This window comes from Mirounga angustirostris, unplaced genomic scaffold, assembly GCF_029215605.1.
Source record: "Mirounga angustirostris isolate CCGP_5_RB_7025 unplaced genomic scaffold, mMirAng1.0.hap1 SCAF_6, whole genome shotgun sequence".
NCBI lineage: Eukaryota > Metazoa > Chordata > Mammalia > Carnivora > Phocidae > Mirounga > Mirounga angustirostris.
The window spans coordinates 13,526,017-13,639,271 of NW_026991714.1; the positions used below are offsets into that span (position 1 = coordinate 13,526,017).

The 113,255-nt window shown below is 43.7% G+C and overlaps 1 protein-coding gene across 5 annotated transcripts; it reads right to left on the reverse strand.

The window, feature by feature from the left end:
* Window positions 1-18,773: 18,773 nt before the first annotated feature.
* On the reverse strand, window positions 18,774-102,917 carry TGFB2 (transforming growth factor beta 2). Of its 5 annotated transcripts, none has more exons than XR_010412191.1 (9): window positions 101,163-102,912; window positions 87,309-87,392; window positions 51,137-51,300; window positions 29,730-29,862; window positions 29,497-29,607; window positions 27,810-27,987; window positions 26,442-26,595; window positions 23,546-23,684; window positions 23,305-23,445 (listed from the first exon to the last, which is right to left on the reverse strand). XR_010412191.1 is itself a non-coding variant. In XM_064593864.1 (9 exons), the coding sequence occupies exons 1-8, from the start codon at window positions 101,506-101,508 to the stop codon at window positions 23,573-23,575; spliced, it is 1,167 nt and encodes a 388-aa protein (XP_064449934.1). In that variant the 5' UTR covers window positions 101,509-102,917; the 3' UTR covers window positions 23,305-23,445; window positions 23,546-23,572. The 5 variants fall into 5 exon arrangements, 4 of the variants coding, with proteins under 4 accessions (XP_045732837.1, XP_045732835.1, XP_045732836.1 ...); XM_064593864.1 differs by having other exon boundaries at window positions 27,810-27,872; window positions 101,163-102,917; XM_045876881.3 differs by lacking the exon at window positions 23,546-23,684 and having other exon boundaries at window positions 18,774-23,445; window positions 27,810-27,872.
* Window positions 102,918-113,255: the final 10,338 nt, after the last annotated feature.

The window sequence follows — 113,255 nt, forward strand, 5'->3', positions numbered from 1 at the left end:
CCTAAGCTTTTCATGACAAACCATTCTATAATCCCTTTCTTTCCACTAGGGCTACATAGGAGCAAAAGTCTCAATCAACGGCAGCTCCTAGTTTTCCTGAAATGCCCCATGGAAGGAGCCGGCTCGGAGCCCAAAACTGCGACTGTGCTGGTGACCCTGGGGGGCAGGGGGAGACCCGGGAAAGGACCCCTGGCAAAGGGACACCTGAGACGATTGTAGGCCTGTGACGATTCCTTGGAGGCTTCTGTAGGCTCATTGTCTCCTGGATTCGTTTTGTAATCATTCTAGCAGGAAGCCAGAAGGCGCCACCGGGACTCGTGCAGGATCCGTCCTTTAAAAGAAAAAACAAAAAAAAACGAAAATCCAGTTGACTTTCCAACTTGCGCAGAGGTACACCGGCTTAAAATTTCGCTTGTTTTTAACCCACCCCAAAGCAGCTACCGTGAGGGAAGAGGGTCGGGGGTCGGGCGGAGGTGATGCGCTTGTCTGGCAAGCGCATCCAGGGGCGCGGAAAAGGGCGATCAGAGGGCAGAGGAAACTGGGATCGCTCTGGAACCTCCACCAGGCTGCTTAAGTCAGCTTCCATTCTTTCTCTTTCACTCTTTGCCTGGACGCTAGCACCCCCAGAGCGGCGGGAGAGAAACAACGCTGATTCAGAAAGTCTGGTTGCCAGACATTCTGTCAGAAACAGAAAGACGGAGAGGATTCTGTGTAGAGAGGGCAGGCTGGACATGGTGAGGCCTCTGATCCCTGCCTGCAGAGGAAACGACCAGAAACTCTCGGGTCAAAGAAAATCAGAAAGAAGGAGAAGAAGGAGAAGGAGAAGAGAAGGAGAAGGAGGAGGAGAAGGAGGAGAAGGAGGAGAAGGAGGAGAAGGAGAAGGAGAAGGAGAAGGAGAAGGAGAAGGAGGAGAAGGAGAAGGAGAAGAAGAAGAAGAAGAAGAAGAAGAAGAAGAAGAAGAAGAAGAAGAAGAAGAAGAAGAAGAAGAAGAAGAAGAAGAAGAAGAAGAAGAAGAAATACTCAATTTCCTCTGATTTCCAGAGTTTCTGGGTAGGTTTCAGTTGGAAATGCCACAGTGAGGGAAGTGTTCTCACACAATTTCTTTTTTCCCCCTCTACTCTCCGATAAAATCATTTCTAGGCAATGATTCTTTTAAGCTCTTTTAAGATGATTTTTCTTTTGTCCCAAAGAAATTCTTCTCTTCCTTTTAAACCTCCCCTTCTCCATCCATTACTATTTGCTTCCTTTAAGAAGAGAAGAAACCACTCATATTATGACATACACTAGAATAGCTCCAAGACCTATTCTTAGATTGATATATAAGGAATTTACTCACCACTCCCTTCAGGATTAAGGAGCATTAACCTTTGGGACACAGTCTTTTTATGCATGTCAGGGTATTTTTAAGAATGGGAAAACCCAGGATACAGATAAACAACATGGGTTCCAAATGGGGGTTATTTTTAGACCTGAGATTCCAAAGTGTATAAAGCTACAGATACCAAAATGGTTCTCATCCTAGTGGACATGCCCCCCGCCCTTCCTGTCACCTTCACAGTCCTCTCTCCCCTTGGTCTGGTGCACTGTATGCACACACACACACGCATACACACACACTCCTCAGACCTCTTCATAAAATCCCACTGCCACAATCTGTAGTTTTGATCATAACCCAAACCATGATGAGGAGTAGAAATATTGAACTGTTGTGTTCTGCAGACAAAGGACCATTTTTACTAAGGCTTCCTCCCAAAACTTTTTTTCAAAACGCTGGGGTAGCTGCGAGTTTTTCTATCATAATTTAAATGTGAGTTATTCCTACCAACTAGTCTTGAACGCTTGAGAGTGTAATGGGAAAACACTGTGGATGGTATCCTTCCTGCAGTTCCTACCAACAACCAGTCTCTGAGAAATGGACAGAGGGACCATTGAAAAGAATGGAAAAAGCTCCCTTACATGATATGGCATATAAAATCTGCAATGGAAAAAAAAGTAATAGCACTTGAAAGTTTCACTCATTTGTGCTGATCTTGAGCACTCTTTGGAGGTTTCATAGGGAACATGCAGAATCACATTCTTATTCCCAAACTGTGAATCTCTCTACAATACAGAGTATGCTTTAATGGATCTTTTGTTTTCCACTAATCTAGGACACATGTCGTCCCCTAAAGGACTAATGGGATCGGAGGATAATGGGAACTGTTTGCCTGATTCTTGGGGAAAGAACAGCAGCTGTATGGGTCCTGGCACCTGGACGGAATCAACTTTTCTAGTTGGCTTGACCCAAATTGTCTGAGTCTGTTTATGTTCTAGGGAAGGAATATCATTATGCTAATGATTTTCATAATCTTAGTCAACTGATACAGTATCTGGGATTTGTTTCAAAATAGTCCAGAGAGGGGAAGAAGAAAATGAATGGAAATGTAGAGAAAACGCTGACCACGCGACGTAAAGAAAACCTTTGTACATGAGGGCTTGTGGGACTATTTGTGCTACTTTTGTTGATGTCTGAAATTGTCCATAATAAAAAGCGTTTTAAATTTTTATTTTAATAAATATCTTTATTTATTTTTAAAATTTATTTTCAATATCAACTCTTTGGGTGACGCTTGCATAAATAGCACATTTTCCCAGTTTAATTTACACAGTGAAAGCATCCATACAGCTAGCAACCTAGTTTGGAGCATTATGAAGCCGTGCAAACAATAAGACACCCAGAAGCCCAAATCCTTGTTTCACTGCTTACTAGGAGAGAAATTTCAGGCAAAATCACTGACTCTCCCTGAATTCGGTAATAGCACGCCTGAATTGTAGACAATAATACCTACATTGTCATAGAATTGCTGTGAAGGTTAAAGAGGTTAATACATCTCAAAGGGTCCTGCCATGACAGGTGATTGATAAATGTCAGTTTTATTTTTCAACAAAACCATTAATGCAATATAAAATGCTGAATTTATTTCCAACACCAAAGAAACAGAAAAAGTGTTCATTTTAGCATATATTTGGCCTACATATATTAAGCATCTTTCGTGTGATTTGAACTATGCTGGGCACAACACAGAATAATGTAGGATCCTAGCTTTAGAGGATTCCATAGCTTAGTAATAGGCAGATATGTAAATTTACACAACCACTTGGGGGCAAGTCAAAATAGGGGTATGCATGTGGAACTCCAGGAGCCCTGGAGAAGACACTGTGGGCTCAGCCCACAAGGGGTCACCGAGTGGTTAATCAGGCACTCAATTAGGGCATCCTACTGACCACGAAGCCCTGCTCCACAGCCTCCCAGGGCATCCATCCAAGCTCCCAGCCAATCTATTGCCTCCCCTGTCCATATCCTAGGTAACCAACAGACAGCCACGGAAACGGAGCATACACAGTGGAAGGAAACCAGAACAAATAACCTCTGGCATTTCCACTCATTTCAGGACAGTACATCTGAATTGTTCATAAACAGAGAACAGAACTGTTGGAAGGAACGTTAGTAAAGTGGAGGGTCCAGCTTGAGGAGCTGGGGCGAGGGCCGGGGAGGGCAGATACAATGGGGTCACTTGAGTCTGAGAGAGGCTGTCAGGGGCAGAGCCCCCTGGGCATCCGAAGGCAGTCTTTGGCAGGCTCTGCCTTTGGTCAGGGGACAAAGAAGGTTTGAAAACCGAAAAAGAGAGAAATCGCTGGGGTGGTAGTGCACAGAAAGAGGCAATGTCCAAATAACTTGCCCCTCCCATTTTCTATTGGCACTATAAATACCATTCTAAAATGTTACCGTAACTTAATGAGTCTCTTTTAGGAAGCATTTGGTAGTGAGTCATCTCAAAACTATGCATGAAGCTGAACACCCTGCTCTGATTTTGTGAAACTCCTCAACTGGCTTTTACTGGGTCTGGTTTGAAATCCCATTTCCGTGGCCAGGAAGGGCTTGTGCAACGTGCAGACAAGGTCACCTTTGCTGCCGTGGTTTCACAAACTGCATTCACTCCTGTCTTGCCCAGGGGGGCTTCCAGGGGAAGAAGGGGAGAGAGTCAGAGACCGATTTTTAGTAAGCCGAGACAGGGGCTCATTTTAATGAATAAAAGGTTTTCAGAATAAGATCCTTTTCGGATGACAGGCAACAGACACACGGGAACTAGACTGATGGCTCGACACAAGGGACGTAGAAAGACTGGACCCTACCCCAAACATCCTAGATCCACTTTTCTCTTGTGTCATTCCTGCAGCGCTGGCCAAGCCGCCATTTTGGCCAACTGCCTAAGTAAGCTCCACACGCTTTCCTTTCAGACCTCGTCCTCTCCACCTCATGGCTCCTCAGAAAGTCAGCAAAAAATTCAAGGGCCTGCACTGGACAACAATCCTCGCAGAACTGTTACATTACCTTACAGAGTGAGGGCCTTGCGTGTTACGTTACATCGAATCCTTACCAAACACTGCAAAACAGGCAGTGTTCGTTAGCCCTAGGTTTTTGGTGCTGTTTAATGAGTCTGCCTTTTGAATTAGAATTATTTGTCAGTACAATAGTAATATATGTTTACTACATTAAGATTATAAGGTAAAAACAACAACAACACAGATAAGAACTACTGTCCCACCCCTCAAGCATAAACATGATGAGCATTTGGGTACATTTCTCAGCTGAATTGCACAGGGCTTAAGAGCCCTTAAGAGGGCAGTCTTCAGCATATTACCTCCCCCACCTGAGACCTAGGTGACTCTGGCCAGTCTCTTTGACTTCTCATCATCCCATGTTCCTCATCTGAAAAATAGGGACTACAACAGATGCAATCACAGGGTCATCGTAAAGACTAATCCTCGGAAATGGTGTGCCGTGGCGAAAAGAGAGATGACAGATAGGAGTTCAGTAATCGAGAGCAGAGGAGAAGGAGGGCAAATTCTATCTGGCAACCTGTGCAAACTCCTGTGATTGATGATAAAATTGAGCTCTGAGCTCACTGGTAGATAGAATAAGAATAAGTCATTGATGCATCATATTCTCTCATCATCTCATTAAAGAAAGCTTCTCATTATATCAGGAAAGACTTGTATTCTATTAACAGTTGACTCTAAGAGGAATTACTGTATGGTCCTTTACATGTGGGACCAAAAAGGACATAGTAGGGATTATATTTTAAATATTTACCAAAACACAGATGTTTCTGGCAATCATCTTATGTCTTCTCTTCATGCTCTCCAAGTACATAATTACTTGCTTTTAAAATTGAATAGTATCTTTAAAAATAAACTTAAATTACCCCCCCCATACAACAGATTATCCTTGCCGTTGCAGCTTTTCGTTGCTTTATCATAAGTATAGTATAGTATTTCATTTTACTGCTATCTATAATTCCTACTTATAGGTTCTTGATAGGGATGAGAAAGAACAAAATTCAACTGAGTGGGATTTAAAGATCTTATTGGCTTTATGCAGTGATTCACAAATCAGGCAGCACCCAACTGGGCAGCAGACAGAACAAAGCTCCAAAGCGTTGTACAGTTTGAGAGGGTTTTATAGAGCAAAGTGAGCAGGAACAAGGAAGTTATTCTGGGCAAAAGCAAACAGGTTATTATTGTAAAATTACTTTTCTTATATGAAGCAAAGAGCCCTGTCAGGTAACTTGTGCAGGCAAGCACTGATTGATTGACCTAAACTTTCCTTTTCCAGGAAAGCCAAGCATAGAAAGGTGGGTAAGCTTTGGTTTGCTGATATGGGGCTTAGCATGAGGGATTCCATCTTGGGCTCAGTCTGGTTCCTTTAACAGAGATCATGCATGAGATTCACTCCCTTTGAGAAGAGAACATGAGTTTTAAAATAGGGCAAATATAGTATGTTGATTATGGTATCAAAACCAATATTTTTTTACAAAACTTGAAAAAAATGAATTGAAAACGAGATTGCACGGAGCTTATTAAACATGCTTAAGAATAGTTGAATGCTCTTCATAAGCACTGTCTACGTACCTCAAACTGACAACGACTAAAAATAGCTCTTCTGTGTCTTATCTGTATTGTCCTTGTATTAAGTCCCCCAAGTCTCTTCATATAACACTTTCCTTCTCCCAGAGTCACCAAGCCCTGAATACTTGAAAACATTAATGTTGCATTTTTAAATGACATCTCACATTTAGATTTTCTATTACTCCAAATGGCTCTATTAATGCATCTCTGTAATTAAAGCTGCATAGATACCAAGAGGATAAAACAGTTCAGTGATCAGAACCAGGCCCCTAGAACTACAGAAAGTTCCAAAACTATCCATGGAACAGGCTTCCTTTTTGAACAGCTGGTTTATGTTGTAAAAGATCACAGAAAGCTCAAGATAGCATTTTCTTTGTATATGAGACTTGTGAGTAAGAGTTAACAAGATCCATAGTTAGGAAATGACATCACGACTTTCCAAGGGGGAGGTGTGTGTGGATTTACTTTGTAATTTGTGCGCTGACTGGTGTTTCTGATAGCGATTGTCTAGTCATGGGGGTGGGAACAGGGAGGTCCTTTTCACACCACCTGCAGCGTACTTCCAAGGTGTGAGGGCTGCTTTGGGGCTCACTGTGAGAGTACTGGAGGTGACTTAAAGTTCTAAACTCCTCAGCTCTTCAGGAACAGTCCCCGAGCTTTGCAGGTTCAACTTCAGGTGGCCATGTCCAAGTATCAGCCCCATCACATAGCACCCAACACACCCAGCTTGGAGGGGGAGTGTGGATTTAGGCAGGAGAAATGGTGACCCAGTAAAAAAGCCCAGCGTACAAGTTGAGGAAGAAATTTCTGCTCTGAGGCTCAGTGCATGACTCCAATTGGTTCCCTTTATTGGTAAAGTTTTTCTTTGTGGGTTTTCTTTCTGGTCTATTGAGGACTTGACCAATAGCCCATGGAATGTGTCAGCTCTAATTGCCTGTGTGGATTGGCACAAGTCATGCCTCAAAATTGGAATGTTGTCACATATAACATAGTCCTGCAGAGGAAGAAATGTGGCCTGGAAAATGTTTTATCCAAACATTCCTTAAAAGCAATTGTGTTCTGCCATAGTAAGGGGCAGACAACATTTACAGAACCAGCTGAGTGAGTTGCCAGGAGGCCGGAGTCTCCACACACGTCAAGACGCTGCCACCTCCCTGGGCCCCTAAAAAAGCAGACTTCCTCTTCCCTCTCAGTACATCAGACAATGGCCAATTGCCCCCGGGGGGCGCTCCAGCGCAGTTGCCGCCAAGGGCATTTTTCTAAAAGAAATGGGTAATTGGAGAGCTGCGAAGACAGATGAGGCACCTATGGACCTGGGCTTTGTTTTGGGGTGAGACTCCTAATTGATCAGCGGCTTACGCAAGTGTTGCCTGATGGGCAGGTAAGAGCTGTGGGGCAAACCTCGCTGCAACAAGTTCGAAGAAAGCACGGAAGCTGTCTTCAGGGGGAGATTTGCCACGAAGAGAGATGCCATGAGCTCCGGATATAATGTGATTAGGGAGATGAAGAAAGAACACCGACATCGAAGGAGCAGCTATGAGGTGCCAGGCACTGTGAGTTGGCATTTTTGCCAATATTATCTGAGGGCTCTGAAGTTCAAGCACTCACATTCTCTTGCAGGGTCTGTTTTCTTTAGAAATAAACTGTGGCAGTCTGGTTCTTGTGAACCAATTAAGCGGTAAATATCGGGCCACGCAGACAAATCAGTGCTGTGCTTATTCACTCTATTTCCCTCTGCACCTGGCAGACAGGTGCTGGGTGAGAAAAACAGATGCTTGAACCGAATACTACCACATAGTCAGGAAAACATTCATTTCCCATGTCATAAGCCCAGATACTATTCCTCTTGCCTCAGAAATATACCTCATTAAAGGCACCTAGGCAGACACCAAAGCATTGTTGAAAATAAAGAACCTAGCTATTTTGGCTACCTAAAACTAATCTACCTGTTGACTGACTTAAGTTTTTGAAAAATTAGCAAAATCGTGCTGCTCTTTTTGTCATGAGAGAGTGAGTTGAATGGAGACTAGTAGCAAAGCCAGAACTCTGTATCAGTTGGAGAGAGACAATCAAGAGACTCTCTACAAGAGAAACTCTCCAGAAAGTTCCCATAGAAAAACTCAGACCCACAGGAAATGTCTAGTTGAGATGATGGATCACAGACCACCCCACTTGCCAAACTTCCATTTCAACCTCTCGCAGCCACCATCATGCGAAGAAACAATTCTCCTTTTCGTTCTGGGATACCGCTTTTTTTGGAAATGACAAACTATGGTCTTCTAAACATTTCTTGTTTGATATTTGACATTTTCCCAAGAGATCCAACCCTACCCTCACCGTGCAATGGAATGGAGATAAAGACGCTTCTTTTTTTAGAGAAGGCAATGCTGCTTTGGGAGGGCTAGCGAGATAAGCAAGCATCTCCTAGCAGAGAATGGGACCAAAACAATCGAGATCCCTGGAGAAGTGAGTGGGAGTCTGTGACCACCTGGCATTCTTGATACTTATCTTCAGACTGATAGTCATTCAAATATTTGCAGTGCCTGGGAACTGTGTTTCCCTGAAATCGTTCCATTTTTATGCACTTTTATGTGTAAATTGAATCTCCTGGGCTAGACAATCATTGACAAAAGATGGCGTTAGATGCTACATCAAATTTACCTGGAAGATTTTTTTTTTTAAACTATAAAAGCCCCTTCCCCAAAGTGATCTGAGTCAGTAGGTCAGGGATGCACCTAGGAATCTTAAATTTTAAAAGCTCTCTGGGTGTTTCTGTTGTGTACCCTGGCTTGGGACCACTGGGGGCAGGTGGAATGCCTGTGTGCAGGGGAGTGTGAGAGTTTTGCTCTACCCCACAATTGTAGATTTTTCAAACTGTCTTCCAAAGAGGACTGAATAAACAGAGTTTGGTCTAATTGGTCCAAATCTTTCTCTATTTTTGGCAGAAATATCCAGCCATGAGCAGATTGGTGAAGCCCATTTTGTATATAGTTTATTTTCCCTTGAACGTTCTCAGGAATAAGTTGTCTTTTCCTCTGTACTTCTAGTTAAATGCCTATAGGTTGAATTGTGTTCCCTCAAAAAAGATCTGTGGGAATCCTAATCCCCAGTATCTCAGAATGTGACCTTATTTGGAGACAAGGTCTTTACAGAACCAATTAAGTTAAAATGAGGTCATTAGGGTGGGCCCTAATCCAATATGACTGGTGTCTTTGTTAAAAGGGGAAATTTGGACACAGAGATAGACACACTAGAGGAAAGATGATGTGAAGAGACACAGGAAAAAGGTGGCCGTCTGTAAACCAAGGAGAGAGGCCTGCTTAGAATAGATCCTTCCTGGGGCACCTGGGTGGCTCAGTTGGTTAAGCATCTGCCTTCAGCTCAGGTCATGACCCCAGGGTACTGGGATCGAGTCCTGCATCAGGCTCCAGCCCCTCATCAGGCTCCAGCCCTGCACTGGGCTCCCTGCTCTGCGGGGGAGTCTGCTTCTCCTTCTCCCACTCCCCTTGCTTGTGTTCCCTGTCTCGCTGTCTCTCTCTGTCAACTAAATAAATAAAATCTAAAAAAAAAAAAAAAAAAAGAATAGATCCTTCCCTTACAGCCCTCAGAATGAACCAACCCTGCCAACGCTCTTTGATTTTGACCTTCTAGCCGCCAGAACTGTGAGGGAATAAATTTATGTTGTTAAGCCACCCAGTTTGTGGTGCTTTCTTACAAGCAGCCTTAGGAAATGAACACATAAACGTCAGTCAATATTTGGTGGCCCTGCCTCCATCTACCTTCCTAATAAATGTAACATTTCTCCTGTGTAATTGTTTTCCTAGTATAAGGAGTCTTGCTGGGAGGGTAATTCCCTTTTGCTACCCCACCATAGAAGCCAGGGGAACCAGATTTTTCTTCTAAATTCCCATGTTCTAGCAAAGGAACTGGCCCATGACCTAAGCTCAGCCAATCGGATGCTGTCTTCTGGGACTTTCCATCTTGAGGGAGGGAAGCAGAGATGGAGAGAGCATGAGGGAGCTCTGCAGACTCTGTGCGGCAACCGTGGGTAACTCAGCAGTACCTCCACTGGCTGTTCCAGTAACAAAGAGTTGGTTTCTCCTTCCTGCTTCCGGTCCTTCCAGAGCTTCCTTGGTCCCTGCTGATCCCCAAGCCTGGTCTCCCTGAATCTTGGTTTGTTGTGGTTGTTGTATTTAGAGAAGGGCGGGGGGGAGGGGCAAAGGGAGAGGGGGAGAGAGATTCTGAAGCAGGCTCCATGCCCAGCGAGGAGCTCAACTCAGGGCTCGATCTCACAATCCTGAGATCATGACCTGAGCCGAAATCAAGAGTCAGACACTTCCAACTGAGCCACCTAGGTGCCCCCTGAGTCCTGTTTTTTGAGCATCATATGAAATTATCAATTGTCAATCTTCTTTTTGACCTACAAAAAAGCCAGTTTCATATGGTTCAACCTAATAATTCTGCCAGAGTCATTTTCTATTGTTTGTTGCTAAGAACCTCAGTGCACTTCTAATGCATCTCACACATGCATTATTATAACCCACTAATATAATTTCCAGGTGTCTGTCTTCCCAATACCACTATATTCCCAACACCTGTAGAGTGCTTTATCACATCATAGGTGCTCAATAAATATTTAATGATTTGATCCCTTTTGACTTTCTGCTTGTATTTTAGTTATTTATAGATCTGTCTCTTTCAGGAGGCTGTGAGAACCTTGTGGCCAGAGATTGTGAATTTATCATCTCTGAATCTCCAGCAATTTATATAGTTCCTGATGATATAAGACATTGTTGAATGACTGAACTCACTAAAAAAAATTTTTTTTTAATGAAAAGGATCCATGCAAATCATCTAGTTAATTTTTTTTTTTACCTACACTCTTGGTTGTATCAATAACTTGAAAGTCCTACAGCTAACTTCTTAATTTCAAAGGCAAAAATAGTAATTGTTACTATTATCATTGCTGTGTAACCAATCACCTTAATTGATGGCTTAAAATGGCAATAATTATTTTTATTACCTTTCACGGTTCTGGGTATTGACAAGCTCAGCTGAGCAATATTTGCCTGAGGTTCTTTGTGCAGAAAACGTCAGTGGCTGTGACTGGAAACGTCTGAAGCCTTCTTCACTCACATGTGTGACAGTTGATGTTGACTGTCAGCTAGGATCTCAGCTGAGGCTGTTGGCTGGAACACATAAACATGGTCTGTCCATGTGGTTTGGATTTCCTTACAGCGTGGTAACCAGTTTCCAAGAACAAGTTCCTGAAGAGAACCAGATAAAAGCTATGTTACCTTTTATGATCAAGCCTTGGATATCATGTAGTATCACCTCCATTACAGTCCCAAGTCCAGCCAGATCCAAGGGGACAAGACATGTACCCCACAAGGAATGAGAAGAGTATCCATTTCATGATGTAGAATGGGCATGTGGGATGGGATATATGGTGGCAGCCATTTTCAAAAAATATAATCCACCAGATTCTGCCCACTGACTACAATGATTCGCATCCCTCCCAAAATGCCACTTACACTCAACCCCGTCCTTCAAAACTTCCATGTCTCCTGCCATGAGCATGAAGTCTAGGATTTTGTCATTCAAATAAAATCCAAATATGGATGAAGCTCAGGTGAAAATCCTTAGGTACATCATCCTGAGTACTGTTTCTCTTGATCTGAAGACCTGTAAACTCAGTGCCCAGTGTAAGACAGGAAGAATATGTTTTCTTTCCCCAAAGGAGATAAGAGTTTCACAACTAAATAGGAAAGAGATTGGAGGCAACTTGATTAGGGTGTGGAAGATGAGAAGAGGACCGTGATCCCATACCTTGGTCAGGTTTGAGGAGCATCCATGTCCCCACTTTCCCAGACAGTAAGCCTCATGCGGCAAACATGGGACCTGAACTGTGGAAAAACAATGACTGAAGGAGATGTTTGAAAGGATTACCTAAGGCAGCATCAGTGAGTTCTATGAACTCAGCATGAGTCAAGAAAAACAGGCAAGAGCTTCCAATCCCTCTGAAAAAGGCACAGAAATGGGAGAGTCAGCTAACCACAAGAGACAGGGGATTGGGATGTAGACAATGTAAAGCATGTCTTCCTGACAAACAAGAAGGACACAGCAGATCCTCTGACCTCAGGAGCACATAAGGCCAGCACAGAGGATATGGTGGGCCTGGGCCTGTTTGCCCTGAGATCCACTCCTCACTGTTCCCCTACTCTGTTCTCCGACATGGGGAAGCTAATCCTTACAGGTTGCATTTCTCTGATTCCTATCTCACCTGACTTCCTACTGAGGGTAACCAGGGGAGATGCTGACAGGACAGAGGGCAAGGGGAAGAAAGAATCTAGGGAACTTCTACCTACTTTGCCTCAGACATTTCCAGCAAAGTTTGTGTGCACTTCAAAGCTCCAGCCCCCAACAGGGAGGCCCCTGAGCTCTGGTAACACGGCTTCCTCACTTGTCCCTCTGGCTTAGGGGTGGTACTAGCTTTCGGCTGTTGATAGCCTTTGGGTTGCCTTAAAGGCCCCTATGTGGTTCCTTATCTCTTCCATCCCCTGGTAACCAGTCCTGCATACCAAATTTTTATTTCAAACACCAGTATTTATTTTTATGTTCCTTTTTCGACCTCCTCTGATGTAGAAGGCCATGTCCAAGATGGGTTATGATATACTCCAGGGATCAGTGAAGAGAAAAGAGTACCACAGACCAACGCCGTACCTCCTATAGGCCCCATAAGCCTCCACCAGGACCCGCACGCTACTTAGAACAGAGAAAAAGGAGGAGTGGGCAGAGCAAATCCAATGCTGAGTAATTAGCCAAAAGAAACCGCTTTTAAACTCAAGCGACATAGTTCTCTTCACTTGGCAGGCTTAATTGTTCTGCTACTAGAACAGAATGAGAGGCTTATGAGTGGATTCAGTCATAGAAACATAAAATTCCTTTCTTCACGTCTGAATACATAGTCTTAAAAAGGAACATCTACCATGTTAAGGATTTTAGATTTGCCCTATATGCAACAGCAGTGCTCTGAAGGGCTTTTAGCAGGGGCTGACATATTTCATCATTGCTTGAGAAAGATCCTCTTGCTGAACTGTGAAGAATGTTTCAGAGGGAACAAGATAAGAGACAGACAGACCTGTTTGTCTTTTTATAACAGCATAAACTGAGGGGTCCAGATGTGGCCTTCCTTAAGGATTTGAGCAATTTGGTCATAGAGGAGAACAACTGTACATACCCTCCAATAAATGTTCCTATTAATAAAGATGACAATACAATTCCCTTTCTTTCATTGTCAAGTACAGATCCCAAAACAAATTTCTTTAAAGACTCTGAGGAAAACACTAAAAATATGAATGCAGAAAAGAAGCCATTAAACCCTGCTTTCCCACAGACCAAAGACTTCTGAGCACATGGGGAATGACATCACATTCCAAATGCAGTCGTCATTGAGGCCTACATAATAGACACAAATTAATGCAGAATTTGCTTTAAGAGGCCCTCTGGTTGAAGTATATTTTGGAAATATTCTCACTTTTGCTACTGTGCACCTCGAGGGTCATTTTAGAAACTCATCACAGTTATTCACACTATTTAATAATTCTTCACTGCCTCATGAAACCCGTGATAACTAACAAATGTTGAGGAAGTTTTTGTCGCAATCAGAGTTTCTCAATTATAGCAATATTGACATTCTTTGGCCATCTAATTCTTTATTGAGGGAGCCATCCCACACATCGTAGGATGTTTAGTTGAATACTTGGCCTTTACCCACCAGAGGCAAGTAAGACTTCCTGAATTGTAACAACCAAAAGTGTCTCCAGATCTTGTCAAATGTCCCAGGGGCATGGGAGCAAAAGTGTTCCTGGCTCAGAATCCCTGGAACTGGGATTAGATGGAACAAGTTACCCATGGGGGATATAAATCAAGACACACACACTTGTAAGTCGTAGTGATGATTTTGTAGATGATGGCACGGCGGGTAACAAAACTAAAGATAATGATAATTTGGTTCATTCTAAGCTGTGAGCTCCTGGGCTGCAGAACTAGTTACTATGGACTTTCAAGGATTCTAGGGGGTGGAACGAACATCAGAAGCCCTGTTTGCTGGTCCTCCACCTGCAGAGATAACATTGTTCCAATCTTCCTTCATTACGAAAAGCTGTTCACCAATTCTCTTGTGTGAATTGGCAGAGTTGGGTTATCTCACACCGGGGTTTATATCCCAGCCTTATCTCTGATCGGCAAATGAAAGGTTTTGTCCATTGACAGGCTCTGATGGAGAAAGCATTTTGGGAAGTCGAGGCTCTTCCTTCTCCTATACCTCTCAAATCAAGCCAGAGAAGCGGCTGCTGATTCTGCCTCCATCAGAGATGGAAACCATGTCTCTCAGTGTTAGCAACAGGGAAGGTGCAGTGTGAGAGCGCATTCTAACATCTTCTTTCAGGTTTTCACTGGAGTGAAATCCCTGCTCCAGCAGAATTTGCTGAGGGCAGAGTTCACTGATTTGGCCTGTTTTGTTCACTTATGTGAACCTAAAATCTAAAATAAAATCTGGTATATAGGATAAGCTCAGAAATCATTTGTCAAATGAATGATGCTTCCTGCCCACTGGTACCAATCATAGAAAAACACATGAGGGCAACCTACAAATCAGAAAAAAAAAAAAAATTACAAAGTACTTTATAGATCACCTAATCCAATGCTTTTGTTTATTGAAGAAGGACATGCTGAGAATGCTGATTTCTTGGGGTCCCAGACAGTGCCTCAGTAGCAGAGTTGGACCTCTAACTCTATCCCAGGCTTTCCCTCAATTTAACAAACATTCATTAAATTTCCATGAGCTAAATTGTGTACTAGGTGCTGGAACACAAGATAAATAAGGACTGGTCAAAAGTAGGAAACACACAATTGGGATGGCTCACTGTTCTGAGGGAGACCCCTGGGGGTGGGATGTGACCATTCTCCAAACCCAGCACAGCAGGACAGAGACAGAGAACAAAGAACCACTTCTTCTAGTCACATCATTTATGCAAGCAGCAGGTTGGCTTTTAAAGGCTCCTACTGAAAGACAAGAGCACCGTGGGATTCCTCCTTTGAATCTTCTGCTTGAAGTTAAGTCCAGTTGACCAATTTGTTCTGTATTTCTCACTACATTGGTTCGGTTGCTTTGGTATTACACACAGACATCAAACTCTTGGACTAAATGTGAGCTGCACATGAAGGTGGTGCTCAGTGTCCCTCCCTTCCCTTCCTGTCCCTTTCCCCATGTCCCCTCCTTCCTTCCCCTTCTGTTGCGCCTCGAAGTGTTCCCTGATATCACTCTTTCAGATCCCTGAACAAGAGTAAATAAATCAAAATCGATCCTAGCACCTCTGGGTTGCAACTGGTTCTTGTGTTACACCACTGACAATATTGAAATACACACACACACACACACACAAACACTTAGGGAAAAATCGTACGGGAATAATTCCTCATTGTTGGCTACCAGAGGCTGTAACAAGTAGACAGTGTTCAAGGGGATTGCCAGACCTCCCCAGGGCTCCATTATGCCTCCCATAGCAGCTTCTATCTACTTCACCTCTGTAGGAATCTGAACGTGGCCAGTGGTTTCTCGGAACACCAGGATATGAGCAAGGGGAAGATGTACACACACGGTGATGTGACATTTGATACTTCGCAAAATGAACCACCAACGCTTGATTTAAAGTTCTCAGTTTTCTGTACTGTTTAATTTAATTTTGCTTCAAATGAAGAAATTAGTGTTACACCCATATTTGAGGACAAGCCAAACTGCATGACTTCACATCGCCTTTAGAGCAGGATTGGATTACACAACTTCTTAGTTTGTTTGCTCCCAAAATCCTGAGATTTGGAATTTTCTATATGATTCAGAATGGACATTTGGGCCTGAGGAGAGGGTTTCCATCTCTGGGGCTGGCCAGACCTTTATGATGTCACCTGAGTAACACATCTGTGTTCTTTCAGTTGGGTTGGCATCTATAGGAGAGAAAAATCCTACTTTGGGGGAAAAGCCTGAGAGATTATATTGGGCCTTTTTCTTTACCACTAATTTCTTGCCTTGCTCTTTAATTATGTCTGTTCTCTCAGGCTGACTGATTTCCCTAGTTTTGATCACACAGTACAGAGTCTCCCTCAGTACATTCTGTTCCTTTCACTACGTCTCTGCCCAATTACAGGAACACACTCATCTCTTCTCCAAACAGCCATTACTTGCTTGAAATAAAAAAACCAACTCAAAGTATTTCAGGGAAATAAAGACACCATCAGGAAAAAACCTAAAGCAATTCTTTCATTTAAAAAAGGCCATCAAGAAGGCATTCGTTTTATAATTTCATGTAATAACTTTAATAAGTTACTCCTATCTATTGGTACAATGATCAAATATGTATCTTAACAATTTCTCCAATCTCATAGGATCTAGTTTGATGTTTCAAAAGAGGTATAAAAATAACATTTCCTTTATTGTCTCTGACCTGGAATATTAGTGAAACCAGGGTCTTATTTTCCTTTGTTCAGCACGTAAAATGCAGTTGCAGAGATAAGGGGAGGAGAGAGAACAGAGCAACTGATTTAAACTGATTTAAAACTGATTTTAGCAGATTAGCAATGAAAGATGAAATCCAATTGTAGCTAGAATTACAAGGTAACAGGCTTTGATAGAAACAAAAGCATGTATTAGCTTCAAGCCCAGAGGCAGGTTTGCAGTGAAGCTCTTAAAATTTACAATGTCCTGGCTTTTCCCATTTTATGGGCCCTTTCTAAGGCTCTGAATCTAATTTTGTATTTGTAATTTTGATTCTGTAAAAAAAAATATATATATGTGTGTGTATATATATATATATATACACACACATATATATACACACATATATATATGTATTACAAAAACACAACTCCTCCCTTCTGTGAGTTTCTGGAACCCAAAGCCTGGACATACCCATCTAAGGCCTCTAAGCAAAGGAAGCTCCGCACAAGTTACTTACAGATAGAAAAACAATGTCTTCTCAAGACCAGGAACTCAAATGAGCACAATGAGTGTTTTGATTTGTTTTCCCCCTTAAATACAGCAGAAAAAGTTGTCACAGGTATATCGATGAAGATTTTTATGGACTGAAAACATTTAATACAATAATCCAACGACCCTAGAAGTGGGTTGTACTGTCCCACTTGGTGGCTTTGCTGGTATGTAACCATTGATTTTATCAAGAGTTTTGTTGGTGGGGTTTGTATAATATTTGCATTGTCATTACCATATTAGTCAATCCGTGCCAACTGTTAGGTTGAACCCTTGCCAACATACAAGAAATCATGACCTACAAAGCCAGTTTCAGAGGGTTTGGCCTAATATTATTCAACCGTATGTTAATTTCAAAAACAAAAGCTGGTCAGATAGCTGAGGGGAAGAGTTTAGCCTTTGTTTCTAAAGAGAGCTGCTTCCAAATTCTACACTAAAGCTGTCGAATAAGAATAAGAAATAGAACTTCCAGTTTCTGGTTCTGCATATAAAGAGCTGGGAAGTGGCCACTTCATCTTAACAACTAGCGCTGTAAGCTGAACAGACGGAAAAATCAGTAAGTCTTCTTGGATCCCTAAGAGAAGAAAAAACTGCAGCCTCCAGAACTGGAGAAAGAGATGGGCAAATACGGGCCATCACAACTTCCAAGACCAGAGACTCACAAGCAGGGACCAGTGCCGAAACCATTGCCGAAACCATTGCCGGGCTAGGAAAACCTGAAGCCTAACTGATGAACTACGGAAAGCTCAGTGCAAACAACTCTGAGAGTTAAAAACTCTGGGGGGGACCCAGTCACGGGGGAGGCACAATATTGTTAATATTTGCCTCCAGGAGCTTTACCACATTCCCAGAGTAAATATTGGAGAACAATTTCGTAGTACATCCAGCAGGGAGAGGGGGCAAGGAGCCATTTTGAAATATACCCAAGTGCTCTGTTCTTAGCATGGTCCCCTCTCAGGGGACACTCATTAACCAAAGGCTAACTAGTTGGAGTATCAGAGCCTAATTGACCTAGGGAAGGGAAATACCAACTCCAGACCACTCTAGCCATCCTGTGCCACCTAATGGTGGTGGAGAAAAAAAACTGAGAGGCTCTTGTGAAGTTCATAGTCCAGAGGCAGAGGCATACTGAGACTGAGACCTCACCAGGAGACTATAGAATGCTTCCCCTCCCACCTCAATACTAAGTTAGAAAGGCCTATTTATAGCAGTTTCTTTTACCCAGTATGTCATGTCTAGCTATCAAGAAAAAAACTACAAGGCATACTAAAAGGCAAAAACACAATTTGAAGAGATGCAGCAAGCATCAGAATCGGATCTGGCAGGGATATTGAAATGACCAGATTGGGCGCCTGGGTGGCTCAGTTGGTTAAGCGACTGCCTTCGGCTCAGGTCATGATCCTGGAGTCCCTGGATCGAGTCCCGCATCGGGCTCCCTGCTCGGCAGGGAGTCTGCTTCTCCCTCTGCCCCTCCCCCCTCTCATGTGCTCTCTCTCATTCTCTCTCTCTCAAATAAATAAATAAAATCTTTAAAAAAAAAAGAAATGACCAGATCGAGAATTTAAAACAATTTTGATTAATATGCTAAGGGCTCTAAAGGATAAAGTAGACAGCATGCAAGAACAGATAGATGGGCAATGTAAGCAGAGAGACAGAAATCCTAAGAAAGAACCAAAAAGCAATGCTAGAAAAATAGAACACAAAATAACAGATGGGAGCCACATATGTAATTTTAAATTTTATGGTAATGGTATTACAAAAGTAAAAGAAACAGGTGAAATTAATTTTAATAATATACTTTATTTAATCCCATATATCCAAAATAGTATTATTCAGACGTGTAATCAAGATCAAAAATTAATGAGACATTTTACATTCTTGTTTTGGTACTGTCTTTGAAATCTGATGTGTATTTTACACTTTGTTATATCTCAGTTCAGATTAGACATATTCCAACTGCTTGAAAGCCACATACACCTAGAAGCTAGGGTACTTACTGGACAATGAAATTCTAGACCCTTCCCTTATAAACTGAGGGATCTTGGACACATGATTTAACCATTCTGCGTCTGCTCACTTCCCTGCAAAATGGAGCTATATAAAAAAACAAAAAACAAAACCCCTACATCATAAGGTAATACGTGAGGTTAAATAGGTTAACAGAGAACAGGAGCTGGTAGGTGCTCAGCAAACCACACAGTTCTATCACCATCTTAGGAAGTAGGTCATTCAGCTAGCCACTTTGTCTCTTTTACTTTGAGTTTAGTTGGTAGACATGAGCAAAGATTTACATGACCATCTCCCCCACTGTTTTAAACAACTTCTGGTCAGACATGTAACCAAAAGTTTAACAAATAGAATTACAGAATATTCTCAGAAATAACTGATGGCTTGATCCATTTATGGAGAGTCTGGAGGGTTTACACATTCACTCTCAAGACGGGGAAGTATGGGCCCAGGTTACAGTCTGAATATAAACACCTCATTACAATAGAATTGCCAAGAAGCCAAAAACAGAACAAGTTGAGAAACATATTAAGACTACAGTTTACTGATCATCAACTATAGGCCAAACGCCAAGGGAAATGCTTTTCATATGTAGAGTCACTTAACCACAAAAACACAGAAACAAACGTGCAAACCCCTGTGAAGCAGGTAGTCTCTTCCTCACTTAAAAAACAAAGAAACAAGGCTCAGAGCAGTTGACAAACTTCCTAAAGTTGATGTTAGGTGATACTCTTCATTACCCTGCTACCCTCCTCCTCTTACTCATCACATGAAGGTGATGCGGGCTGGGGTGATAGGCCTTGTGCTGGCCACTCTGCAGAGAAGCAGCTCAAGTGAAAACACTTCCTTAACTTCCTTTAACTGTGAGTTGAGGATAGAAGAGATCAAACACAGAGGATTCTAGAAAAGGGACCATTTTCTATTCCACCTGAACACTTGCATCGATGGTTTGTTCCTATGTGAGGTTTCGACAATGGGCACAAACTGGTTTTTTTCCACCAGATAAAGCAAGACAACCAGATCGAGCCACAACTACTTTTTTATTAGTTCCATTTATTACGAGACTGGCAACTCACTTGCAAAGCCTGTTCTTGAAGGAAACGGCCAAAGCACTTTGCGGGAATAGGGGTTTTTCGGTGCAGTGGGCCGGGGAAACGGAGAGGAGTAGCTGTTCCCAACACCAATCCCAAGGAGCACGTGGCTCTTGTTATATCTGGCTGGCTCAGCAACTATCCAAGTTATGGGGCTACAGGGGATACTGTCTAGACCAGTTCTTTTGGCCTTGGGGTTGGCAGAACATAGAACCAGAAAGCCAAGGCATGGTTCAAACAACTCTCTGCATTTTTTCTGGTAGACAGTCAAGCTGGATGGAAACTAAATCTCAAACAATTACCAAATGGCAATAAACAAGAGAATAAAAAGACTGCACAGTCTTCTTCAGTCCTTGATAGATACGTCCTGGCTCATGAGCTATAAAACATAACATTTCTGTAGTGAGTATCCTTGAGAATAAAAGCACAACCTTAAAGATGTAGGACTTTTCCAGCTCGAGATGATTCTCAGGGCAGTAGAGGTGTTCTCTAGTCTCAGTGATAATCCCGTGATAGGAAAAACACATCAACATACAATTGAAATAATTTATTTACCACTAGAGCACCACAAAACAGACATACATCATGTTTAAAATACAGCGTAATCAGTCATCAAAATACAAAACAGCTATTCTTATATTCCATTTTTTTTAAACCATGCCAACCATGAAATTGTACTGCTTGCTTAACATATAAAAACCGCCGCCCCACCCCCCCACCCGTACACTAACATCTTCCCATTCCCTCCCACCTCCCTCCCTGCCCACGGCAATATTTACTTATGGGAAATAAAGACCTTACAGAACCCCCAAACTAAAAAAAAAGATTCAAGAGATCTTAAAATAAAGCATTTAAAATATTATCAGTGCATTCATGAGGAAAGACAAAATAATACAAAACAAAACGTCATTCTATCTGAGAGGAAAATACCTGCAGAAATAAAAGTGATTTACATAGAATTAGTAGAAAATGGAAGGAAAAAAATCAACACACTCAATTTCTGGGATCGGGTCACACCCAACACGAGGGTCATTTACTACCATGGCATCCCCTCTCTTGCTTTTCCAGTTTTCAAACCTGTGAATCCAATTTGTCATTTCATTAACGGCCAGGAAATGTCAGACAAGAAGTCTACTAGATCAAATAACTTCACTTGGATTCACACCTCGCCATGCTGCCCTTTAGGTGACACTGTAAATATTCCATTGTTTTGCCTATTAATTTTTCTCTTCAAGCTAAGGAAGAGACAACCGGTAAACTGATATCTCCTATCAACCTTGACGGAACGTTACCTTCTCTGCAACGATAAGGCAAACCATTCATTTATTAAAGCAAGGTAAATTCTAGCCTCAGATCTAGAGAACTCTCATTCAGAGGGAAAAACAGAATTTTTTGATCATGGGCATATTTGGCTTGTACCTCGAACAACCGTCAAAGAACATCTATGAAAACCTTTAACTTCAGTGAACTCAACTAAGTGACTTAGGCTGCGCGGGGCTTTTTTTTCTCCCTTAAAAAAAAATCAACTAAAATGTCAATCTTTCCACTTCCCCCCGAACACTAAAAACCTGATTAAAGGAAAAGATATATCCTATGAACTGTCTGATCTCTACAAACCGAAGAATTCTGTGAACATACCGATGAAACCAAGTTGGAGAAAGCTGTCTTCACTCAGCCACGAAGATTCTGAGTCTCAGTCAGATCCTGAGGCCCTTGCTAAAACAAAAATATTTCAGCTCAATGATCTATACATCTATCAGAGTCCCATTTTCCTAACATAGAAGATGGTTAACATCTGAATGGATTAGTAATGATGCTTAGAAGATGAAGGAAGACTAGTGAACTTGAGTCGATCCTTTTTATAAAAGGAAAACGAAAGGACAAGTGGACTCAGGTAGCTTATGTCATAATATTGGACAATGCACAAAGCACACATGGAGCAAATACTATAAAACACGTATTTGTGCTGCAAGTCAAACTACAGCGGCCTTCCTCAAAGTCCTGGCCAGCTAGAGGAAACACACAGGTCTGAGTGATCATTAAAAAGAGCCCCAATTTAAGTCCAATCGAAATAATCGTAGTTGACATTATTACAGAACATTAAAAATATGGTAAAAATTTACACATTACATGTAAAGTAGTTAACGTTCTGATTTAATAGTTTGCAAAAGAGATCTGCAGGTGTGTTTCCAATTACATTGGCTTCTCTCCCCATCTATTATAAGAATGTAGGTATGGTTACATATACGGAAACGAAGAAAAACCTATAGCAAAACTACACGGCAATACTTTAAGGTCTGAAGTTGGACCGGTACGTATCAAAACATTTCAACATGTCACTGGTTTACTAAACTGACAAAGAGCCATTTACAATTAAAAAGAAAAAAAAAATCTTACAGACTTATTCTGACTGAAAGTTTTCTTTATTAACAGGCTTTTCAGTTTTGAACCTTACAAGAAGCTTCCTTGGGCAGTCGGCACATAGCATGTGTTTTCAGGGTCTTTATCTTACTGCAGACTTGCTTGGTCATATAATAACTCGCTTGGTTTTTCATCCCGTTAATATGACCTCTTTTTTTTCTGGCTCGTTTGAGTTCAAGTTCCTTAAGCCATCCATGAGTTCCTGGCAAAGTATTTGGTCTCCACTTTATACACCTGTTTTATTTTCCAAGGGCAATGAAATGTTCATTATATAGTAACACACAATAAATAACTCACTGTTAACTCTAAAGGTAAGAATGGGAAGGGTGCCTATTGCATAGCAATACAGAAAAATCAAGTGAGGCATGGGATAGGAACGGTATGTACAGCAACTCCACTTAATGGGATTTTCCTGTTTGTTTGTTTTTTCCTTTCACATAATTAACACTAACAAATTCTTCCAGTGTTTATTTTTTTCTTAAAAAAAAAAAGGTTTCGCTTCTTGTCTCTCTCACTTACAGAGTAGGTGAAATGTAGAATAAAGCCTTCAATTTGTTTTGTTTTGTTTTGTTTTGTTTCAGAAGCCAGTTTTAACAAACAGAACACAGACTTCCAAAGTGTTTGAACTAGTACCGCTTTTTTCGAAAATTTTTAACACTGTTGAAGCAAGGCTCTCTTATGTTTTCTTGTTACAAACATTGTCGTTGTTCTCGTCGTTGTCCTCCTCCTGATCCTCCACCATGGGATTATCGTCTTGCCACTTTTCCAAGAATCTTAGCTGCATTTGCAAGACTTTACGATCATATTAGAGAGCTGTTCAATCTTGGGTGTTTTGCCGATGTAGTAGAGAATGGTTAGCGGTTCTAAATCCTGGGACACGCAGCAAGGAGAAGCAGATGCTTCTGGATTTATGGTATTATATAGGCTGAGAACCTGAAAGGACATAGGAGAGGAAAGAGAACATAGGAAAAAAAAAGGGGGGGGGGAGGGCAATTACTTTAAAAAGAACCATTCCATAGAGCCATAGTGTTACCTTATCCGTCAGCACTCAGGAGACAATTTAAACGAGTTTTGGTTTACAATTTCCTTCTCTTAACCCCCAATTATGGCCAACTTGATATGTGTTCCTAGTAATCATTGAATTCATCATTTTCCTACAGAATCCTTTCCTCCTGCATCGTAAACAAATGATTTTGTAAAAGCTCAGATTGCACAAAATCGCTCATTCAATGAAGTTTACAGTTTCCCCAATAATTCTGGACTTTGATCACTGCCTTGCTGCACACGCTTGCCAGGCCCTTGAAAAACTTGGTCCTCTTAGTATTTGCTCTGCTGTCTACACTTCCTTCCGAGTGTCTATTTCCAATTCCACCTAGGTTAGAGTTCTATTAAGCTCAGAGACTCTATGGACTTTGTTTTGACCTCATAGCCCAAATAAGGCAATATGAGACTGTTGTCCTCCGTGAAGAAGCAAATACACGGAGGAGTAGAAGAATCACTTCTACAACTCCCATCAGAGCTTTAATCTACCCTTAGGTATAGAAAAAAACACCTGTCTGCACGTGAAACCTCCCTGTGCTGTATCTTTGTGGGCCCATTTAATGTCACCTACATTTTCGCTTAAAAGAAAAAAGACACGAGTCTTTTCATTTCTTATTGTTTCATAAATACGATAAAACATTAAGCAGTTAAGAGTTAATCAAGAATGACACTAGGGCGCCTGGATGGCTCAGTGGGTTAAGCGTCCGCCTTTGGCTCAGGTCATGATCCCAGCGTCCTGGGATCGAGTCCCTCATCGGCTCCCGGGGAGTCTGCTTCTCTCTCTGCCCCAGCCCCCTGTTCGTGCTCTCTCGCACACACACTCTTCTCTCTCAAAAATAAATAAATAAAAATCTTTAAAAAAAAAAAAGAATGACACTAAAAGCAAGCTCTCTTTTTAATTATTCACTTTCTTACATTTTGCTTAAGAGTAATAATAATTAACCAGGAGAGTAATAATAATCAACCCTCCATTAGATTCCATGTGGTAAATGGTAGTGTCTACGTTGGAGGGCTTTAGCCAGTCCCACAGTGGAATGAAGCGAAAGTTCTAGAGTTAGTCCCATACCCTTATCTCCGTTTTATATCCAAGGGGGATGGGACTTTTACCAATGGAATTATGTAGGTTCCCCAGTGATGATAAAGAGACATTTCCAAGGATGCCATTAATGTGTTAGTCAAACAGCAAGTGACCTTTTCCTCGAGATTCACTGCGATTTTTTCAGCCGAAGACAGAAGATCTGTTCAGTGCAGCAACACTGACTACTTTATTAAGCTACCTCTGGCTTCTTGGGTAACTGTCCAAACCACATATTTGTGACCATGACAGTTATTCTTCCTCTCTCCTTGAAAAACAAGCCTGGTCTCAGCCTTCACACACTCCCTCTGTGTATCAGGGAGGGGAATTATATTTCTACTTGGCACTGGGACCTTGCCCACATTATAGCTACTGTTGCCATAGCCCAGTTGAAATAGCCTGGCCAGAGAGCTCAGACAAAGGGACAGGCATGAGCAAGTTTTCCTCACATGGCCAAGCACATGGTCAGCTGGGAGTGCCAAAATCTACAGGGGAGTTGGGAAAACAGCTGAAGGAAGGAGAACCCTATTTGTCAACTTAAAGCCTAGCATATGTAGACATTTATAAATAAATAGACTTCATGTTCTACTAACACGTGATTTTTCATATGAATTAAAGGGGAATTTTATACTACAGATTGTCTAAAATAATTGATAACCCCCAAACTCTTGACTTGAACCGAGTGCATTATGTGATCCTTTTGGCAGCAGGTCCATTTTCCTACCCTGCAATGAAGGCAATTTTTCTAATGCCTCTTTAATAAGGAGATTTACAGAGGCATAACCTCAATGTGTAGCCACATTTCAGGAATTAGACTCAGTAAGACAGCAAACGGAGGCCTTGGTTATAAAACAAGGAAGCCTGCGTTCCAAGTTTTGGTTTGTCACCAACTGTTTGATCCTGGGCAAGTCACCTACACGATCTAGACCCCAATTTCTTTAAGTAAAGTTAAATGTTTGGACAAGATAATTTATGAAGTCCTTTCCATCTCTAAAACCCTACATTATGAGGTACCAGGAAAAAGCATTAGGACAAGCATCATTATTACATAGAAAAGGTCTTTGCTGATCTGGGCTACTAACCCATGGCCTCCCATCTAGGACTGGTCCTCTGAATTAGCCTTCTAACCTCACTGAAGTAATGTGACAAAATATTTAGATTCTTGTGTACTTTGGGTATATTAAAAAAGACGTGGAGATACTAATTTTCAAATCATTTCTCTTATTTCACCTGTTTGCTCTTTATATCTATCGTTATTTTAAAGATCATTTTTAACATAAACATTCTTTCTACTGATAAAAAATTGAGGTATTGAGGTTTAGAGAAGTCAAATGACTTTTTAATTGCCATACACTAGTGAGTCACTATGCCAAAGCATCCACTGAGGTCCTCAAAGTTTTTTCCTCTATGACAATCCTTGATGTAGATGATGATGGCTCCTTCTTTAGATGGGGACCTGGGTCCCTTCACATCCAAGCTGTACATGACCCCAACGGATATTTTGATTCCAAAAGATTTTTTATAGCTACTAATCGCTTACAATATAAAATAAAGGAAAAAAAATGAACAAAACTGTCTTCTGGTTGCTTATCGTTGAATTGGGAAGGTAAAACCTACTTTTCAAACTGAACGGTGTTACTTCTGATTTTACCTACCCCCTACATTCTTGACCTCCCCATTCAAAAGGATTTCTCCAGTACCCATTCATGTGTGATGATGAACGGGCACCAGGCTAATTAGAATTCACTGGACATGTTATTGGCAGGTACACGTTAGAGATCCCAAAATAGAAGAGATGGAGCCAAATACTTACCCTACTATGTTGAGTGTCTGAACTCCATAAATATGGGCACGCTCCAGCACAGAAGTTGGCATTGTACCCTTTAGGTTCATGTATCCATTTCCACCCAAGATCCCTCTTGAAATCAATGTAAAGTGGACGTAGGCAGCAATTATCCTGCACATTTCTGTTAGAAGAAAGAGTGGTGGAGCTTTTACAGCCAATTTCCCACCCCCACCCCCCACGCCTCATTCCAAGTCAGAAAAATGACTCCTTCACTCAGGCAAACAGCATCTAATGAACAAGTATCATGGGCCAGGTTTGAATGGTTTTATAGTAATCTCAGACGACTTTCACGATGGAATGTCATGGTGACCTGCTGGACTACTTCCCCTTATGAATCCTAAACCCCAAGTCCCATGGCTGTGACCTTGAAAGTCAAACCTTTCTCTTGAATGACTAAATAGAAGCAGAGAGGTGGCGGAAGAGACCAATCCCCCCTTGCCAACCAACACTGGGCAGTTTTGCCAGTCAGCCTTGATTGCCCTTTCAAATATAAAATGAATGGAGTACAACAGCTATTTTCAAAGAACCATCTAAGGCGTTTTCCTTTGAGAATGAATCCATTATTTCATCTCCTGTCCCTAGACCCGGGAATGAGCCAGAGATCAAGACACATGGAACCTCGCTTCGTGCAACCACTGACTCTGGCGAGCAAAAAAAGCCCTTTTACTCATGAGCTCTTTGAGCACTTTATCAGTGAGAACCCCTTACTGCCCCATAGCTCTCAAAATAAAGAAAGAACTTTCCTCTTATGAGGCTTGGTAAGAAACCACAGGAGAACACTCATACTCTCCCCTCCATGAACTCTTTCAGGAGTGGGAAATAAATTTGTGTTGCCTTCACTTCTCTCAGATTCTGTAGCTAATGACACAATAAATAGCATTCTTCTTCTATTTCTCTCATCTCTGTGAAAAAGGGCATGGCCATGGGCACTCTACTGTGTGTGGGGGGGGGCGGTGAGGGCTTCACACAGATGGTGAGTCTTTCCAATTAAGGATCCGCCATCACACGCTTCAAGTAACCTTATACTTGCTCTGGGGAGCAGGGAGCTCATTTTCTTCTTCGGCCCCAGAGGACTTCAGAGGGATTTGGGAAAAAAACATCAGGGGACTAATTTTCTGACTTCACACTTGGTGCACTGCAAGGTGTTAAGGACTACCGCGCAGAAAAACTGGTTAAAGCCTCTGGGAAGAATGCTGTTAGGAGGTATGATGGCTCTCCTGTCCCACACCTGGCCTTATGCAACAAGTGGAGTTTAGGTCAATTTGTAAGAAAAGGCAAAGGCAGTGTTAAGAGTTAACAGACGTAATTACTTTGTTTTATTTTTATTTCCTTTACCTAAAACAATAGGCTGCATCCAAAGCACGCTTCTTCCGCCGGTTGGACTGTTGTGACTCAAGTCTGTAGGAGGGCAACAACATTAGCAGGAGATGTGGGGTCTTCCCACTGTTTTTTTTCCTAGTGGACTTTATAGTTTTCTGATCACCACTGGTATATGTGGAGGTGCCATCAATACCTTGAAAAAATGCATTTGGGTAACAAACATTTAGCTTTACCTTCATCAAATATAACCAGCCATTCTTTTTTCCTTTGTATCTTGTCACAAACAGCCGTGATGACCTCACAACAGCATCATCAGCTGGCTACCGCCACTCCCCACGGAAATAGATATGGCACGAGGAGACAATCGCAGGTGACAATGGACACTTCTCACTGAGGCTCTTGGCAGGAGGCAGTTCAGTGTCCAAGGCAGGCCTTGTTGGTTATGAAGGTCACTACAGAAGAAGCCTTTGACTATAGTCCAAGGGCAACCTAGATAGTTTATTTTAGTCAACCCTCAGGTCAGGCTGTGTTCAGACCCTCAGCGACTGAAGGCACAGTGAAAGAACGTGCCTGGTCCCTGCCAGTTCACTCTCTTCCTCAGACTCCTAAACTCAAAAGACTTTCCTCATGAACACAACCTGAGACTTACACGAAATTGCAGTGAATTAGGTTCAAGGGAAACAGAAGCCACCCTTACTTAATGCTATTTGGGGAAGCTGTGAAGAAAGGGCTTTTTCATTTATTTTATGGCATCCTCAACACTTTCCTGATTCCATCTGAGATTCAGAAACTTGAGCTCCCCAAAGCATGCTCAAGAGACTGCCAGTTTAAGCACTTAATCTCCACACTCTAGAGAATCATGGCTAGGTTAGAGACTGAAATAAATCTCTAGACCTCCGGGAATATTTTTCCATGAGCAAGGGCCACCGTAGCCTTGGTCCTGGGTGGTGGTAGCTGGGGAGGGGAAATCAGCTCCCTGGCGTGCTGGTGTGGAGCCGCTGTGGGCACGAGCACACGGCAGACATCCCTCTTTACCTCTCATCGGTCGAACTGGTGAGCTAATAAGGGAAGCAACTCCAACCCTTGGCATCTCCTCATTCTCCTTGACCTTTGGCCAATCACTAAGAGGTGAGCAGGAATAGGGAACAACTAAAGCCTCGTTATGTCTTTATAAATTATTCCAAAAGTCTGATCAGGCAGCCACTGGCAATACCGGGCACCAGCTAGAAACGGTGGAGTGTTCTGATACATGGAAGGTGAGGTAAGGAGGCTATGGTATGAGGGGCTTCCCAAGTGAAATATGGTTGTAGGCCTCCTGACATTGCACCTGGGACATTATCAATGGGTGTCCTTGATTGTATACTATCTTCTGCTCTAATATCAGCATAGCTGGAAAGTTGGCTTGCTTGAATGAAGAATAAAGGGCTTACCTGACTAATAGTTTGGAAAGTTGATGAATCAGTCAGTTAGTACTGCCAAGTCATCACTGGGCAAGGAGCAGCATAAACAGGGAACCAACTGCTTGGTCCCAATCCCTTCTGCCTTCATATATCTTTCTCCAACCTTATCTTTACCCAAACAATTACAACTCCCAAGCCTCACCCAACAATCCCATTCTCACATGCAAACAGACTTCATCCCCCATGAGATTATGAATATAGACCCCTCCCTCCCCCACCTCGTATGACCAAGTTTCAGTTACCTGCAAATCTTGCTTCTAGCTCTTCACTTTTATTGGGAATGATGTAATTATTAGATGGTACAAAGGTGCAGCAGGGACAGTGTAAACTTATTTTAAATCCCAGGTTTCTGTCTGGAAAACATTAAGTCAAGGAGGTCATTTGGATGTGTGACAATACCCTTAAATCTGCAATCAACTTACAGTAACGTGGGGTCACTGAGCATCTAGGGAGGAGGACAGAGGGCAGCTGAAACCTTTATGGTGGAGCCATTCATGGACGGCGTCAGTCACGTCAAAGGAAAGCCATTCGCCTTCTGCTCTCGTCTTGACGACTTTGCTGTCAATGTAGCGCTGGGTCGGAGACGTTAAATCTTTGGATTTGAGAATCTGGAGAAGGAGAGAGAGAGGGAACAAGCTCAGCTGGCATAAGGTCAGCATGACTAACCCAAAACCATTAACAGTATTCCAATTCATTATCTAAACTTAGCTCCACTCTGGTACATCCATGTATTGTCATCCCATAGCACGTGTGCATAAAAGCATAGCACCAGGCCATGTGCCATGAAAAACAGAGCTACCAAGTCAGCTGTGTGTTATGATAAAGGTGACAGGAACCATGAAGCCAAATGTCTAAGAGAAAGTGACAGTAATTATTTTACTTTGCTGACATAAGCTTTGTAAGATTTCAGCCATAAATTCTATGCTATTAAGTTAATGGTTTTGTTGTTCTGCTTTTTAATTTGGGGAGCTGGGCGGTGGGGAGGGACAGGAAGAGTGGGCCAGTCCAGAGGACCCATGCTCACCCTCTAAAGGTCCTGACTTATAAATCTCCTTCTAATAAAGAGAAAAATGTCCCAACCCTGGTTCCTAAATCCACCCACATTACAATATGTGGCACGCTTCAGCTTTTGAGGTAAGTCTCTAGCTGGGGTTTTTACTCTCCATGTGACTTGTTATGATTGATAAAGATATTCCATATCCCACAGACAAAGAGTGAATTGGGGCAGGAGCAGTCTGGCACAGTGTGAGTGAGACTCTGAAAGCCAATCAGCTTGAACACTGAGACTTTAGAAGGATTCATTTAGTTCAAATATGTGAAGAGCAACTGTAGTAGGTTCTTGGGTTTCTATAGGAAGTGAACACTTCAAGCGGTTTTTAAAAATTCTGCCTGTCTTTAAATGAGAGTGTTTTATGAGCCAGTCAAACCAAGATTTCAAGTCTCCTAGAGCTCTATTAAATCCCTACCCAAACCTGTATCTTGCCTTCCCTCAGTACTCAGGGGCTTATATTGCCCTTCCCGACATTGAGTCTAACTATTCTGGGCTCGTTTCATACATGTGGGCTGGTCTTTCCAACAAGTTCCTACGCTTCCCCAGGGCAGTGATCACGTCTTCAATTTGACGCCATTCCCAGGCACAGCACTCAATTTAATCAGTGTCTGTTAATGCCTGAATATCTAGAAGCCTTACTTACTCTTCTTTCAACCCTGCAAAACAAAAATGCGTGATCTTCCTGCTGATTTTAAAAGGACTTTTCTTCCATGTGCGTACATGACTCGTTCAGATAATTTAGCAACAAATGCTTCCTAAAATATTTGGCATTAGGGTAGACGTTTTTTCTGGATGAAGTAAGTTTAGGAAAGGAAAGAGATTCTCACAATGGAACTTTGGGGGGCCCTCAATGAATTTTAGACAAAACCCACTCTCCTGGTCTTGCCCCTGAGGGTCAACACACCCCACTAAGTGAAGACAAGCTAGAGGCAATCATGATTCTACCACAGGGGAGAGATGTTCTTGGTGAATTAAAGGAAGCAAGTAAACACGGCTTGAGAGCTGGGTGCACTGGGCTCTGGGCTTGGCACACATTATTTCATTTCATTTCATCCTCAAAACATTCCTGTAAAGTAGAGTCTCGGAGAGGTTCAGTAACTCACTCAGTGCCTCGTGGTGAACATATAGGGAGAGAGGATTCAAAGCAAACCCCTAATTTCCCCACTTCAGTGCTGGATTTTGAAGACCAAAGAGTTATGGGGGTCAGATTTGAATCACAGTTCATCCTTACCCCCTTCCAGGTAACCAAAAACCACTCAGTGATAGAAGTAAAGATTTTTAAATAAGAATAAAATAAATGTTGGTACAAGATGGAAATATAACTTGTGGAATGTATACACAGTTAATGCTAACATAAACCTGTAACTTTAAAGGTACAGGTTCACAGCAGCCCAATCCTCGGGAAATAAAACCTTGCCTTGAAAACACTCCCAGTTGGACAAATAAGACACCACGTATCCAATTCATAATAAATGGTATAATTAACCTAACCTAGGATAAAAATTATAAAACAATGGTTGAGAAGTTTTCAGGCAGTTCCATCTGCCTCGCTGCTTAAAAATTGGTAGCAAATCCAGAATGCATTTTTCTGATTTTAAATTTTTTCCCCTAGTGTACCTCCTATATTGATGCATTATTTCATAATGCTTTTATATTTGCTTTGCTCCTAATCAGCACAGTGTATGTCTTATTCATCTTCTTACCCCTAATACTTAGACACAATGTCTAGAACAAAACATTGTTTTCATTGTTGTATTAATTACATATTATATATATATGTATATATATCAAATGTCTATGATATCTATCTCTGATATAAGTATCACTGAAGACACAGAATTTTTTTTAATGACTGTAGTGACCAAATGGGCAGAAAAAGCACATACCAGCAAATCCATGGAAATTTTTCACCTCAGAGAGAAGGGGTAAATTTAGATGATCCTGCTTTAAAAGCAGACCAAAAGGGAGCAAAAAGATTCTGAAACTTCTTTATTTCTTAAATCTCATCTTCTAATGAGTGCTTCCTCAGCCACAAAACACCAGTAGGTTCTAACAGTGGACAACTTCATATTCTCACCTGACTGATAGGTCCTCTATGTCTTTTTGCTATTTCAAGAACAAGCCCATTTAAACCACCCAAGAACGACAGCTAGTTAGTTGCACAGTTCTGAAATAGAGAGGTGGCTTTGGTCTTGTGGGTTTGCTGTCTCAAACTTTATGGCCAAGGAATTCTTAAACTCACTTGTTGCAATTGAACTCCATTCTTTCTTACCAAGTCCTCAGTGGAAACAGGAAACAGCTGCTTTCCATCACTCATAGACTATCCCTCATATTCTTGGAGACTATTATTAAGTCCCCCTCAGCATGCCCGCTCTCTCTCTCTAAGCTAAATAAACCCTGTTCCTTTAGCCCATATTTAGAGGGGCAATTTCCCAAACCTTTAATCACTTGAGTCACTAACTAGGATGAATGATGCTCTATAAAAGTACTCCTCCTACAGCTTCGTGGTGTTGTCTCAGAACTGCCTAGAAAACCTTCTAATCACATCTCAAAGCCTGAAATCTTAACTTGAAAGGTATCTTCTTTCTAAGAATAGGCACAACCTCCCTATTCCCTGTTTATCTTCCATTTATCATCCATTCAGAATTAAACTGGAAGGGAAGAAAATCAACCCACTGCTATTATCGATTAGGACTTCCTCAAATTCAAGAGTTTATACAGTCAGTCAACTTCCCACTCCATTTTAGCCTTTGCTGTCATTTTTCTCCAGTCTTCCAACAAGTATATTGAACATGAACAGTCATGGATATGCAGCTGTTTTTTTCCAGAATCAGAGTTGCTTCTAAATTCCTCTACACATCGTATCATGACAAAAATAGTTTAGTTGAATACTAGAAGCTCTCTTAACTGGCTTCCAGATTAACCGGTATTCTCCATTTGTTCTGTAATATATATTGGTTTATGCTGGGGTTCATTGCTGGAAAACTACTCTCTAGTATGTTTTGAGAACTTCTGGTCTTAGCCGTTGAGTTGTATGCTTAGCAAATACCAACTGTATATGTTTCTAAACCTGTGTATGCTAGTTGGACTTGATATTGTTAATTATCCAGGGGAATCAAATGGTCTAGAAATAATGAAATGCAGGCCCAATATTTAAGAGAGCTGTTGCTTTTGTGAAAACCAAGTTGAATGCTTTGCAAAGTCTTCAGTACAGACAAGTTGCTTTAAAAACACTTAAAAAAAAAAAACAAAACAGTTTGGTGGTTCCTCAAAAAGGTAAACATAGAATTACCATTTGATTCAGTGATTCCACTCCTAGGTATATAACCAAAAGAACTGAAAGCAGAGACTCAAACAGATACTTGCACCCCAATGTTCATAGCAACATTACTCACAATAGCTGAAAAGTGAAAACAACCCAAGTGTTCATCAATAGATATACAAACAATATAAATAAAATGTACTGTATACACATAACAGATTACTATTTAGCCATAAAAATGAACGAAATTCTGACACATTACAATATGGATGAATTTTGAAAACATCATGCTAAGTGAACTAAGCCAGACACCAAAGGACAAATAATATATGATTTCACTTCCATGAGGCACCTAGAATAGGCAAATTCATAGAGATAGAAAGCAGAATAGAAGTCACTAGGGGTGGTGGGTAAGGAAAATGGGGAGTTACTATTTAATGGGTGCAGAGTTTCTGTTTGGGATGATGGGAAATTTCTGGAAATAGTGAGTGGTAGTGGTTGTATGACATTGTAAATGTACTTAATGCCACTGAATTATATACTTAAAAAGTTGTTAAAAGGTTAAATTTATGTATATTTTACCACAACAAACTCTTTTTCTAATTTCAGATGTCAGAGAGACAGCTATAGAAGAAATAACAAAAGGAATAATATGATAAAAACCTAGAAGGAGGGGCACCTGGGTGGCTCGGTCATTAAGCGTCTGCCTTCTGCTCAGGTCATGATCCCAGGGTCCTGGAATCGAGCCCTGCATCAGGCTCCCTGCTCAGTGAGAAGCCTGTTTCTCCCTCTCCCACTCCCCCTGCTTGTATTCCCTCTCTCACTGTGTCTCTGTCAAATAAATAAAATCTTAAAAAAAAAAAACAAAAAAACCTAGAAGGATCCCGGGGTGCCTCGGTGGCTCAGTTGGTTTAAGTGTGCAACTCTTGATTTTGGCTCAGGTCGTGATCTCAGGGTCATGAGATCGAGCTCCACATCATGTTCCACGCCCAGCGTGGAGTCTGCTTGGGGTTCTCTCTCTCCCTCTCCCTCTGCTCCTCCCCCTGCTCACTCTCTAAATTAATTAAATAATTAATTAATTAATTAATTAAAAAACAAACAAACAGCCCTAGAAGGATCCTCCACTCGGGTTGCTCAACAATTGTCCTGAAATGTCTTTCTTCTTCAAAGAAATGAAAAACTAGAAATTGTAGATGATGCATAATGGATGTGGTTCATGCAAAAAATACGACATGGATTGGCAGTAGTCAGAGCCATAGAAAAGTCCTTGGCCTTTTATAAAACACTCAGCATGTAAAGTGTTTGTGTGTGTGTGTGTGTGTGTGTGTCTTTGCATCTGCATACGCATATACATATATATGTTTTAAGTTAAAATACTTATTTCCCTCTCTCACTCACTCTCTCCTGTTTCTATAATCCCCTGCTTTGACTTTTTTCTTTAACAGATGAACAACTGTTTCTGATTGAATTAGAAAGGAGAGCTTCTTTTGTGAAATGAAATTTAGCTGCCCCTCACTTAGCTACCACCCACAGTGGTATGAATGTTACCTTCATTACATTATTGATATACACACATTATCTATAATATGTGCAAAATACCCACATAACACCTTTGGCAAGGCTCTAAACTCTTCACTGAATTACAAAACTCTCTACACAGAAGGATCCATTCAAGTCTCTGCCACTGGAAAGCAGCCAATCAGCAGTGGATTGAGGCAAAAGTCATTGATGTTACCCAATAGTTCAGGGCAAAAAAAAGAAGAAAGAAAGAAAGGAAGAAAAGAAAAGAAAAGAAAGAAAGAAAGAAAGAAAGAAAGAAAGAAAGAAAGACAGAAAGAAAGAAAGAAAGAAAGAAAGAAAGAAAGAAAGAAAAAGAAAGAAAGAAAGAAATAGACTAGATGCAAAATTACAGCCAGAGGAAATCTTAGTCTTAGAGGAATAACGTTGTAAATCAACTCAGGTTTGGCTTAGACCCCAAGGGTGATACGTACTCCTCTCCCATGAGATACTGCAAAGAGGTATAAGAAAGCATTAAGAATTCCATTTTACTTTGCATATTCAGACATCGATGGACCTAAAGGAGCACCAGGGGGTCAGTTCAACCCAGACTTCTAATGCGAAGGTAAATCTAACAATAGGGCTGAAGGTAAAAACCCAACACCGGGTTAACTAGTTGTTGTTGTTGTTTTTAAATGCATTTAATGTTTTTAATGTACTTAACATTTAAATGCATTTAAATGTTTGTGGTTACTGGCACAGAGTGATTAGCAAATGCTGAATTAAGCACCTACTCTGCGGGGCCCTGAGCACTTTGTCTCAGATGTGCTTTAACTTCCCTATCATGAAATATCAGTGTCAGAAAGGGACCAGAAGGCCATCAGCTTCAACCCCTACAATTCATTCATTGACATCTCCATCTCTGTCTGAAGACTTCTCATGACAGCGGACTCAGGACTGCTTGAGAAAGGCCCTCTCACTTCTGAATAATTTGTATGTTGTAATCCTTCCTTCTCTTGGATATAAAATCTCCATCAACTAGTCCTACTTAATAATAATATCATTGCTTCATATCCGTACTATCATTTCCAGTTTTTCAAATATTTGCACATGTTCATGTTTTTTTTGGTCTTCACAAAAACCCTGTGGGGTGGACATCATGGCCCTTATCATCTACAGTCTGAAGCCAAAGGGAAAGAAGCCTGAAATACTTACCTGCGTGACCACAGCCCTGTAGGAAAAGTCTGGACTAACATCCTGCCCTCTTCATTCCAGAGGACAGGGCTTCCTCATATTGTGTTTTGTTCTCTGGAACAAGATATAAAATTCTCTTTCTTTTCTATGTCAGGCCCCAATCATAGGAGGCGCCTTCCCTCAACTGCTTCCTTCAGAACAAGGTTTGAGGAGCTTCACCATCCTTGTCAAGCCCCCCTTCAATACTCCTCTTGTAATTACTTCCTCAACACACTCAGATGCAGTCTAGCAGGATGTGGAGAATATTACAGAATGTGCCACATGTGGAAAAGAGGGGCTATTGCTTCCCTTGTTCTGGTCACTATTTTTAATGCAAACTACTTTTGGCAGTAACCACATCACACCATTGAGTCATAGTAAACTTTTTATAAAATAAAACCTTTGTCCTGACACAAACTGTTAAGTCAGATTTTCCATCCCAAATCCTTTCTGGAATGACATGGAATAAAGAGAAAGAAATGAAGGGAGGCAAAAAGGGAAGGGAAGGTGGTTTATCTAGCTGCGTGGTTCTCTAACTTCAGCCTGCATTAGAAACATCTGGAGGGCTTATTAAATAAAACACAGATTGCTGAGCCCTAAACCCCCAGACTTTCTGATCTAATAGGGATGAGACTGGGGCCCAAGAATTTGCACTTCTGACATATTCCTAGGTGATGCACAAACTGCCGGTCGACTCTGAGAACCACCCCTCTAGTCTATATTTATGTAATTCATTCTTGAACCTAAATGCAAATTACGCATGATCTTTGTTAATTTTGAACTTCTTATTTGGCCCTGACCTTGGTTTTTAGCCTTTTGGGAGCCCTCTGAATCCTGTTTGCTACTTAACACATATTCTATTCTTCTTAGCCACATAGAACCAGCAACCGTGTGCTTCGTCAGGGTGACAGTAACAACGTTAAATCACCTAGGGCCAAAACCATAACCTCTAGCTGGATCCTTGGGTCCTTCTTTCCTGGTTGGCCCTGTTTCTTTAATCAACACTCCACGGTTATGTTATATACAGCAGAAAAAATATAGAACTTCACTAGTGTGAGGTGTGAGGCCCAGTTTAGTCCAGGAGTCTTGCCCATTTTCATCAACTGACAATCCAATCCTGTGGTCCCTTAGGTTTCTTTGAAGAACCCCATAGGGCTTGCCAAGTGCCTTTGGAAATCGTTAATGTAGTAAAAATTCTCATAGGCTTTGAAGTCAGGCAAACAACAAAAACTAGCACTTACTGGATCTGTGATTTTCTTATTTATGAAATGGGTTAATAAAACCCACCTTCCATGGTTGTTAAGAGAATTAAATAACACACGAGTAGGGAAAGCATCTATCACATTGCTGGTATTCAATAGATGTGAATTATTATTATAATTATGTTCCTTATCTAGTCAAAATCTTCCAGATTCACTAGTCAGCTTCTACTGTCTAGTGAATAAACTCCAGATCCCATAGTTTAGTATTTAAGACACAACTTGCCACCAATCTATCATCTTAGACTCGCCTCTCATCCCTAGAAAACTGATCTAAACACTATCCCTAAAACATATTCTGTGTCCCAACTCTGTGTTTAGACTAGTATCCCTATCAGAATGTCTTCCCCACTCTCCCAGTTTTTACTTAAAAACAAAAACAAACTTAACAATAGCAAAAACCTTTCTATTCTTCAGCCCCGCTTTTCAATGAAATGGTTACTTTCACTCTGAAATCCCTTTTCTTGTCCCAGTCCCCCAGCAATTACTGTGTGTGCCAAGCATTCAGCCCCTTGAACACAGTGGCCTCACAGGTCATCCTGCCTGTGCATAAATGTCCATTTCTTCCAAGGGAATAGCCAGCTCCTAAAAGAGAGAGGGAAACATGTACTTACTTACATCTCCATAATCCCTGTACTCTAGTTTGCAGACACTGGAGGCTTCATTGATTTAATTTTAGAGATTTGACTCTCTGGGTTGAAATCTTGCTACTATCAACATTTCCTCTCACACAAACAAACAGAGCACACTCCTGAAGGTGTTTCTTGGCTTCTCTGCAGGAGCAACAGGTGATTCTCCAAAATATCACTTGCAAAACCAATGTATAAGTTCTGAAATATTTTATATGATCAGTTCATTGGTTTGGTTATTCATTCATTTGTTGAATAATTGCTGGGCATCTTATACATGCCCGAGTCCTCATTTATTCAGCTGTTCCAATTTACTTTATAGCTCACTTCCTCCAGTTTAGTTCAACAGCTATTAAGCACCTGCTGTGAGCAAGGCTTTGCCCTTTTGTCCAGGACAGTAAGATGGTCCCTGTTCTTAAAAGAGCACACACTCTAGGAAGGGAACGAGGTCTCCCAACAATTGAAAGCCATGCATTCACAGGCCACAATGAGGTCACTGATGCAGGGCATGACTGGGAGCAAGGAGATAACTATCAACAAAGTAAAAAGGTAACTACTAACATCTGAAAGGTTGGCAAGAATACTGGGCACTGTGAGAACACAGTCCAGATCACAGAGATGTACTGGGTCATTACAAAAGAGAACAAATAAATGGAATCTTCCTTTCTCTGCAGGGCTCCTCCATCCGTCCTAAGCACCAGAAGCTTGAACTTAGGGAGAGTTTGCTCCGGTAAGTGTGTTAGACTCCCAGGGGCTGACTGAACAGAGCACCACAAACTGGGTGGCTTAAAAGAGCAGAATGTACTCTCTGGGGTACGTGGTTCTGGGGGCAAGAAGTCAGAAATCAAGGTGTTGGCTGGGCCATGTTCCTGGGAAGCCTCCCAAGGGGGATCCTTCCTTACCTCTCCCAGCACCTGGTGTTTTGCTGGTAATATTTGGCATTCGTTGGCTGGAAGCTACCTAACTTCGATCTCTGCCTGTGTCTTCACATGGCATTCTCCCTGTGTGTCTCTGTCTTTACATGGTCATCTTCCTATAAGGACACTAATCATATAGAATGAAGGGTCTACCCCCTACTGCAGTAGGACCTCATTTTGACTTAACAGATTGTATCTACAATGACTCTATTTCCAAGAAAGGTCACATTCTGAGGTCCTGGGGATGAGGATTTCAACATATCTTTTTTTGAGGGAACACAGTTCATACTATCACAATAGGTGTTTGTAGGTTACACTGGGTTGGGTATGTTCTAAATGCTCTGACCATGAAGTCCTTCAAAACAAAGGATGTTCTGGCTCTTTCTGATTCTTCCACAAAGTCTTTGCACAGTCCGTTCTTGGTAAATGCTTGTTGACTAACAGACTTCATTAGAAAGACACACACAATAAAGTGACAAATAAGCCCTTAAACAATCCATCTTTTATACTATTAATTTGGTATTTTATGCACACATATCACAGAGATTATGCATGTGTGTGTGTTGTACATATATGTGTGTGTATATATATATCATAGATATGTATATGACAAGGAGGACAGAAAGAATTATCAGTGTAAGCAACGTTATACTGTATTTTACCCTTTCTATTTAATATATTTCACTGTGGAATGAAAATAAGGGAGAAAAAGCAAGAAGGGGAATTTTCAAGGAACAGAAAGCAGGGCTTTACGGAGAATCAGAAGTAGGAGAAATGGCTTTTCTTCCCCTGAGGCATAAATGTAACTCTCGGTTCCTGCTCAACTGCAGCCTCCTCGAACAATGCTGGGTCACTCTGGGGGTGCTTAACACACCGACACACTGCCTGATTGTCCTTCAGAAGAGACTTAACAGACCCAATACTTATCTTGCTTCTCCCATTGGCCTGTGTTGTAATTGCCCTGGCTCCTTTGAAATTGCATCCCTCTAAGAGGCTGTAGTAACGTATCCCTCACGAGAGCTTCGAGAGAGCCTGCAGAGTAAACTCCCAGGGAGTACGGATCAGCTTCAAAAGAAAGACACACATAAAAATACAGTCTCTCTGGAGCTCAGAGATCTACATTATTATGTTATTATATTAAGTCTTTCTCTTTATGGTACAGAGTTCCTGTATTATACGTATCTGTGTGCAATTAGGATAAAGAATGGCATATATAGATCTTTAATGACCTTTATGGAAATGTCACCAGATATGTCTTCAAGCTACAAACACACACACACACACACACACAGGAAAGCCTTTCCTCGGTGATGAAAACACCTTATAATTCTCTATTGTTCCCTTCAACTTTTTTTTCATTCTTTACAGATGGGCCTTTGTGTTGACTGCATGTATGCATAAATAAGTAAATTCATTTCCACAGGTCTGAGGGATGAAGGAGTCCTTTGTGTGGAGAGAAAGTCTCTCAGATGTCACAGCTTAAGAGCAGTCAGAAGACCATCATCTATGAATCACACAGCAGAGAGAACGATTCAACTGGGCAAAAGTCACATGAGTACAGGCAAGAAAGAGATTTGTGCAATACAGCCTTCAGTGACAGCATCTGAAGGGAAACTAAGTCAAGACCTCAAGTCACGTCAGTCCTTGAGGCTGGACCGCACAACCTAGTCCTATGGATTTTGATAACTCTAGTTGTTTCCTGCTATGGGACGAAGGAGTCTCCCCACCAAGACGGCTGCAAGCTCTCTGGGGCCTGATTCTGATTTTCTTCTGATTTTCTTCCTTGATCTCCCTTTCCGATTTCACTCTGACTTGACACCAACACACACATACTGGAAAACCACACTTCCAACACCCTTTCCTGCTTCCTGACTACCAATAACACGTATGGCCGACATTACAGTTTAAGGCCCTTCTTATATTCAGCTGAGAACTTTAATTTAGGGGGTGAGATTATAAAGCAATGAGTCAAAAAATAAAGTAATGAGCCTGATTTTTCTGCAGAGAGAGTTTATGGATTACCTAAGAATATCAGTTTCACGAATCTCTTATGTAATTTTTTTTTTTTTACCTACATCATTATTATCCACTTAACCAGGGCTAGCTCTGAATAAAAAACAAAAAATGGGTAGATATATGTTTCTTACTTTCTCAACAGTTAGATACCTTTGAAACAAATGTAGCAGAATTTCCAAATCCTAATAAAGGAAAAATATTTCTCAAGAGTCCCCTCGTGATATTGCACACTTATTTCACAACAGTTCCTTGTACTTGAATCTCATTTTGAAATGTTTCTTCAATTCCCTGGAAAACATTTGTTGAATGCCCACTATGCACCACGCACTGTTCGGGGAATCTGTCCCTAGGGGTGGAGGTGAGACTATAAACCAGATAGAGATGGGGCAGGAGAGCAAGTACAGCAGAATGATGAGGGGTGTGGAGGGGAAGCGTGCAGTGGAGAGTGGGGGTAGGAAATGTTGGGAAGAGGGGCCCTGAGATGTTAGGGTGACCACGAAGGCCTCTCTAAGCGGCTGACATCCGAGGAAGTGCCTGAGGGAATGAAGAGAGCTGGAAGGACAATGTGGGAGGAGGGCACAGGGGCCTCAGTTTAGGAGGGAGTGAGCAGGTGTTTGAGGTGTAGCCAGGAGGCCAGTGCAGGGGAGGTGCCTGAGTGAGGGCAGTCAGGCTGGGGGCTGGGGTGCTGGAGGGCTAGTGAGAAACAGGTCCAGGCACAGTAAGGACTTTGGCTCCTTGGCGAAGTGAGGTGAGAAGCCATCACAGGGCTTTGAACAGGGGATTTAGATCTGATCAATATCTCTTAGCGGGAATCACGCTTAACTACACACACTCTCTAAGGGGGCCGGAGGGCGGTGGGTGCAACAGCCGGACCAGCCAGGATGCCACTGCAAAAGCGAGAGGCAAAAACCCCTTGGACAAAGGTGGTAGCAGCAGAGATGAGAAGCGGCTGGATTTCAGATCTATCTTTTAACAACAGCTATCACGTAGGAAAATTAATTACTTTTCAATTTCCTCTTCACCAGAACTTTGGCAGTTTTAGAAAATTAACACCGCCTTTCAGAAGTTTGGATTTGTTTCCTTTGAAGGAATTCGCAATTATGTATTTGTAGGCTCTGAACACAGTTCTAGAAGAGAAGTTCCAAAAAAAAAAAAAAATCTGAGCACTGTTGATATCAAGAAATAAACATAGATCCTCCCTCAAAACCATTTTTTGCCCTGGTGGAGGTTGTTGAAGAGTTGGCAGACGTTAATAGCATTTTTTATTTTTTATTTTTTTTAAGATTTTTATTTATTTATTTGACAGAGAGAGAGAGAGAGGGACAGAGAGAGAGGGAACACAAGCAGGGGGAGTGGGAGAGGGAGAAGCAGGCTTCCTGCTGAGTAGGGAGCCCGATGTGGGACTCCATCCCAGGACCTTGGGATCGTGACCTGAGCCAAAGGCAGACGCTTAACGACTAAGCCACCCAGGCGCCCCAATGGTATTTTTTTAAATGGAGCCTTATGAAAATCAATCCAGGAAGCATATATATCACGCCTATTCGTATGATGGTAGTCACAGGGAGAGGTAGTCACAGGGGCCGGGGATGAGGGAAAAAGACACCCCACTAGGGTCAGTCACTCTATAATCATTTGAGAAGAAAAGCAAGACACATCATGGCCTCCAGCCCACCCCTGGTGCCCTGAGAGTTTTGATAAAGCAAATACACAGAGTGCCAAAACCACGGCTGCTCCCCACAACCCCGCTCTGCCCCACTGGTACCAGGAAATCGGCCCGATGAGTCCTCGTCTGACCAGAGATGACTGAAAAAATCAGAGTGGTTTTAATAATCACAAGCCATATCTAGGGGAAATATATACCATGTTCTGGATGATGAGCAAAACCCCGATAATAATGCACTCCTTATGCATCCAATGCGCCAGACCCTTCACATGCATTCTCCTCCCCGTGACTCATTAGACAAGAACCATTACCTGCATTTTATGATGAAAACCTGAGGCTCAGAGACATGAGTGATTTGTAAGACCAAAACGCTTATAAATAAGAAGAGGTGGAAGATGAACCCAAACAACACCCCTCCCCACCCCTGCAAAGATTTTCTTCTTTCCTGCCTGGAGCTGCTCATCAGCAACTGAGTGAGACGGCCAAGAGCAGAACTGAGTTGAAAATAGCATTTCAGGAGGCTCTGAAGCGACCTCCTGGGGCCACCGAGAGCCTGGCCCCACAGCAATGGAGATGGGGTGAGTTCTCATTTTTAAGAGACTGTGAGCAGATCATAAATTGAAGAGTGTTTCTTACAAAAGTTCAGACTCAATGCTTTGGCAACTATGGTAAAAATAATCAGTAACCACTGAGTAGAAGTACATTGTGCTAGGAGTTTCCATGCATTCTCTCCTTGCTTTACAAAGTCTGGGCCAAGTAGGTGTTCTTACCCACATTTTACTGATGTGGAAATTGGCTCGGTGACGTGACTTCCTCAGACTCTCCAGAGGGGCAAAACCACACCTTGAACTCCCACTGGCCCCACTCCAGAGCCTGCGTTCTTCCTGCTAGTGTGGGCAAGGGGATCCAGAGCATGGTCCCTGGGGCCAGACTGCCCGGGTTCAAATTCTGCCTTTGCATGGGCCTGGGCGAGTTACTTAACTGCTCTATGCCTCAGTTTCCTCCTTTGTAAAATGAAGATAAGAACCCACCTCAGATGGTTATTATAAGGATTGAATGAATCAATCTATATAAAACACTTAAAACAGTGCCTAGGATACATGGTGCACTGTGTGTTAGTGATAATTATCAATATTGTTACACAATCATATCACACAAAATTACTAGTTACTATTGTATGACTATCAACATTTCTTCGAATACAGTGGGGAAGGACTACTGTTCGCACGACTTTTGGGGTCCTGTCTGCTCACAGGGTTAACCGACACTTAGTAACGTCACGACTTAACACAAATGATAACGATCCAATTTCCTTATGAGGCAAGCCTGTCATTCGATCATTTTGAAAAAACCTGAGATATTAGTAGCCTTGTGCAAACAAAGTGTTTATTACATATACCTCATGGCTTTTTTTTTTTTTTTTTTTAAGTGAGTTCCTCTACTGGGCGTCGCCAGTGCGGCACTGGAGTGAGGATCAGCATTAAGGGGATCGTATGCTGTAAAATTCTGCACAACAAGAGCACAGGATAACTTTTTCTTTTTTCAGTAGCACTTTTTGCAAGTCTAATTTAACAGACAGTTTTTTTGGCTGACCTCTTTTTCTTTTACACACCCTTGGGCAATATGAGAAAAGAAAACTGAACCCTGTGTGTGTGTGTATGTGTGTGCATATGCACATATGCACGTGTGCGTGTTTGGGGTTCAGAAAGGGGGGCAATTTTTATTAACCCTGTTAGTGCCATGCTCCCTGCAGTGACAGGAACCTCACCCTTCATGTTACAGCATTAGAGTCCCTTCAAAAGCAGGCCTAGGCCATCAACCTTGAATTTTCACTCTAAAGCCTCAGGGGTGTGCATAGTTTAAAAGCTTTTACAGAGATTATAACATATATGTGTGATATCTATCTATCTATCTATCTATTCTATATATAGGGTTCAGAATTCCTCTGAAATCCACCTGAGCTTATTTCATTTTAGCGCATTTATCTTCTACTGACCAACGGGCCCATCGGCAGATTAACTATTCTACCAAGCTGTCGGGCACAATGCTAATGACCTCCTACCAGGGCTGTGCAAGAAGATGACATTTTTCCTCTGATGTTTTATGATGTATGAACCCATGACATCACATTGTCTCCCAAGGAGTTATCTTGCATGATTTTATTAGTGGTCTGAAGCTAACAAATTGATCTTAAAAATAATCTGGCAACTGACTGGCAGGTAATTCTGTCGAGGGCTCTTCCTCTTCGAGGAATCAAAGCCTTCGAAGCCAAAATCTACGAGATGACATGGAAGGAAGTGAACTAGGGTATGTTGAGTGCCCACTCTCCATCTGGCAGTTAGAGACATTGTTTCATTTTGCCCTTACGGTAAACATCAAGCTAATCAGGAATTATTAAGGAAACTCGGGTCATGATGCTCATGCCCTTGAACCCTCCACCATGTTGCCTCATAAAGGGTGAACAGAGAGCACAGATGGAGTCATCAAATCCCAGGATGTTCGTTCACACATCGAAACACAATAAAAATAGTTCCAACATGATTAAATAAAAGGCTGTGCATATTAATTAACCAAACCTGCTCCGATCTCAATCCGATTTATTCAGATATCCCTGCTGTAAATATTGTTGGGCTCAAGGGAATCTCTTGAGTCCGACAGATGGCTCTACCCAAGGAGTCCAACCAAGATGGCAGGCTTCCCCGTGCCCCTAAATTCTCACAGCTCCCCTTCTGGAAGAAATGAATTCTGAGACATATCTCTGGATCCTCCAACTTTTGCTTTAAGAGTACTTTGGGGGGCGCCTGGGTGGCTCAGTCGTTAAGCATCTGCCTTCGGCTCAGGTCATGATCCCAGGGTCCTGGGATCGAGTCCTGCATCGGGCTCCCTGCTCTGCGGGGAGCCTGCTTCTCCCTCTCCCACTCCCCCTGCTTGTGTTCCCTCTCTCGCTGTCTCTCTCTCTCTGTGTCAAATAAATAAATAAAATCTTTTTTTTTAAAAAAAAAGAGTACTTTGGGTATATGTCTATTAGTGGAAAGACTACTTTTGAGACATAGTGTCAAATAACGGATTGTTATTTGAGGCCACGAAATTTTGGGGTAGCTTGTTATTCAGTGAATAGGTTGTCAAAACAGTCACAAAGGTACAAGTCTTATTATCCTAGAGGTGGTAAAGTTTGAAATGAGCAGTTAGTGTGAAAAGGGTGTGAGTTAGCGAGAGGAAGCTAGAAATATCTGAAAGCTCCAAAGTCCTCTGAAGTCAGGATAGCTAATGTAAGTATGGGTTGGTGGTCTCATGGGGCCATGAAGTCATGACTGCCCCTAAATACGTTATTAATTTCTTGGGGCTTCATTTCTTCTCTTGTAAAATTGGGAACTTACCCCAGCCCAAGATGGAGGTGCCTTTGCTCATGTTGGTGATATTCATTTTGAAGAATATTTCTCTTCCCTGTTCTCTCTCTCTCATAACTCTGGGCATGATTTTAATCATAAATATAGGAGCAAGTTAATCAAAGAAAGATGTGTTCAAATTTCCAAATGAGCTGGGAGCTATTCTAAATATTGTAAGTTCGAAGGCATTCCCAGAGCACTGGAGCTTTATCTGATCATATTCCAAAATAGGCTGCCTTTGGCATAAGGCTTTAAAAACATGGTAAGGGTCATTCCCATTTGGAAAAAGGTCAGTTTTTATCCTTTTTTTTTTTCCTCTTCTTTTCCCTCATATATCAAAGGGCTTTATCCCTCTCATATTCTCTCCAATATTGGTGTATATTTGAAGTCATTCCATGATCACATCAGTATATGCTATTTAGAGTCTGTCAACATCACAAAAGGACAGTAAGGCTTTATTTTACCGCCATTCATCAAAGTTCTGACAGACTATTCTGTAGAAAGAGGAGAACAGTGAGAACTCCGAGTTCCCTTGCCAAGCTAAATGTGACTTCCACGGAAGCCTGGGCATCCTAACGCTCCCAGGCAGGGAGAATCAACAGATGCACAGCCCTGGACAAGATAAACTCCAAACTCACTCACAGAAAAGCTATCTTAGGCCCTTATAGCCTGGTATTCTGACTCAAGAAAGAGTACCTGTATACATCCTATGGGACAGAATGACCCCCAAACCCTGCCTGAAATCTGTGATTCCCAATGGAGAATGAAGAATGATCATATCCAAAGATCTGAGAGCCTTTGCAAACTACACCTGTCCAGAAGCAGTTCTTTTTTTCTCTAGGGAGAATTGGAATCTAGAGATAGGTACTGTGGGCGGTCCTTATAAAAGTTCCCACAGGGCTTTCATACTTGGGGGAGCACTGGTACCCGCATATGAACTTGCATGTGCACTCACATATACACACACATTCTCCCCCTGCTTAAAACCAATGCCCTGAGGAATTCTAATAAATTATCCATTCAACCATCTAACAGCCTGAGAACCTATTCATAGTCATCCTACCCTTCTTCTTCTAGGGAGTAGAATGTCAATGGCGTGTCAAGTAATACAGTAATCAAAAGTATCTAGAAACTTCGGAGGCTTTGTTCTCCTGAATAGTGGAGCTCTCCAAATAGCTAAAGATCTCCCCACTGAAGCACCAAGCCTTTTTTTCCCCCAAAAAATAAGACTTCAGCAATTTTGAACATGAAACTCTCTGAAATTTTATTGCATATATTCAGTTTCCTGAATATAATTTAACCTCACCTTCATAATTCAAGGCTCTTATCATAAGCACCAATTTTCGTACTGGGGCTAGAAGAGGGAGTTGATTCCTGAAGGAAGGCTGCAAAGACCACCAAATGGCTCCTGAAGGCAAGTGGAAAGTCAGAGAACAAGCCAAAAATGGGACTCCAAATAAAGACACCATGGCAGACGTCAGGAGCCAGGTGGGATGCCATTGCTATCAGGGCAGAGTTAGCTATAAACAGGGTAAGATTTGAAAAAGCGTCTGCAACAAGGATTGCGTTCATTCTGTGACCTGATTTTCGGGGCTAGCATCACTGAGGCGCGCGGGCAAAAATCTCGAGTCTAACTCATCATCTGCTTCTGTCAAAGCGTCTACCTCCAGCCCTCCCCTTCCAATTCAGCGCTTCTAATTTCTCGTGGTCCTAGAGATGACCAACCTGGTCACAAGTGAATAAAGGGCCAAAGGCTGCCTTTCCGCTAACTCAGCTGTGTGTGCGCTTTGTGTCTTCTGTGAGGGTGATCAGGGGTCTCTGACTTCTTTCCTAGTCGTGTTTCAGGAGGTGAGACTATTGCCTCATTGAGCTCCAGATAGATAAGGAGTTGTTGCCTTCCTTACTTTCCCTCTAACAGTATCTTCCTCCAGGTTCCTGTGTTCAGTGACAGTGAATCAGCCCACGCTCACCCTCCTCATACAATATGCTTCCATCGTAGGCTGAACCTTTTCCAACTGGGGACTCCAATCTGTGAGGATCTTGCTGCCCCATCGATGGGAGAGCCGGTGCGGCAATAACCTCCGAGAAGGTACATGGCCACTAAGAAGTCAGTAAGGAAGAAGTCACTAAAAGGTCCTCTAAATTACCAGCCGCAAGGGACACATCCCTTCCGGGCGATGAGAGGGTTTCCGAGAGTAAGGCAAGTGTTCTGCTATCATCAGAGGCCACCCCTTGGAGTACAGGGTCAGAGGCCTAAGAATAACAGTGACTTGGCAGCTTATCTTAGAGGCAACAAGACGTAAGAGATCTTGTCTTCAATATGCTGAAGTCAGGCAGTTGAAAAGGAGCCAGGTAGAACAATCCACGATGCTGCTATCGTCCATACACAGGGATATATAAAAGCAATTTAATTGAAAAAGAAGCAAAGAGAGAACATGGAATCATGTTTTTGTTTTTATTCTTTTTTTTAATTACCTTGAATTATATATCTGGCTACCTTTGATCTAGCTTCTTTTTCAGAGAACCCAGTCTTTGCTTTCCCTCCAGATATCAACCCACCCTCTGGCTGGCCTAGTTTCTCTTATTTTTCTTCCATTCTGGCTGATACTGAGGCAAAGAGGAAGGCAAAGCACAGGATGTGGTGAGGAGCGAGCACCTGGGAGTCACAGCTGGATTGGTATGACCACCCTGCCTCTTCCTAGCTGTGTGATCCTGGCCCAGTGACTTACTTTCTCTTTGACTCAGCGTCTTGCTCTGTGAAAAGGAGGAAGAACACAGTAGTAGAAAGAATACCTTCAATGGGTGAATGTGGTCAAAAAGGTACAAACTTCCAGTAATAAGACAGGTAAGTCCTGGGGGTGTAATGCACAGCATGGGGACTGTAGCTAACAATGCTGTAGCGTATATTTGAAAGTTGCTCAGAGAGTATATCTTAAAAGTTCTCACCCCGGCGGCGGAGGGGGGAGAAATGCTTAACTATGTGAAGTGATGGATGTTAACTGAACTTACCCTGGTAAACATTTTGCAATATCTACATACCTCAAATCACTATGTTGTACACCTTAAACTAATATCATGTTATATTGCAATTATATTTCAGTCATTTCTGGAAAAGAAAAGAATACCTCATCATGCCAGCTTCACAGGATAGTTGTGAGTATTAATGGAGAAAATACTTATAACATGTCTAACAAAGTCTCTGGTACCCAGGAAGCTGACACTGGAGCTATCCTAGGTGACCGGAAGCAACGGCCGCCCTCACGATGCTCTCAGAACATGCATTGAGATCTGAAGTTCTCCAAGAAGAGGTCCTTGGGGATTCATTTTAATAAGTAAGAATTATTTTTCATGAACACACAAGTAAACTTGAAGACTCTTTTTATAACTTTTAAAACTTATTCTCTGTAATCTCATACACAACATTTATGAGTATGGTAATTCCCCATTCTCATAATAAATACAAAGAAAATCTCATCCAAATTGTCAACGTTTCCAAATGTTTAGAATCCACAACAACCAGAAGTTTCTTCAAACAGATGTCAATTCCTTTCTTTTCCTCAAGTAAGCCCCCTTTTTAGTCATATAGTCGCCCATGCCTCCTCCTTAGCATCGTGGTTCTCTTGGTGCTTTCTTGACCCTTTTTAGTTTCCCTCCATACACTCTCCCTGGAGGGCAAGCTTCTCCCAGTCTCCCCTCACCTCCAGTGTCTCCTGAGCACCATCTACGTGGTGCCCTCAACAGGCCCCTTCAAGGTTCTGTTTTTTTTTGTTTTTAAGATTTTATTTATTTATTTTTGTGAGAGAGAGAGAGAGAAAGAGAGAGAGAGCATGAGCCAGGGAGAGGGGCAGAGGAAGAAGCAGACTCCCTGCCTTGCAGGGAGTCTGATGTGGGATTTGATCCCAGGACTCTGGGATCATGACCTGAGCCGAAGGCAGACGCTTAACGGACTGAGCCACCCGGGTGCCCCAAGGCTGTTTTTGCAAGGGTTGGTCGTCTGTCAAGAATGATCATCCCTCATCCTGTCTTAACAGATGCTTCTTAAGGCCCTGCTCAGATGTCAACTCCCTGGTGCAATCTCTTCAACTCTGCTCTCTACACACACCGTTCCTATGACATTATGACACACATAAGTCACTCGTGCACAGGTCTGCCTCCCTCCTCAGACTCAGGGCTTTCAGAGCAGTGCCTCAAACTGCGTACAAATCACCCAAAGGTCTTGTGAAAAATGTAGATTCTGCTCTATACTTTGTGCGTTCTGATTCAGTGAGTCTGGGATGGGGCCTGAGATTCTGCAGCTCTTGCAGCTTCTCGATAATGTGGATCTACTGCCCTGTAATCCACTTGAGAAGCTTTTAAGAACCTTTCTGAAATGTCAGTGACTTGGCACTTCATCATCATCATCATCATCATCATCATCATCATCTTTTAACCCAGCTGCCCGGCAACTGTACTTAGGAAGATGAAAGAGACGTCAGGGCTGCCTGAAATAATGCGGGGCGGGGGCAGACAGGGAATGGGGATGGGGGAAGCTGGACAGAGCAGGTAGAACCAGAAAAAGGAAAGGAGAGAGAATGAGGTTAGCGAAGAGGCAGGAAATAGCAAAGAGAGGACGAAAAAGGAGTGAAAACTACAGGGCGAGAGAGGACAATAGGAAAGCCCACATTGTCTGACTTTCCAGATTGCGGGGGAGGACTTCTGGGCGCCATCCCTCCCAAGGGTGGGTACTCCAGCCATTTACGCCACCGGAGAAATGTGCTCAGAGCTTCACCACTTCCTTCTAAAGCTTCTTCCTTCCTTCCTGATTGAGGAATGAGCTACAGATGGCAGAGTAATGACAAATGAGAGCCCCTCTCACGATTGTGAACGGACAGCATGGTTTCTGTCGGCTCAGAAAATCGGTAACGGCAGAAAGTATTTTACTCTAAGACTTCAAACTGACTGTCCACCAAAACAACCACACAAAAGTTACCTGATACAGTTCAATTCGTTGTTCGGGCACTCTGGCTTTCGGGTTCTGCAAACGAAAGACTCTGAACTCTGCTTTCACCAAATTGGATGCATTCTTCTCCATCGCCGAGACGTCAAATCGGACAATTCTGAAGTAGGGTCTGTAGAAAGTGGGCGGGATGGCGTCTGTAAAAAGTTAGGGTAATCATTGAAAATGATAAAACCCATTGTTCTCTCAAAAAAGACCGTGCAGCATGAGATCGTCTCAAGAAAACATAAGGGAAATATCTACAGAATGATTTCGTTTCCAAGGGCCAATTTAATACCATTAACAATTTTACCAGAGGGGGGGAAAATAAATATACATGTGCATTTGGTTACAGGAGTCGCAGATTAATAGAGATTAACAAACCACTTCCAACTCCATTTGAGGGTATGCAGTTAACCCTATCCTTTGAAAGTCGACAAAGCAGTGGAAAATCCTAGACGGTTAGGAATTGGAACAAGTTCGTGACAGTTGATGCCTAGAGAGAGCTGTCAGGCTTGCATACACTTTAATCAGACGTGCCAAGAAAATAGCTCCTAATGGCAAGCAGTTTGCCCATGTATTTTTTTTCCTTGAAGTTTTGGCATCCGAATACTCTACTCTATCCAAGTTCATGTATTGCATCTTTTTTGGCTTCAATAGTTTGGTTTTTCACACACATATGACCAAATACACCCTCTTGTGAAGTTAGGGTGAGAAAATCTGAATTAAAAAAATAAATAAATAAAAACTATACCCACACACTGGTTATCCTGGCTAATGACGAGAAAGAGTCAGCCCCAACTCCTTCAGTTCTAAGCCCCGGAAAACACAAAGAGGCAGATAGTAGACAACAATTTCAAGGTCATGGGTTGCTAGAGGTTTGCTGTTATTTTGCAGTAATTTGCCACCGCCTTTGAATAAACACCTGAGCACCAACAAAACCAAAGCGGGTCCTAATCCCAGCCACATGCTTCATACGCAGCACCCGTTTATTGAGCATGTACACTGGGCAGGCCACTTGTTCCAGATGTTTCTACAATTCTCCTCCCACATCTTCTGCAAACCTTCTTTCATTATTCTGGAATGCTCTGTCCAAATCGGGTAGCTCCAGTACTTTCTACCCTCTTCTCAACTATGTAGCTTCATTACAACATAATCATTCACAGTTGTTTATGGCTTTTTACAAGTGTTTTTATTACGTCTGCATTATGTTTGTTTATTTTGTTTTCCCCCATGAAATTTTAAGAATCTTGAGGGCAGAGACCAGATCTGTCAGGTCTTCTTTCCCCCTGCCCCCGCCCCCCTATCCCTAGGACAGGGCCCTGCACACATGGAATTCACCAAGGATCCACTGTTTGCATAGTTGGTCATCAATGCGAGGCTTGAAAGACTCGGCCATCTGGCTATTGGCAAGACTAACTTCTTATTAAATAAACAAGCCATGTTGCCGATCTTAAAATAGAAATAAATACCTTTCGTGATTTCTGGGGAAGCCCGTGCCCTGACGATGAGACTGAAAAAAAAAAAAAAAATGCTAGGAACACACCGCCATTCGCTGATCTTAAGAGCTTGGCAGTCTTTTCCCTCAAGGGGGCTTACCCCCACCCCATCCCCTCATCCTGTGACTCTCAGAAGGCTGCTTCTGAGGAAGAGGTGAATTTCTCCCAGCCACGCTCCGCACCCAGGGTGACTGCCTCGCAAACGACCGACCGACCGACTGTGTGAATGGAAGCTTTGTAGCTCGTGAGCCAGGCGTCTCCGAAACAAACAAACAAACAAAATAAAAACCCCCCAAAATCTAAAGCATCCAGGTGTCAGAGAAAAGAAAGTATTCATGCAGACACAGTGATGGCCCAGTGCATTACGACTGTGAATGAGCCGGCGGACAGTTTTCAGGCAGACAAAGATGCCTACAAGCAGCCAGGTTTTCCAGAGCCCCCCGAGCACTGAGATTTAAAAAGATCACTGCTGGGAAGAAATTGATCTTTCTCTCCTCTGGAACATGCCCAGCCCAGGTGATTGGACAAGCTGGTCCTGGCCTGACTAGCTCAGCTGCCAACAGGCCAGATGCCCAGGCAGAGAAGCTGGGGCAAGGCTGGAGCCGGGCTCTCTGGCTTCCTACACCCTCGAGTTTGGCCAGAACCTTCCACAAGGCCTAGTGGCTGCATTCATCTTCACACGGCTTCCCCATTAGACTGCAGAATCTTCAGACATGCTCTGAAAGAGCATCCTGCAAGAGCAAAGCTAATTCAGTGCGTTTCCTGTCATTAGGCCGAGTAAACATCTCGCGAGCCATTTGCCCCTCTTCATTCAGCGGAACCCCCGCAGGCCGGTTCTCCTTCCCCAAACACCCATCTTTCACACCCACCCGCCCCAATCTCATCCTTCCATCGAGTTTGTAAATAAGTGCTCTTGAGATTTATTTTTATTCTCTTTCGTGTTTATGAAGCTTTGAGCGATTTTTTTTTTTCTCTTTTCTGGTCTTCTGCCCAAACTCACTCTTTCTTTTTATGGCTGCTTCGGACCATGAGGTCAATTTTGTTTCCTCTTCTTCTAAGCAAATCGTCCAATGATCCTGTCCTAGGCTTTTGAGCTTGGAAGGGGCGTTTGCAAATATTTACAGGAGGAGCTTGACGCTCAAGTGCCGGTCGGCTCTGCTCCCTATACACTGGCAAGCGGCCCTCCTCCCCTCTGGCGCCTAGAACCCATCCCAGAGCTCCGTTTCAGGGCCTGATAACACAGACCCGCGTCTGGGGGCTTCTTGCTGTAGAAGCAGAAGGAGTTCAGGCACGAGGGGAAAGGCCCACGGAGCAGCCCCTACCAGCAACTCTGCTTTGGTCTAATCGCCAGAGTGAAGGGACCCGGCCAGGAGGAAGCTACAGCCTCCCCCCACACTCCTGCAGTAGAGCCCTCCATAAAGACTGTTGACCAAAAAGAGCTGACGACTGCTTCCAAGGGCCGGTTGCAGCTATCCCCTGCTGTTATCTGCTTTGGGTCACCAGCCCCCTGCCTGGCGGAGGAACTTGAGTGACTTGGCAAATGTTTCTGCATTTGGGGGCGGGGGAAAGCGTGACAGCAAATTGCTCTGGCCTGGGCTGTGACCCTACCCTTACCTCATCAAAGCTTTGGGAGGCACAGTGCGGGGAGAGCCGACTGCGGCCCATCGACACCCAGCCGGGGACGCTGCCGGCTCGCTCCCCGGGCACAGGGCGCCAAAGCGGCAGCGTAGGTATTTAATGGCTTGTGCAGCCCTGATCCACCCCCTTAGCCTTGGAGGGATGGAGCTTTTTCCTCTGCCTTCTCCAAGAACTCATTTCCCCCGTCGGAATGGGAGTTCTCTCTAAAGTCCTCTGTAATTCCAATCCCAGCTCCTACTCCACCGCCAGGTGGTCAGGTACTTGGGCTCGACCTTTGCCAACTTACCCACACTCACATCCTCGTTGGCTCCTGCCTCTCTGTTTCTGACCCACTTTTTTTTTTTTTTTTTTGGTTTAATCGAATCGATTTTCCTGCAGCCCTTTGGATCAGACCACCAAGCTGATTCCGTGCCTCATCCCGTGCTCTCTCCTGTGGGCCTGCCTCTCATGGAAAAGCTTGCACATGGGAGATTCCAGAATGACATCAAGTGAGTGGTGTCTCCCTCTCTTCAACCCTGGCCACACCTCCCTGCTGAATCAGATTTGGGGGAATGGACAAGAGGGAAAAAAAAGAGGGAATCTAAGTAGTTATCACCTTACAAAGTCAGTGAACAGAAAGCCTAATTATAGCAGTTAATCACAAGCTACTTTTATAAGCATTGTATACTGACTTGTTATCTGTTCCAATAATGTAATAATGGCTCATTGTATATTATCTTCTCCTGAAGTAACCACCTCCCGTCCAGGAATCTTTCCGTCCCGTTCTTTGGTTCTCCACAGCCCCGGGCCGCTGCAGGGACGTGTGCCCAGGGCAGTTACACAGTTACACAAGGTCCCCGCGCTCAGCAAAGCCTCACATTTGAGATTAATGCTCTACAGTCACCGTCTTGAAATCCTTAATAATTTCATCTTTGAATTTAGGCTGTAGAAGGGAAGTCTGATGGGACAAATGAGACGTGTGCAGGGGGCATAAACCCTTGGCTCGTGAGCTACTGCATCTCTCGTTACCTGCGAGCCTTCCGAAGATTGGTCCTCAGCCCCCTAGCCCTCACCCTCTGGTGCCCCCAGCCTCACCTGGGAGAGTCAGGGTCAGGCACACGCCACTGAAGCGTCTCAGAATGCATTTGGAGGGCAACTCTTGGCCACTCTTGATCCAGGTACCAAGCACGCTGCAGAGTTTGCAATCTTATGGGTCGTTGTGGTGGTCCCGTGGGAAGGGAGGTGCCAGGCTCATGGCATCAGTCTGGTGGCTAGAGGCAGGGGGCACCCAGCTGCACGGGCCCAGGCTAGAGGGCAGGGCCCCCGGGCCCTGTGAGTCTGCTCCCACTCTGGGAGGGTCCCCGTACCCAAGGGAGCACAACATCAAAGAGCACATGAAAACAGCGCACCAGGTCAAGAGAGAGGAGAGGGAAAGGGATCGTGGAACCAAGGAGAACATTTTATATTGTGGAATCTTTGACAGTCTATGTTCCCTGCTTTTTAAACAAGAGGCCCCGCGTTTTCCTTTGGAAAAGCATCCCACACATTTTATAGCTAGCCCCACCACAGTGAAAGCTATAGGATCTTAATGCCATGTGGGACTTCACGGCCATCTGAATTTTAATCCCAAATCATCCAGTGCTAGCTAATGGCAACAGTTTCTCCATCTATGCAACGATTTAAATAATTCCCTATATAATATGCATTGAATCACGTGGTCAGGACGGCATAACTAAGCAGAAGGAACGTTGGAGCACTGGTCTAGCACAGATTTCCCCTCAGAAAGGTCCCTTCCTGTCCCCCTTCCCATTCTGCAGCAAAGCTGCCAAGCGGTGCTCGGGCCTTCCTTAAATATCCTCAGGGAGACACAACTCTCCTACCGCCTGACGAACTTAACTAGAGGAGGAGACAGGAAGGAGCAGAAGCAGCTAAGTGTACTGGGGCAGTTTATAAACGACTCTATGAGTCAACCAAAGTTCTCTCAGGTTCCCCATCACCGGCCTTCAGCAATCTGCCTCAGAAAGGGGCCAAGAGAATTCTTTCTTCTCACCAGACTTCTGTGTCAAGCTATTCCGCCTCCCACTACGATGCTCATAGTAAGACTACTTACCAAAAAAGGCAGCAAAAACCAAAACCTGAGGAAAGTCTGACAACATCACCAGTATGTGATGAGCTCTGACAAAGAATGTGGATTGGGGGCCTGAAAGAAATACCCCCAAGAATGTGCAGAGCTCAGTCTTTAGGAAGGCAATGCTTCACTCATCCATCTGTTGCTTACTTCCCACTAGGTTTGTCTTCTTGCCTGAGGCACTCACCATTCACCTGAACCTTAAATACAAGTTAGTATCCCTTCTTGGGCTCCTGGTAATTAGTGGATGTGTGGACCCTCCATAGCAGGGGTTCCCAAAGCGTGGGTGTGGGGTAGGGGTGTCTGCATTTCATCGAACTCCTTGGGTGACTCATACGTTCCCTAAACCTCAAGAACCACTGAAATAAAAGACAGAAGAAAAAAAATCCACAAAGAAAGACAGACAAAGGAGCTTATTAATATGCTTATCACCTGGCTCCATCCCAGACCTACTGAGTTAATTTCGGATGATTTTTTTACAATCAGGTCTGATAGCATCTCCCCTAGACTATGGTCCAACCATCTATGATAGACTTTTTTTTTTATTTTTTGAAAGCACTGATCATCTTCCAACAGACTACTAAAGTTGACAATACTAATTATTTAATTAGTCTATTGCTTTTTTATTGTCCATCTCCTGCTGCTAGAATATAAACTCCATGGAGGGATCTTTGTTCAATTAAGTATCCAAAGTATCTAGGAAAGTACATAGAACATAGGAGTCATTCAATAAATAGTTTTGAATGATTTTTTTTTTTAAAGACAAAGGAGTATCTAAACTTTTTTTTAAAGAAAGAAAGTTATTTATTGGAAGCACCTAAAATTGTGATCAGGCATTACACATAGAAAAAAAAGAGTAGGACAGAGAAAAGATGAAATTACAGCAACACAAGACTCTGATAATGGAAAAACAGAATTCCCCCATGATTTGCACTAATTGTCTCCCTTGACTCCACATTTCAAACTAAAGACCTCTGAAAATATGAATGTCTGGGTCCCAGCCCCAGAGACTGTTTAATTAATTGGACTGAGAGTGCCTTTTCTAAGCTCCTCAGCTGATTCTCAAGCAGAAGAGAATAGAGACAGTTCCTTAAGAAGGAACTGATAACACTTAGCCTGAAGAAGAGACAACTTAGAGGGCACCTGGGTGGCTCAGTTTGTTAAGCGACTGCCTTCGGCTCAGGTCATGATCCTGGAGTCCTGGGATCGAGTCCCGCATCGGGCTCCCTGCTCAGCGAGGAGCCTGCTTCTCCCTCTGACCCTCTCCCCTCTCATGTGCTCTCTCTCTCTCTCCTCTCATCCTCTCTCTCAAATAAATAAATAAAATCTTAAAAAAAAAAAAAAAAGAAGAGACAACTTAGAGACACCAGGGAGACTCCAAATATTTCAGGAGCTTGTGTATGGGAAGTTCTTACTTTCTAAATGGGCCAGAGAGTCATATTTTGGCTCAATATAGAAATAATTTTTCTAGTAATTTAGAAGAGTTTAAAAAAATGCACTGTCCTTCAAGGTTGGGAGTGCTCCCCTCACTGAAGAGTTCATGTAGTTTTGAGATGAAAGATGCAGTGGGTGTCCTGAATCTGGTGGCAGGTTGAACTAGGTGGCTGGCTCACTTGGAGCTCATCTTTCTCGTTTGGATGTTCTCCATTCATGAAACCTCCAAAAAATGGTTTTCTCCCCTAAATCCCACATTAGATGATTGTTATTCACCACCTGCATGGGAATTACCTGGGCAGGGGAGCTTATTAATATGCTTATCACCTGGCTCCATCCCAGACCTACTGGGTGAATTTCAGATGATTCTGTTTTACACTCAGGCCTGATAGCATGTGCCCTAGACTATGGTCCAACCACAACAACATTGGCAGGCTTCCCTTTCCGTTACTCAGTGTCATGAACTAGCCAGGGATGAATTAAAAATGTCCATCCACCACCCACACCCTGAAAAAGAATGGCCTGGCGTCACTGCAGCCTCAGAATTCTACTTCATGACCCCCTCCCATTTTATACTAGCTTCATATACTTCATTTCCGCTCAGAGGGTGTTTTTCAACCCCATTTCACAGATAAAGAAATTAAGAGCAAGGAGAGTGAACTGGCTCTTGGCTAAGGTCAAGGCGAGCCTGGCCCTTCAATCAAAAGCTCTGGCTTTTTACTATAATGCCTGCCTTCTGCGCAAAGGAGCCCCTTGAAGAGAAGGCGTGAATATTATCCCGGGCAGAAATACTGACCCAGGCATTCGAACACTGTTGCAAAACCCAACACGAAGAAGTGGCTTCTTCTCAACTAGGGATCAGCTTGACCTTGCCCTAAAGCTCAACAGAGTTCAATGCAAGATCAAGTATTTTCACCGATACTTTTTTTTTTTAAATGTTTCATTTATTTATTCATGAGAGAGAGACAGGGAGAGAGGCAGAGGCAGAGGGAGAAGCAGGCTCCCCGCCTAGCAGGGAGCCCGATGTGGGACTTGATCTCAGGACCCTGGGATCACGACCCGAGCCGAAGGCAGACGCTCAACCATCTGAGCCACCCAGGCGCCCTTCACTGATACTCTTGGAAAGAATGATCCCGATTTAGAGATCTGGGGCTTGCTCAGTGTGAATGTTTCCCCATGAGATGCACTTTGCCAACATCAGGATGGTCCAGAACCCTACGGCCCCCCACACAAATGTGCCTGGTGGCCCTCGGCCCAGTGGCATCCACTGGCTCCTCGAATGAACAGAGCTAACTTCTCATCTCCCACTCCAGAAATGACCACTTTTCGTGCAGCTCTCCGGTAATCGGCATGGACTTTTGACATGCCTAATGAGCGTAGCAGCCCCTTGTTCCTGCCATCCCCAGCTCTGAGGGAAGTAGTTCGGGGTTCATTAGACATCCCCCAGAGTGCGGCAAGACGAGCAACCCACTGAACGGTTGGAGGGCAATAAACTAGCCTCTATTTGTGTGTGCAGAGACACAGCCAGCAAGAAACCAAGACAATTGTGTTTTGGGGTTTTCTGAAATTTATCTTGGCACACGGGCTATGGATTTTATTTCACTACCACATCCCAAACGCTGCTGACATTGAAGTCACAGCAATTTAACCCAAAATGACTGAGAAATAAACAGCGCATCAGCAGTGGTTTCTGATGTTCTCTCGGGCCATCCCTCCTATTAAATGTAACACTGCACCGGAGGATCTGCTATTTAAGGGGGGGGGGCGGGGCATCTCCAAGTCGGGGACAGTGTTGAACTTGACATGCTGTTGGCATCTGCGAGGCTAATTGTGTCAGCATCAGCTTATGTGACTTGGTCTTCAGCTCACTGCTATTTGAGACTGTGCCTGCTGTCCGTGGGAGTTTCTGGGCCCCTTCCTGCACAGAGAAAACGCAGTAAAATAACAGTGGGGCCGGCCCCTGGTGGTTGGCTTTCTTGAATTGTGACAGACACATGGTTTCTAGTGCCTGCTCCCAAGTTTCCATCGGGCTCATAAAACCCCACCTACATGGAAACACCTCTTCTGGCTCAATTCCTCTAACGTGTCTCCCTCATCACGCTTAGGGCTAGGTCGGCGATGTGTGTAGGGCATGCTGGGTTTTAGCAGCACAATCTGTGGTTGTGGAAAGGGGCAGGCCAAGCCGTGCTGCTGAGAGGCCAGTGGTTAACGGAGAAAGGGTCACAGGCGGTGAGCGTGGTGAGGGCTCCCGGACCCTCCTCTGCGGGCAGGTGTCCCGTGAGGGTGGCATCTCCCTTTCCAGTGGCCCCCCAGCAGAGGGGTCTTCTCATGGTTGGAACAGGCAGCTGAAGGTGCTCTTCTCTGTCACTGTCTCACTCTCTAAAGCACATAAAAGCTCTCTTGGCTTGGGTTTCTGTCTCTCTCTCTCTCCCCATTCTTATCTTCTCTTCTTCCTTTGCTCCATTTTCTCTCTCTGTTCCTGCTCTCTTCTCTTCAATTTGTGCTTTAGTCTCTCTATGACATCTAATGGGGCAAAATAGTCATGATTCGGGTCCACTGATAGCATTTAAAGAAGCCATTAACCCCACAATATAGCTATCCATACAACTATTCTAGAATTCAGAACGGCTCCCAACAAGGTCAGTAGAAAAAAAGGCAATCTGCGTTGATTTCGCTGCCAAGTTAAACTTGAAAATTTAGGATGTCACCCTTAATCTCTTAATGGACTAATGGACTAGAAGCACACTTCATTTTTAATCTCTTCTTACAGGTTGAGAAACTGAGGAGCAGAATCTTCCCAGGATTACACCAAACATTGGCAAAATAAGGCTTCGAATGCACGATCTGAGACATTTCTCACTCATCCCTGCTAAGAGAGCTTATCCCTAAACTTCCAACAGTCCCGCTTTCCAGAACCAATTGCACGTTCCCTGCAGCTCTAGAATGATTGGTGTGGATTTTCGACATGCTTAATGGCATGTGGCTCTTTACTGGGCTGAAAATCTTCCTCTAATCTTTCTGAAATTATGGCAGTGGTGCATATAATGGCCAATGCGTGCCTGGTACTGTGAGCTTTTCCCTGTGTTTGCTGTAAGCTTCTTGCTTGTGGCCTAACTTCTTAGTCAGGCAACTGCCTAATCACTTGGAGGTACTGGGCTGATCTGTGGCTCTGCCCTAAAGCTAAGCTACTAAGCAGCAAGGCACACCCTGCTAGGACTGCAAGCTATTTACCAACTTAACCAAGTGGCAGGGGCTATTATTATGAACGTATTAAATTCATGACTTGGGAGTGAGTAAAGACGAAGAGGAATGGATGGTCTGGATTATCCAGTTTGAGAGAAGGAGAGCAAATACAGCCCACATCCCGTCTCTCTGAAACTCCACGTTGCACTTAGAACTGAGAGCACATCAAGGCATTGCCTGGCACCTAGCAGGTGCTCTCTCAGGGTTATTGGCAACTAATTCCTCTTACTGCAGTTTTCTCTACAACAAGAGAAGACCCGATTATTGTCTCTCCCAGAACTCCTCAGTGACAGAGAACTCAAAATTCAGGTAGCGGGCCTCCTACAACGTCTGACAGCTCGGGGTTGCACAAAAGCTTTCCCTATGCTGCCCTGAGATTGGCCTGCTTGCAGCCCTTCCCACTGGGTCTAGTTCTGCAGCACGGGATGATTTACTCTCCTTCTGCTTGACCCTGCTCGGAAATTTGGAAACCAGTTCCTATGTCTCCCCACCCCTATTTCTTTCCTAAGCAAACATCCTTACTGCCTTTCATTATTTTTCACGAAAGCCTTTTACTTTCACGTTATCCTCTTTGCTCCAGTCTTAAAATCAGACCCTCAAGTCGGACCATAATTCTCAAGACAGAAGAGATGGCACCATGACCTCCCTGCCTGTGCGACTTATGCTTTTTTTATTAATGCATCCCAACAGTAAGTTATTCTCATTCTCTCTTTTTTTTTCACCTCTGCACTCATATTTTCTATGTCTTTTGAATGCATAATACATTTCAAGTCTGAGGTCTTTTCCATGCAAACTATTTTACAGATGGTACTATCCTATGTCTTATACCCTGAGGCTTTTTGGGTACAGATTTTATAATGATCAACCCCTATTCAAATGCCTCTACTTAGTGACTCCATTCCTCATTTCAGATACACTGAGATGGATTTGCAATCTGATTTGGTAAGCGTGGACACTCATTTGTTAAATGATATTGCAGAGGACAGAATCTGAAAATCAGAAAGACACTTAGTACATACTTCATTCAATCCCCTAGACTCCCAGATCATGAACCAAGTTTCTCAATTTTGTTTGGGTGACTACAGACCTGAATCCATACTACAACTTCTTCCTCTGAGCTGTTTCCACTCTGGCAGGCACCACCGCACGCCGCTCATCTCCGTGGGGACAGCCAAGTCCATGGGAAGGGGCTGCTCTCTGCCCAGCAGCATGCTTTCTAAGACGTCAGCAGGCCAGCGGCATCCTACTGCCAGGCATCAAGGAAAATGGCCAACAGGACAAGGCTGAGGAAGGTTCCGGAACCCACCTCACCCCAGAATGCCTATCCTCTATGAATCAACACTCTGAGGGTTAGTTTCCAAATACGCTTCCTTGAAAAGCTGAATGGAAGGTCTGAATTGTTCTTTGTGATGAATGCTAGCCCTGAATCTCAAATATAAAGATGGTAGGGAGTAGGAACTGCTTTGAAGGAATTTTTAGTTTGCAGATATTCTTTTTTTTTTTTAAAGATTTTATTTATTTATTTGACAGAGAGAGAGCGAGTGAGAGCAGGAACACAAGCAGGGGGAGTGGGAGAGGGAGAAGCAGGCTTCCCGCGGAGCAGGGAGCCCCATGCGGGGCTCAATCCCAGGACCCCGGGATCATGACCTGAGCCGAAGGCAGACGCTTAACGACTGAGCCACGCAGGCGCCCCAGCAGATAGATATTCTTATTAGCATTTCAGTAGATGGTCATTCAGTACCTCGCAAAGAATATTCGAGTTTCAAAGGATGGTGCTTTCCTGGGGTTGGCATATGTATTCAGTAAGGGTGTGTACTCTTGCCCCATTCTGTTTGTACTGGCAATAGAGCTATGGGCAATTAAGATATGGGACCATACAGGAATTATAGGAATCCAGATTAACTGTGGCATGAACGTGTTCTGGAATGGAGCCGCGGGTGTTATGCTTGTTTTAAGAAATCATGTTCATTTGGGTGCTAAGCAAATTTCATTCAAGGTGGGGCCACCATTTGTGAGAGGAGAAAAAACAATCTTTAAAGTAAGAATCTTCATGGCAGAACTAGACCACAGCTGAGTTCTTTAAAATGTTCGAATATGGTTAGTTTTATTTAAGTATCCGAAAGCAAGCCCCACAGCTTAGCATCAGTCTCATGAGTTGGGTGTAGAGAGGTTATAAAATGTGTGCAACTTGATCTGCTCTTAGGGACACTGGGATAGACAGCAGCCAGGACATCCCAAAGAGTGAGTCCAACCTGTCCCCCTTTCTCCTGTACCCCCGCAAAAACCGAAGGTGCTGAGATTTTGAGGCTAGACAGAATTCTTAAGAAAAAAAGAGTTTCTCCTCTTTGGGAAAGTGTAAGCTCTGTCTTACGGCTCTCTCTAGTTTTTTCTCAGACATCTTATGAAGTCTTTCGGACAAGGGGTCAAAACTCAGGTGATTTCTGAAGCTTTGTCTTCAGAAGCTCTATTTTATCATGGGCCAGCGTGCAGATGACACACGACAGATGCTTTTACTTAGTCCCAGGCAGTGGCTCTCCTGTGCTTCCTCAAAAGCATTTCCTAAGTGCCCTTTAAAGAAGAGCTCTTTGAAGAAAGCCAGTGCTTTTTAAATGTGTCAGGATAGAAGCAAACAGAAGTCCCGGAGAACCAGAGTGGTATCTACCCAGGTTCATAAGCAGAATTAAATAAGCAGCAGGCGAAGGTAAAGAACAGCCTGGTGCACCTTAAAGTTTACTTTAAGGAATTACTTTTGCCAGGTTATGGTGACCGAGTTATGCCATTTTAGTTGCCTCTTTCTTGCCATTTTGCATTGATCTCATTAGACTGTTTTTGTTTTTGTTTTTGTTTTTTAAATGTTATGGAGGACCATCCTCATGCTACTTTTTTTTTTTTAATTTTTAATTTTTAAAGATTTGATTTATTTGACAGAGAGAGAGACAGCGAGAGAGGGAACACAAACAGGGGGCAGTGGGAGAGGGAGAAGCAGGCTTCCCATGGAGCAGGACCCTCGGATCATGACCCGAGCCGAAGGCAGACGCTTAACGACTGAGCCACCCAGGCACCCCTGTTTTTTTTTTTTTAATTGAGATATAATTGACATATAATATTCTGTTCGTTTCAGCTGTTTCATTAGATCATTTTAAAAGGCTAGACAACATATCTGAAAGGCTTCCCTGTGTCAGAAAAGTGAGAAAAGAGCCACTTCCATGATGGCATCTGAATACATCAATTTAGCTTTTGTGTACAAGTGAATGAAAGGTCATCAATGAAGAACATACACATTGTGCAGCAGAGCACCCACGGGGTACTGGCTTGAGTTCACTCGCTGCCAGAGGAGCTTGGAGAAGGGGACTTGGTAATTCTTTTCAAGGGCTCTTAAACACCTTGAGAATTCTCTTTTAGCAGGGAGCGAGCTGTGTCTTTGCATCTCGGCAGCCCTAGATCGAGAAGGCTGAGAGCCAGCAAGAGCTCTGCAGACATCTGGTCTCTCCAATGAGCTCATTGGTGAGTTCCCTTTCAGACCTTCCTGACCAGGATGCACACTGAACCAGCCCCGGATATTGGGAGCATAGACACTGGGAGGACGGGCTCTATATCGGGGGAAGGGTCTTTGTAACTTCCATGAGCTCGGGGGCTAAACCTGTTGCCTTCCCACTCCTGGGTCCTAGCTCCAGACCCGGGACAGGACCACCCAGCACGTAATAGGTGCTCAGGATCACAAAGCAGAAGGAAGCGCATTCTTTTCTGAAAAAACTAAGTCACGTGATGCCAATGAATGCTAATCACATCCGCACAGGATTTGGTACACTTTCGCATCTATTACATCATGGGAGCCGAATTAACCTACAAACAAGGTAACATTATTCCCATTGTACTGTTGAGGAAACCGCAATGGAGAGGCTGGATGGTTTTCTTTAAAGGGTTCTCCGGACTTCTTAGTGCTAATCTAATGCTCATCTCCTGACACCGGGCTCAGGAACTGCCTCCCCTCTACAATGTAAAGCAGCCTCGGATACTAAAGAGAAGGGTCAGCAGGCTGAGAAGACTGATTTTGAGACCTCCGTGATATTCCCACTTGAGGAGATACAGCAGCATGGCAATAAACACGCTGTCCTTTCAGCTGCTCTGATGTCCCGTGCGAGGGGTTTGTCTTCATTGTTACTGGGCATAGCTATTCTCCTGCCAAGAGCAGAAACGCCTTCCCCTAAAAGCACAGCAGGCTGAGGGTGACAATGCAGAAACGGGACCAAGATGGAGAAAGGGACTGATGGTCCTTTCAGGCAGCCACCTCGGGGACCATGATCTACCATGACCTCTGTGACTGGTACTTTAGGAATGACCTAGAAATGAGAGAAAGAGAAGCAGGGAGAGAGCTGGGTTCCCCAGTTTCAGCGGGAGATGTATGATGTCTTTAGAACCCTCCGCTTTCTTCCGTGGTGGGGGAGGGAGAGACTGGGCGACAGCACCTGCCTCAGTGGGCATGACAAAGATTCAGATGCGCTTTTTGGCCAGCAGCCTCAATGATGAGATCATTTTGCGGTGTTCAAGGACAATCCACAATGGCCTGGGAGTTTATAGCACTTTTAAATTTTCCCTCTGGGTGTGGAGAACCAGCTGTAGCTGGGACCTCTCTTCCCCCCAAGATGGGCTCACCGAGGTCATTCTGCTCAGACAGGCAATTGGTACAGCCCAAACACAGATGGACTTTTACAAACTCCAGCTGATGCCTTTGCTTTTTTTTTTTTTTTTTTTAAAGATTTTATTTATTTATTTGAGACAGAGAGAATGAGAGACAGAGAGCATGAGAGGGAGGAGGGTCAGAGGGAGAAGCAGACTCCCTGCCGAGCAGGGAGCCCAATGCGGGACTCGATCCAGGGACTCCAGGATCATGACCTGAGCCGAAGGCAGTCGCTTAACCAACTGAGCCACCCAGGCGCCCCTGCTTTTTTTTTTTTAAAAAACTGACCATACATTATGCTTTTATTGTAGGAAGGAAGCTGGGGGAAGGTGGTGGTTCAAAGAGGCAAACATGGCTTCTCCGGGGCTCTACTATAATTATACCCTGTGTCTAACCCCACACCCACTGTTCTGTGGGTGCACTGGGTCCTCTAACCATAGAGTCTAATCTTTTTTTTTCTTTTTTCTTTTTTAAAGATTTTATCTATTTGTCAGAGAGCTAGAGAGAGAGCGAGCAAGCACAAGCAAGGGGAGTGGAAGGCAGAGGGAGAAGCCGACTTCCTGCTGAGCAGGGAGCCCAATGTGGGGACTCGATCCCAGGACCCCAGGATCTTGATCTGAGCCAAAGGCAGACGCTTCACCAACTGAGCCACCCAGGCGCCCCTAGAGTCTAATCTTGCGGAAGACAGAGAGGCATGGTTCTGCTCTCAGCGGGCCTTGCAGGCTCCACCCATTTCTAGGAAGAGTCACACTCATCAGGCGGGTCATCGGGGGGGTGGGGTAACACGGACAGAGAAGTGAACTCCACGGCATGCTCGGCACCCTCAGATATCTCGGAGCAGGATGCCAGAACTGTGAAAGCACTTCAGAGAGAGAGAGAGAGAGAGAGAGAGAGAGGGAGAGAGACAGCCCCCATGGAGTTGGTGCTATTCTTGCAGCCTTCCGCCACACCACCTTTTCTCGGAAGTCCGGGGCAGGGAAAGGGAGGTGAAAAGGTCACATGGGAATGGGTCTCGGGCCGTGGCCACTCAGGCCGTGAAGGGGTTTAAGGCGGACAATACAGGAGGGCCTTTTCAGAAGTAGCCTGAGGAGGGCGGATGGAACAGTTTCCCCGCAGAGTCCTCACTGGGGCAGGTCAGCAGACTCCCTGGGCCTCAGTGCCCTCACGCCCAGGACAACGTTGGGCTTGGACTCCACGCGTCCATCTAAGGCTGGGAGAGCTCCGGGCTCCTGCTGAGGTTCCGGGGCTTCAGGTTAGAAAGTACGGACTCCGCTATAGCTTGGCGTGCCTTTTCTAGCAGGTTTAGGCGCCATGGGTGCTAAGCAAGCCCCCTTCCATTCTTTTGTTTTTTTTTAATTTACTCTTTTAAAAAATTTTTTATTTAAATTCAATTTAGTTCACATATAGTGTGCTATTAGTTTCAGGGGTAGAATTTAGTGATTCATCAGTTGCATATAACGCCCAGTGCTCATTCTGTCAAGTGCCCACCTTAATGCCCGTCACCCAGTTACCCCAGCCCCCCACCCCGCTCCCCTCCAGCAACCCTGTTTGTTCCCTCCATCTGAGTCTCTTATGGTTTGTCTCCCTCTCTGATTTTATCTTCTTCTATTTTTCCTTCGCTTCCCCTATGCACACTTCCATTCTCAACCATGCTTTCCTCTCTCTTAACCTCCAACCAGTGAAGTCTCCACAATCTTTTTTTTTTTTTTTTTTTTTAAGATTTCATTTATTTATTTGACAGAGACACAGCGAGAGAGGGAACACAAGCAGGGGGAGCGGGAGAGGGAGAAGCAGGCTCCCCGCAGAGCAGGGAGCCCGATGCGGGGCTCGATCCCAGGACCCCGGGATCACGACCCGACCCGAAGGCAGACGCTTAACGACTGAGTCACCCAGGCGCCCCTCCACAGTCATTTTCAATCACCTCAAAGAAACTACCTCAGAACGTGTCTGGCTTTGTGCGCTGTGACCCCAACCTACCTTCCCAGCTTCGTGGGCAATCTGCCATCTCCCCTCCCTCCCGCTCCTGCCCCAGTGGCCTCTGCCCTAAGTGCACCCTGTTGTTTCCAGACTCGCCAAGCACAGACACACCACCACACCCATGACCCCGCCACATCTGGCAAACTCCTACTCATCCTGGGGAGCCCAGCCTTAGTGCCTCCTGTTTTCAGAAGAATTTCCAGCAGAATCAATTTCTCCCTTCTTTGTGCCCCAGTGGGACTTATGTATTATATAGGTATTATAGTCACCTCTCTACATGTTTACCTGATTGATGTGGGCAGCACCAGAGCAAGGACTCAGACTCATTTCTGTGTTTAAACTGTGGTAATGCTGGGGCTCCTGGGTGGCTCAGTCGGTTAAGTGTCTGCCTTCAGCTTAGGTCATAGTCTCGGGGTCCTGGGATCGGGCCCCGAGTCAGGCTCCCTGCTCAGCGGCGAGTCTGCTTCTTCTCCTTCTCCTTCTGCCCCTCCCCACCGCTCATGTTCTCTCTCTCAAATAAATAAAAATTAAATCTTTTAAAAAAATAAAATAAATAAAATAAATAAAATGTGATAATGCCAACTCTTGCCTCTAAGAATTGCTATTAAGTGTTAGATAAAATAATGAATATGAACATAATGAGCACTCAACAAGTGTAAGGTTGTATAATAAATGACCGCTGGGAGCAGAATGGGGAAAGCTGCACCCCCTCACAGAGACTAATGTCAATAAGACTCTTCTACCCAGGAACAAAGAAGAGGTCCCATATGTCAAAACTGCAGAGTGCCTGAAACCCTGGGGATGGGAGCACCCTTTCCTCTGCCTTATAGAATCAAACACACACACACACACAAACACACACACACACATGCACGCACACACACAGCACAGTCCTTGGATCTGCCTCTGTTATTCCATTTACAACTACTAGAATCCGAAACCAGTGGGCACACGTGAGCCTGATTCAGGAGGACATGTCTTAGAAAACCAGTCTTGGATCAACTGGATTTGCTGACCCACTGCATTACTCACATATAAACCAGGTGCAAAAGCAGACTTCGAGTGATTTTATTATTGAAAGTACCCACATTCACCTACAACTCACAAAGCACGTTCTTGAACATAATTCATTGTTAAACCTAGTGGCAGTTCATATAAGTGCTGTCTTATTGACAGTGTCCACTCTGTGCCAGATCAGTCCCCTTTCCTCACAGCTCCCAGTGTATACATGGAAGGACCGAGACTTACAGCAGGCAAGTCACTTGTGCAGACAACAGAGGAGAGGGCTGGAAATTACAAACCAAGTCTCTCTGTTCCCAAGTCCACACTCTTTCCATGGCCCCATGGCCCCTTCCAATAGAGGTTTGTTCTGTAGCGCTTTAAGGACCAGGGGATGGAAAGTCCCAGAACAGCCCAAGCTCAGTATAGCCTTCTCTGGATCAGAGCTATCCACAGAAGAAGCTGGTAACTTGGGAGCAGTTTTATGAAAGATTCAAGGAGAGAGGACAGAACCAGATGTCCTTTAAAATGCCACCACCCTCATGACCTAGACACTGTGCTGAAGCTTATCAAACGAGTCTGGTTCTAGCAGTTTGAATCTCCCATTTTCCTAAAGAGGACAGAGGGGGAAGGAGTCAGACACACCAAGAGTTCAGAGACTGAACTTGTAAAAAGCCTCATTTAGGTTTTGAAGGAGTCGCTGTGAGGTCTGAACTACAGCTCCTTCCCACCAGCCGATGACACGTTTGGTGTGTGATTTGCTAGCCTGTCATTCAATGCTATCCATTGTGGTTAAGTGAGGAGACCTTGATCTTACTCTTTTTTTTTTTTTTTTAAAGATTTTTTATTTATTCATTTGAGACACAGAGATACAGAGAGAGAGAGAGCATGAGCAGTGGGAGAGGCAGAGGGAGAGGAAGAAGCAGACTCCCGGCTGAGCCAGGAGCCTGACGTGGGGCTCGATCCCAGGACCCCGGGACCATGACCCGAGCCGAAGGCAGACGCTCAACCATCTGAGCCACCCAGGTGCCCCTATTGACGTGTGGTTTTATTAAAACCCTTCGGTAAAAACTCCCAAGCCTTATGGGTAAGGGGATGGATGGTTTATGCCAAGGACTGTCACTGCTTAGTAAGAATTCCCATTTGTCCCTGCAACTGTGTTGCCTTGGGGAAGACCCCATAACTTCTCTGTGCCTTGTCAACTTGTGACTGCCTCATAGGGCCCTAGTCAGGCTCAAATACGGTGACGTCTGTGAAAGCACTTTGTTCGATGCAAAGCAATAAACAAGCATAAAGTGGCATGGTTGTACTTCAACTTACTCTCAACTGTCCTTGAAGAACAGGCTGTCCGCACACCCCGGGAAGTCATTCAAAGATAACAAGCATTCGTCCACAGTACCTTATCTAATCCCCCGGAAATAACTTTTGAGGTAGATCCCTCACTTGGCAGAAAAGGAAACTGAGGCTCAGGGCTTGGAAGCAGAGTACTGATAAGTGATGATCAAGCCCAAATCCTGACTCCTGACAGGTGCTCTTCCCATTCACCACATCACCTCAAACTTGGGAGGCGTTCATGGCAGATTTCAAGGCACCCTCAGGATGGTTAACCCGATCCCTATGACATCAGTCCTATGAATGATACTTGCATGGGCCCCAGCATGCACCTGGGCAGCCTGACACACCTGTGTCCAAGTCTGGTTTGTTCTCCCAGTTTCACTGAGCGGCCTCGCAGGTCACCCTCGCAGGTCACAGGTCAATGGAACCGTCATTCTCAACAGATCTGAATTTTTGCTTCTGTCCCTTTTTCACCAGACCCTAGGGATGTGAGTGGACTATCCATGGCCCCTGAGCTTACAGAGGAAGAAGAAGGTGAAGCAAATTCATGGTAAATCTGCCTGGAAAGTCAGCCTTTCAAAATGGAAGGCGCAAATAATAATACCAGCAGCTAAGAGCCTTCCCTGGATTCTGTCTTCTATGCCTCTCGAGGAATCTATGCGGTAGACCTATTTTCAATTCCATTTTGCAGATGAGGAGTCTAAGGCTTAGGCAGATTACATACTGTATCATTGGTCGCACAGGTAATCAGGGGTGGAACCACAGGAGAAGTGTCTGACGAAGGACTGTGTGTGGTCCATCACTTTAGAAGGCAACATCAGCCCAGACGACACACAATCCTGTTCATAATGCATAATGGAGTATCTAACTTACTTGCTTTTCTCAGCTTCTCAAATATCCCACATACCTGCAATGCTTTTCCATCTCAGGTTATTCTAACACACACAGCGATGTTGATTATCTAACGAGAAAGATTGTAACTTTGAATCCTATAAACTAATGAATGACAAGATACAGTCATTAAAAATAAGTACCCGGGCGCCTGGGTGGTTCAGTTGGTTAAGCGACTGCCCTCAGCTCAGGTCATGATCCTGGAGTCCCAGGATCGAGTCCCAGGATCGAGTCCCCGCATCGGGCTCCCTGCTCGGCAGGGAGCCTGCTTCTCCCTCTGACCCTCCCCCCTCTCATGTGTTCTCTCTCTCTCATTCTCTCTGTCTCAAATAAATAAACAAAATCTTTAAAAAAAAAAAAAAAGTACCCAATGATATTTAATCCCTTTTTTCTTTTTTTTTTTTTAAAATGAATTAAGATGTTCTGGAAGCAGGGGGGTGGGGGGACTCCAGTGAAGTACTTTATATTATTTAAATAAACTTTCTCTAGATCTCATCTCTACAGAACTATCACACCACCACAAAATCCACCATGTGTGACAAAAACTCTGTGATGACAAAATGAGGGAAAGGGTGGAGGGTAGGCATTCTTGGTCATTTCACAATGTTCGGGAGGCTCCAGAATGTGGTACTTTTTCATCAGTATGTGTTGACTCTCTACCTTTTTAGGTGGGGAAATCCAAAGGCAACATTTCTTACTTGAAAATGCCTTTCATGGAAGGTTCTTCAGAAGCTTGTGGTTAATTTTGTTGCAATTTCTAACTCCTTGAAATCTGACTCATGGAACAGATCATCAAATTTTGTGAGTCCTCTGACACGTCGTTTTGTTAAAATTCTTCAGTAAAAAAACTCCCAAGCATCATAGCTAAAGGGATGAGCGGTTTATGCAAGGAACTCTGAGTTGCCTACAAGGCCTATAGGAGCCGGTGACTCCCCTTTCCCCAAGCCCACCTGCTTTCCCATCAAAAAGAAAAGGGCCCTCCAAAGGACAAAATTAACACTCTTGTTAGTGCATTTCAAAACGTTCTTGTGTTTTTCTTAATGTAGATTTATATTTACAATAAATGAATACGTTTTTCAAAAAGACACATGCTTTCCAGCCTTGCATTTTGGAACCTCCTAAAGATCACTTACAAATCCCAGGAGGATTATACATTGAAAAAACAGGGATTTCAGATGCTGTCTAAATGTGGATTCATTTGTGCTCATGGTGTTCCAATTAAACCTCTGTTTACACCATAAATCCAGTTCTGCAGCTTTCCTGTAATATCCAAGGGCAGAACCCAAAAGTTTAAGACTGTCATAGTTTTCTCTTCTCCTGGTTGAGACTTGCCTTTCCTTTTGCCTTTCACGCTTCCCTGTAACCCTTCTTTATCATCTAATGTTTCATTTAAAAACCCACTTATTTCTAAGACTCGAAAAGCAGTTTACAGTAGGTTTGTGTCATAGAACCACCTCCTCAGCCCCACAAACATTTCTTTTCAAAAACTGAGTGAGTGACCAAAAGAGAAACCCATAACCATACGAGCTCCCCAGGGGACTAGCGGTAGCCTTTGCAAATGGTCTCAGCCCCTCTGGGGAGCAGGGCTTGGTAACTCTAGTCCTTGCTTCCCTGATCCTGACTCCTTTACCACTGGCTGTTTCACTGCAGACAAGTTCCTCTACCCTCTTCTGCTTTTCGATCTCAAATGATGGATTCACTTTCCTGTGTCCAGATGTTCAGCAGGACACAGTGGTACAGGACGCCAGTAAAGGAAAAAAAAAAAATCTGAATTTCCGCACAGAAAAGAACCTGACTCCCTACTTGAATTTGGCAGTGAAACCAGGTGCTTCCAGCCAGTCCCCGTATGAGCCCTGCAACAGCAAAGCACCTTGAGGAATCGGTGTCCCTTCTTAAATCTCAATGTGTGTCTCTGAGCACCCTTTCTCTGTGCCGGGGGTGATGGTTCTTCCACCGACAACACTCACCAGTGTTTAGTTCATACCTTTGCTTTTATAATTTTCCGTCCTCAGCTAAAAATATTTCTTTTTGAGTGAGATTCAACCAAAGCATAATCCCCCAGAGCAACAGATGCGGTGGTGGAATAGAGGCTCTTGCAAGAGGCCTCGGGGCAAGAAGCCTCTTCTGTTTATATTTCCAGCCTCATTGGAAGACAGCCCCGAGCACCTCGGAGTGGGGTGTGTGGGGGGGGGGTGCTGTTCCCAGTGCGATGGCTTAATTTACACACAAACATTGACCGCCCTCCCTCCCCTGCCAATTACAGCTCCGTTGGGGGCTCTAATGGCAGCCCCCATCTGGTAAAGGCAGAAAGAACTAGAGTCAGCTTTCTCCATCTCCTTTTGCCGACCTTGGGGATCTTGTCACCATTTACTCATCAGATGAAGTGATAACGAAACTATAGCCAGGGACATTATCCATGTACTTCTCTGGCAACTGTTGCTGTCTTCAATTTGAGAATAATGCTCCCCTGCTCCAGCCTGCAACTCCCCACTGGTGCACACATGAACCCCCCCCCCCCCACGCACACAAGCGCGCACATGCACACGCACGCCTAATAACAGTATCTCATTTACTAGCTCTGTTTACTGACATATCGACTAGCTCTGTACAGTATGGGCTGTCTGGAGCTCTGCCTCAAGCCCCTTCTCTTTCAGGAACATCGCAGAGAGCTGTGCTTGCCCAGAGCCTTAGGGTTTGGTTTTGTTTGGAATCGCATGAAGCCTCCTGCTTTAGCACAGAGCGACGTCAGGGCTGGGATTCAGCGGCCCGCCGGCCGTCGGCTCCCGGCTCTGCCACTGGAAAGCCGGCCTCGGGGGAAAAGCTCTTTCCCTGGTGAGGCCTCAGTTTCCTCGTTCGTAAGATGTGACTAGCACCCGCAGGGCAGGGTGGTTGCGAGGGTCAGAGGAAGTGAGAGTCAACAGAGGAGACGGGGAGCACTCTGGCTGCGTGACCCCACTCGGCCGCTCCCCTCCCTCGCCCTAGACCAGTCTCACTCAAGTAAAACTACAGACAGACCTTGGAACAGAACCTGGGGAAATCCACTTAAGCCTTGGAACCGCGCTTTCCCCATCTGTAAAATGGAGATGACACAGCGTCTCCCTCCGAGAGGCGGGAGGGTAACAGGGGGTGGTGAAGGCGAGAGCTTTGAGCACCACGCCTGGCGCAGGCCAAGCACCCCAACATGCTGGCCACTGTTACTTCCTCCTGGATCCCAAGTTGCCAGCTAAAGGGCTGTTTCTGGCAAATGTTTGTTCACCTTCCCAGCTACCTACTCATTCAGAGATTCCTCTGAACACTGAGCTCCCTTCCCGGCGGCCCGCCCCACCCCCACTCTGCTCAGCTCTGCTCTTCATCTCCAGATGAAGCAAAAATCTGGTAAATATTACACTTACAAGGTAACAGGTCTGGAATGCTTGGCATCTCAGGCGGAGTGCAATTGCTTCTTGGCACCCAGACACATATAGGCTACAGCCCAGGGCCAAACTACATTTGGCTGCTTTGTGCAATTCAAATAAAGATATTAAAAATCCTCCAAGTCTATAAACATTTGTACTGTTTGCTAATCAAAGGGGATCTCAGAACTTGGCATGCTGATGGCTCTTTTCTGTTTAGAATCTAAGGAGTGCTGCGTATATATGCGTACCACAAAGGTTTCTAATCTATGTAAATGATTTATATGTTTTAGGCCAGGTGGACTCTCCTTGCAGAGTGGACTGCCTCTCCCCAAACAAACAGACCTAAGCAATTTTCATTCCGGAGTCTGTGTCTGTCTCGATGCTGCTTTTATGTCACCGGGACCGGTGACTGACCTGAGCTTCCAATGAAGGGGGGTGACAGCTATGGTGGGAATGTGTCCTGGCTCTACCTCTTAATAGCTATGGATCTTGGGCAAGCTATTTAATCTCTCTCTGTGCCTTGATTTCCTCATATGTGAAATAAAGACAATAGTAATACCTATCCATTATTGCCAGGATCAAATGAACCAATGTCTCTGAAGTGCTAAGAAAAGTCCCTGGAGCCTAAGAAGCACCACACCAGTATAAGTAATAAATATTATTGTTCTTATGGACCAAATACCAAGTGTAAATAAAAGACAGTAGATGCAGCTCCTTAGCAAAGGGTAACTTGTTCCTGTGGTAGAAGAAGCTAAATGCAATTGGACTTACTTAGGCCCACCTTTCTCCACGAACTCACAGCAAGGAGAGAGGAACGTGGTGAAATTAGATTATCTCGCAGCCAGTGATTTAAATGTGGACTTCGCCAATTCAGATGTCAGGACTGAACTTCCTTCGGTCATAAGAACAGGAAAAAAATACCATTTTCAATTGGCTTCCTCTTATCTTCCAGAGAGCTCACTTCAGACCTTTTCAATGAAACCCCCTCCCATGGGCACCTGGGTGGCTCAGTTAGTTAAGCGACTGCCTTGAGCTCAGGTCACGATCCTGGAGTCCCGGGATCGAGTCCAGAATCGGGCTCCCTGCTCAGCAGGGAGTCTGCTTCTCCCTCTGACCCTCCCCCCTCTCATGTGTGCTCTCTATCTCTTTCTCATTCTCGCTCTCTCAAATAAATAAATAAATAAAAGCTTTAAAAAAAAAAAGAAACCCCTCCCAGACTGCCCCCTCCACCCCTCCCTGAGCATCCACAACTCTCGCTGTTCCCTCAGGTCCCTTCTGGGTCAGAAAAAGAAGGAAAAAGCACTACAACATACATAATGAATTAGAATTAAGGAGATGGTGGCTAGCGGTGGGGGGACACGGGGGGGTGTTCATCTCAGGATTCCCTTTACAGAAGGTACAGGAAGAAGCCAGTCATAGCAGTGAGAGAGACGGAAAGAATTTTTATAAAGTAAGACCCTCTGGGGCCTCAGACTGCATCCTTTGGAGGCATCTACCTTGCATCCCTGAGGACCTGGGGCAGAATCTCTCCCTGGCCACGGCCACTCAGTGTACAAGACAGGACTGGGGGCTTCCCCGGGGGTCGGCACGGGCAAGCTATGCCACAAAGGGGCAGGCACCCAGCACCCGAACAGGACTTCTGTTCTCTGTACTTGAGAAGCGTAAGTCTCTCTCAATATAAAGTATATGAAGGGGAGGAGCCCTGAATTGAATGAATCACAGTGCTGATTTGGGGGTGGGGTTGGTGGGGAGGGATGTCCTTGTGGTTAACCACATTTTACTGGGGTTTTTATTGATTGCAGTTGTATTGAAAGAGACATGACTCAGACATACCATATCCCCAAGCCACGTATAGCACTGGGTCCTAATGGAATTTCAGTGTAGGAGAATGTCACAAACTGTACTATGAAACGTGAAAAGCTTTGCTATCAACATAGACATCATTTGCTTCCGTCCTTTAGCAGCTCAAGAATAGGCTGATTTTTTCTATTTCCCTTTTCACTGGAAGGCCGTGGTCATTCACAGCTCAGGTACACACACTGTTCTGTGTACGTTATGGAGCGCATCTCTTATACGGTGGTTTTGTTAACCAACCGCCTTGCCTTGGTCTCCCATTGTCCCTTGCTTATAAATATCATTCGACAATTTTCTATGCTTCTCCTTTGTACAGTGTTGTTAGTTTACAAATTTGTCTCCACAAGTAGGCTGTAAGCTACTTGAGGGCAGGCATTATATAACCATAACAATAAAACAATTACAACAACAAAAGTAATATGACCTGTTTTGAGGGGCGTAGCATCTATCCTGTACCCACCAGGATTATCCCATTTTGGTGGAAGATAAAAAACTGAGGCTTAAAGAGGAAACATGGCCAACCCCACAAATGGAACTAGAAATCGTGCCACCTCGACTATACCCAGGCTGTGTGATCCCAGCACCTTTCTCTGGGCCGTCTGCACTGCTTCTTCCAGGCAGGGACCCCCCATCCCTACTTAGCTCATCTCTTATCCACTTGTGTGGTTCAGACACCACACCCCAGAGCCAATATATGCTCAGTAAATATTTACTGAATTAAACTGAATAAAATAAAAATTTCCACATCAGTATTTCCAGGGACAAGCCAGGCAGGGACTAAAGAGACAAAACAGGGGAGGCAGAGAGACCCACTTAGTTGCAGTAATAGTTACTAACACACGTAGTCCTTTTTAGGCCAGTTCTCAGAGTTTCAAGCCCTCCAGAGAAGACAAAGAATGTCATTCTGCCTTACACTCTTCCATCGATTTTTAAACAATATCTCCAGTATTATTTCCTCTTACAAAAATCGGTAGCACTTTTTAAATGTTTTCCTACACTTTAAAAAAAAAACACGTCACTTGCTTTTCTCAATGTATGGAAATTTGATATTAAAAACATGGGCCAGAATTTCTGGTTTCCCTGTAATTCTCTGTATACAAAAGCTAGAAAGTTAAAGACTTCACCGATCACCCTGAAATGAATGAATGGATGGATGGATGATGGTTTATTTAGCCCCTACCATGTGCCAAGCATTTGTATGTACTAATTTCTTTTTTGGAAAGGACTATTAAGCAGGAGATTTTTTTTTTTAAATCAGTTCTCATTTTTGTTTTAAAGATTTTATTTATTTACTTGACAGAGAGCGATAGAGTGCAAGCATGAGAGGGGGCGAGGGGAGGGGCAGAGGGAGAGGGAGAAGCAGACTCCCCGCTGAGCAAGGAGGTGGGGCTCCATCCCAGGACCCTGAGATCTGTGGCCTGAGCAGAAGGCAGATAGTTAACCAACTGAGCCACCCAAGTGCCCCTAATTAGTTCTCAACTTAGAGACAAGAAAGATGAGGTTCAGGGAAGGTAGCTGACTTGCCCCGTGTTACAGTCAGGATTTTATCCTGGGCTCCTTTAGGCAAAGCCTGTATTTTCTTTCTATTATATCATAGACTGAGTGTCACACTCCAGAGTCATCTTTGGCTCATGCGTGAGTCACTTTCTTGGCTTATCAACAGTAGGTTAGGATCAAAAAACCAAAGGCTGACATCTTCACAACTTTAAAGGAAGGGACCACCGTCTGTTATAACAAAGCAAAAGAAACAGAGAGGCCCATTATATGAACCCGTCTGTCTAGACAGATGACTAAACAGGGGTCCCTCCAGGGTTAGACTTGAATTTCCTCCGTTCAGCCTGTTGGATATTTAGCAATAAAAGAAAAAAAAAAAGAAAGAAAGCAAAAAAAAAAAAACCTGCTTAAAGGCTTTAGCGCTGATGCAACCCTCCTATACTACCTGAGAGTAGTTTCAAAGTCGTTCCAGTGCAGCCTGCATGTGTTAAAGTCTCAAGCAGAAATCAGATTGAGACAAGAAGAGCCCTAAAATACTTGTGCAGTCTGGCTGAAGACCTAAGAACACACGCCTAACTGTCCCCTTCTAACTGCAGAACTCACAGACGGAGCAGGGAGCAATCCAGGTGTCCCTGTAGGACTCTCCGTGGCCAGACTGCACCAAAGTGGAACTTCTCTTTCCCACGGGCTGGCAAGTAGCTTCCCTTCCTGCTCCTCATGTGCCCGGGGGACTCTGCACTTTTTCTAACTTTATGAAAAATGCTACTTCCAGCAAAGAAAAAGTCAGGATCCTTTCATCAAGGCTAAGAGAGATAAGCAGAGGCTGGTGACGTGGGGTTTTTTGAAAGCCTATTAATATTGCTATGTTTTGTGTACAGAAAGGTCTCCCAGGTAGGCAATTAGGAGTTGGCGAACAGACAAGGTGGCCCCAGGCAGAAACTGGGAGCTTACCAATTAACTAAGACCTTTCTCAGTTCCCAAGAAATCCTTAGCAACATGCAAGGCACTATTTCGATCGTGGCCCATATTTGCAAAATTCATTCACTCCCTCACTTAACAAATATTTACCGGGTGCCTCGATCTGCAACATTCTTTCATATATATGGGGATAGACAGGACTGCCAGGAACGGGCGGGTGGAATTTTTAGGGCCTTAGCCTGGGACCATTCTGGACTTTTAACAGGCATTAAAGGATTAATGCAGTAGTTGGAGTAAGTACTCAGATTTACCAGCCTGCAGAAAAACAAACAACAAACAACAAAAAGGTTGTTCCTATCCAGGGAACAAAATGAGAAACACCCGGATTTTGTATTACACGCTCCAGTGATTACAGTCTGAACAAGAGAATAAACTGCAAGGAGGCACCACGCTTCGTGTCAGTTCACATAAGAAGAAACCATTTCTATTCCTCAAATGGGGAATACAGAACACAGACGAGCTAAACTCAGAAGTCTCCGCCTCATTCCCACATCCACGTGCAAGCCCTTGGGCTCTGCTGCCTGCCTTGAACTTTCCTAGGTTTTGGGAAGCGAAATACTCTATTTAAGGGAAAAAAAAGAAAGACATCCAAACATATCAATTTCTCTTTTTTCATAATAGAATGATTTCCTAATAATACACATACATATTATTCTCAGTGATTTCTCCTTTTCTGATATCTCATCCCTTCATCCAAAATTTCATATTTAAGTTTATCGTCTTAGGGGTCCAACTGGTAGGATGAGCTCTGAAGTCAGATAGACTTCAAGTTCAAGTTCTGGCTCTGCTACTTATGAGCTACATGACCATGGGGAAATTACATGATGTCTGTAAGCCTCGGTTTCCTTATCTATGAAACCGTGATTAATAATTACATTTCTCTTATAAGATTAATATAGAGATTAACACAGTGTCTAATGTAACTATTCAATAACTGACAGCTAGCGTTATCTGTATTTTTAAATTTATTATTACTGAAGACAGAATCCACCCTCTCTCCCAACATCCCCACTCAAATATATACCTTTTCTTCATACAGAAGTTTGCTCATATTATAACAAAGATAGCTGGACAGAAAATCATAGTTTTAACAAAAGCTATGGAAACCCCCAAAACAGAGCTTCTCAACTCGAGCCGAACATTAGAATCACCTAGGGCTTTTTTGAAAACCAAAGATGCCGCACCACGCCCTGCCCCCCCACCGCCCCCTACCAACTAAGTCGAAATTCTGGAGGTGGCCCCCAGCACATTAAGTGCCCCCCCAAGGCGGCTCGACGCACGGTGAGGTTGAGAATCCCGGCACTAGAGCCTACGGACCATGTCGCGGGTGGTCCCCTGCTTCCAATAAGGGGTCTGAGCGCGGCGGTATCTGCAGCCCAAGTCCAAGTCCCTGCCGTCACGCCAGTGTACCTGGAGGTAAGCTATTCTTGGTGCTTCCCCTGATTCGCTTCTGAAAAGTCTCTCTCCCTAACACTTACACTCAAGTCAACAAGTCCTGAAGCCTCCGTGGCCGCAGTCCCACGGGGAGCTGCCCTCCTGCTCTCTTGAATGTGGGCAGTGGACGAGGTAAGTAGCAGCCTTGGGAAAACAAGCAACACAGACCAGGAAAACAGAGAGGCCAGCCTTGCTGCCGCACGAACACAGAGTCAGCTCCACTTCAGAGCAAAGGTCCGATCCAACTGCATATTAGAAAAACGTGGTCTGACCATTTAGATTTCAGAGGATCCAAAACCAATTTTGACTCCAGTCGGTGGACAAAGTTCACATTCAGCAAAACAGCTCCAGCAGTTGCATCATGCACACAGCAGGGCGATTCAGAAACACAGATGTCCGGCCATGTGCAAAACAATGCTTTCATTTTTGCTGCTCTTTCCCACCACTGACCTCAAGGGCAGGATGAAAAAGCTCAGCATCGGCAGCTACGAAGGGTACTAAGGAGAGGCCGTGGAAATGACTAGGAGCTTGCGAGCCTAAGTCACCGAGCCCAGTCAGGAGCCATGGGCACGGATGGGTGGCCGTCACTTTGTTGACAGTCCCACTGGAGATGCCCCATGCCAGCAGGGTTTCTCTCCATTTGCTCAACTGAACACAGCAGGAAGGAGCATGAGTCTATGCAGCCTACGGGGTAGGTCATTGTCAGGAGACCAAGGTTCAGGTTAGACAGGATTCTAGGGAACCACGTGGCACGTGATGTTTAGATTGTTAAACTGGCATCGAACTCACACAAGAGAGAGAAGAAATGGGAGATGCATGCTCCCTCCAGCAAACGGTGAAGCATCTGCAGACTTCTACTCTCCTGGAACTTAGCCTTCCTGGGGACAACATCTATCAGATAGGGCTGGGCATGTCAGGACTGTGGGGACCATCTGAGACCCTACTAAGGCTAAGGGATGTCACTACATGTCCGGGGGGTAAGCCTGAGTTTCAGAGTGTCCCTGACATACATAAATTTCACATAACACATCAGGACTTCCTTCAGAAACCCCATACTACCAACTGTGCCATTTACACCAGATACATTTGTCTCTCTCGGAGGAACCAGTCAAATATAAAAATGGAGAAAGACATTTATGTCTGTTATAAAGTCAACCTACTAATTATTTAGTAAATATCCATTATAAAGCTCCCCATAATTCCATAGACAAAGAAACAGAGTGGATCCAAGCATGTCAAACACACAATATAGAAAGTTTTTAACATGAATGAAATCTTTCTCCCTTCCCCAACTCCACCACCTACACTGTGGTAAACTGTATCATCTGTTCAAAATGTCTGTCCCTCTCTCCCGGGCCCATTGCCACCTGAACCCCCACCTTTGCTCTCCCTTCTTGTCCTATTGAAACCAGGTGTGGCCAATGGAATGTGGGCAGGAAAAACTGTCCCATCTCATGGTCTGGCCATGAGATCCGCATGCCCGGGCTAGAGGCTGCTCCTTTACCTGGGTCCCAGAATGAGGATGACATGGAACAAAGCCACGGCCAACCCACAAACCCATATGATATGAGTGAGAGATTAATTTTGTGGCATGCCATCGAGAGGAAGAAAAAAGCTCTAGATAGTGACCTTGAGCTTGTAAAATAATGCCATATTCCACAGAGTCCCATTACACCACAGCACTGCACAGAATGATGGATTTTACATGCAACAGACAAATTATGTCTTCTGAATGTATCCACTCTGAATAACAAATACTCTGTATAAAGATCTTACCCTCCAACCTCAGTATTTTAGAGTGGGTCTCCTGAAGGAACACATCAATTTTTTCAAAGACCACACCAAGTGCTTCTGCTGTTTCATGATTCATCAAGATGGTAGTCATGCAAGCTCGGAGAGGAAGGAAACAATGCGAAGGACAAATCTTTCCTTTCAGAAGCGTAAGCAGCTTCCTCTGGCTGCTTGAGGGCTGCGCAACTGCAATTGCAAAGGTTGTTTTTCAAGCAGCAGATATCACCTCCCCCAGGAAGGCCTCCTTCACCTCTCCGGGACAAGTACAGCAATTCTTCCAACCTGTCAGGACTCTTATTTAGAATCAACCACACGGTATTGGCTTTTTTGGTTTTGGTTGGTTGGTTTGGTCTGCCTGACTTCCTCGCTCAGCTGCAGGCTCCCTGAAGACAGGGTCTGCACTATATTCCTCCATCTATCAAGTGACCTAGCACGACACCTGGCACACAGTAGACTCGATAGATATTTCTTGTACAGATGAAGGAAGGACTAAAATCCACATTCCAGTCTTCCTGTTCAAAACTTAAAAGTTAGAAAGCAAACTCGGGTCCAACGGAAATGCTTCTTGACGAATAAGAGACATAGTTTTACAAATTCCCTGGCTTCTGACCTCATTTCAAAGCTTAGGCAAAGGCACTAGGCACATCTGGACAGATCCAAATACTCTTTGAAGCCTGACTTTCTAGTTTCCACCGGGAAAGGTAGTCTGTCATTCTCCTAGGCCAACACATGGCCACCAATGAGCTTAGGGGCACGTGTCCCTGCCCACCAAGTCACAGATGCTGTGAGGAGGCCTTACAGCAAGCACACCTGTCACACAAAACACAGATAGCTCCTTTCTAGAAAGGAAAGGGGGCGAGTTGACAATAACTCAGGAATATTAATTTTAAAAAATTTCCAAAACCATATTCTACATACAGAACCCACTGAAGCTTTCCTATCAAATTACTACCAAGAAAGAACTCAGCACTATTGGAAATTCTTGAGAGAGTGAAGTTTCACCTGGAAAGGCAGCTGCAGAACGCATTACAAAGACCTTCTCACTGGACTTCACGCTCCGCCGTTAGTCACCCTGTGTACTCTTCTCACCTTAACAGCTACCAGAACAACCTTGACTAAACCCACCCTTCTCCCTATTTTATTCAGGGGAAAAGCCACAGACTTTATGTTGGCCCACAAGGTGCTACCTGACGTGTCCGACATGATCTCTCTCTAATCTCAGCTCCTAGGACACTTCTGATAATCCTTGAACATGTCAGCAGCAGTACCAGCTGTACCCTGGGCCGAAAATGTTCTTTTCCAGAGAGCCCCAGGCTCCTCTATGACCTCCTTCAAGCCTCTGCTTTGATGCCACTCTCTTCCTGCACCCTCCCAGGCCCCACTTCTTCGGAATTGCAACTCACCTCGCCATCTCCCAACCCTGCTCTATGTTTTCCCCTCTAATATTTTCAACTTCCGCCATCCTTATTTAATTTTTTAAATGAATGATTTATCTTCCCCCGATGCATGGACCTCTCTGAGGACCAAGTGTTTTGCTGTTTTATTCACTGATGGAATCACTGGTGCCTAGACAACCAGTAAATACCGCTGAATGAACGAACGTATCCTAAGAACAACCTGTTTTCACCTGCGTCCTCCCACAATCTCTGCATGCATTTGACATTTATCTTAAAGTTGTACCTATATTTGTAATTAATGTAGAGATCTTGTCATTAAAGGCTTTTTGGAAAGTAGAATTGACACCACCCATCCTTCTTTTCATACGTCAATAGCCAAGTGGGATGGTTAGTGATACAGACCACGAAGAACTGGATATTTCTCTAAATAGTCTGACAGCCCCCAAATCCTACAGTAGATATAGAATATCCATACTGTGGGGCTGGATTCAAAATACTCATGGTTCCAAAATAACCAAAATAACATCAGAATAGCAGGTGGCACAGGATTGCACAAATGCCAAGTAATTTATCCTTAACTTTTCTTTTTAAAAGCTGATCAGATTTGCACCTGCTCTAATATATCTGGTTGAGAAAAACCTCACTTGGAAGCAGAAAACTGCTGTTACTCAAAGCTGAGTCTGGCTGAGAGAGTAGAGTTTACATTCCATTGTCGGCCATATCCTTACCCCGTGGAATGTCTGAGAACAGGCTTCAGGCCACAAAGAGGTCGGCAGTACTTCGACCAAACACAACCTCAGGGAATTAAAACCTTATACATCGACTTATACATTATATGTGTCACTCACACATCATACATTAGGTTTCAAAATCCCCTTCCCACTCACAGTGGCCCAGCTCAAGGCACCTGGGTGGAAGAATCCACTCCCAGGCATAATTTCCAAACTAGGCCTCCGTTACCCCATGTGACTAATTCGTTGGCTTACACACTCACTGCCCCCTCTGTGGTGAACAGAGAGCAGGGCAGATGTGTGATCCTGCAGACAACAGGTCTACCTAGGGAAAGCATGGGACAAGACTCTTGTGCTGTGGGTGAAGGGTCCCACCCTCGCAGAACCAGCTGATCACACAGAGGCCCTGCTTCATCTGAATCCTTCCATGCTGGAGGGCTGTGGGTAAACAGACCTGCATCATCACAGCATCCACTGCCTTGAGCGGCCGCAGACTCCAGTAAGGTCAGAATAACCATGTGGAGCCCGCTTACAGGTACATAAGCATCAGCTCCACCCACCCCGGCCATTCGGACTCTGCAGCTCTGGGCCGGGCCGGGGAATCTGCTCTGTAGGACACCTCGGGAGACGCACATGCAGGCCACGCTTGGAGCAACAACGTCTCGCAACCTCCACAGAGCTCCTTCAAAGCCTCTCACTCAGTAAAGATGTAAAAAAAGACAAAACCCAAACCCCAGAACCGCCTGAATTTGCCTTCACAACTTTTAATCCATGCACTCACAGAGAGACTGTCTCAGTTGCTGATCTAGATTCTTAGGTCTCAGTAGGAAAAGCTTCAGGCAGGCTAACGTTATCTTAACCAAGAATGTGGGGGCTAATGAATTGAAAAAGAGAAAAATGATTCAGCAGCCACATGGGCTGTGCGGAACAAGGACCATTTCGTCCTCCAGGGGATTTCAGTGAAATCATGGGTGTCAGAACACAGAGTTATCAACTACACCCAGGTTAGAGAGTGAGAACAGCGAGAGGCGCCATGGGCCCTGGGCTCCCTCCAGCCGCTCCCAACATCTCCTTGGAATGGAGAGGCAGTTCACACAAGGTGACAGGGATGGCCCTCGAGCTGCTTGGCACAGGCCGGCCTGCACTTAACGAGTGCTCAGAATCACACTCAGCATGGAGAAATTCACCCTGACCCTGGACACTTGCCCCCTGGCATCCACTCACTTACATTTTTACTCAATTACTATTTCTAAGAACAGAGACAAAAAAAAAAAAAAAAAAAATGCAGAGCCCCACTGCTCAGCAGTCTTCCGTGGAAGGTCTGAAAGGGGTCCGGAGGGTCTTCCCACGGGCCTGGAGGCTGGGTGGGGTGGAGGAGCCCCGCGCTGTCCGGGAATCTCCGTGGATCTTGTACCCTCTCTCCCTTCCACACCCTCGGAGACACTCCTGATTTTCCCAGACTCACTAAGGAGCAGGGTGGGTTTCCAGTGTGTTTTCACCAAAGAAAGAAGGAGGCTTGCAGCAATGAAATGACCGAAAATAACCCCAAGCGAGGAGTGTCTGAGAGGAAAAACCACACAGAGAACCAGGGTAGCCCTCTCAACTTGTTTACTATGGGAAGAAAAGATGAAAAGGAAATTAATCCAAAGTAGTCACTGAGACAATTATAAAAATTAATGGGGTGGGATTGCCAAGGGAAGGCAAGAGGAAGGCCAGAAAATCTGGGGGCTCTGTGGTCTGGTGGCGGGCGTCGAGGCCAGACCTGAATTTGGATTCCGGCTCTGCCCCCGCCCTTCTCCCCCCCCCACCACCAACCTCCCCCCCGCCCCGCCCGCAAGTGTGCTATGACCAAAGACAAGGTATTTTCCTCTCCAAGCCACAGTTTCCTGACACGTGGGGATGGTCATCCCAGCCGTCCCCAACCCACCAACATGGGGAGGATCAGGACACTGTGTCTCTAAGTGCCAGGGACATAGGAGGGATTCAACAAATGTTTTCCTTCTCTTATTCCCTTCCCTTTTCTTTTCCAAAAAGCTAGTGGGAAAAACATCAGACAATTAAATCCTTGGTTTAGATAGTGAAATAAAATACAAATGTAGAGGTTGAAAACAAAATAGAATCTGTCTCACAAAAGGGGAATTTAAAAGCACGGATTAAACCTTTTACTCTTTATTCACATGGCAGCTTCTAGCCACTTTCGTACATGAAAATAAATGTATATTCTCAATAGAATCAGTTCTTTTTTGAGGAAACCCAGCTTAAACCACTGTAAATAAACTACTTCAATCCTTCATTCCTTGATTCCTAAGAAGCAAGGTTAGGCATGGTAAATTGCAGAGTACACTATACCAGTGAACCAGATATCTTCTAAGGTAATAAAAACATTTCTTTTGTCCGTATCTGGGACCTCTGCCCACACTTAGCATCAGTATAATGCAAACCTTCTTGGGGTCTCAAAAATGTGAGTGAACCAATGCCAGGATTGTGAGTCTATTTCATTTCTTCCTGAACATGGATCAGGGACAACTGGGCCCCTGTGTTCTTAAATATCAGGATCACCTGAGTCCTATTCTTTGCTGTGATCTCACTGCTTAGCATACAGTAGGCTCTCAACAAAAGCTGACTGAATTGATTAGTGTTCTAAACCAGAAAGCACTGAGACTTCAGTGCTCCTCAGCCTGACATGCAGCGCTAGCTCCAAAGGGTTTGCACTTGTGCTGAGGGTCAGGGCTCAGTGGCAAGCTCCCAGGGCCAGTCAGCCAAGACCTGACCCATGACAATCCATTCTCATGCCACCCAGGAATGACAATAGGAAGGTCACAAATAATGGCAACTCTCCCACAGGCCTCCCTCCAGGACTTCAAAGGAAAGAAAAGCTCCTTCGTCCCCTTCAGGTCAGTACAAGAAACATTAATTGAGCGACTACTGTATGCCAGGCATAAGAACATAGATATAAAAAAAGACACCCAAAAAGGACCCCTGATATTCTGGCCATACGGCTCAACCCTCCAGAGAGCATCATCCATAGGGGTCAGCAGATCCGTATTTCAGACCACTGTGTCACCCCTAGAGCACAGATCTCATGTACCCACAACCCATTCTTGCACATACGGCCATCAAATCATCATTTACGGACTAAAAATTGGGGGCACCTTTGTGACTGTTCAGCTACAAGGCTGCATGCCAGAATTCTCTTTGGCCTCTGACAAGTTCCCCCACCGGAGACAGACACTAAAGATGGACTTGATATCACCATGTCAAATGAGGTATAAAGCAGACAAGTGTACTCACCAAGGTACCCACAGAGCACCTGGGACTGTCTGGAGCACAAGCTGCCCACTGAGCCAGAGGGTGTTGTAACAACTGGGCAGACAGCTAGGAGTTTTAAAAAGCACAGTCATTAGCTATTTTACTGAGGCGATGCCTTGCACAGAGCTATACAAAGATTCAAAGTCGAAGAGGGCTCTCTGAATGTACTTATTCCCCCACACATAGAAGGTCCCCGCTACTCGGGGACCAAGGCTCTAGAAGGGAGTCTGGATTCTGTTCCCAGATCTATTGGCACCCCTTAACCACCAGGCAGGCTCCTGAATTCCGTTTTCCCTTTAACATGTTCTAGCGTCAAAATCACAATGTACAATTTATACATGGAAATGGTAAAATAAATACCGTGACTTCTGTCAAAGATGAACAGGAAAGGCCCTGACCTCCTTTGACAAAAGACAGCCTACCCGCTCTGAATAAAAATTAATGTTTCATTTGTTTGGCCTAGATTTCAGTTTCCTTAAAACCCCCATCTTCATTTCTAACCCGCACGTGAAAACTCCTTGAGTAAATCAAAAATACAAGTGTATCTTGGTTTGGTGCTGCTCAGCTACAGTTTAAAAATCTAGGGCTGCTCGGGATGGATTAAACATTCTCTTCCATGATGGTTATTACATCGTGAAATTTTGAACTTTCATTTCTTTAAAGTAACAGCAACGACATCTTGTATACCACCCGCCATATTCTTATAAAAGAAAATGTACCAAAAAATACCCTCAATGGAAGAGAAAACACTGCTAAGTGTTCTATCTGGGGTCGAGTCAATGACAAATATAGGATTTTTGCGTAAGAAGACGTAGGTTGAAACCCCTGCCCTGTCACTGGTTTCCTGTGAATCTCTGAACAAGTGGCTGGATTCACCCAAGCTTCAGTTTCTATACATGAAGCATACATCATGCTACCCCTGAGGGTTTTAGAAGATCACAAAGAGAGGATATATTTAAGAGATGGCAAATAAGAAGTGATCAAGGGATGTAATAATACTAGTTATATAACTTATTTGACAGATGAATCCCTGACTGGCTTCCAAGCCTGGGGTGAATATACTTCTTTCCTAGCTCCTTACATGGATTTAACATCCATGTCCCTGCCATTCGTCTAGGGCATGTCTTCCAGAAGGAGCCTGTCACTCTGCAAAGAGGACTTGAAAACTTCTTTTGACAAAAGACAAAAGGCCTTGTGGAATCCTCTCCCCATTTTTTTTTTTGGTCAGATTTGTACCTTTTATCTTTTGATTTGAAAATGGACAAGGAAGCCTTTTTCCATCCCCTGTAACTTACCGTCTCCAACATTCAGCCCACTAACAAGACCCCCGTGACATGCTTTCACACTTCCGTGGGACATGCCTCCTAGTCAGAACTCTGTGTCACTGGGATTATGGGGCACTGGAGGGCCCGCAGAGGCATGGACGAGGAAGGTTCCCTCAGAGCTTTCTGCAACATGCTGCTTTCATGTTGCCACCATATGCTGTTACCAGTTGCCATCTGCTCACATATGTTCTCACCAAGAAGCAACCATGTTGTTTATTTTTAGAGGCTCTCCACAGCCTTAACCCAGAGCAAATTCCCTCAAAGAACCAGTCAGCAAAGACAGGAAGCTACACTGGGTATAAACTGTTTGTCACAAGATTAGCAAGTCAAACAAAATCTTCTCATTCATATCTGACCTCTAACAAGAGATGCTGAAAGTTATCTTAAATAAAAATCTCCAAGAATGTAACCAGGGAAAGGCAGAATATGCAGAGGAAGTCGCTTGGTTAGCAATACTTTTTCTTCCAACTATGGCCCTGTGCGGGTTCTTGGGGGGATTTCACTCCTTTTCCTGGGAAACAGCACCTTCTTCAGGCCAGTGGATGTTGTGGTGCAGAGGAGTTCTAGTAACAGAATCCAGATCCCTGAAATTGCTCCAGGTCACCCAGGTCAAAGGAAGTGTGGGTGGGACCAGGGAGAGGTTACTACTGTCCTTTGCAGCTTCCAGCATGCAGTCCTCAAGTATGCCCCTTTGGTTTACTTTTACTATGCCATAAAGCTGCAGTATTAAAATCCTTTCTTTCCTTTTTTGTTTTGTTTGTTTGTTTTTAAGCAGGGTCAAAAAAGACAGGCCCTCTGGTGCTGACCCAGGGCCCCAGAAGTAGAGACCATGAATTGGGTGGAGTTATAAGTGATGCTACCAGTGATCCTTTAGGCCAAAGAAAGCAATCCTTAGTTTTTTCAAAAATCAATTTCAACAGTCTATAGGAGTCAAGTGGCATCGGGGTAGGAATACGCTTTCGTAGAGCCGTGAGGCTTTGGCAGATGTGAAATGCTTGATAAAATGTGAGAACTTACAAAAATCCAAGATAACTAGTTTTAGAGAAATAATCCTTTTTAGAAGTAATTGGGCATTCACTAACTGACCATGGAGGACGACCACTCACATAAGTCATAAGATAGAAATGGTCCTGCAATTAAAATTTTGCCTGGGTAACTTACAAATGTCTAAAAGACTATAATATTAACTATAAAAGTTCATTTTGCCTGGGATTACCCATCTAAGAAATAAAGCAACAAAACAAAACAAAAATTTAGTGTTTCCAAAGCGTCTTTCTGAACTCCTGCCTAAGAATCATCTGGCCTTCTCATCAAGGTGCAGGTTTCTGGGGCCCACCTGAAAACTACTGAATCATAACCTGGATAGAGGATACAAGACGAAGATTTGGGAATCTGCATTTATAATAAGCACTACCAGTGATATAGGGAATTCTTTTGCATGGTAAAATTTAAGAAATTTTGGTATAGGCTTTTGTTTGGTTATAGGCTACAGTTTCAAGAAGGTCTTTTATTAAGACGAAATCAGAGAGGGAGACAAACCATAAGAGACTCAGCTATAGGAAACAAACAGAGGGTAGCTGGAGGGGAGCTGGTGGGGGGATGGGATAACAGGGTGATGGGCATGAAGGAGAGCACTCGATGGAATGAGCGCTGGGTGTTATACGCAACTGATGAATCACTGAACTCTACCTCTGAAACTAATAAGACACTATATGCTAATTAATCTAATTTAAATAAAATAAAATAAAATTTTTTTTAAAAGGCCTTTTACAAAATCTCACTTGACCTCGAGACTATCCAACCAGGTGGATCGTTCTGAATAAGTAGGGGTTTGTGTAGTGTGAAAGTGTCTATAAGATAAAGACTTTCTCGCTGCAACGATATCATAAACATAATTAAATGCCATTACAAATGCTCCAGTAAACTCTGTCAGATTAGTTTCCTCCTCCAACCCTCCAAACCTTCCCTACAAACATTCCTCTCAGGATTGTAGCAGGTCCATCAGTGGGTACTATCATTTCCTCCTAACACAAACTCCGGTGAGTTTCTACTTTACTTAGAGAATTCCCAACAAATGTTACTGAGAAGGGGCAAGCTACTGATCCCAAATATATAATGACTCGGGGTCAGCTTGGCTCAGGACCCTCTTTCTAGAATCTGGGTACTGGTGCCCAAGAATTAATGAAATTAGACATGACTCTCTACACATAGTTTCATTGTTGATGGTGATATTTTGTGACAGTGGAATTCCTCTGAAATACAGCTCTTTCCAAGACAAACTAGCACCAGTCACCTCATTCTATGGGGGAGAAAAAACACCAGTTTAGTGGGTGAAAGAGCATCAGTTCAGGATTTAGTTCAGAGGTCTGACCAGTAACTTCCATTAACACACTTACCAAGCTAAAGCTTTCTACTATGAAGAGGTACAAATGAATGACTAAATTATTATTCAAATCAACATGATTTTTTAGCAGACGTATCTAAAGGGGAGCACAGATGCTTCAGAACCCAAGGAGCTGGACAAAATTCAGCTTTGGTTCTACTCAGCTACTTCCGGTTAAAGCCAGGAACTCCAGCCTGCTCCCACCTCTGTTCCTTTCTCATTAACATCCACAGCCCCAAATGCCCAGGTATGAGCTGGATGTGGAAACATTTCCCCTCAGAAAGCCCAAACAGACCTCAGAGGGGGCAGTTTCCTTACCAAAACACCTATCTTCTGGAAAAAAAAAAAAATGTCCTTCGTCTGTGATTTTTTATTTCTCCTTCTAAAGTGGAATCTGACTAAGTCATCCACTCTTTTGGCTGCTTGGTCAGCCAGCAACTTACTTATAAGGGTTTATTATAAAGCAAGTAGCAACAACTTCAATGGTATTGTCATTAAGATATCAAAGCAGAAGTGAAAATGAGATTAAACCAATGGATAGGAAAATAAATGACCAAAGAAGAACCAAACCCCCAAATGGAAGGAATGACAAAGTCCCTGCTGCCTCTGGTATAGAGAGAATAATCACTGATGAATTTGGTCTAAAAAACCATTGAATTGCCAATGCTGAGATGAATCCAAAACTTAAAAATTAAATATTTTCCTGAAAATTCCCATTTATGTTTGGACAACCAACAATATTTTCGTGCTCTCAAAAGACACGAAAAAAAATGTGCAGTGTTCTCTTCTAGATGGTGATTCTGTATAGATTTGCAAAGGTCACCAGACCTGCAGTCATTTCAGGGTCTTTCTCAAAACCAAACTTTGCATTCCTGTTCACAAGATGAAATAACAAATAAGGACTCTTACAACAGCTTTAAGTTATGAATGAGCAGTTATTTGTGAACTAGCTTTGTCAAGACAGATGTGGTATTTTTCAGTGTGGTGTGGGTTAGATAGGAAAGCCAAATGAACAGAGCCAAGGTCTAACTCACATTTTTCTTTTTCTTTCAGGAGACTGGAAAGATGCTACAGGATTTCCTGAAGCAAACAACATTTCCAAAAAAAGCAGTCGGAGTCTCAAATAGCGAGAACCCAGTGTGTCCGCTTCAGGAATAGCCTGCTTCCCAATCACCAACACGTAGGCAGCAAGGAGGGCCTGAAGGAAGAGCGGCACCCTCCCTGTGAAACGCGGGGAACATGCCAGCAGACAGGCGAACAGCTGCCTGAGGAACTCAGAAACATATTTGGGCTATTTTCAGAAGGTTCGAGCTTCACAACCTCCAGAAAGCATTTTCCATTTGCCTTGAGTTCCTCAAATCCTTGTGGTTAAAGGACTATCTAAGCCCCACGTTTCCAACTTGTCAGGTGGTAACGTTTGGAAGGGCTCATTTGAGAGTATGAAGGGATGGTCCTGGCCCACAAATAACAGCTTTCTCAGCACCAGGAGGCTTCCCCTCCTTCTAACAGATGCTAAATCTGGTAAACTCAACTCCTCTTGGACAGCGATGTTTTCTCACACCAGTGAATGGCCTCACTCGGCTGCCCCAGGAAAGCTGGACGCTACCTCACACGGAGAACGCCTTGCACTGTTAACAACCACCCAGGGCCTGGTGCGGCCTCTCCTCTCTGCTATCACCTCCCACGTCTTCATTTCCTCCTCAAACCCTTTGCCATGACACTTGACCATGCTCTCCTCTTCCTGTCATCCATCTTCCTCTTTGAGACTTCTACTCCCTCATGTCATTTTGTTGCTAAGGCTTTTTTTAAAAAAAAAAAAAAATGAATCACCTGACGGCTAAGAAACTGTTGTGGCCAGTGCTTGATTATGGAAGTGACACGAGGTCCACCACAGTCTAACTTTGGCTGCCTGACCTGGCTCAGCCTTAACTCCAAATGGCCTGGCTTCCTTCTCCACAGACCCTCACTGGGGGCGGGGGCGGGGGGGGGGGCAGACAGACAAGAAAACCTGTGAGGAAGGGCTGAGCCAGACGCACATTACCCAGAAACACCCTCTGCATGCTAGCCTCTCAGGAACAACATCCCCTCCTTCCGTCACTGGACTTCCAGCCCTATAACTGAGCAAGACAAAGAGGTGACTGTTGTGTGAGTCATCTGCATGTGTTAATGCCGCTGAAACATAGAGCCTGTCTACTCACTAAAACAAGGCCCCTTCTTGACCACCGCCATAGGCCTGGAGCGGGGCTCCGTGTCTTTGGTGCCATCTCTTCCGCTTCCGTCTCTGAGACCTTTGGGTGCAATTCCGTTTTACCTATGCTCCTTCTTTTCCTTATTGGGCCTGTGTAGCTCCAAAGCCCATGGTCAGGGCACCACTACCAGCCTGCCTCCCAAATACATTAATCCTCTGAAAGAGACAAGAGGAGTCCCCCGTCAATCAAACATCTCAGAACCCCTGTGAAGAAAGGGTTGCAGTTAAGGACCCAAACCAGGGACCTGGTAAATCGTAATCTTTTATCAACCAAAATGTAGTGAGAAAAGTTGAATGTGTTAAAGGCAGGGGAAAAGACTGCGGGTCCTATCCAAGGCCTCAGGGGTATATAGCCTTTTGTGGGGAAAGAATTCAGAGCTTAAGGAGGTAATGCCTGGGAGGAGAGGACAGACACCACTCTTGCCTGGATGCCCTGCATCATTTCGCCAGAGGGCAAGGAAAGTCATGCTCTCCATTTCCTGGTCTCTATTTTAGGGCCTCTTTTATTTGTGGTAACTAAGAGCCTTACTTTCTTTCTTTTTTTTTTTTTTTAAAGATTTTATTTATTTATTTGAGAGAGAGAATGAGAGACAGAGAGCACATGAGGGAAGAGGGTCAGACGGAGAAGCAGACCCCCTGCTGAGCAGGGAGCCCGATGCGGGACTCGATCCCGGGACTCCAGGATCATGACCTGAGCTGAAGGCAGACGCTTAACCAACTGAGCCACCCAGGCGCCCAAGAGCCTTACTTTCAATAAGCCATCCCTGATAGAAATAGCCATGCCCATGTCTTCATATGTCACAGGGAAAATGCTAGCAAATACTAGTATGGACTCTAAAGGCTTGCTTGTAAGGATCAATAAGGACATACAGGTAAAATATTTAAGACTATACTTGACACAGTCAGTACTCAGTGAAGGTTAGCTGCCATCACTATTCTCATCATGATTTTCTTCACTGTAAAACTGGAAACAGGAAATGTACGGGTATGAGAAACCCAGTGTTGCTGTAACCACAGTGTCATGATCCATCAAGCACATTCTCCCTGATAATGAAGGTGAGTAGATTTCATCTCTCTACATCTCCTGGTCCTGATACTTAGGAACCATAGAGCCTTCGTCGGTGGTTGCATCTTATTCTCTAAAGGGAAATGCTTGTTCGTTTATGAGGCAGGTATTGAGCAAATACAACGCACTAGTTCTGTGAGAGTCAGCTCCTGTTCCGAGGCAGTTTACAAACCAGCGAAGAAGACAGCTGGACCACAGCTAGATTTTATCAACAGCAAAAGAAAAGAGGCTGCTTTAGAGATGAGTATCAGTCTTGTGGGAATGCAGAGGATGAACTGATTCACATGACTGGGAAACTCAAAGGTTTTGGCACCTGAAGAAACCTCAGAGGATGTTTAGAGGTGTTAAAAGATGGATCTCCAATGGAAGAAACAGCATAGACAAAGGCCTGGAGGCACGAAAATAAATGACCCATTTGGATAAAGGCGAAGAAGGTGATGTGGCTGGAGTGTAGCTTACAGCGAGAATGGGATTTAGCAAGAGGTGGGGCTGAACAAGGAGGGACTGGAACCTGAAAGGTCTTGGATGTTTTCTTAAGAAATCTGAAATCTTACCGAAGAAGTCTAAATTCTCAAGGCCTTCTTATATGAGCACAGATAGTACTAATAGACATGGTGGATGACCAGCCCTTCCAGTCTCTGCTCCCAGTCCCTTAAGTGGCAAAGGTCACCTAAAGACCAATCCAAGAGAGCAAGGGAAATAGATCCATTGAGTAGAACTTACAAAGAAAAGAATGAAGCGCCAAGAGATTCCAGGCCAGTGGGAGTGGTTCCCAGAGCATCACTTTTAATCACATTTTTACTATCTCTAAAATACCTCTCTTTAATGTGTCTTGCAATCGATGGCATGTTATAATAGTGTTATTCTTTGCTTAGTGGCAAACAAAATAATGGCGCATCTGAAAATCAATGATGTTTGAGATTCAGTGAATGATGGCTGCCCAGATCGCCTACTGAGTGCCACGCACAGAGCCTGATGCCTCTGTACGCCCCTCATCCTGGGTCCTTTACAACCCTAGGAAACAGCTACCTTCCTCATCTTGAGAAGTGAAGCAAGTGAAGCCTGGTTAAGTGAGGCGAACCGCCACGCATGCAGATATTCCAGAACAGTGGAGACGAAGGCAATTCGGAGACTGTGGGCAAGAGGTCGAGGGGGAGTCTGATGCAGAGCCAAGGCCACCAAGCCGACCCCAGGCCGCAAGGAGGTGGACGTGATCACGGTGCAGAGCAGCTCCGCACCCACTTCCGGCATCAGAGGTTAGAAAAGAAACAAAACAAATGACAAGCAAAACCCCTCCGCGGTGGCTGCGCGGGGCGAGTTTCTGCTAAACAAATGACGGAGGCAAGCTTTCAGTCTGAACAAGCCCATCAAAGAATCCTTAGCCTGTTATTAAATTTAAAGTACCTGGGGAACACTGAATTCCTAGGTCTAAAACGATCCCTGTTTAAAGAATATTAAAAAACAAAAGCACGCCATATGGTTTCAAAATGACAATGGAAACGTTTGCCTATCTGGGCCAGAGGCACATTTCATCAAGCTGTTCCGAGCCTGCAAAGTGGAAGACACCCTGCAGCAGAAGGGAAGCCTGCGTAGAGCGAGCACATCTGGCGAATGCAGAGCCTCTCTCCAGGATCCGTCAGGACCCGAAATGCTACCTCGAGACAGCCGAAAGGGCTGTTTTCAGAGCTCCTTCACGCAGTCGCTCTGCCCTAAGGTGCTGCTCACCTTTCCGCCGGGCGCAGAAAGGCGGGGGGGGGGGGGGGGGGCGGGCGACAGGGGAGGGCGGAGTCACACCGAGTCCCATCCGGTGGTCGCCCGCCCGCTCGCCCAGGGCCGGGCTCCCCCGCTCGGTGTCCCTACCCTTCTAAAAATGCAGCCTGGAGTGTGTTGTAATCTCTGGGCTAAGGCCTAAGAGCCAGTGACCTCCTCGGTGCTAACCCAGATTTGATGTGGGATCAACAGTGAGTCATTAGCCCTTTTTTTCGCGTCTCCGTTTCCTCTAGGAAAAATGATCTGTCATTCTTTCATATCTTTATATGAAAGAAAGATGCTGCGACTAGGTTACATCAGCGTGTTCTCACCAGGGGAAAGTCGGAATTTACAAAGTGCAGCTCCGTGAGTGGGCCCCAGGGGTCGCTGCGGAGACACAGAGGGTGCCAGGTCCCTCTGCCAGGTCAAGGGGTCCCCACCTGCCCCTCTAGCCTCGCAAAGCCCAGCCTCCACGGGACGGGACTCCTCAGGGGAGGCTCGCGGCGAGCTGTTCTCACTTGGCAACAAAGCCTGCCCAACTACTTCAGTGATAAACAGTATCCTTCTCCCAGTCTTTGAAAAGTAAAAGAAGGAAAGGAGAGGAAATCCTGAAAGAAGAATGTGACCCAATTTACTGGAACCACAGTTAGGCACTAGAGTTAGTACAAGCAATGATACAGTAAAAATGCAGAAATTGAAGTTTGGTCTGTTGTGTATTAATAACTCAATCATTGTAGAAGTCAAGAGGTCAAATCCGATTGTCTCTGATCTTTCTCTTTTTCTTTCTCACACATCCTCACCAGAGAATCTTAAAAAATAAAATCCCTGGATATAAAGCAAAAATACTACTATGCTCCAGCAATTGCTAATATTTTCCTTCATTGGGCAACTGGCCAATAGTCCAGCAATCTGTATACAGAAGGACATGTCCATGAATAGAATCTTATGTCAAATTCCCCAAAACCATAGTGCTATTGGTATTCATTCTACATTCCACGATTTCACTTGGAAAATTACAGGGGAAATAGAAAAGGAGATTGTTTGCTATTAAAGATTTAACATTCGTGTGAAACAATTACAAAGGAAACCTCATTGTGATGTCTCAGGCTGTATATTTTGGTTTATCTAACTCAATATGATAGAATAAACCAACACAATTATTTACTTTCTTCGGTTGTCTAGGTTGGAGATCCCACTCCTCATTAACATGAACTGCTTATTCTCCTTGCAAGGAAAAGCCAAGACAATTCCTCATTTCTTTTTTCTCTGTTCTGACTAACATCACATTGCTGCTGACTGAAGTTACTGATGGGTGAGGCAACATCATTATTTAGGCTAAATAAATGGGAAGTTTTGAGGTCTCCAATTTAGGTGCTTTAGGATCATAATAATAAAGTATCCACCACACAAAATGGTCCAATTCAAACTCCCATCTCATGAAGATAATTTTCTGATTATCTTTCCATTCAATGCTCTCATTTTAATCTCCTCTTGGTCATACAGATATTTGATTTTTAGGGTTATTACTTTTAAAATGGGACTCCTCGCAAAATTCGGTAACCCAAAATCGATAGCAGGGGTACGAGGGCTTCTCAATATGCGCATTACTGGCGATTCTTTGATGTATGTGCTGGTGGTGGTGGGTGGAGGGAACCTGTCCTGTACATTCGAGGATGGTTAGCAACCGTCCCTGGCCTCTACCCACGACATGCTCGTGGCATGCCTTCCCTAACGGTCATGACAGCCAAAACTCCAGACTTCGCCCCAGGTTCCCTGGGAGGTGGGGGCCAGGGCAAAATCACCACCTTTTAGAACCCCAACACTGCCTGGTTTGTTACAATGAAAACAAGTGAGAGGAAAGATAGAAAATGAAACTTACTGTCTCTTTCTTTTTTTGACTGCCCAAGCCTCTACAGATTTTAACTGTCAGTCATCTGGATTCTCAGTCTAGTGAACGGAATCACTTTCGAGATTTCTAAAGCTTTGTGCAGTGTCTTTCCAATAGATATGCCTTGAACTGCAGATGGCTTGTCGAAAGGACTGGGGCGTCCACAAATTCCCACTGGGTAAACTATCGGTAAACCTTAACATAACTCCACTTTGAGCCTTAAACTAACAGCATGTGAAAAGATCAATATGAATAAATTCAAAACTAATCAGACCCTTTCTTTAAATGTTGACACAGTATTATTTATATCCCATAAATACCTTCTTGACTAAAATTCATCCTAGGAGATTGGCACCTGGCCAGTTCTATTCATATTTACTGTATTTATACAGTATACCAGGCCAAGGATAATATTTAAAACAAAATATGCCTGAGGGCATATACAATATCTCTTATATTTTTACTTTTAAATCTCCACACTGCTAAAAATATGTAGTCTGAACTGTATAAAATGTCCCACAAAGGGCTATCAGCGATCTGTAATGATATATAGCTCATTGAGTATAATTAGAGCATATTTGTAATATTTGAGCTGAAGTCACTCCCTGAACGCTAATAAGTTGATAGTAAAAAATGAACCAGTGATCTTTCCCATGCCTTCATCTCTGGGGCTTATGACCCTTGCCGGATTCACTGCAAGAAATGACAGGCACACTCCCTCCCTTCAGCCACTTCAGTGACGCCTGAGTTAAGAGTTGGGCGGAAAAGTCCTAAAGAAGGAAAGCTAGTATATAAGCCAATGCTGTACTTTCAATTTGCTCTTTAAAAATACGGTGGAGTGATTTCTTCTTTTCTTCCTTTTTTTTGGAAGGGTTCATTATATTCCAGTATAACTAGAAAGTGCTGGAAAATCAGTTAACCTACTTTCTATAAAATTATCCACAGTTCTTGCACAGTAGTATCCAATCTACTCTTAATATGCTTTTCTGCCCCTAAACTTCCATAGAAGCTGGTATTCTCTGTATGAAAACTGATAGTATACTTTTTTTATACTGCACCTAGCAGAGCTTTTAATCTATTTGGTAGCTGGAGGTGGGATGGAGTAGAGAATCCACACACTGATCTGAGCTGTCATCAGAAAATTTCAGCTGTCTGAAATCCTTACATTCTGAGAATTTTTCCAGTTTGGGGATGATCATTTTCCTGGGTTGGATCACCTTGGCTCTTTGGACTGAGGTGTGCCGGAAGGAACAAAGAATCAACACTCTCTTAGGTAACTGGCTCTCCCCACACCTGTCTAATAATGAGGAAGAAATCAGACCTCCTGTCTGTTATAAAATGCTGGCAATTCATTTGAACTTCTGCAAGTAAACCCGGTTCAGATTCTATATAACCCACTTTACTTGCCCGCCTGCCCAAATACCAGTAGACCGGATACACGTGCTTGAGAAAGCAAACTGACTCAACTCTCCGTTTGGTCTCAATCATTCTGGACCAATTAGAGTGAACTTGTTTTCCTAATATCTCCTTGGCTCCACCCCAGGTAGAAAGCTTTACTTCCTGAGGGGAATAACCAGGGCGGCGTGTATTTATCACCACTGTTGTGGACGGTGCCTAATTACAATAATAAAACCATCCTGCTTGCCAGGATCTCTCGGATCTACTCTGCTCCCGGACAAGAAGAGAAGGTGCAGCAAAAAGAAAGGTGGCTAGGAAGACTGCCATGAGATCCATGGGCTGACATTCTGAGACTGTCAAGTACAAGACATGGCAAGTCACAGAACTAGGATTTGTCAAACTAAAAATAAATATTAAAAAAGAAAACTACCATCCTGCAATTAGAACCTCTAGGAGAAAACTATCAAGATGGCCATATTATCTATTTAGGCAAGACACAGAGACTTTGTGAAGGCAGCCAGCAAGTATATAGGGCATGGAAAGGGGAGGAGAGAAATGGGCAACCAATGAAAAAGTTTATGACTTGGGATTTGGAATACGCAAATGTTGAAGCTTTTTTTTCCCTTCTTCTTCTTCTTCTTCCTGGTATTTAACCCTCTCAGGTATCACTGGATGCTTCTTCTCCTTTTCTTTTATTTCTTTTTTTTTTTTTTCCCTAAGAACTTGGAAATCATTCTCAGCTAACTGTCCTCTTCCCTTCCCCCCAGAGGAACTGCGATAAATCACGTCACTCCCGCTGCTACTGTATGCCAACTAGTTTTGAGGCCGCTGCCCTCAGAGAAGCCAGTTCAAAAAAAAATCGGCTGTCTTCTACACTCTGTGAGATTTAGGAATGCACCGAAGTAACTGCAAGGAAGCCTAAGAGAGCTCAGGGAGCCGAGAGCGGCTCAAGAGGAGAAAGATGAACGATAAACCCGTAAGGAAAACGACCTGCTCCACCAGCGATCTTAAGAAGACAGGTCTGAGGGAATACTGAAAAATAACGCGAAGTAAAACACTCATTTTAACATCGTCAGGAACGAAGTTGTCCTTCCTGCCACTCCAGGTGACATCAAAGGGGGACGTGGTGACAAGATCTCGCCTTTGCGGGGTGTAAGCACCCAGCTGGGGCAAGAGATGCAAGAATTGAGGGTTCGGAGGTATTTTTCGAGGGGTCTCCAAATCGGGTTTCGCCTTGGCGATGCTGACATTTTCAGGGGCGTTAGAGACAATAGGGAAGGCTTGGAGAACCCGCTGATAGGTCGGCCCGGAAAGGGGCGCCTTCCGGAGAGGCTAGCTTTGAGCCACTTTTTTTTAACCCTTCGTGCGCCAGATCGGCGGGCTACACTCAGCCCGCAGCAAAGAAAACAAGCCCACCGAGACGTCCCGGTCTAACTCGGCCCTGGGGAGCGCCTCTCGTTTGACAGGGGAGGGGGTCTGAATCCTGGCTAGTGGCCGGGAAGAGACTTTCAGGGGTCAGAAGGAGAGCATGACGCCTCGTACGGGACCGAGGCCTTGGGGGAAGGGAGACATAGAGAAAATCAAGTCGCAAGTCGCGGACTGCAAGCCTAACGTTCTCAGGCACACAACCAGCAAGGAGGTGGGTGGGACGGAGGACCGGAGAGGGGGAGCGCAGACCGGGACCCGGAGCGGGAAGGGCCGTCCCTGGAGTCGTGGCGGCCCCGAGAGCCTCGGGCAGCGCTAAGCCTCAGGGAATGGGAGCGAAAAAACAGTACTTACTTTCCGAGGGGAAGAAGGGCGGCATGTCTATTTTGTAAACCTCCTTGGCGTAGTACTCCTCGTCGCTCCTCTCGCGCTCGCAGGCGGCCGCCCTCCGGCTCGCCTTCTCCTGGAGCAAGTCCCTGGTGCTGTTGTAGATGGAAATCACCTCCGGGGGGACTTCCTCGGGTTCGGGATAGTCTTCTGGGGGGCTGGTGAGCTTCAACTTGCTCAGGATCTGCCCGCGGATCGCCTCGATCCTCTTGCGCATGAACTGGTCCATATCGAGCGTGCTGCAGGTAGACAGGCTGAGCGCGGCCGTGACTAGATGCAGGATCAGAAAAGCGCTCAGCACACAGTAGTGCATTTTTTTTTAAAGGTGGAAAAAGTTTTTTAAAAAAAGTAAAAAAAAAAAAACTAAGGAAAAAAAAAAAGAAACCAACAACTCTCAAGTACAGATCAGGTAGATTTTTTTCTTTTTTAATGCGAAACTTTTGCAAACAATCGAGAGTCAACGTCCAATAGAAAAAGGTATCTTGCTTGAATTCCTTTAAAAAGAAAATGCAAGTCTTTCCAAAAGTGGAAATATTAATACACGATGGGCAGGGGAAACCCTAACTTTGGGGAGTAAGAAAAAGTTTTCTTGGAGCGATGAGATGGGGGGAAAAAAAGAGACGAGTGGCTATTAGGCAGGAATAAATTTAAGAGGAGGAAACGGAGTTCAGTGTGTCAGTTTCGGGTGCGGAGTGGCGGATCTGAACTCGGCTCCTCCGGCCAGAAGGAAGAGATGAAAAGGTCCCGGGGCTGGCAGCTGGCGATCTGGCGGGAGGGGCGCCGGGAGCGCTGTGCGGGGGGCCGCCGAGGCTGGCCGGGCGGTAATTTAGGTATTTAAAGAAGGAGCGGTTCGGCCCTGCCTTCCACTGCGGCGCTGAGAGCGGGAGCAGCCGCGGCTCCGGAGCGGAGAGCGCACACGTGTGTGAGTGTGTGAGTGTGTGAGTGTGAGCGGGCGTGTGTGCGCGCGCTCCTGTGCGCGCGCTGGGGGCGAGCCCGGCGCGCCGCGGGGAGGCGGGTGCGCTCCGCACGGCGCTCGGGACTCGGTCGGGTCCTGCGCGGGCCGCGGCGGCGGCGGCAGAGGCGGCGACGATCCTGCTCCCGGAGCTGCTGCGCGCGGTGGCCGACACCCCGGCCGGCGCGCGCCGACCCGCCCGGCTACTCCACGTCGTGCCGCCGCTCGCAGACGCGTCCAGCCTCCACCTCCCTCCTTCTCCTGCTCCTCCTTCTGCTCTCGCTCCAGACGCCAACCCGGCAACAGACGACCGGCTGCCGCCGTTGCCTTCAGCCCCGGGGACGCGCTGCCTGGGGAGTGTTATTCCTAAGGGGGCTGCGAGGGGGTCCCTTGGACTCCCACCCTTTCCCACCCTCTCCTGGTTTCTCTCCCACTCGGACTTTCTCGCGGCGAGTAGGTGGGCACTTGGCACCCTGCAGTAGACCCTCTCCTTCGCCTTTCTGCAGCCGGGCCACCCCTCACGTTGCTCCCGAATGGCTCCCTAGACCGTTATACTATGTTCTCCATCCCTTTCCCCGTGTCCCCGTCACTTGCGCTCCTGCGTTTCTCTGTATTCCTTTCTCTGCCTCTCTCTCGCTCTACCTCTGTCTGCCTTTCTCTCTCCTCTCTCTCCCTCCCTCTCTCTTTTCCCTCTCTCGTCGGGAGCTTCTGGAGCTCCCCTCGGAGCGAACCTTCTGCTGCCAGCAGATAACATCACGATCTTGCCTGGGAGGAGAGATTTATAAGTTCTCTCTGAACCACGTGTTTGCCTTCAACAAAGTGACGTGCTAGGATTACAGTCAGAAGTCCTCTCGTTTACTTAGACCACGAGCTCTCCCTGAACCGTTGAGGGGGTGTGGAAATGAGGACGGCCGTGGGGAAGGGAGGGAGGAGGTGGAGTGTGCGCCCTGACAACAGTGATTTATGGTATTTACTTTATATAGTCATTTTGGACCTGTCTGTTGAAGGACAAGCTATCAAGCCTCCCGTTTTTACTTAGTGTGGCTCACTCACAGCCTCCCAAACTGAATCACTTGCTCTAGAAAGTCTTCCCTTCTGTACTGTGTACACACACACACACTCTCTCTCTCATGTGAATGGGCATGACACAGTTTACTCAGGACCCCCCAGCCCTAACACATGCTTCCAATCTAAGATTCACTTCCTACCTTTTTAGTGGAATCATTTTCCAAGATCCCATAACATTGTGCTATCCTAAAGCTTATCTTACTATGGTTTGTTGTTTGCAGTCTAGTCCCCCATTTGACTGTGAACTGATGAAAACATGAAAACAGCTCAATCTTTTTTATCTAGAGAATGAAGTACATTTACTTGTTTCACTGTTTGAATGAATGAAAACCTTCTTAATTTGCTGCATATGCCACCTCTTCATATGGCTTTCTCTTCCTCAGCTTCTTCCCTAGGTAGACATTAGCAACCGACTTCATTCTTTCCATAGCATACATCTGGGAAGCTGGAATTTTAAAGTGATGTCTACTGTTACGCACTACACATTACTTGACATTTTCTATTTCAACCTAGTCTCAATTAGATGAATCCAAGAATGATTCTTGCCACGGTTCACTTTTCCCTTTGTCTTTCATTTTACCTTGTTACTCAAAGTCAACATTCTTTTTTTTTTTTTTTAAAGATTTTATTTTTCAACAGAGGGAGAGAGACAGCGAGAGAGGGAACACAAGCAGGGGGAGTGGGAGAGGGAGAAGCAGGCTCCCCACTGAGCAGGGAGCCCGATGTGGAACTCGATCCCAGGACCCTGGGATCATGACCTGAGCAGAAGGCAGATGCTTAACGACTGAGCCACCCAGGCGCCCTCAAAGTCAACATTTTCATTTCATCATGACTATGGCCATACTGACTAGAAAGATGATTCAAAGTGGAAACTCTGTTGAGTTTCCCCCCAAACTCAAAGCCTCTCTATTATTCCCTAGTTCAGATGTTTCTTTTCCATAGTAAGTGGTAGAGCTGCATTTTACAGTCAGGATCCATTGTCTGTGGACTTCTAAGATGCCGTATGTAAACTGGTACGAGAACATGTCTGACAAATATGGATTCCATAGTGAAGTAAGTTTGGGAGATAATGGGTCCCTGTTGCTTCTTACAGATCCACAATTCCCATCATCATGTTAAAGGCTCTGAAAATCTTGCAGGAAAAAAACAAACTGTTCAGCTCTTTTAACCTAGCATATTCTGAACTCCCCTTGAACATGGAATGCTTTACCTATTAGGGCACATTGGAAAACTCTGAAATAAAGAGATTGTTCCGATCCACTTCTGAAAGTTATGTGTAAATCAGCATTCGCAGTTTCCTTTCCTTGAGGCCATTTTCAGATTGAAGTGGCTTGAAAAGAGCTGGACAACCAGCTGTCATGCTAACCGCCAAAGCAAATTATAATCAAAGAGGAGCTCCTGTGGGGCTAGCTTTCCCTCAGACTCATCGAGCTGCTATCCCTTTAAGTTCAGTTTGACAACTGCAAAAAACCAGCTCTACATTGAGGGGGCAAAGTGAATATTCATATACCTGAGGCAATTCTAAAATGTAGAGCAGGACTTGCAAACTAGAGCTAGTGACTGAAGATGCTGCCTTGGAGTACGGCTGGTTAACTCCATCATGATACTCCGCTGAGGTCATAGGTTCAGCCTCCCCACAAACCAGGGAGATTACCTTCTTGGTGAAGACACCAATTTACCTGGGAGGTTAAGCGGATTCAGATTAGAGTATGGATAGATTAGCCAAAGTCCACCTACATCACTTTGAGGAAAACAATGTAAGCAATAGATTCTTCTGATAACTCTTCCCAACATAAACATACACACTTATGTCCATAATACTTAGTTTGTTGAGCACTTACTGCTAACTTAACAACCCCTTAGACCCCCTGGCCTATTCATAAGAGAGTACTTCTAATTTCCCCAAAGCCCGGGAAGGTAGGGCAAGGGAGTGGGTGGTAAAATGTGGCATGGGCAAGTACAGTAACTGAGGGCCAGCAGGAGTGGAGTCCCTTCCTACCTCTCAGGTAGGAACCCTTTGAAGATGTAAACAGGTGAGGACTATAAGAGATGCCTCCACAAATGGATCCTTTCTTCTATTAAACTCTTCTGGAGCCTTTTCATCTCTATATTCAAGAAGTAAATATTCACTAAATTTATTGAGATCTTATTATGTGGGAGGGACTTCAGACACTCGTCACGGTAAAAGGGTATTTAACTCATATAGATCATCTTGATTACCTTGAAAAGGTATTTAACTTATATAAACCATCTTGATTACCTCAAGGAGGCAGAGAGAGCATAGTGGTTAAAGGACAGGCTCCAGAGTCAAGTTTTCTTGGGTTCAAATTTCAGTCACTTTCTGGTTTTGTGATCCTGGCCAAGTTACTCAGATACTGTGTTAGTTTCTTCATCTGTGAAAAGGGGACAACACATAGTACCAACAAGATTATTGAGGACTGAATTACACAAGTTACACAAAACACTTCCAACAAACCTGGCACTTACTATGTGCTCATTAAATGTTACCCACCCTTTTTATATCCTCATTTCTTCATTTTTGTCAGAGACTGTGTAATAAAACGCATGTGGTCTCTACTCTTTCTCAGATATAAATAGAATGAAAAAGCTAGGGAAGATGCTAGTAAGACTTCGCTTCATGGTTATGCCTCCTAGGAGTTTGGTAAGTACATTCCCATTCAGTTATTTTAAACAGTCTGGTACTTGGCTCCCATGAATTGTAGGAAGACAGGACAAGAACATATACTTCTGGTGAACAGAACTCTAAACGACGGAAGCCCAGTTAAGTAGAAATTCCAGATTAAGGTCTCTTATTTAACACCCTAAAATGGACTTCTTTGTTTTCCAGATCAGAGAGGCAGAGGGTGCGTCTGTTTCAACCACTAGCCCTGCTCTGCTCACTAGTGGGTCTATTCACTTAAGTAATGTGGAATTCCTACAAGATGCTAAACAAATGTCTGATACCTAAACTACTCATCCCTGTCCAGGGTTTTACCCTGTGGCTCCTAGGCAAGAGTTTATGATGTAGTAGGTCCTTCCTGACTAAAGAAAGAATAACTTCATTTGCAACAACTCTGAAAGCTTCCCGCAAGGGCTTCAAGCATTATAAAACCAGGAGGTAGGGAAAAGAAATCTATAGAACTAGTGACACTTGCTAAATACAAAATAACGCTTCAATGTGAAAAATATATCAAAGCCTTTTAGGTTCTTCTAATTTTATATTTGATGCAATTCAAAAACACTCTTTGGTCTATAAAAAAATTTGTCTCATGTTCTGTTATGTATTTCTATAGCTAAACAAACTTCTGCTCTCAGAATAATGAAATGGAAAGGTTAGTGACTTCCCCATGAAAAATAATCCAATTACTAACTCCATTTTGTATCTGTAGGTTAATCTAAGACAGAAGTGATAAGGAGGGGACAATAGGCAGGGAGGAGAAAGCTTAAAGAGAAGATCAGAGGTGGTAAGAGATAAAGGAATCAACTCAAGAGATAAGGACTAGAGAAAAACAGAGCATAGCAGAGATAAACTCACACTTTAATGATACTCTGTGGGAACATTTGTCTTGCCCTTTGGAATTATGATTAGCTGATGGATTACTGCTTGTGGCTTTTGGGCACTTAAAACTCTACATATCACTACTTTTCTGCTCTGAGAGTTCCAACGGAAGTCTTTCTTTGGGAGGCAGTCTCTTAGTGGCCTGGGCTTTGTCAGCCCCAGGGTCTACTGAAATCTGGTTTCTTGCCTCTGGTGAAAGCCATCCACTAAAATAGCATTTAGTGACTGATATAAATAAATGAACATATGGGGACAGTTGTCATAGAGTATAAAATGGATACATGCTTCATCAAATGCTAATGTTGATAAAGAGAAGCCAGCAGCATTTTCCTCAGTCCTGTCCCTGACAGCGTCTCTACCACCTCCCTTACCCCAGCACCCCAGCAGTCCAGACACATTGCACAAAGCAAGAAGCCAGATTAGGTTGCTGGGGGGAAAGGCAGAGAGAGAAATATTTCAACAAAGTAAAAAATACAAATAAAAGATGAGTAGGGAAAAAGAGAAGGCAAATCATAAAGACATGATTATGTGCCCATAATTTAAAAAAATGACTATCACAATGTAAAGTGAAATTTTCATTTTTTAAGATATGTATTCTTTGAATGAATTTGTCATCATCTCAGTGGGTATCACTGTGGGAGAATCTGAATGCGCACATTTTCATTAGCAAAGTTACCAACCTCTATTTCAAACCTTCTTGCCTTTCTGTTGCCTCAATTATCCTGCAATTAAAAAATGAAAACGAAACAAAAACCAACAGAGGGGATAGTAATTGCACATTAAAAGAATAGCTGAATGTAGCTTTTTATGTTAGAAGGAAAAACTAGTAAATAAATATTTTAAAAAGCAAAGTATAAGTATACTATTTTAAAAAGCAAAGTTATATGGGTGGTTTATAATCTATACAACTGGGGACTCACAGCTACAAACTTTTCCTGATGTTTAAGTCTTAGAAAAGTAAGCTCTTACAACTAGGGTGACTGTATAATTTATCACACAAACCTGAGCACTTTCAAGACCGAAGAGGATGATATTTATAAATACATTATAAGACAGAAGGGGTAAACTGGGACTGTCCCAGATAGTTACCCTATTTTGAAACAAAGCAACTTTAAAATCTGAATTGGTTAATGTCAGACATTCACCTGTTCTTGGTTACCATAGTGATATATTTTGCGTATTTCCAAGCCTTTTTTTTTCTTTGTCTATGCTTCAGATTCTAATAGTCACCGTCAGAGCTAAAATTTGAAGATGCTTCCTTGTACAGATTTAGCATTGATATAAACATGCATCACCCAAAAACTGAAGCCTTTAAGAGGTACTTGGTCAAGATTCTTTCGAGCTCCATGAAAGCCAGTCTTCACATGGAAAGGAAGAAGATAAAAGATATTTAAGCATTTCATGTATTCTGTGCACAAATTCGTTTTTAAATTTTGGAAAATGAACAATTGATAAGAGAATTTGAAAAGTAAAGATGAATTCTGTCTTCTCATTTTAGTGTACAGAAAAAAAGAATGTCATCTGGTGCTTATGGGTTACCTAATACTGACATTTTTTACATGTTGATCTTCCCTGCTTAATAAACAGTAATGGCTTCACAAAACTAGAACTTAACTCAATTGAAAGGTTGTTTTCCTGTTAACTTGAAAATTGTTGTGATCCAAATTCCTACAATTTCTGCTTTAACCTTAGATTATTTTAGTTATACACATGTGCCCCTTTACAAGGCAGTATCTTTACAGTTTCTGTCAATGGCAGGCTATTTACCATAAACCAAAGAAATAAATTTAGAAAATGGGTGTGTGCTATGACCCAAGAAGGACCTCAACCATACCATACACAAACAGGATTTTGGTTGTTTGGTCAGTACAGATAAGATTTGGGGTTTTGCTTCTTTTAGAGATCTTTGTCTTTTAATGTTAATTAAGGTTATTAAACAACAGCAATGACAAAGTCAACCTAGTTATTTGGACAGTTGTAAAAAATTAAATCTAATCAAAGCCACGTTGTATTGATTGCTCAGAGACTAGGCACTCATCTGGTTGAAGGGGAAAAAAAAAATTGTATCAATCAGCTAATTCAATGATAGCCTAAATCATGCCACCTAGAGGAGAGCAGTGGTATTTCTCACAACTTCCTATTTGGAGAAAACCAACATGCTCAATTTTCTCTATTTTCATCACAGCTTATTAAACAATCATACAATTATCGTTTTGCTGTAAAAATCTTTTTAAAAACTAATCAAGTGTTACCTCAAGAATATTTCCCATCGATTTGTTGTTTAATTTCCAGAGGAAAAGCACTATATAACAAAAACTACTGCACAAGAAAATGAAAGCTATAATTGGATGTACTGAAAATATACATTTTTCAGGAAAGATCCTACATCAGTAACAATGGAACTTCCATAGTTCTAGTTATCTCCTAGCCAATAATATTCAAAGCTAAAATCTAGTCTTCCTGTATAAAGCATAATTTAAATATCTAAATTCTTAATAGCAAAAATGTCAGCACTTACATTTTTATGAATCATCAAAATGTCATTAAATAATAAACAGAAGCATATGGGCAATATATTGTATCTTGGTAATGAAAGGAGCAACAGAGTTGTGTTCTAAGAGACAAAACTATGGGATCCCACTCCAGTAGTAACACAGTTCCATTTCTGCAGAACCCAGATAATTAAAACATTTTAATTACCAGACATATTCAAGACCTAAAATAAACTCTCCAACGGTACATGGTATTATAAACGGACAGAGGCAACCAAAATGAAGCCTGGGAAGACATGCTACTTGAAACTCTAACTTGCCACTGCTAGGAAGGTTTTCACTTTTTAATACACGTTGTCCCCTCTACCTTCCCCAGGCCCTAGGTTTATGTCCTAAGTAAATGAAACTGAAAAATAGAACATGTCCATTTATTTTTCCAGAGCAAAGTTCAATTTCTAGAATCTCATTCTTTTTTTTTTTTTTTTAGAATCTCATTTTCTGTAAGACATTAATATCACCTAAAGTTAGGGAATTACTATTGTGTATAGCAGCTCTGTTGATTCAAGCTTGGACCTGAATGTATTAGTTGTGTGACCTTGGCAAGTTATCGAATCTACTACCTGTTCCCCCAAATGTTTACTGGGGACAATAACAGCACGTACTCTATGGGGTTATCGGAAGACTGTGTGAGCTAAGGGCATTATAAAACAAATAGTATCTGGCATATAATAATTACTGTATAAATGTTTGTTGTTATTATTACTTGTTCTGTTTCAACCTAAACTTGAATGATGGATGGGACCTATCAAAATAAGATGGTTGAGCATGAAAAGGCAACATTTTAAAAATAAATCAAGGAAATAGAGATACTCATTTCAAAATAAATTTCTATTAATCAAGAGACACAAAGTGACACAAGGGGGAAAGAATCAAATTTTTCATGTTCAATGTTCAAAGCAAGGTAACTGTTAAAATTTAAAAAAAGAAAAAGTAGGATTCTAGCAAACAGGACTCTTGATATAGTTACCTCTGCACTTCTCCGTATCAACCCTTAGAGTGTCCTAGGTAAGACAGTATTTAGAGTTTGAGTTCTGTAACAGTCTAATTAGGCAAAAAATGTTTTAATATCTCATTAAATGTCAGGATCTTTTTACTCAGTGTGAGACTTGTCTTGCAAACTGTCAAAAATTGTCTTCTTTAATAATGTATTCGTATATTCATCTAATGAATTTTTGGCATTTAAAAAACTTATCCTATCCATGGTTTTAATCTTGCCTTTTAAGTTAACATTATTGACACGTGTTTTCACTGGTCTTCACAGCCATCATTTCTAAATGGCAGCAGAAAAGTAGAAGTACCGAAGTTTATGTAAATGTTCTCTTATCACTGAAGTTGTAGGTTGTCCAAAATTTCTTGCCATTGAAAACAATGCTATAATAGCGTTCACACAACATTTTTGTAATCAGGGTCTTTTCCTGAGGAGCGTTTCCAGAAGTAAAGTTACTGAGTCTCAATATGTATCTACTATCTGCAGACTGTAAACTTTTGTGGGGAGAAACATTTACAATTACATAGACCAGAAATGAATGATAAATCTACATGCACAGCGCCTGATCCTCCAAATGCCTAACAGAGGACATTTCTTGAGACCCTCCCTACTACACAGCAGGCACTGTGCTAGATAGACATTGTGGATATATTATTCAAATTTTTATTATTTGAACAAGTGTATGCCTATGCCTGATTTATATGCTAGTGATACATAATTTCACCTATCATCAAGTGTATTTGGGAGTCCGTGGAAGAACCAAAATATGGCAGTTGTGGGTCACACAATCTAGTTATTCCTAGTGTTTATAGAGAAGGATAATATCACCTTCAATCTTTTTTTAACTATGGGCTTTCATATTTATAATACATTTAAGAGAGCCCAGTGTATTGTACAAAGACAAATATTATGTAGAAACACCCTGATGTTCCGCTTGGTAATTCGCAGTATTTCAGGGTGACTGCTGTGTCTGGGCGCCTTGCTGATGTTTGGAGAGCTGATGTCAATCTATTGTTTATGTCCATCCCATGGGAGGGGATACATTTTTACCTCAGATTGAAGTCTGGTTCTGCAAGCGCAAAAAGGCAACTGTCTAGTAGCCTGAGGGTGAATCAACAGCTGCAAGGCCACCCACGCATTAAGGACACGGCTCTCAGCTGTCTCTCCATTCAGAGCCCCAGTTGGTCCTGACCCCATACAAATTTGGTGTTCTTGCTTTGATGTTTATGAACCGATTGCATTTAAATGCAGGATAATGATTCAGGGGTTAGAGAAACTGTTATTTATACAAATGTGGTTAACACCTCATCATTTTAAACTGGCTGTGCTAATAATGCTCATTGTGCTCTTTGTTTTCTGGGGGTTTTTTGCCCAAATCTGCAATCTACATTTGCTCTGGCAGGATGTCGAGTGTGTGCTGGAATAGACTGGAACTGTTGGACAACTCTAGAGGCCTGCGACTGAAGGCACTTCTTCAGGGAACCTCCTAGCGTACACGGTGTCTGGTGTCTGTGGGTCTGGCAGTTCTCCAGGTGTCCTTGTTCACGTACCATAAATCTGTGTTTTTAGAGAATCAATAAGATTTAAAGTTGGATGTATTCATTCTGACAGCTGCAGATGATTACACTAAAAAAATGAAATGCTATTTGTTATTCTGGCCTCACATTTAAGGACCATAATTACCTGAGGAAATAATGTAATCACAAAGCAACTTAATGTATCTTCTTCAAAATACAAATAGTAAAAAAGAGAAATCGACAATGATTTAATCAATAAAATTACACCAGTATTTGTATATACTTAAATTATATCCATAAAAGTTTATCACAAGAACTCACAGACATGATTTCAAAGTTTACTGATACATTATCAGACTAAATATACGCTAATTTTATTCTCTTCACAGTTAGATAGACCACCATTGGCCACGTGTAGCTTTTAAAATTTAAAGTATAAAATTAAGTAAAATTTAAAACTCTGTTCCTTTGTATCACTAGCCACATTTGAAATATTCGGTAGCCACTTGGGCAACCATATTGGACAGTGGAGATACAATGTATCCAGCAACACAATCCTATTGGACAGTACTGACTTGGACTCTGAAGTTATAAGGAATTATGCTCACTCCTTTAACACACATCCTTGCTTACATCCTTGGTTGTAAACGCTGCTCACAAAGAGCATTTAACAGAAAGCTCAATATGTACCCCTGCAATTGGAGGGAGGGGGAAAAGGAGGGAAGAGGTGAGCAGTGCTGGACTAGTTATTCTTGACAAAATAAAACATGTTCTGTAACTGTCTCTGAGGATACCTCTTCTGAGCACAAAAGGTTCATCACACATCTAGATAAAAAGCCTAAAACTGTAACTCCCTGAAATTATGCTTAGTAGCCTGGATGAAAAATATTCATGTGGTTCTCTAAGCTAGAAAGCACTCTTTAGAAAATCTAAAATTATTTAAAAAGCATTAGAAGATACCTTCCATCTATAAATTTCTGATTGGATTCATTACAATTTAGTATTTTGTTAAACGTCAATCACGGTTCTAAATGTCTTATCATGGACTTCAAAGACCACCTTACTTCCAAATCTGTTCACAGGTCTTCTTGACTAATACATTTAGTCAAGTTTCAGAAAAGTTCCCCTGGCGAAAAAGTTCACCAGGCCTAGCTTTGCTGCAATAGTCGCTAAGATTCAGCTATCCAGCTGGCCCAAATTCAGACCCCTGTTTCCTTGCCCTGAAAATATCTGCAGGGCTTAACAGTCTTTACCCATCACTAATGTACCAAACAGACACAACCGGCACATTAATCCTAAGAGATGAATTTAAGGAAAGAGCAGAATGAATTCTGCTTCCTTCACTTCACTTTCTAATTTTAATTAAAGAAACGATGGTAGTTATGTCACATCTAAGTTGAGAATGTACAACCTGCTATTTTACA

Excerpts from the sequence above, each read along its gene's own strand:
- TGFB2 (XM_045876879.3), bottom strand. The coding sequence starts at position 101,508 with ATGCACTACTGTGTGCTGAGCGCTTTTCTGATCCTGCATCTAGTCACG. Across the intron at positions 29,863-51,136 it reads AACGAATTGAACTGTATCAG|ATTCTCAAATCCAAAGATTT; the intron begins GTAACTTTTGTG and ends CTCCTTCTCCAG. Across the intron at positions 27,988-29,496 it reads GCTAGAAGCAAGATTTGCAG|GTATTGATGGCACCTCCACA; the intron begins GTAACTGAAACT and ends CATTTTTTCAAG.